Raw genomic sequence first — 144,179 nt, 5'->3', positions numbered from 1 at the left:
TTATTTAGTTCTCACTTCTTGTCTGTCCATCTGTGGGTCTCTACGTAACCTGATCGAACCTTCTCCTCCAACCTGCTTGTCATCTTTTTGACATCTCACCTCATATCCCTGCAGATTTATCACATGAGCTATATGGAGATTGATCTGATTATTTCTGAGGGGGAAATAAGGGATGGAGAGGCAGGGGAGGTTGGTTCAGGAGCCTTCTGGGCAGTCTGTTTCAGGGGGGATTTTGTATTTCTGTATTACTTTTTATTTGTATATAACTGCAAATATCTGTGTATAGTGTGTATATATATGCTTGTAAACTGTGCTAAGCTGTAAATATAAAGCTTCATTCCTTAACTTCCAGTTGACTGAGTCTAGTCTGGGTGAATTCCTAACCATGTGGGGAGATGGGTAATTCCCAAACCACTACAGCTGAGGGTAATTAGGAATCTGTGAATTGACAAGAGGATTTCTCACCTGTCAAAGCCATATAAAGACAATCCCTTTTAATCCAGTTTGGGATTTCCCCTGTCTGGATGCAATCAAACACAATTTTCTCTGCTTTGACATATTCTAAATTAGGCTTTGCTTCCCCAAGATTTCTGAAAATCTTCATTGAGAGCTGTGCCCTGTTTATATGTTAAAAAAAAAAAAAAAAAAAAAAAAAAAAAAAAAAAAGAGAGAGAGAGAGAGAGAGAGAGAGAGAGAGATTGTAAGGAACATGTTACTTTAAGCACAACTGAAGGTGCTATTACTTAGGCCATGAGGAAGAAACCTAGGAAGAATCATAGAATCATAGAATTAACCAGGTTGGAAGAGACCTCCAAGATCATCCAGTCCAACCTAGCACCCAGCCCTATCCAGTCAACTAGACCATGGCACTAAGTGCCTCATCCAGTCTTTTCTTGAAGACCCCCAGGGACGGTGCCTCCACCATCTCCCTGGGCAGCCCATTCCAATGGGAAATCACTCTCTCTGTGAAGAACTTCTTCCTAATATCCAGCCTATACCTACCCTGTCACAACTTGAGACTGTGTCCCCTTGTTCTATTGCTGGTTGCCTGGGAGAAGAGGCCACCCCCCACCTGGCTACAATGCCCCTTCAGGTAGTTGTAGACAGTAATAAGATCACTCCTGAGCCTCCTCTTCTCCAGGCTAAACAGGCCCAGCTCCTTCAACCTCTCCTCATAGGATTTGTATTCCAGGCCCCTCACCGGGTTCGTTACCCTTCTCTGGACATGTTCCAGCACCTCAACATCTCTCTTGAATTGAGGGGCCCAGAACTGGACACAGTACTCAAGGTGTGGCCTGACCAGTGCTGAGTACAGGGGAAGAATAACCTCCCTTGTCCTACTGGCCACACTGTTCCTGATGCAGGCCAGGATGCCATTGGCTCTCTTGGCCACCTGGGCACACTGCTGGCTCATCTTCAGCTTACTATCTATCAGTACCCCCAGGTCCCTTTCCTCCTGGCTGCTCTCCAGCCACTCAGTCCCCAGCCTATAGCGCTACTTGGGGTTGTTGTGGCCGAAGTGCAGAACCCTGCACTTGGCCTTGTTAAATCTCATCCCATTGGCCTCTGCCCACCCATCCAGCCTGGCCAGGTCCCTCTGCAGGGCTCTCCTACCTTCCAACAGATCAACACCTGCTCCTAGCTTGGTGTCATCTGCAAACTTACTGATGCTGGACTCAATGCCCTCGTCCAGATCATGAATAAAGATATTGAACAGGACTGGGCCCAGCACTGATCCCTGGGGAACACCACTAGTGACTGGCTGCCAACTGGATGTGGCACCATTCACCATCACTCCCTGGGCTCTGCCATCCAGCCAGTTCTTGATCCAGCACAGAGTGAATCTGTCCAAACCATGAGCTGCCAGCTTGGCTAGGAGCTTCTTGTGGCAGACTGTGTCAAAGGCTTTGCTGAAGTCGAAGTAGACTACATCCACAGCCTTCCCCACATTCACCAGGTGGGTAACCTGATCATAAAAGGAGATCAGGTTGGTGAGGCAGGACCTGCCCTTCCTAAACCCATGCTGGCTGGGCCTGATCCCTTGGCCATCTTGTAGGTGCTTTGTGATGGCACCCAAGATGACCTGTTCCATGACCTTGCCTGGCACTGAGGTCAGGCTGACAGGTCTGTAGTTTTCTGGCTCCTCCTTACGACTCTTCTTGTGAATGGGTATCACACTGGCCAGCTTCCAGTCTTCAGGGACCTCTCCAGTGAGCCAGGACTGCTGATAAATGATGGAGAGTGGCCTGGCCAGCTCAGCTGCCAGCTCTCTCAGCACCCTAGGGTGGATCTCATCGGGTCCCATGGACTTGTGAGGATCCAAATGACGCAGCAGGTCCCTTACTGCTTCCTCCTCGATTACAGGGTGACTGTTCTGGTCCCTGACTCCATCTCTCAGCTCAGGAGTCCAGCTGTCCTGGAGACAACCTGTCCCACTATTGAAGATTGAAGCAAAGAAACTGTTAAGCACCTCTGCCTTTTCCTCATCCTTTGTCACTATGTTCCCATGTCTATCTAGTAAGGACTGGAGGTTGTCCTTGGCCCTTCTCTTGCCATTCACATATTTAAAGAAACCTTTTTTATTTTCCTTGACAGCTGTGGCCAGCCTGAGCTCCAAATGGGCTTTTGCCTCTCTAATTTTTCCTCTACAAGACCTAGCAACTTCCTTGAACTTCTCCTGGGACACCTCCCCTCTTCTCCAAAGGTGATACACTCTCTTTTTAATCTTTAATTCCTTCAGTAGCTCCCTGCCCATCCAGCCTGGCTGCCTCCCTCGTCGGCTCATCTTCCAGCTCAGTGGCACTGCCTGCTCCTGTGCCTTCAGGAGTTCTTTCTTGAAGCAGGTCCAACCTTCCTGGACCCCTTTGTTTCTAAGGGCTATTTCCCAAGGAACTTTCTGAATTAGTTCCTTAAATAGGCTGAAGTTTGCCCTTTGGAAGTCCAGTGTGGAGGTTCTGTTGATGCCCCTCCTGGTGTCTCCACATATTGTAAACTCTATTATTTCATGGTCACTGGATCCCAGGCAGCCTCCAACCACCACATCCCCTACCAGCCCCTCTCTATTTGTGAGCAGCAGGTCAAGCAGGGCTGCCCCCCTGGTAGGCTCACGTAACAGCTGGGATAGGAAGTTGTCTTCCACACATTGCAGAAACCTTCTAGACTGCTTCTTCTCTGCAGTGTTTAAGTCCCAGCAGATGTCTGGTAGGTTAAAGTTGCCCACCAGAACAAGGGCAGGTGATCTTGAGGCAGCCTCCAGTTGCTTAAAGAGCAATAAATCAACCTCTTCTTCCTGGTTGGGTGGTCTGTAACAGACTCCAACCAGGATATCAGCCTTGTTGGCCTTCGCCTTAAGTCTCACCCATAATGACTCAACTTGATCATCTTTGATTTCTACCTCCATGACATCCAGAGCATCCCTAATATACAGTGCCACTCCCCCACCCTTTCTCCCTTGCCTGTCTCTCCTGAAGAGTCTGTAGCCATTGATCACAGCACTCCAATCACGTGAGTCATCCCACCACGTTTCAGTGATGGCGACAATATCATAGTTTTCCTCCAGCACCAGAGCTTCCAGCTCCTCTTGTTTGTTACCCATACTGCGTGCATTAGTGTACATGCACTTCAGCTGGGCTGCTGCTTTTACCCCTAGCTCTAGCCTAACGTCCTCAATTCCCTTTGATTTATCTCTGGTGCTGTCATGTTTAACCCCCTCCCCCTTCCATTCTAGTTTAAAGCCCTCTCAACAAGCCCAGCCAGCTTATGTGCCAGGGTCCTTCTCCCCTTCTGTGATAGTTGTATCCCATCTGCTGCTTGCAGACCTGTGGCAAGATGAAGTTCCCCAAGATCAAAGAATCCAAAGTTATGTTGGATGCACCAACCTCTGAGCCACTTGTTCATCAAATATGCTTTCCTGTTCTTCTCTGTATTCCAGCCTGTAACTAAGGGTATAGAGGGAAAGATTACCTGTGCCCCTGCTCCCTCAGCTGCTTTCCCCAGTGTCTTAAAGTCCCTTTTGATAGCTTCTAGCCCTCTGTTATTAATCTCATCATTCCCTGCCTGTATAACTAATAAGGGATAGTAATCAGAGGGCTGCACTACAGTAGGAAGCCTCCTGCTAACATCCCTGACCCGGGCTCCAGGGAGGCAGCAGACCTCCCTGTGGAAGGGGTCTGGCCGGCATATGGGTCCCTCTGTTCCCTTCAGAAGGGAGTCATCGATAACAATTACCCTCCTCTTTTTCTTCTGGGTACTTGTTCTGATGCGAGGGGGCAACTGATTTGTCTCAGTTGCCCTCCCAGCCGGTGATGCTTCTGCCTGCTCCAGGATCACCTCATCCTCAACCTCTAGTGCCCTATATCTGTTATGTAAGGGCAGCTGGGGATGTGAGGATGGCTGGAAGGGTTTTCCCTTGCGTCTTCTGGCAGGAAAAAGGTATTGAAATTGTAACACAGACAGTTAAATAAGCTTATTTCAGTATATTCTATAATATGCTATATAAAACTTGTGTGAGACAATTAAGCTGAAACTTTTCCACCTTTTGGTAGCTGGTGCATCTACATTCTCTAATTTCTGTTCATGCAAATATAGATCCTATTTTGACTATTTTCCCTCCAGAACTATGCATTCATTAAAATGTGTTTGCCCTCTGTGCAAACAGTTAATTATTTTTATCTATTATTTCTATCTTTGCATTATTAACTATTAAATATACCTTTTGTCATCCATAGGTTCATTTCCATAAAATATTTCATAGGACAGAATGTCCTCTTCAGTGTTACTAAAGGCTTCTTTCTGATCAACACTTTCATCCTTATTCTTCCTGATAAGCTGACTGATGTATTGTCGTGCCCCAGGAACATCACAATATATGGTGTGAACCTACCATAAATCAAAAATTACATTTTTCCCGTCAGGTTGTCACATCTGTTTGTAATTCATGCCATTCATATAGCTGGAGAAATAGAAAAAACTTTCCCCCTCCCACAGGATACCACTCTCATGTTTGAATATCTTCTATATTAATACCAATTAAACTAATTAATTTTATGCAGGCTACCACTCAGTGAGTATTTATGGCTCTTTAATTCCAAGTGTTACTCTAACAGAAAATTTCACCCACAGCCTTTTAAAGGATTTCTATAATATACCTTTTCATTTTTAAAAACATAGTAACAACAACAAACCTGCACTTTTTTCCTTATTGATATTTTTAGAAAATCCATACATAATTTTTCATTATTTGCAATGAGTGAGTTCTTACCTTTTTGACAAGAGTTTTCACGAATGAGAACACTGTCATTTGAGATTTTGTTGCCTTGTTGGGTCTTCTTTCAGTTTGTAGGAGCTCAGTGACTTCTCTCACTTGTTTCTGTAAAGCTTCTTGTGTCTTCTTCAGCATGGTGTGTGCTCGCCAAAGATATCCCTTTTCCATTGACCACTCAGGTTTCTCTTCCTCATTAGCTACCTATGGGTCAACAAACTTAACTCCTATATACTAAACCAAAATCTAGATTTTTACTCCTTTTATATAGAATTTCCACTGAGTAAGGCAGAGCAAAAATGGAGAAATGCAAAAGGAACATCAACTAAGAAGGACTGCTTGGTCCCAAAATTCAGAATACATTTTTTCATAATTCTAGGTGTGTCTTTAAAAGATTTTTAAGCCAAATTTATACTATTCAAGATCATAATGGGAAAAGCAGCACATTCTAAGTGATTCTAGAAGAATAAGAACACATTTCACTACTGTAGTGTTTTAATAATTTATCCCAAATTTATCATTCACAAGCCATGTGTATATTTGCACATATTTTTTACTAGTAGTCTCATGATCTACTTCAGCCTTTGCTAAAGTCTTTGAAATGCCAACAATTATGCTAAAGACAGTCAGTTACATTTCAATTTTTGTGCTCACTTGTTCTGATTTTAATACTAAAGCCTCTGACACATCTGCTTTGTCTCCTCCTGCCTTTTCAGTCTTCTGCTGAAGAATTTTTATTTGGAAATTTATGAGATCCTGCACTTCTTCCACATATAGACTGATGTTATGAAGTTCCTGCAAAGCTGAATTGAAAACAATAGGAAAAAAATGTAAGAAAAACTTAAACATGTTATCTAGATAGGTCAAATTATATCAATTTAGAAATCAAGAATTTATCATGACCTAATAAATCCTAATCTATTTATAAAAACTAGAATCATTTTAAAGGGAGCATGCTTTGTTTAGCTTTAATATTGTAAAAGGAAAGCTACAAGTGATGAAAAGAAATTACTGTAATAAGCCAGTTATGCTAAAGAGTCTGGAGGCATGACATATTATTTGTAGCTTTATCATTACTTTATTACATAGAATTGCAACAGAAAAACTTATATGGACTTCAGCTAGTAAATAGCTCAGTGTAAACAGAAAAACAGAAAAGAAAGTATATAAACTTTCTGTCTGAAATACAAAACTTACTCAGTATGTGCTGAGTATAAAGATAATCTAGAGTTTTGTGCAGGTTTTCTAGAATCCAGGCCTGGAGGACAAGAAAATAAGACAGTAGTAAATCAATGTTACCAATTTTCATATCAGTTCCTTGGAGATGATAATCAATAATAATGAAGTAGTTAATGTTGCTACCTATAGGCACAGCCTACACAAATGGGCTGTTGTGCAGTAATTGGCTGTTACTAGAAATGAAAATACAGAAATAAACCAGACTGTACAGTTCCTAGTGTTTTCAAAAGAGCCTAAAGAGCCTATACCAATATTTCAAACAGACTGCCCAGAGACATAGTAGATGCCCCATCCCTGGAAATAATCATGGTCAGGACTGGTCTCTCAGCAACCTGATCTAGGGGAAGGTGTCCCTGCTTACTGCAGGGGTATTGTTCTAGATGACCTGTAAAGGTCCCTTCCAACCCAAAACATTTTGTGCGCTATCCTTGTGTTTTCTTCAAACTTTGTCCACATTACCTGAATGAAGGCAGAGGTAAACAAATTCAGAAACTCTTGAAACAATTGAAGAACAACAGTTTCTGGAAGCACCATCCTAATGCAACTCAGAAATAAAATGTTTTATGTGTAAAATCCTGTCAGCCTTTGAGCTTTGCGTCTTCATCACTTCTTACTCTTCATTACAATATTGCTGTTACATTTCCTGATAAATAACCACTAGGTCAAAGAATCTGTAAAATCCATGATTTTTTTTCACCATTTATGATTCAATAATAGGCTATTACTGCAATAAAGGTTCAAAGTGTCTGGAAAATCTTAAATGCAAGTGCTATGCAAAATCTAAGCGAAAGGTGGTGCTGTGTCATTTGAAAAAAAAAAAAAAATAAAAGCCAAAACGAAACGAAATTCTTTCTCAGACCTTCACTCAAAGATCCTTCAGAAATCTGCTTTCAGTTTCATAAACGTAAAAAATAATCTGGCCCTGAGGCTCCTCCCTTACACCCTGTGCCACAAGGTTAGCTAAGTCATCCCTGAATACATGACTTGGAGTAGTGCAATGCAAATTGGTTGTTGTAAAGCATAATGAAGATTTGTTTTTCCACCTTTGCAGCTACCTCATGTCTTTAGTAAATTGAAGCTGCATTATTACAGAGAAATTTGGAAAACTTGAGAAATTTTACACACATCCCCATTTTATGGCAGCTATCAAATGAGGCAGTTTTTCTTCTAGGTCAACTAGTTTCATTGCAGTGTTACAGGGATGAAGGTTTTAATGCTAATTAACCATGTGAAGTTCAATAAAGGTCCTGCATCTGAGGAGGAATAACAGCAGGCACCAGTACAGGTTGGAGGTTGCCCTACTGGAAAGTACCTCCATAGAGAAAGACCTTGGAGTCCTGGTGGACAGCAAGTTCTCCATTGAACAGCAATTTGCCTTCGTGCCCAAGAAAGTCAAAGGCATCCTGGATGCATAAAACAAAGTGTAGCCAGCAGGTCTAGTGAGGTTCTTCTCTCCCTCTATTCTGTCCTAGTGAGACCACATCTGGAATACTGTGTCAAATATTGGACTTTCCAGTTCAGGAGAGACAGGGACCTGCTAGAAACAGTCCACGGGAGAGCCACAAGGATGACAGAGGAACGTGATCATCTTCCCTGTGAAGAGAGACTGTGAGACCTGGGACTGTTTAGTCTGGTGAAGAGAAGACTGAGAGGAGATCTCATCAATGTGTACAAATATCTAGGACGTGTTTGTCAAGTGGATGGAGCCAATCTCTTTTTGCTGGTCAGCAGCAATAAGATGAGGAGCAACAGCTACGAACTGGAATGTAGAAGGTTTCACCTCAACATGAGGAGAAACTTCTTTACAGTTAGGGTGACAGAACACTGGAACAGGCTGCTCAGAAAGGTTATGGAGTCTGCTTCTCTGAAGACTTGCAAAACCTGTCTGGATGCATTCCTGTGTGAACTACTCCAGGGGACCTTGTTTGGCAGAGGGGTTGCACTTGATCTCTGGAGGTCCCTTTCAACCTCTAAGGTTCTGTGATTCTATAATTGCTAATTAAAAAAAACAAACCAACTTCCACCTTCCTCTCATCCCTCTACCTTACCCTCTACCTTTGCGTTACACTTGAGGAAGTTTGGAGGGTTGGCCAGGAAGCAGATGGATTGCTCACACAGACGGTAAGTTAGGTTAGTGAGAGAGGTTGAGTCCCAGAGAGACAGAGAGCGACTCAGTTATCTATGTTTGCGTTCTTGTTCTTATACATCTCAGCAAGCCTATGAGTGAAGTAGACATCACCATTGTTTCCTTTTCACAGTCTATAATCTAATTCTTCTCACTGAAACATTCTAGCTAGGCTCAAACTAGCACAAACGGCTTTTGGGCTTTCTGCCCTTGACTTTCAGCTTCAGCTATTGTGTGTCGCTGTTATTTTGTCCGTCATTAATTAATATATACAGCAACAAACTTCTCTCCCTTAAAGAAAATAATTTTGTTTACCTTTTCTTTTTCCCATTTCTCTGTTTGTTTTTTCATTTGGTGAAGGAGATCTTCCTTTTCTTGGATTAGTTGTCTGTTTCTTTCCCTCAGGTTCTGAAGGCAGTGAAAAAAAAAAAAAAGGCAAAAAGGATTACAGTTTTTACAGCAGTACTTTAATTTTTGAAACGGTCTGTTGTTTAACTTTTTGTCCCACACATGTTAAGAAATTAAAATGGGATTGTACCAGGTGGCTAAGTCCTAGGGACCTTGCACAAAATTAACTAAAATTGACTGACTTTAAATGATCACATGTGACTCAAGGTGATCTGATTTTAAACATTTTTAAAATCATGAATGTGCTGAACTCTTTCCTCAGTACCAGAACAGGAGCAATAGGTTAAACTTTATCTAGTCAGTGCTAAATAAATAAATAAATAAAATTACAAGTCTTACATATTCTGTGAATGTATTTTTGGTACACAAACCCAAAGTTATTTCCAAGTACATAAACATAGGCAGTACAGGAGACCTCCACACTGAGTTTTCATTATGGGCACTGAAATAAGTGAAGTGATGAAAACTGTTTTGGAAACATATGGCCTAAGAACTTATCTCCAAAAGCAAATAGACATAATTTTTGTATGAACTTCATAAACTGTGTGTCTTCATTTGATAACTTGTCCCTGAGAAGAAAATGTTACTTATCCAGGCTGTTCCTGCAGCTTTTAAGTACCTGACATTTTTACCTCCATGTAAAAATTATACTTTCTGGTTACCTTAACTGTATCTTGACACTGTGCATTGCTCTTATTCATCAGTTCTCGGTAAACTTCTAACTGGGATTTCAGATGTCTCATTTTTTCACCGTAATGTTTCTTTATAATAGTTACAGTGCTCTCCTATATGATAAAAGTTTATTAAGAAATAAAACAGTGAGTGAAAACATGAAAGCCAAGCATGGTAGAGAGAACAGTTTCCACAACAAGTAGTGCCTGCTTCTTTTTCTTCAATGCTTTTTATTTTCTGCAGCTATTTCTTATTGATGACAGGAGGATTATATTTTCACCTGCTGCTGACTTTGAGTAAAATTTAACTGCCGTAAAGCAGATCAGAATGAGTTCACATTTTCTCTTTAAGCATAGCTAATCAATGTTAAGGAAATTTAAGCTTGTTCAGGAAACAAAAGCTTGGATGTATAAGACTAGTATAATGTAACTCTCCAGAACAGGAAACATCTAATAAAACAAAAGTATTCTGTGAGAATTCCAAACAAATCATAACCTTCAAAAGACATGGATATTTCCAATGCTTCTAAGGATTATTTTTATTTAAGATATTTTAATTAATGCATTGCAGCAATCAAAATGAAAAAGACTCTGTGAATACAGATTACAGTTTCTGTGTTTGCATCTAAGAGCAGCATGCAATTCTCTCTTATTATGTGTCTGTGTTCTTTCTGTTTTTCTCTTAATCCTGCAGTGATCTGCAGTCATTTGAAAGTGTAAGAGGTGATTGTCCAAAGGTTACTTTTCTAATGAAGCACAGAAATGGGTTTACACAAATATTGAAGGCTTGTGTAGATGTGATATTCCTGATAATAAGATGAAGCCCTGTTTCCTGAAAAATGATACCTAGACTTTGTGTATATAGGGAATTCTCTCAAGTCTGCTGTGCAGTCACAAGAGTTTGTTCACTTCCTCTTGGAGGTTCCAGCAGAATTTCTGAATTCTCCTCTTCACCCAGAAACGAAATAATTACTGGATGGAAAACACATCTGCATAGAAATTAAGTGCTTGTCTTACTCTGAATCAGAAAAGGAAAATGATGTGACCAATAAGCAGGAAGAATAAACAGTGACTGCAAGAAAATATTTCAGAACAGTGTAGCCAAAAGTGATGTGGGCAATACCATATTTTGTGAGAATTCTTGACTAACGGAATGAAGAAATGCTTCCACTAAGGACTGACACCTCTGGATCCCCATTGTAGCTTTCCAAGGCTTTTTAGGTGGAGAGATTCTGCTATTCCGTACACCGTACTATAAAAGCTAAATTCAAGGTAGAGGAGAAACTACCCACAGAGGAAGAGGCTGTAATGCTTGCTCTTTGGTAACAAGGGAAGCGAGTATAGCCTGGCACAACCCTTTACAGTAAGATAATTTTTGAGAGACACAAATAAATGTTAAATGTTCTAACAACATGTCACTCATTAGAGGAAGGTGGCATTAGAGAGAGAAGTTTAATAACAAATAAAGTTTAGAAAAATCTCTGGAACTGTGCCAGACAAAAAATAAAATCAGATTCCACAAACGTGTTAGATCAAATACATTTAAAGATACACTGACATTATTTCCAGAGACTTAGAAAGGGTACCTGAATACAGATATAAATGTGAATGAAGTAAATTTTACCCCTCTGTAGTTTTCACTTATGATGTGACAGAACGATGGTGCTAATGCACCAGAATAACTACCTGGTTTTCTTTCCTTATATTGTCTAGTTGTCTGATTATCTTCATGTGTTTGTTTTTCATTTCCTCCATGTCTTTCACAAGCTGTAGAGGATGAAGGAAATTGTCAACTCACAAGTAACATCAACTCCAGTTGTCAACTCCATGATGCAAGTTTGAGACCTAGTTCTCAAAACAACAGATAAAGTGCAGTCTGATCTTGAAAACAGATAAATAGCCAATAAGACTGCAGACTGAAGGTTTCAACAACTAGAATATATGTTATTCAACCACAATCTGTATATGACTTGAAACGTCTTTTTCTTTCCCATCCTAGTATTGCATCTTCACATCTTTTTCTCATGTAGTGCTCTGAACTGACTAAGAAAGACATCATCATTACAATTATTCTGAAGTACTCAAAAACAAGGAAACAAAAAAAAAACCCAGCATTTGGAAGCTTTTAACTAAGAAAAAAAGTGGGGGACCAGGGCCGAGGGGGGAAGAGTTTGGCAAAGTAGATTGCATTTTTTGCATTTAAGAGTTAGATTACATGAACTGGTTACAGAATACACTTAATTTTATTTTGTATTCCACTGAAATAACCTGGAAAACTGCAAAAAGTACAAAAATTTAAGATCTAACTACAGGCATTTTCCATACTAATAAAAATAGACATACACATAATGGACTGCTAAAGTGACTTTTCCCATTTGATAATGAGTAATTTGTGCTTAAAATTGCATCAGGATCCTTAGTGACTATGTTTTATTTATCCTGTTTCTAATCTAATTCATAACATGTCATAGAAGGAAGATTTCACTCTCTCCCAGTCCAACTTCTGGTCATTTTTGTTTTAAAATACTTGTCTGATAGGTGAAATGTTAAATTACACAACACTGGTACTAATGCATCTTAATCAAGCCTAACATATACCTCCAGATGAATGTGCTGGTTTGAGGTTAATTGGAATATTTTAATGAGAGAAATTAGGTCATTTGCTGTGAAAAGAAAATTATACCATTTTTTGCTTAGGGATATAAATACAAGAACACGAACAGAGATAAGTCAGCATCTCTGTCTTGCTGCCATCTGCTATACTATTTCTGCCTGAACCTACATCACTGACACTAATCATTCTTCTTCTAACACTTCTTGCTGACCTTTTGCAGCTCTCCCTGCATGTAAGGGGGATTCTGAGATAAGGGAAGGGGTGGAAAGAAGGTGAGATGTTGTTTGGGAGCCCTCCTTGGGCAGTCTGCTGTTCAGGAAGGGTTTTGTATCTCTGTATTAATTTTAAATTGTATATAGCTGTAAATATCTGTATATATTATATCTATCTATATATATGCTTATGAATTGTGCCATGCTGTAAATAACTGTTTCATTCCTTAACTTCCAACTAACTGAATTAGTCTGGTGAATCCCTAGCTCTGTCTGTGTGTATGTGTGAGCAGGAAACTCTGAAGCATGCACAATCAATTATAGCAATAATGAACAATTAAATGTAAACCTCTCCCACAGATTCCCTTGATGTCGTTTTTCTGTTTAAGGTTGCCATAATACAAATTCTGATGACAATGAGCAGCTGAGCTGAAGCAAAATTTTAAAAGGGGGTGTGTGTGCAATATTTTTTTTTAATGGCAATTGTTTCTTTATTTTAAAATAGATGTGATTGTTAGCATCTGATAACGGATGAAATTTCAGTGATTACTTACGAGTATATAATACAGGAGTGAAAAATGTCTACCATCTGACACTGACATAGTTCAAACAATATAAAAGTAGCAAAGCAGTAATGTGGTATTGAAATACAGTGTTTCATTTACCCCCATCATAGAAGCTGAGGAATTTTAAAGCGACACAATTAAAAGCTGAAGTAAAGTCTTGCGGTTCTAGCCCAGCCGGCAGCCAAGCCCAATGCCGATGCTCACCAAACAGTAGCCTGCCCAGCCCGGCCCCGCTGTCTCTGCGCAGCACGAAGCAGAATCGGGAGTGAAAAAAAAACACCAAAGCCCTTTCAGTGCTCATAAAGAGTTTAACAAAACAGTTGAAGGAGATAGCACGAGACCCCTGTGCCTGCCTTTCTCAGCCTCAGAAGAGAGAAATAGAGAAAAAAAAGAGAACAGAAAACTTAGATGGAGGAGAAAAACAAACAAAACAAAAACAAAACCAGCCAAACACAACCCACCAAAACCACACCACCATCTCTGTCCCTGGCCAGCCCTACTCTCATATAGTGGGCATGATGTTGTATGGTATCACATACCCATTGGGTGATTCAGATGGTTGTCCTGATTGTGTTCCAGCCTAACTTCTTGTGAAAGAAACAAAAAATTAGCCCTATCCTATCTGAACTCAGGACAAACCTCTTCTAGGGGAAGCATGAGAAAATCCAGTCATATTACCCGCAGACCTCCGAGTCATCTCTATTAAATTGTTTTGGGTGCTTGTTTCTTATAAATCTCAGTGGTTAGAAGCCTGCATGACAAAGGCCACCACAGAGAAAGTTCATGCACAATAAAAGACTCAGAGTACAAGACCGTATTTAATGGAGTAAATAAAGCAGTGAAACCAATAAGCCAGCATGTATGTGCAGACACACACACACCTATACACATAGATACTGTATAATATAAAATCAACTGTCTAAGCAGAATATATAAAAATCATGCTACTTACTGAAATACTGTGATAGCAGCGAAACTTCACTGCAAGTCAAAAGCTGCTTCTACCAATCAAGAAACATGATAAGAAACATATGGGAAGGCAAGTGTTTTCTCCACGTGCAGTTACAATGGAGATTTTAATTTTTATATATCCATCTGAAAAAAGTTCAAGCTGTTTAATATCTGGTCCTAACTTAAGATGGCATTTCTATTTTAATATTATTATATTTATATATTTATATTATATTTCATACTAATCAATAAGATGGCACAAACTGAATTAATTTGATGAAAATGGTTATCACAATTAATTCAGTATACCCTGCAAAAAGATACCATTCAGTCAGCAACTGCTTGCATTGTAAATTATTCATTCATGCAGGTTTTCTTTGTTGTTGTTATTGCTGGTTTTTTTTTTGTTTTTGTTTTTTTTTTTTTTTTTTGTTCAGTGGGAGCTGGAGAGGGTGTTTGTTGAGTTGTTAAGTTTTTTTACCTTGATGATATACAATATAGATAACTTGTATGGAATATAAGGCACTTCTTTGATTGAACGTTCCTCCACCTCAGATGCTTTGTGATCAGCATCAGAACAAACTCCAGATGCATTCAGTTGACCTATTGTAAATAAAAAAATTGCTTTATCAGTTGAAGTACTGAACAAAAATGCACAGCAGATTCTAAAATTATTTAAGTTTTCATAGCAACACCAAGCATATTTTTTTACATGTATTTTATTTTTCTTTATTTTCTGATAACAAAGAAAATGGATATTTGGGAGAAGAATTTTAACAACTGACTTGTCAGCTTTGATTTATGGATACTATCATACATAGTTATATGGTTTGACAATTATTTGTTCATGAACATTCTAATGTTAATTACATGCATATACTTTTGTCATTAAAACTAAAAATGAAAACATAGATTTTAAAAAGTCATGTAGAAGTATGCTGCCTCTTAAGTAAACTGACTTTTGTCACAGCTAGGGAGAGTGTATTTTAACAATTCCTTCAAAATAACCTATCAAAATTACCTAGCAAAATAAAATCTTTACTTTTATTTTTATGTTCTTTTATTTTGTTGTTGATTAAAATAATATTGTTATCTTTCTCCTTTTCTTTTCCCAGTTTGTGTGTTTGATTTTTTTTTTTAATTTAATCAGATCTTTCTGGCTTAACCCAGAGGGTGACTTGCTCTTGGAAAGTTATTTTTAGTATTATAATCATTAACTAAGTATCATAATTAACAGGTGTATAAGGTCAAAAGAGACTTAGAATAGTAATTTGTATACATCCAAGCCACACAATTTCTTCAATGAGAGATCACCAATGCACGCAGCTTGGGTAACAAGCAGGAGGAATTGGAAGTCCTGGTCCATGAGGGTGACTATGATATAGTTGCCATTTCAGAAACATGGTGGGATGACAGGCATGACTGGGCTGCTATACTGGGGGGATATAACCTCTTCAGGAGAGACAGGCAAGGGAGAAAAGGAGGAGGGGTGGCCCTGTATATTAGGGAGTCACTCCATGCCACTGAGATTGAGGTGAGGGATGAAGGGGTTGAGAGCTTGTGGGTTAAAATCAGAGGGAGGACTAATAAATCTGACATCCTGGTTGGAGTCTGTTACAGACCACCCAACCAGGATGAGGAAACAGACGAGATATTTTACAAACAGCTGGAGGCTGTCTCAAGATCAGATCTTGTCCTTGTGGGTGACTTTAATCTGCCAGATATCTGCTGGGAACTTAATTCAGCAGAGAGGAGGCAGTCCAGGAGATTTCTAGAGTGCATGGAGGACAGCTTCATGACCCAGCTGTTAAGCGAGCCTACTAGGGGTCAAGCTCAGCTTGACCTGCTGCTGTCCAACAGAGAAGGGCTGGTGGGAGATGTGACAGTGGGAGGCTGCCTGGGGTGTAGTGATCGCGAGATAGTGGAGTTTTCAATATGCAGGGAGGTAGGGAGGCACTACAACAAACCCCACACCTTGGACTTTCAGAGGGCGAACTTCAATTTGCTTAAGAGAATTATTTCCAAATTCCCCTGGGCAGCAGTTCTTGAGAACAAAGGGGTCCGGGATAGTTGGACCTACTTTAAACAGGAGCTCTTGAAGGCACAGGAGCTGGCAGTTCCCATATGCCGAAAGATGAGCTGGCAGGGAAGGCAACCAGCCTGGATGAGTAAACAGCTCCTGAAGAAATTGGGGGAAAAAAAGTGGGTGTATCGCCTTTGGAAGGAGGGGAAGGCTTCTCCTGACGTGTTTAAGGAGGTAGCCAGATTATGCAGGAGAAAAATCAGAGAGGCTAAGGCCCAGCTAGAACTTAGGCTGCCACTTCCGTGAAAGATAACAAAAAGCACTTTTATAAATTTATCAACGCTAAAAGGAAGGGCAAGAAGAGCCTCCACTGCTTACTGGACCAGAAGGGGAACACCATAACTGATGATGAGGAAAAGGCTGAGGTCCTGAATGCCTTCCTCGCCTCAGTTTTCAACAGTAAGGAGGGAGGAGGAGGCAAGTGGCCTCTTGAACTGGGGGATGGGGTCAGGGAGCGGTGTGGTCCCCTGGAAATTCATGAAGAATTAGTTCAGGACCTGCTGAGCCACCTGGACATCCACAAGTCCATGGGACCAGATGCTAGGGTGCTGAGGGAGCTGGCAGCTGAGCTGGCCAAGCCACTCTCCATCATTTTCCAGCAGTCCTGGCTCACCGGAGAGGTCCCAGGAGACTGGAAAATGGCCAACGTGGTCCCCATCCACAAGAAGGGTCGGATGGAGGAACCTGGGAACTACAGACCTGTCAGCCTGACCTCAGTGCCAGGGAAACTGATGGAGCAGGTTATCTTGGGGGCAATAACTGCGCACTTGAGGGATGGCCAAGGGCTCAGGTCCAGCCAGCATGGGTTTAGGAAGGGCAGATCCTGCCTTTCTAACCTGATCTCCTTCTATGATCAGGTGACCCGCTTGGTGAATGTGGGGAGTCCTGTGGATGTGATCTATCTGGACTTCAGCAAGGCCTTTGACACTGTCCCCCACAGCAAACTGCAGGCTAAGCTGTCAGCCCACGGCTTGGATGGCAACACTCTGTGCTGGGTTAGGAACTGGCTGGAGGGCCGGACCCAGAGAGTGGTGGTGAATGGTGCCACATCCAGCTGGAGGCCAGTCACTAGTGGTGTCCCTCAGGGATCAGTGCTGGGCCCCATCCTCTTTAACAACTTCATAGATGATCTGGATGAGGGCATGGAGTCAGTCATCAGCAAGTTTGCAGATGACACTAAGCTGGGGGCAGACGTGGCTGGGTTGGAGGGCAGAAGGGCTCTGCAGTGGGACCTTGACCGCCTGGACAGATGGGCAGAGTCCAATGGGATGGGGTTCAATAGCTCCAAGTGCAGGGTGCTGCACTTTGGCCACAACAACCCCATGCAGAGATATAGGCTAGGGTCGGAGTGGCTGGAGAGCAGCCAGACAGAAAGGGATCTGGGGGTACTGATTGATACCCACCTGAACATGAGCCAGCAGTGTGCCCAGGTGGCCAAGAGAGCCAGTGGCATCCTGGCCTGCATCAGGAATGGTGTGGTCAGCAGGAGCAGGGAGGTCATTCTGCCCCTGTACTCTGCACTGGTTAGACCACACCTTGAGTCCTGTGTTCAGTTCTGGGCTCCCCAGTTTAAAAGGGACGTTGAGATGCTTGAGCGTGTCCAGAGAAGGGCGATGAGGCTGGTGAGAGGCCTCGAGCACAAGCCCTATGAGGAGAGGCTGAGGGAGCTGGGATTGTTTAGCTTGGAGAAGAGGAGGCTCAGGGATGACCTTATTGCTGTCTACAACTACCTGAGGGGTGGTTGTGGCCAGGAGGAGGTTGCTCTCTTCTCTCAGGTGGCCAGTGCCAGAATGAGAGGACACAGCCTCAGGCTGCGCCAGGGGAAATTTAGGCTTGAGGTGAGGAGAAAGTTCTTCACTGAGAGAGTCATTGGACACTGGAGTGGGCTGCCCGGGGAGGTGGTGGAGTCGCCATCCCTGGAGCTGTTCAAGGCAGGATTGGACGTGGCACTTGGTGCCATGGTCTAGCCTTGAACTCTGTGGTAAAGGGTTGGACTTGATCTGTGAGGTCTCTTCCAACCCTGATGATACTGTGATACTGTGAAAAAAAAAAAAAAAAAAAAAAAAAAAAACCACCAAAAAAAACCAACCAGCAGTCCTTAATTATGTAATATATTATGTGTTCCAGACAACACGAATAAAGTTTGCTATGCAAATAGGTATACCTTTTTCTAGAGCTCTGTTTGGACTCCATCCAGTCAGGGAATTCAGAAATGACCATTTGTTAATATTCATTCCAAGCTTGTGCAACCATGAATGTCCATCTCCATCTGTTAACATAATTCAGGTGCTAAAATCAGGTGTGAATCATTGCAATTTTCTAAATTCTCTTGATTCACTGATGCATTGGATTTAAATGTGGTAAGCATTAATTCTATTTGTACCAAAAGATTTTTAAATGAGTAAAAACAATACAAAAGAATGAGAGACTGGGGAGATACTGAGAGACCTACAGCATAAAAAGGAAGTAATATTTGCTTGAGACATGAATGTTTCCATATGATACTGAAAGAAAAGATATGTTGAACTCAAAGGATGTACTCCAGACTTGGTTCTCATCTTCTACCAAAGTATTTTCAAAATGTAATTTTGGAATATTACAAAGCAAACTGTATTTTCCTCAGCACAGAATTGTATAAACATAGAATGCACTGGGTAGGAAGAGACCTCTAGAAGTTACCTAGTTCAACCCCCTTGCAGTAGGCATGGCCATCCATAACTAGATAGGTTCCATCAAGCGTGATATTGAATGTCTTCAGGGAAGGGGCCTCCTCTGCCTCCCTGCCTTTGAAAGTAAATGTGTGTGTGTAGGGTCAGGGTGGATCACATTGTTAAATAGGGTAAATCTAACTCAAGTTTAGCAGTGAACACTCTGAATGTGCAAGATCACTGAACATGAGCAACACACCCAACATGAGCAGCTTGTCTAAGTGTTATGCTGTGAAAGGGAGAGCACTATCTGAAAGAAGTTTTCTGACTCTTTGGATTGGCTGAATCTCTTACCAGAGGTGAAGAGCTTTTGCCCACTGGAGAAAACTAATTGTATTGCTACCTTTCTTCAGATTCAGAATCAATATTAATTTACTTCCATGGTGCAGTGAATTTCTACAACCAAATAACAGTCCCTTAACATTGCTCTTATTAGATGTTGTAGCAGAAGGTACTGTTTTAAAATAGTCTATCCAAGTGGAATCACCACCTCCTATTCCCATGCAGCCATGAAAGTCTTGTTTTTCAAAAACCAGATTTGATGATTTATTAAATATGTAACTAAATAAATGTGTTTAGAAATGTACCTTTAGCTCAAGTTATTATTTCTGAGTTATTTCCATCACTCTATATTACAGACATACATACAAATATGTCACCTTGTGTTCTGTGAATTATGTCAGTGAAGGACTGTTGGAAGCACAAAAGCACAAACCCAGTATTATTTATATGCATGTAGTGACTGAGACAGGTGTGGAGAGTGGGTGGAAATCTGGTGGTCTGTGCTGCCTTTTGCACTGGAAAGAAATGTGGAATGGAAGGGCGCCTGCTCTTCAAATGAGTGGGCCTGGGAGCTCATTCCTCTGCTGATCACATACAGAAAGGATTGATTCCTTGTGGAACTGATAGCAGAAAAAAGGCTTGACTACTGTCCCACCTTTCCTGTTCTACACAATAGTATAAATATTACCCTTGTTTCTTATATGGTATAAGAAACCTGATGCCAAATGGCAGGGATCCGTTGATGAATTTGCCTTCCTTACCCCTTCTGATCCTAAACAGGCACTGTTTGGTTAAGAATTGTGACCTTAGCTTTGTCTGAGTAATGCATAAGATTTTATACTTACAATTGCAATCATATTTTAGAGCAGTGCAGGCCATCTGCAACTCAGTGCATTGATCACTGGGAGCCGTAAAGAATTGCCCATGAACAGACTGTGCCATTCATGCACCCAGCTGCTTCTGAATGTGTCTGGAATTGCAGCAGGCAGGCCATTCCTGCACCTGATGTCAGGCCTATAGTATTAAATATTACACTGGCATAACTATTAAGAGATAAGTCCAGCCACTCTTAGTCCCTCTAATCTCTGAGGACCAGCTAGAGTGCAAGGGTGTTAGTCTCTTACTAAGTTTACTCTTCACTAAATACAACAAAGACATCATCTTAAGTTATAATATAGAATAGCTATTTCTTAAAGGATTAATCTCTTACATCTACATCCTTTTGATTCGTGTGACTTTCTTTCCATCACCTTCAAGACTATCTGAAGCCACAGTTATTCTTGAAAGAATCCTCTTTCACATACTCCTGCTTTAGGCAAAGTTAGCTGCTAAAGCGTTAGTGTTTGTATGCTAGTAATGTTTCCTACTGGAAAAATGCATTAGTATATCACCTGCTGACATTATTTCAAATCTCCCCTTCAGTCTATAGAAGCCTATTGGAAGGAAAGTTACTTGAAACTCATAGAGATTATTTAATGAATGCTAGAAGTCAAGCATGCAGCCTGCAAAACTGCTGAATACACCCTTTCACACCATTCTTGTGAGATGAATTACACAGAACTCTGTGGTATGGCCGTGTCATAGTAGGCCTGAATAGGCCAAAAATAGGCTTATACATGTCCTGTCTTTCCCAGGCAGGTTTTTCTGCTCTCCCTCCTTCTACTATGGGGAGAAGTAACTGCAGGAAACAGGACAAAGAACCTGGAGGCACTGAGTCTAAGGACTCTGGCTTGCCCAGGCATGGTCCCCTGCTCCCTCTCCTTCTGTGCTTGGAGAAGCAACCATGGGAAAGGAAAACAAAAGCCCTGGCTTAACCTAATATGGTCAAGCTTGGAAAAGTGCCATTCTGATTGGCTAATCTATGTCCAAAGGGCCGTTAGTCTCAGGCTGTATTGAAAAAAAGAGAAAGCAGGTAACACAATATGTGCAGCCATTTTCACACTTGCTTGCTGCTTGCTACTGCCTACTGCCATTGCTTATTGCCTCACAGCATCCTGAACTGCCTGGAAACTCCACCACCTTGAGTTTACCAGGAACAGGCCCTAAATGCCTCCACACTATCGACCTGCACAGCCAGCGTGACGTTGTGTTGAGATTGAACATCACAAGACATCCTGTCTACACCTGAAAGTCTCCTGCCAAGATGGAAAGTCCTGGAGATACACAGATTGTTCAGAGAAGCCAGGACCAGATCATATATAGTCTGTCTCCTTTCCCCAGCACTCTGGGAAATATCAGAAGTCTCAGCAACTGACAAGACAGTAACAGAATTCCCTGAAAGTGTTTGAGTACTTTCTGAAGCTGTAGCTAGGCCTACAAGTTGGGAAGAAATTTTTGTGAGTAAATACTTAAAGCCTCTTGCAATTCACTAATTGCCTTCTACCATAAGCAGAAAGAATCTTCCTGAGACCATCTAGTGGTTAAGTGGTATAATTGACTGCAAGCAGTGTATTGACTGCAAGAAACTTTTCTTTCATTGCATTTGCTGGTTACTTCTTAAAGTCTTCTACTTTTACCTGTTCCTTGTGTGTATAAATATCCAAACACTGCATTTTGAATCTTGTAAGTAAGTTTTCTGGCAAGAAACAGTTTTTGTAGTTATTAACAATATTTGCCTGGATATAAAAATTAATACAGATTATTAATTTTGCATAATTCATAACAGGCAGGAACAAGATATCTGTAACAGTTCTTGTCCTCTGTTTTCAATTCCATGGGTCAGAATGACTCTCAAATGTCATTCAAAACACCACAGTACTTTCCAGTTTAATCCCTTTAGAATATAAGCTTCCTTAAAAAAACAGAGGTCTCTTTTCTGTGTATATGGAACAGACTTGGCATCCAAACTACTGTTTTTAAATAGCTACAACTGTATTTTTTTGAAAGCATTTAATGAGTCTGGTAGGTTTGACACCTTGTTTTAGAAAGTACAAATACAAAACACATAATAAATGTAGCTCTGTTGTGATCACTTTGATTTTAAAGTGATAAAGGCATAAAGGCCCCCCAGTATTGAAATTTACCAGACCAGTTCTGACAGCTTAGAAGTATGATAAAGTTATCTTTACAGCAAAGCAGAATTTACAAGCAAATATACACATAGAACTATAGAATCAACGAGGTTGGAAGAGATCTCCAAGATCATCCAGTCCAACCTATCACCACCCAGCCCTATTCAATCAACTAGATCATGGCACTAAGTGCATGTCATGGAAGGTAGCAGAGCCCTTTAGCAGGCCTCACTTCTGCACAGGGTCGTGGCTCACATGAAGCCAAACTATCACAAAAACCAAAAACAATATTCCTATCTGCCTGCATGAGCTACAGGGCCCCTGAGAAGATACCTCCTTAGAAGTAGAAGGTAAACATTAGCTATGTTTTGTGCTGAAAGACCTTGGTTCCCATAGCCTGCTGGACACCTGTTAAGGGCTGACCCCTGGGTGGTCCTACAGGTTGTTTATGGTAAGGATTGTCCAATTGTATGAATTGATTATAACTTTGTACCAATCTGTAAAATTAACGTAAAAATTGCGTGAACTGGCAAAACACACCTCTCTTGAATACTATAAAAATGCTACATTTTGCCTTAATCGAGCCCCCTTCCTCTGCATCTCAAGACCCTCTCGCTCTCAACCCTGCTGAATGACACCCTGTCTGCAAATGCATCACTCGGCATTCGCACCGCAGCATTAAGAATTACGGCCAGCTAGGCAAGAACTCGGCAATGCCCTGAACTTCATAATACTTCGAAACCCTGCTGAACTACTTGTGGACAGTGAGTAACTGATGAACTTTTATCTAAAGACTGAAAATTTCTCAAGACTCAAATGAACTCTCTCAAAATCACAGACTCTTTATTTTGTCATTTTCTATTCTAATCTGCAACCACGAACCAAGAATCTATGTGGGATAGTTATAGATAAGTTTGGGAAAGGGGATTTTTCGTATGTTAGTAATAAATAATTTAATTCATTTACAAATCGGCCTCGCATATTTTTTCCCCACAAATTTCCCTAAACTCCATTTCACAACAGTGCCTCATCCAGTCTTTTCTTGAACACCTCCAGGAATGGTGCCTCCACCATCTCCCTGGGCAGCTCATTTCAATGGCAAATCACTCTCTCTGGGAAGAACTTCCTCCTAACATCCAGCCTATATTTCCCCCAGCACAACTTCAGACTGTATCCCCTTGTTCTACTGGTGGTTGCCTGGGAGAAGAGGCCACTCCCCACCTGGCTACAACCTCCCTTCAGGTAGTTGTAGACAGCAATGAGGTTACCCCTGAGCCTCCTCTTCTCCAGGCTAAACAACCCCAGCTCCCTCAGACTCTCCTCATAGGGTTTGTGTTCCAGGCCTTTCACCAGCTTTGTTGCCCTTCTCTGGACATGCTCCAGCACCTCAACATCTCTCTTGAACTGAGGGGCCCAGAGCTGGACACAGTACTCAAGGTGTGGCCTGACCAGTGTCGAGTACAGGGGAAGAATAACCTCCCTTGTCCTACTGGCCACACTGTTCCTGATGCAGGCCAGGATGCCATTTGCTCTCTCGGCCACGTGGGCACACTGCTGGCTCATCTTCAGCCTACTATCAGTACTCCCAGGTCCCTTTCTTCTGGGCTGCTCCCCAGCCACTCTGTCTCCAGCCTGTAGCACTGCTTGGGGTTGTTGTGGCCAAAGTGTAGAACCCTGCACTTGGCCTTGTTAAATCTCATCCCAATGGCCTCAGCCCACCCATGCAGCTTGTCTAGGTCCCTCTGCAGGGCTCTCCTACCTTCCAACAGATCAACACCTGCTCCTAGCTTGGTGTCATCTGCAAACTTACTGATGCTGGACTCAATCCCCTCACCCAGATCATGAATAAAGATGTTGAACAGGACTGGGCCCAGCGCTGATCCTTGGGGAACACCACTAGTGACAGCTGCCAACTGGATGTGGCACCATTCACCACCACTCTCTGAGCTCTGCCATCCAGCCAGTTCTTGACCCAGCACAGAGTAAATCCATCCAAGCCATGAGCTGCCAGCTTGGCTAGGAGCTTCTTGTGGCAGACAATGTCAAAGGCTTTGCTGAAGTCTAGGTAGACTACATCCACAGCCTTCCCCACATTCACCAGGCAGGTAACCTGATCATAAAAGGAGATCAGGTTGGTGAGGCAGGACCTGCCCTTCCTAAACCCATGCTGGCTGGGCCTGATCCCTTGGCCATCTTGTAGGTGCTTTGTGATGGCACCCAAGATGACCTGTTCCATGACCTTGCCTGGTACTGAGGTCAAGCTGACAGGTCTGTAATTTTCTGGCTCCTCCTTACTACCCTTCTTGTGGGTGGGCATCACATTGGCCAGCTTCCAGTCTTCAGGAATCTCTCCAGTGACCCAGGACTGTTGATAAATGATGGAGAGTGGCTTGGCCAGCTCATCTGCCAGCTCTCTCAGCATTCTAGGATGGATCCCATCTGGTCCCATGGACTTGTGAGGATCCGAATGACTCAGCAGGTCACTTACATCTTCCTCATGGATTAGAGGAGGACTATACTGGGCCCTGCCTCTATCCGCCACTTCAGGAGTCCATCTGTCCCGGAGACAATCTGTCCCACTATTGAAGATTGAGGCAAAGAAGGTGTTAAGCACCTCTGCCTTTTCCTCATCCTTTGTCACTATATTCTCCTCTCTATCTAACAATATATTTACAAGTATTTACAACTATTTACAAACTAGAAAGAAATCCAGATTCCCTCGTGGACAAAACAAAGAAGCCCTGAAGGGACTCAAAGCTACCCTCTCTCCCTCCCAGACACACAATCAATCAGCAAAGCTCACTTGTTATCTGTTAGTGGAAGATACTAGAGCAGACCAAGGGAGGAGTGAAAGGAGAAGCATCCTAGAGCAAAGAAGGACAAATTATTTACATTTTAGCTTTTTATCCCTTTTAGCAAATCAATGGATGATATAGACTTTATCATTATTATTCTTTTACAACCAGTGATCTAATTTCTCTCATTAGAATATCTGAGTTAGCCTCAAACCAGCACAACTAATAGGCATCTTTTGTACATAAGGAACTTGAGGACTATATGTATTACCTATACATTGAGTAATGACAGGAACTCTCCCAATGAGTCCACTCTCATCCATATTTAAGCTCCATCAGTATTTATGAAATATGGACTATATATAGTTCTGCTTCTGTGAAACTATAATATGTTAATGGGGACCATTTGGATAGATGATGGAACAGTGCATGTGGTCTATCTTGATTTCAGTAAAGCATTTGACACTCTTTCTCTCACGTCATTCTCACAGCTAAACTGAGCCAGTGTGGTCTGGATGATTTGGTACTGGTTTAGGGAAAGAAGTCAGCGAGTTGTGGTCAATAGGATGGAGTCTATTTGGAGGCCTGTAACTAGTGGACTCCCTCTGAAGTCAGTACTGGGACCAGTTCTGTTCAATATATGCATCAGCATCTTGGATGAGGGCACAGAGTGCACTGTCAGCAAGTTTGCTGATAACACAAAACTGGGTGGAGTGGCTGACACATCTGAAGGCTGTGATGCCATTCAGTGAGATTTGGACAGCCTGGAGAGTTGGGCAGGGAAAAATGGAATGAAGCACAACAAGGTGAGTGTAGAGTCTCACACCTAGGAAAGAAAAACCCCATTGACCAGTATAGGTTGGGAACTGACCTGCTGGAGAAGGGGGAAAAGGACCTGGGGGTCCTAATGGATAGAAGGCTGACCATGAACCAGCAATGTGCCCTTGTGGCCCAAGAAGGCCAATGCCATTCTGGGGTGCATTAGAAGGAGTGTGGTTAGTGGGTTGAGAGAGATTCTCCGCCCCCTCTACTCTGCCTTGGTGAGGCAGCACGGTATCCAGAATACTGTGTCCAGTTCTGGGACCCTCAGTTCAAGAAGGACAGGGAAATGCTTCAAATAATCTATTGCAGAGCCACAAAAATTATTTTCCTTATGAGGAGAGACTAAGGGATCTGGGTCTCTTTAGAGAAGAGGAGACTGAGGGGTGACCTCATAAATGTTTATAACTATGTAAAGTGTGACTGCCAAGAGCATGGAACCAGGCTCTTCTGTGTGATGCCCAATGGAAGGACAAGAGCAATGGGTGGAAGTTAAGGCATAGGAAGGTCCATGTAAACATGACATTTTTTTTTTCACTGTGGAGATGATGACACAATGGAACAGGCTGCCCAGGGGGTTGTAGAGTCTCCCTCTCTGGAGATATTCAAAACCCATCTGGATGTGTTCTTTCATGATGTGGTATAGGTGATCCTGCTCTGTCAGGGGAACTGGACTAGATAATATTTTGAGGTTCCTTTCAGCCCCTGAAATTCTCTGATTCTGTGATTCTTTCCTTCTGTGGAATACAAAAAAAGTACACTCTGATTCTGAACACCTGAAGCACAAAGTACAGCTTACCCTCATCCTCAGGCTTGTCATCAATCACAACACTTTTAATCACACATGAAGCATGTTCTTGAATCTCCTCTGAGTAATCAGTTATACTGCCTGGTAGAGGAACAGATGAATGAATAGTGGTCTGTGATTTAGCTTGATGATTAGTTCTCACGAAATCTTCAGGGGCTTGACAGTCTGAAGGTATAACTCTTTGCACCCATGCTTCTGTAAAAATAAATAAAGTAATTGGTGTTTTTAAAACACTAGGAAGAATTATTCATTTAAATAGTTTAAGAATGGAAGAATGAGTATTGCTAAACAGGGCCATATTTGCAAGAGCACACCCCAAAATTAATTTGCAAAGCATCAGCTAATTTAGAGTAAATGTGGATTAGCTTTGTAGAAAATTATGTGACCATGCCTATAATTCTGTACTTTTTCTTTCTGTCCCATTTGAATTCTGATATGATTTGCTGATTTAATATGGTTTGATAGTCAGATGTAGCTGAACTAGCAAATCACCAAAGTCTATGAAATAAAATTTCTGGAATTCACCATCTACCCTGAATAAAACCTGCCAAGTCTTGTGCAGCTTTCACTCAAAAGCATATCACAAGCACATTCCTCTGTGTGTCAATTTTGTCCAGTGTTTGTCTCTGGATCTCTTTAAGAAGCCTGCTTTCTTGTTATGATACATTTCCAGTGCTGCCACAAGAAGGCTTTCTATTTGTGGAAAGAAAACAACAGCAAACACCACAAAGAAAACAACAACAATAACAACAACAACAAAGAATGATTTAAAAAAAAAAAAAAAGTCCTAGTGGAAACAGTGGGGTTTTCTGTTTGATTTGGGTTGGTGTTTTTACTGTTTGTTTGTTTGTTTGAAATTTTCCACATCATGCCAGCCTCATAACTTTCATAGACAAAGACACTGTTTTTTCAGCTCTTAAGTATGCATGCCAGAGGTAGATGTAAACAAGGAAAGTGTACAACAACTGTCTGTGGCTACATCTCCAGTAAGATGGTTAGGAGATAGAGATTGGTAGGTTGTATAAAGACATAGATTTACTTGGTTTGGATGAAATCTTAATTTATATTTTAAACCTGTTGCCTGGGAACCGCAAAGCGAAGGAGGTTTTTAGCCTTTCTTAATTTAAAAAAAAAAAAAAAAAAAAACCAAACAACAACAACAAAAAAAAAAAACAAGAAATCCACAATTTAAAATAGAAGCTGTCAGTCTGCAGGTTTATAGCATTCTTGGTTTATAGCCGGACCACTTCTTGCAGGTATTTTGTGATTAGCAACTACAATTGCATTTCAAATGCAAATGTAAACTGAAAACGGCTTGTCCTATACCATGCTACTTTTGTGATGCTTTACTGATCTAAAATCTAGAGGTAATCAGCATAAATTTTGAGTGTTATCAAAGAACTTTATCGCATCCCATATTTTTCACTATTTAGTTGTTCTTTTATTATGTAACAGGGAGTTATTTTATTCTTACAGAATTGGCCAGTAGCAATTCTGAAAGATGGGCATAAAGAGAAATATAATCATAATACTGTTTAAAACAGGCAAACAAGATTGAAGCAGACCACTTTTTTTGGGTGATGTAGCTCCAAAATCTTATAGATTTTATCCTTTTTTTTTCCCCCCAGTGCCAGAGAACATTTTTGCCTAAAAAAAATTAAAGACAACGAAGAATCCCAGAATAATAAAAAAACCCAAACCAAACCAACAAACAAAAAGCCCTGATTCTGATTTACCATTAAGATATTATTATTATATTGCACTACAAGCACATATTTTTGTAATGCTGTAAAATTATTTGAATATCAGAATCTGCATTTTTATGTGACCAAAACAAAGTAAAACATGAAAAATATAATTGCACTGCACTGTCAGTTTCCTCTTTCCTCAGAACTAACCCTTCCAGAAAAGAGATGAGAGAAAAGACAAAACAGATGTGCCATGCTTTATATTGTTACGTGAAGAGAATGTTTCAGAAGATCTCAGGGCAAAAGAAATTGGTCTAGCACTTGTTTTCTTTGAAGTAGTGAAGTATTTGTGCTAGTTAGAAGCAAGCTGGAATGTTTTGGTAAAAGAATTTGATAACAGGCAGTGGAATGCAAACATGGTGTCTCCTTCTCTCACAGTTACACTGAGAGCTCTGGGAAGAAGTAAACTTTCTCCATTTTGTCTTTTTCTTCTGCCTTTGCCTTCAGACCTGGTCACATCTCATTAACCTTGCTTCTACTAACCTTGCTCCCACTAACCTTGCTCCCTAACCTCTTGGCTGCACCTCTCTTCTTCCTGAGAACTGGGGTAAGGTTGAGAGGGCCAGGGGAGGTGTTTGGGTGGTTTGAAAGCCCCTCCTGGGGACTCAGGTTTCTGGGAGGGGAGTTGTGCTTTTGTATTGTTTATCCTTTGTATATTTCTGTATATAACTGTATATAACTGTATATATTGTAAATAGCTGCTTGTAAATTCTGCTAGCTGTAAATAAATTGCTTCATCTATATTCCCAGGGTCCGTCTGAGTTAGCTGGGGCAAATACAAAGTGTGGGAGGGGCAGGGTAACCCCCAAACCATCACAGTATTCTTTATGGTTTTTATCTTGTTAGTAATTTAGTTGAAAGCTATAAATGTTGCTGTTGTGGTTACAAGAATATTTAAAAAGAAAAGGCAGTTTATGACAAAGAAATTGTGCCTGATTACCCTAATTAAAGGAATAATATTTTTGATATAGAATTGCTAGCAACAGTACTATTTTAATGCTGAATTTCATAACAAAGACTAATCAGATTTTTTTTTTTTTCTATAGCAACCAACCAACAATACTCAACAACTTGTGAAAATATACAGACTGGGGAGGTGGAACACCTCTCCTGTGATGACTGGCCAGGAGAAGATTGCAGGAATACCTAATAGCAGCCTTCCAGTGCCTAAATGGGACTTAAGGAAGGCTGGAAAGGGACTATTTCCAAAAGCCTGTAGTGATAAGACAAGGGAAAATGGTTTTAAATAACAGAAGAGTAGATTTAGGTTGGAGGTTAGGAGAAAGTTCTCTACCACAAGGGTAGTGGAACTCTGGAATAGGTTGCCCAGGAAGGTAGTTGAGGCCCCATCCTTGGAGATATGAAAGCTCTGGCCTGACAGGCCTCTGGGCAGCCTGATCTAATGGAGGATGTCCTTGGTCACTGCAGAGATATTGTAATAGATGACTTTCAGAGATGCCTTCCAACCCAAACCATTCTATGATTCTATGATTTAAACCTCAAAAATGTGTGTTCAATAGAACTTCTAAGATGACAGCAATCAGTTCAAATTAAAACAAAAGAAAAATGGTAATTTGTTGTACCAAAAGTACAACCTGGATAATATATACACATGCATGAATCCTGTGTATTTAAAATAGGATTTTTTTCATTATAACATCAAAATTTTCAATGTCGACTCCAGATATAATAATTAATATAATTTTATTTATCCACATTAGCATCATCTGAAGACAGACTGTAATCTTTTGAGAAGATCACTGTCATATTAAATATTTATGAGTACATCTTTATATCATCAATCTTAATTTTCAGGAAATTCTTTCTAGTCAGGAAAAAATAGCCTATCAAAAACTCCATTCTCTACAATATTACCTATTGAATTGTGCAGTATATTTACAGAAGTCATGAAAAGCAGAGCTGGATGGTAATCAATCTTTACATTTAATTACAGGTTTATCTTTGAGTTTATTGAAGAAAAAAAGGTAGAATGGGGTAACCGGTTCTGATATAATTACAGCCATGTAAAAGTGAGCCTCTCAAAATGCTTATGTGCTCAGTATCTCAACAGCAGTGGACATTTCACAGGACCAGATTTTGAGAGATGGGAGGTTCACGCTCAGAAAGGGTGCATGCCAACTTTATCATTGAAACAATCTTTAATTTGAAAGCAGAGAGACATTAGACAGTGTGTATAAAACCGGGGAAGTCTGCGATTTCCTTGAGTAGCTGCAATTTGAGGCAACATAAACACAGGTCGTCCTGTTTTTTAGTGATCACAAGTAGTACACCAAAAGCACCAACAAGGCAAACATCTTGTAGCATTGTTGCCACATAATACAGACATATGAGCAGCAACTGTGAGAACTTGCCTCAGGCCTATGCAATGCCTTATATAACACTCCAACAGTGTATTAATGACATTCTGGTGTCAGGTATGTTGGTGTTCTGTTCCAAAACTCCTTAGGGATGCAACTAAGCTGGTTAGTTGCAGCAAGTGGAGCAATTAGTCACTGATACAGGTACTGTTTCATACAGTGTCGTAATTTTCATCTCAAGCAGCATGGTGACTGCTAACTGACAATTGTCTGACCCTAATACACAAAGGTTTAGTTGGCACTTGAAAGAAATGGGCCAGAGATTACTGTAGCATATATTAAAGTCTTAGACAGATTTCCCTATTAGTCTTCCATTCTGTAAGATAATTGGTCTATCACAATGCCAATGTGCCAGTAAGTGTCATTCTAAAGTCATGTCTGAAATTAGCTATTGATGTGACAGGGCTAGAGCCTATTCTTCCGAATGGTTGTTCCTCTTTTCCTCTCACCTACATGCTGAAATACAAAGAGAATGATTGAGAATTTTATTGAAATCCTGTACTTAAACTAGGACAGAATAGATTAGCTTTATGAAAAAAGATAAACTAGTATCATGATGTTACAAAATCCAGATATGTGCTGTTGTCTTAGAGACACTTCCTTCAATTTAAGGAACAAGAGATCTCAAAGCCCCAGTCCTGTTTTTGAGGTCAGTCAAAGGTTCCCTGTCTAATTTTAAATGATGCTCCTGGCTCCATAGGTATTATAGCTGTAATTAGAGTGAACAGGTACTACAGTTTAAATGCTGAAAGGAGTGGTTCAGATTATCAGATTAGTAGTATAGCATGACATTTCTTTCTCAAGATGTGCTTCAATGGTTTATAACATTGTTTAAAAGTTTTGGTGGATAATTAATAAAATTCCACACCTCCATCATAGTGGTGGCTTTTAATAGTTCTCCAACCATTCAGTGTGTGTAAATGTTGAGAGAAAAAAAAAAATCAAAAAACTCACATTACCTGGTTTGTTTTGACTTTTATCAGCAGAAGAAATGAAATTATTCTTCTTCCAGAGCCAGGATTGTGAAGACAGGGGAATATTTTCCTCAGAATGAGGATATTGGTCTAAATAAAAATGAAAAACAAAACAAAACAATGAATACAACCACCATCACCACCAAAATCTAACCAAAAGACAGGAACACAAAACAAAACAAAACAAAACACTAAATTACATTTTCTGAAGCAGTTATTTTTTTTTTTTTATTCCAGTGGTTAGTGAAGCTATGTGTTAAAAAAATAAAATGAGCAAATCACAGAACCATAGAATCATAAACAGGTTTAGGTTGGAAGTGACCTCAAAAATCATCCAGTTCCAACCCCCCCGCCATAGGCAGGGACACCTCCCACTAGAACAGCTTGCTCAAGGACTCATCCAAACTGGCCTTGAACATCTCCAGGGAGGGGACATCCACAACCACCTGGGGCAACTTGTTCCAGTGGCTCACTACCTTTACTGCAAAGAACTTCTTCCTAACATCTAGTCTAAATTTCCCCTCTTCCATTTCAAGCCCATTATGCCTCATCCCATCATTACAAGATTTTATAAATAGTCTCTTCCCAGCCCTCCTATAGGCCCCCTTCATATACTGGAATGTTTACTTAATATGCATAGTATAGAGAGCAATGCAGGTAAGACAGTTTAGAAATGATCACCAAGAACTGATATTTATGATACGTTATAGTAAAAGGAAGAAGTAATACTCTCTAGTACTTCTAGTAGACCTTTTACAGAAAACCTCTGTAGGGAAAGATTGAAATAACTCATTTTACTTGCATACAGCCAAGAAAAATGTAGTGTTGTAACCTCACATAGTGGTTTTATATCTTTGAGCCAGTTTTCATATAATGCCTCTGTATTCAGTCCACAGTATGGCACCTTTTACATACAGTATTGCCAGCTACAGCATGAATTAGTTTAATACATTTCAGATGAGGAAAACAAAACAACAAAACAAAACACTTGAATTATTACAGAAAGTGTTAGGATATTAGGGACTCAAAGTCATCTCAGAGATGTATCTCCTCTGGATATTCCCTAAACAGCAAATTCAGATAAATCTTGATACTTTAAAGGTAATTGAAATACCAACAGTTTATACAAAATGTCATACAAGATGCAGGGAAGCAGCTAAAACAATCTTGTGCTCTCAAAATCAGAATAAGTACATTTCAAGCCAGTTCAAATGAGATTGGATAAGGGGGCTTTGTGAGTCTCTGTATATCATCTAATAGGTAATTCATTCACAGTATCACAGTATCACAGTATCATTAGGGTTGGAAGAGACCTCACAGATCATCAAGTCCAACCCTTTACCACAGAGTTCAAGGCTAGACCATGGCACCAAGTGCCACGTCCAATCCTGCCTTGAACAGCTCCAGGGATGGCGACTCCACCACCTCCCCAGGCAGCCCATTCCAGTGTCCAATGACTCTCTCAGTAAAGAACTTTCTCCTCACCTCAAGCCTAAATTTCCCCTGGCGCAGCCTGAGGCTGTGTCCTCTTGTTCTGGCACTGGCCACCTGAGAGAAGAGAGCAACCTCCTCCTGGCCACAACCACCCCTCAGGTAGTTGTAGACAGCAATAAGGTCACCCCTGAGCCTCCTCTTCTCCAGGCTAAACAATCCCAGCTCCCTCAGCCTCTCCGTGTAGGGCTTGTGCTTGAGGCCTCTCACCAGCCTCATCGCCCTTCTCTGGACACGCTCAAGCATCTCAGCGTCCCTTTTAAACTGGGGAGCCCAGAACTGAACACAGGACTCAAGGTGTGGTCTAACCAGTGCAGAGTACAGGGGCAGAATGACCTCCCTGCTCCTGCTGACCACACCATTCCCGATGCAGGCCAGGATGCCACTGGCTGTCTTGGCCACCTGGGCACACTGCTGGCTCATGTTCAGGCGGGTATCAATCAGTACCCCCAGATCCCTCTCTGTCTGGCTGCTCTCCAGCCACTCCGACCCTAGCCTATATCTCTGCATGGGGTTGTTGTAGCCAAAGTGCAGCACCCTGCACTTGGAGCTATTGAACCCCATCCCATTGGACTCTGCCCATCTGTCCAGGCGGTCAAGATCCCGCTGCAGAGCCCTTCTGCCTTCCAACTCAGTCACATCTGCCCCCAGCTTGGTGTCATCTGCAAACTTGCTGATGACTGACTCGATGCCCTCATCCAGATCATCTATGAAGATGTTAAAGAGGATGGGGCCCAGCACTGATCCCTGAGGGACACCACTAGTGACTGGCCACCAGCTGGATGTGGCACCATTCACCACCACTCTCTAGGTCTGGCCCTCCAGCCAGTTCCTAACCCAGTACAGAGTGTTGCCATCCAAGCCGCGGGCTGACAGCTTAGCCTGCAGTTTGCTGTGGGGGACAGTGTCCAAAGCCTTGCTGAAGTCCAGATAGACCACATCCACAGGCCTCCCCACATCCACCAAGTGGGTCACCTGATCATAGAAGGAGATCAGGTTGGAGAGGCAGGATCTGCCCTTCCTAAACCCATGCTGGCTGGACCTGAGCCCTTGGCCATCCCTTAGGTGCGCTCTTATCACCCTCAAGATAACCTGCTCCATCAGTTTCCCTGGCACTGAGGTCAGGCTGACAGGTCTGTAGTTCCCAGGTTCCTCCATCCAAACCTTCTTGTGGATGGGGACCACGTTGGCCATTTTCCAGTCTCCTGGGACCTCTCCGGTGAGCCAGGACTGCTGGAAAATGATGGAGAGTGGCTTGGCCAGCTCAGCTGCCAGCTCTCTCAGCACCCTGGGATGGATCCCATCTGGTCCCATGGACTTGTGGGTGTCCAGATGGCTCAGCACTGGAACAGACTCGCCAGAGACGTTGTGGAGTCTCCTTCTCTGGAGACTTTCAAGGCCTGTCTGGGTGCGGTGCGTTCTTCAGTTATCTGCACTAGATTGCGTGGTCCTGCTCTGGCAGAAGGGTTGATCTCTCCTTGGGTCCCTTCCAACCCCTAATGTTCTGTGATCCTGTGATCCTGTGACAAATAAACATTGTTTGGTGCTGACCCTACCTGTATGTTGTAAATAATGTCTCTAATTTTACTTACTCATTTTTAGGGGGCTAGCAGTATATCAAAAGCATTCTGCAATGACTGAATAATATATGTAATATATAAAACAAATGTTCTTTTAATAAGTTTGTGTAGAGGGGCTGTCTGAAATTAAATATATTTGTTGCTCCTACTTACACACTGCTCTACTAATGCACAGATTTTTTGCTATCCAGGATTATCCATAATGCAAATGCATACACTAGGTGTTCCTATACCAGTGCCAACAAGCTGAATGGAATTTGTCCTACCTTGTACTCTGATGCAATACAAAGAAGGGCTGTGAGAGAGAGGACTTTCAGGATTTAGTGGGAGTGTCCTTAAGCTATATCTCCATAGAAGAGTCACAATGAAAGAGAAGACTGCTTCTTTGACCTGTGCACATGTGCAGATTTCTTTCCCCTTTATTATGTAAAAACTTGATATGGACAAATAATAACTGTTTCTTCGATGCTTTGAACAAATAAATGGGTACTGATAACCAAGAACACATTGTTTTAATTTGTTCCCAATAAAAAAAGTCAAAGTTGACATTTTTATTGCTTTTGCTGATTACTCTTGCACGCAGCCAGAATACAGGTGCAGCATTTAGCATAGCTGAGTGTTTTGGAAATGGGCCTTTTGGGGCTTCTTGTCTTGTTTATGGATGGAATGACAGCTGCCTCTCCTATATGCAGAAGGGATGGTCTTAGTCTGATTCTTCTTATTAGGCACTGCATCACATTGATACCAGCTTGCTCTAGGATATTCAAATTTGCATTTATAGCAGTAATTACTGTTTTATGAATTCTTCCTTTGTATTGTTAATATGAAGAGTCACCCTTTGAGAAGTATCTTTTATAACCATCCCCGAAAGTAGTATAACATTGAACTCTGATACTATTTTACAGGTGGAGGTTTGTTTACACTGTCACAAGCTGCAACTCAGATTTTTTACAAATCGAAGTTCTTTATGCACACTTTTTCTTCTTATTCATTCTAGTCGAACCACATTTTTTTCTCTTAACGTTCTCAGGTTACACTGCCTTAAGCAACAGTCTTGCACAATGGTATTACCTAACAGAGCTGGCAGTCAAAGGTGTGGTTTAACTTGTTACTCTTAACTTCTGGTGTGTCAGAAGGTTACACCAGAACAATCACTTAACTTCTTCTTTTAACATTACAAATCCTTAATTATCTTAATATAATACATTGGCATGAATTAAAACATGTTAAGTTGCTAACTAACAACCTGGAAGAAAATTTCATGTCGACCGTTAGTACTACAGCTGTTACCACAGATGGCAAAGCTTTTTCCAGCTGTATTATAGAGGTCCCTTCCATCCAGCTGTATTATGTCAGTGTTACCATTGTTCTCCCCTGAAAATCAAGGTAAAGCCATGTATTTCATACTAGAATTCACAGAGACATGGGATCAAAGATGGGGAACTAGATTTAACTTTCCTTGGAAAACTGTGTGCATCTATAAGTTAATTTATAAACATAGGTATTCCATTCATAATAGTTATATTTGATATTTCCAGTCTTTGGTCATCCGTTAGCCGGCTGCCCAAGAATACAGACAGATCACAGTGCCGCTCTAACAGAGTGCTACTCATCTCTAAATCACCCGTGGCAAAAGTCCTTTAATTTCAATCTTTAGCAGAGCATTTAAATTTTAAGCATAATGCTTGAGAAGTATATTGGACATCTGAGAAAAACTATTTTTATTAATATGTTGGGAAAGGTTCAAATATGCTCATTAATATTAAGAGCAGACTGTTCCCTTGTGATTTATAGATGAGATCTGCAAGTTGTATAGAAAAAGACACAGATTGTCCTAATCTTTCTGTTATGCATCTTTTCAGCAGCCTTCTTCCCAGGGCAGGGCAAGGCTCACACTGTCTTGCTTTTATTGTAGTTTTTTGCATAGCTGTTCATTTATTCTTCAGCTGTACACTTTTGAAAGTCACACACAAAATCTGGCCTTCTCTTTCACTTATCTAAACCTCTAAATGTGTATGCAGGAAAAGCCCCAATAAAAACAACTGCAGATGCTAAATATTTTAATTTTGTGTCTTAATAGTAGTTACTTGTGAGTCCCTGAATATGGCCACATTGAGGCATGTATCAAAGACCAACCAAACAAAAGCTTTAACACTTACTATGATATCTTGTAATTGGTGTTCTATGTAACAGCAATTATTTCAAGAGTACAGGTGCAATTTTATGTTGTTTTAAAATGCCACAGGCTATGTTATCTTTGTGGAAAATCTAGTAAACTCACAAAATTCAGTAACATACAATTTTTTATCCTTTCGTTGGCATTATGTTCTCTTTGAGGCAGTATCTTCTAGTAAAATGACTTTCCTCACAAATGATTTTTTTTTCAGCAAGCAGATGTTAAGAATTTATGGAAGAAATATCAGGAGAATCTGAGCACAGATATAAGCTTTAAAAAAATCCTAATTAAAATGCATAATAGAAATTAAGGTAGGACTACTTTCTAGCCTGTTTTTAATTATTGCTGTTATTTGGTGGTGGTTTTGGTATTTTGGTTTTGTTTATTTGCTTGTTTGGGTTTGGGTTGTTGGGTGGTTTTTTTTTTTTTTTTGCTGTTGTTTTGATTTGGTTTGGTTTTGTTTTTTAATCACTTGTCTAATACTTTATGTAAACATCCTTTTAGTTATCATGGCTTTTGCTTAAAGTTCAACTGAATCTCCTTCCCCTTAAATTTATGTTCATTGCTACTCATCCTAAAAATTTCTTCAAAAGAAAACTGAGAAAGAATTTAAAGGTTCTTACATTATCAGATCATCAAATCCACTTTTCAGACTCACACCAAAATCACTTTCATTAGCCCTATGGTCGTTCATTTGTACAATCTTTCACATTCATTTTCTAACATTATCTTTCTTGAAATTACATGCTTATAGGAAGGCACAGTTCATAAGCATGAGCACACATGCTCACTTGCCATAGCTGAAATACCACTCAATGAAGATCTAGTTTAGCTGTGAAAACACAGTCCTGTTTTGCTTAAAAAAAAAAAAAAAATCACAAAATACTTGTCAATCCTAGGGTAGCAATTACTTAGAAGACTTTATCACACTTTTCTAGAAATTTATGAAAATGCATACACAAGTTTCCAAAATGAGTTACTAGCATCTAAACAATCCTAAGTTAGGAATAGAGCTTTAAAAAATAGATTAGCTGTATTAAAACTCTACCCACTCATTTGTGGATCTTTGTTCAGGTAAAAATCCTTAACTCTTTTAGTATGTCCTTCATATCAGTGACTTCTTTATTTTTTTGCTTCACCATTGTTTACATCTGAGAAACTCAGAACCAGATAGTTATCCTCTTCACATTTTTTTACCCAATTTATTTAATATTGTATTGGTATGGCTCCACCCTTCTGCTCTCCTCAACAACTGCATACTGTAATACAACATGCATGAACAGGATTTTTTTACTAAATAAACATTATATCCTAAAAAATTACCTTCATCCATTATAACTGGTCGGTTTCTCAGGGCCAGTGTCCCCACAGAAGTAAGAGTTAACTTCTGGTGTTCCCTGACAGCCTCCCACACTGTGTACATAAATCTTTAACCTATAAAAATGTGAGAGCCTCATTATGCCACAGGACACCTGCACAAGGTAGAATGAGATCAGATTTCTTCTCATAGTTTCAAAGCTGTAGACAACTTAAATATACTGAAAAGAATACAGGCTAATGTTATGTACCTGAAAGCACAAATACACACAGTTCTCGGTGAGTTGCATTAGAATATATTACAAATGTCCACATTTCCTTGTTTCAGCAGAAAGAACGTGCAATAGGATACTCTTGCTACATTTCCAGTAGTGGTGAAACTGGTAAAGATATAAAGGATGTTTTAAGCTATTTCAGTCCTAATTTCACATAAATAGAGTTAGGAAATGCTTTCAGATGAAACTGTCATTGCATTAGAACAAAGTTTATCCTGTCTTGGAGGATTGCTTCATAGAATTGTGTTGCTGTCTCTATTTTCTTCTAATTAAATGTTTAAAAATTCATTTATTTGTGTCAATACCATTGTGCTGAAACTGGTATCAGCTAAAGAGTCAGGCAGCTCTTCCTGAGCTGTAGAACAAATGTGCTGTGCTCTTGGAGTAACTCCAGGCACATAACTTGTAATCTATTCCTGTATTCAATATGAACAATACAGCAGGAGGAAGTGGGAGAAGCAAGTACTACTCAGCACAAGCAAAAGCAAATACAGAATAAAATTTGCAGACTGGTGTGATTCACCCTAGGCAGGTAGAGACCAGTGGCTCGGGATTTCTGCTTCACTGCTATTGTTCTGTACCCCACCCAGGGTCTGTCAAAAAGGATTAAAACCATAAGATTGCCTTTATATTGTAGTGCAAAATAAAGTCTTTTGGTATTGTTAATTCAGTAAGCAGTTTCACCGTGGGTTTTTAAGAAGCAGCTTCATTGGGAATCTTCTGATTAATTCACAATTAATTATTTTGTATAACTAGTTTATAAGGTGTTCAGTTTTCAATATGCTATATTTTCACTGGGATGTGAATAATATAGCATATGGGACAAGGGGTGGGAAAAAATGTTTTGAAAGAATGCTCTCCTTACGTAAAAGAAATTTTCTTGTGATTTTTCTTTTTAGGAAAACAAAAATATAAAGCTACACTTTTGCCTTTTTTCCCTCCCCTTTTGCCTCTTCCTATAATTGGGGAAAGAAGACAAAAGAAAAAACAAGAAAAAAAAAAGCAGACATTTGTTGGAACTAGATGACCCTTGTGGTCCCTTCCAACCCTGATTGATTCTATGATTCTATAAACAACTTAGAATTTTTTTTAAAAATCACAGTCTTATAAAGATGAAAACAATTGATTAACTTTCAAATTGTAATTTTAAAATTTATTATTTTAATTTTTATCTAAAAAAAAAAAAAGCTTAAAAAAATTCCTTTTGTAATAAAGTATATACTGTATGTCTTTTTGTTAAATCACCATCATCTTGGGGCTCAATATTCTATTCCTGACTCTAGTATTTTGTTATCAATAATATTTCATGCATAATTATGGAAGATAAATTTCTTAGCTTAGGAATCTTATGTTCTTCATTGTATACTCTTAATCACAGAAACATCCAGGTTGGAAAAGACCCTCAGGATCACCAAAGCCTGGCTATAACCCTATTCTACAAGATCCACCTTAAACCATATCCCTAAGCACCACATCCAAACGACCCTTAAACACATCCAGAGGCTGTGACTCAACCATCTCCCTGGGCAGTTCATTCCACTGTCTGATCACTCTCTCCGTGAAAAACCTTTTCCTGATGCCCAGTCGAAATCTACCCAGTCTCATCTTGCAACCATTCCCCTTGTTCTGTCTCCAATTACCTGTGGGAAGAGACCAGCACCAGCTTCTCCACAACGTCCCTTCAGATAGTTGTAGACAGCAGTGAAGCCTTCCCTCAGCCTCCTCTTTTTTCAAACTAAACAGCCCCAGCTCCCTCAGTCACTCCTTATAAGATTTATTCTCTAGGCCCTTCTCCAGCTTTGTTGCCCTCCTCTGGCCCCACTCCAGCACCTCCATATCTCTCTTGTATTGCAGCGCCCAAAATTGAATAGAATACTAGAGATGTGGCCTCACCAAAGCCGAGTACAAGGGGACAATCACCTCCCTAATTCTGCTGGGCATAGCATTTTTAATAGAAGCCAAGATGCCATTGGCCTTCTTGGCCTCAAAAATCACTTTGATTCTCTTGAAAACCTTGTAGCAGATCCGGGATAAATAAAGTTTTAGTATAAAATTGATCCACATTAGTAACGTGACATCTGCACCTGAACATGAGCCAGCAGTGTGCTCAGGTGGCCAAGAAGGCCAACGTCATCCTGGCCCATATCAGGAGACTGTGTGGCATGGGAATGGTGGAGTGAAGTCCCCCAGGGTCCAGTGCTGGGTCCAGTTCTGTTCAACATCTTCATCAACGGTGCTGATGAGGGGACAGAGTCTGCTCAGCAAGTTTGCTGATGACACCAAGCTGGGAGGCTTGGCTGATACAGCTGAAGTCTGTGTGGCCATCCAGAGAGACCTGGACAGACTGGAGAGCTGGGCAGAGAGGAACCAAATGAAGTTCAACAAGGACAAGTGCAGAGTCCTGCACCTGGGAAGGAATAATAAACTGCATCAGTACAGACTGGTAGGTGATCTGCTGGGAGTCCTGGTGGATAACAAGTTAGCCATGGCACAGCAATGTGTCCTTGTGTCCAAGAAGGCCAGTGGGATCCTGGGGTGTATTAGGAAGAATGTGTCCAGCAGATTGAGAGAGGTTCTCCTCCCCCTCTACTCTGCCCTGGTGAGATCTCATCTTGAATACTGAATTCAGTTTTGGGCTCCCCAGTTTAAGAGGGCCAGACATCTGCTGGAGGGAGTCCAGCAAAGGGCTAGGAGGATGATTAGGGGACTGGAGGGCATGGCTTATGAGGAGAGGCTATGGGACCTGGGACTTTTTAGTCTGGAGAAGAGAAGACTGAGAGGGGATTTAATAAGTGTTTACAAACATCTAAGGGCTGGTCAGGAGTGTTGGGACAGGCTCTGCTCACTTGCTCCCTGTTATATGACAAGGAGCAATGGGTGTAAGTTGCAGGACAAGAGGTTCCACCTCAACACAAAGGGGAACTTCTTTACTGTAAGGGTCCCAGAGTGCTGGAACAGGTTCCCCAGAGACGTTGTGGAGTCCCCTTCTCTGGAGACTTTCAGGATCTGTCTGGATGCATTCCTCTGTAATCTGTGCTAAATTGTGTGGTCCTGCTCTGGCAGGGGGGGTTGGACTTGAAGATCTCCTTGTGTCCCTTCCAACCTCTAATATCCTGTGGTCCTGAGGTCTCCCATTGTTGTGGAGGCAGGGAATTAATGTGGCCGAGTCAGGAATTTTATACAAAAATAGAGTTATTCTATTTTCCTGAAAACCCATCCCCAAACTATATACAGAAATTAATTTAGTTTTAATTACCAGATTCAGCTTGTTTGAGAAAATCTACAGGATGCCATAGATAATCTGACTATTTTTGGAAGTCAGAAGTTGGAAAAGGCTTTAGCTATTAAATGAATAGTGTTTCCCACCTAATAATAAAGCTAAGCCAAAATAACTCACGGTCAGGCTGACTTGGTCCAGTGGCCTGAAAAGCGTAGACTGCTTCTTGTCTTCTCGGCTTCCCTGTCAGAAGCCGCAGGAGGGTCATTAAGACGTATTAAGGTCTGCACAAAAGGTGTTAATGGGCGAAGCAGTCTTTTGGAGTACGGGGCTCTTTCTGTAGAATCTATCCAGGCCAGGTAAGGGGGGGGTGGGGGGGTGGCGGGGGGAGAGAAGTCTCAGGCAGGCACGAACTTCCAGGCAGGGGTGAACTCCAAGGTGGGAACCCCAAAGGCAGGAAGTCCCCCAATATTTATACCCTTCCTAGACAAAGAGCAGAGTTACCACTTCCTAGGCATGAAGACCACAGAAAATTACAGCCCAATTTCAGCGTGGGCACTGCATAGAGCACCCCTTATGACGGAAGGGCCCCTTGCTCACCCCCTTCACGCCTGCCGGGGGGTGGGAAGCAGGTGTCTTTTCCTCTCCCATTCAAGCCACAGCAGAGGAAGAGGAATTTAGGGGTATACAGGACTCCAGGACACCCATATGCTTAGCACTGGTAAGGCCATGCCTTGTGCACTGTGATCAGCTTTAGGCCCCTCACTATAAGAAAAACATCAAGGTGCCAGAGTGGATCCAGAGAAGGCCTGGTGAGGCATCTGGAGAACAGGTCTTATAAGAAGCATCTAAGGCAACTGAAGTTGTTTAGTCTGGAGAACAGGAGCCTGAAGGGAGACCTTAACTTCTACATTTAGCTGAAAGGAGGTTGTAGCAAGGTGGGCTTTGGTCTCTTCTCTCTAGTAAGTGACAGGATGAGGAAATGGTCTTAAGTTGTAACAGCAGAGGTTTATATTGACTATTAGAATAAACCTAATCACTGAAATGGTTATCAAACACCAAAACACCCCAGGGAAGTGGCTTAATCACTGAACTTCAGCAGAATATAAACTTGTTTCCAACTGAAGTGATCTAAGTTCACCGTGAGTCTGCAATGAGCTGCTGTGGCCAAAAGGCAGTGGTATGTTGGATTGCATTGACTGGGAGTAGCAGGTTGAAGAATATTCTTCACTGCCTCTGCTCTGACCTATTGAGGCGACATCTGGGCTGCCCAGTTCAGAAGAAATGGGGAGCTACTGAAGGGAGCCCAATGGAGGGCTAAAAAAATTGGACTGGACTGGACCCTTGCTTTTATGAGGAGAAATAGAGAGACCTGGGGCTGTTTAGCCTGGAGAATAATGAAAGTGGATCTTATCAATGCTTGTAAATACCAAAAGAGTGATTATCAAGAAGATGGGACCAGTCTCTTTGTGATTGCGCCAGTGCTAAGACAAAGGGCAACGAGCACAAATTTTTAACAAAGGAAGATCCACCTAAAGGTAAGGGGAAAATTTATTTTGAGGGTGAGGGAGCACTGAAACAGTCTTCTCAGAGAGGTTGTGGAATCTTTTTCTCTGAGACTTTGAAGACTCTGCTGGATGTGTTCCTGTGCCACCTGGTAGCTGAGCCTATTTTAACAGAAGGATTGGACTAGATAATCTCCAGAGGTCACTCACAATACCTACCATTCTGTGATGCTGTGATTACAAGAGACAATTAATGTCTGGTTTCCTCAGTATTTTCTGACCGTTCTTATCACACCCTGAAAGTAAACAATGAGCCAAACATAGTTTACTATTATTCATTTGTTCTGTTATTCCTGTTTCAGTGTGGTAATTGGAGCCAAGCCTGGGCTATGCCACTCTAAACAAGCCTCAGCCTGACTTCAAGTGGTTCTGGAGTTTCAGAATATGATACTCTGCTTTGTAAACAGAGAGTAAGATATGCCTCGTTGTTTTAACTTGGATGTATATTGTCAATAGGTCCATTTCAACATAGAGAAACACCTAAAGCAGCACAGTTTGCTGAAGAGACATTTGGCAATGTTTAATATGCTAATTCTTCGGAGAATCAAATCAATTTCACAACGCCTAATAATATTTAAAGTCCTGAACAGTTGAATTTACCTTCATAGTGCAACACCACATGTGGCTCCTCTGCTCATTCACTTCTTCCTAGTTGTTGCTTCTTATTCCTTAAAAGTTGCAACAATATAATCATAAAACAGGGTTCAGTCTTGTTTGAGATACACAGGACTGCTCATCCTGCTTTTTGGCCTCATATAGGACAGTAAAAAACTTAGGCATTCCCATTTGTCTTTTCTCCTTAGCCCTTAGTTCCTGGTTTGTGTGGAGGGAGCTGTATTGAGTAATACCTTCCTCAGTTATTTGCTGTCCTTGTCACAACTTCTTCATTGCATAAGTCTGTTTTGGTTTACTCTGATTTGGATGAGAATTTGTGTAATCAGAGTTTCCAAAGGTTTGGGATTTTTTGACTGTTTGGTTTTCTTTGTTTGTGGGGGGGTTGTTTTGTTTTGTTCTTTGTTCTGTTTTATTTTCTTTAGGGGTTTCCTAGAATGTCCAGATTTTCCTAATCTAAATTGCTTTGGCACACAATCACGGTGGAGTTAGAGTTTATGCCTGGAAGGCAGTCTAACAAGTTCAAAAAGCTTCTGGAAATGTTTCTCAATCTGCATGCCTAAGATGAATTCCTGGTTCTAATAAAAGGAGTGACAAAACTTGAGATCACTTAAGCTAATGGGACTTCCAGTTCTGATAGAGATGGTTTCCTAATATGACTTCACACAGGTACTATCCCTGTTTCTAGTACAGCATGGCAGCATTTTTTTTTTCAATGTAGGTGGAAATTCATTAACATTGAAACAAGCTTTGGTTTACATTCAGACTCTGAAAATCCCTTTACACTTCTAGAAATCTCCAAAGCTACATTAAATTATTTATGTCAACTAACTGAGTACTAAGTATTGGAAGTAGTGATTGAAGCATGGAGTTCTGGTTACCAGAGAATCAAATTTAAATCTAAAGTTTTAATGTCAAATGAAGAGATGGACATCTGAGGAGGCACTCTACTTCAGGTTACAGAAAAGAGATTCTTTCTGAATAAGGAAGCTGAGACATGCTTCCTAACATAGGAATTTGTACAGGAACTGGTAAATGTGTGTTAGTGGAAGAAGTACTGGGCTTTCTCTGGAATGTCCTGTTGGAAGTGTCACTGCTTGTAGTAGGACTTCTGTAACTGAGACAACAGTGACATTGCATGCTCCTAGATATACATTGCCTATACCACTGTCTCACCTGAAATCTGAGAACAGCCTGTTACCCTGAAGGTCCTATCTGTCTCACGAACGGAGTAACACATTTCTCCTCAGTTTTATAGGATGTGGGTGAAAGCTACTGAGGACAAAGTGAAGTCACAGCATGCAAAATATGAAAGAGGTAAATTTTGTGTGACTCTGGCTTGAAATTAGGTGTGGTGTCTCAAAATGGATAACTCTTACGGTGGGAAATAGGTTCAGCTCTGTTTTATTACATTGACTGACTCAGTACACTAAGGAGCTCCTTCAGCATAACACTATTTCATAACTGCAAATTGTTAGCCTCAGTTTCCACTTAATGTTTATGTCACAGATAACCTCAAGATTACTTGTAAAATGTGATGCTTTGGTTGAGTGTGGATCAAATGGCCCCTTCTGAAATACTCCCAACTTTAAGGTATCCCAGGTAGAGCAAATACACAGCTACAGCAAGTGAGGCATCAGCCTCTGATAAAGGTTCATTGATTGCACTAGGTTGGAAGGGACCCTTGAAGGTTGTCTTGTCCAATGCCCCTGCAGATGTCAGGGACACCTCCGACTAGACCAGGCTGCCCAAGGCCACATCAAGCCTGATCTTAAATACCTTACTTTCATCATTCCTCAGCCTCTGTTGATATTGAGTGTTTCCTTATTGAATCTCATGAAGTTTTCCTTGGCCTAGCTCTCCAGTCTGTCTGGGTCCTTCTGGATGGCATTCTGTCCTTTAGTCTTATAAACTGCACCACTCAGCTTGGTATCATTTACAAGATACAAAGGTTGCCTTCTGTGATGGCATAAGGGCTGAGATGGGCAAGGGCAGAGCAACTGGTATAGTCTATCTGGAGTTGTGCAAAGCTTTTGAAACTGTCCCCTATAACACCCTGCTCTCTACATTGGAAAGACATTGATTTACAGAGTGGACCATGCAGTGTACATGGAATCAACTTGATGATGACACTCAAAGAGTGATAATCAATGGCCTGATGTCTAAGTGGAGACAAGTGATGCCTGGTGTTCCTCAGGGGTTGATACTGAGACCAGTGTTGTTTAACATTTTGTTAGTGACATGGACAATAAAATCCAATGCACCTTAGATAAGTCTGCCAATAACACCAAGCTGTGTGATTCATTTGACATGCTGGAGGGAAGGGATGTCATCCACAGGGATCTTGACAGACTGAAGAATTGGGCCAGTGCCATCCTCATGAATTTCAGAAAGTCGGGTGTAAGGTCCTGCACCTGGGTTGGGGCAATATGAAGTACAAATACAGGCTGGGCAGAGAATAGATAGAGAACAGATCTGAGAAGAAGGAGCTAAGGGTGCTGATTGATGAGAAGGTCAGCATGAGCCAACTGTGTGTTTTCTAACTATACTCTGGGCTGCAGCGAAAAAGGTATGGCCAGAAGATTGATGGAGGTGGTTTTCCCTGTCTACTTCACTCTCATGAGACACTACCTGGAGTACTCAATGTAAGAAGGACATGCTACTGGTGTAATGGGTCCAGAGGAGGGCCACAAAAATGATGAGAATCCTGCAACAGCTCTCCTATGAGGAATGCTGAGAGAGTTTGGTTTATTTATCCTGCAGAAGAGAAAGCTTTGAAGACACCTTATAGTAGTCTTTCAGTAGTCTTCCAAGGGGCCCCACAGGACAGCTGGGGAGGGACTTTTTGCAAAGACATGTAGTGACAGAATGAGCAGTAATTGCTTCAAACTGTAAGAAGTCAGATTTAGGTTAGACATTAGGAGGAAATTCTTCACCATGAGGGTGGTGAGGCACTGGAACAGGTTGTCCAGAGAAGTTGTGGAGAACCCAACCATATAAGAGTTCAAAGCCAGATTGGATGGGGCCTTGAGCAACCTGGTCTAATAAGATGTGTCCCTGCCCATGGCAGGGCACGTTGGAAGTAAATGAGCTCTAAGGTCCCTTCATTCTATGATTCTGTAATCTGTCTCTTAATCTCCCAAGAAAATTCCTGATTCATTTTGCTGTTATTTTGTGTGGATTAATTGCATGGGGAAAATCCATCTGCCCACTTGAACTGTTATCACAAGCCTCAAAAGATTTGGCTACATTTGTTAGATTACTGAAATCAGCTGTTCTACTTTTCTATTTTTACTCTCAGCTGCAACTCTATGCCATACTCTGTTGACTATTATATCAAAATAGTGATACTAGCAGTATCTGAGAGATGTCACACTGAGTATAAAAGAAAAAATATATTTTGTGTCTCATTTATAATGTAACAGTAGCTACAATTTCTGAATAAACAATACCAGGTCAACAATAGACAATACTCACACTGTTACAACTTCGTGGAACAAATGGAAGAGTTACAGCTAAACAATTAACAATAAACAATAAAACTCCCTTCAATTAAGTTACATTTTTCAACTGTAAGCATTTTGTACAATAAAGTTCTCTAGTTCATATGGTGACTCACTCCAGCTTCAGGAAGATGATGAGTCAACGTTCCCCCATTCATTAAGGAAGAGAAATGCAAATACAAACAGCTCCTGCAAAAGAGTGGTAGCACAATGCCTCTGTGTCAGATCACTCTGAAAGTAGAATCACAGGTAAAAGACAATGCAATTAAAAAAACAATCAAAAAAGCACCAACGCACCAACAACATAAAAAACCCAAACGAACCATCCAAGAAAAACCCAAACAAAAACCCACAAACAATTCCCCCCAAAACTTCAAAACCCAACCAGAAACACCCATACAAAATCCTACTATAATGAAAGTGAGATGATAGTCCAACTACTAAAAAAATGTGTTAGATATAAATGTTGATGTCAAAGTGTGTATTATTAAATATTTGTAACATACTGATCCCAACCCTCACAAGCTTGTAGTAAATGCTGCTGGGTTTTTGGTTTTGTTTACTTTGTTGTCTTTTGTTGTTGTTGTTGTTTGGTTGGGTTTTTTTTTTTTTTTTTAGAAGATGCTGAAACTGTATCAAGATGCTGTTAATGTTTTAAAACCAACTTTCTAGGTTACTTCCCTACTTCAGAAGACTCAGCTAGCACACTGGGTACATGCACAGACTTGCAGCTTCTCTATTTATAAAAAGACTGCAATTAGCCATGCTCACTAATAGAAAAGAGAAACTCCCAGAAAGAGTGTAGGCAGAAGATTTGGCCAACATCTGACATCAGTGAAGTGTACTGACATGGAAAGAGCCAGGAAGGCAGGAGTAATCTGAATTTCACACATTATAGTTGAATAAACAAATCCAAATAAAACCCAGCATCTTGCAAGTATCCTTTATAATGCTACCCAGCACTCTATTCCTCTTCATTTTGTTGTTTCACTTGGGTTTTAGGAGCAGACTGCATTTCATATACATTTACAAGAGGCAGATCAGCCATACCTCCTCATTCTGTTGATAGCAATGCATAGCAGCAGGTCCAGATCAGAAGATAGCAGGAAGATGACTAGCTGCTTCTGCCAGTTTCACATGCTTCTGGTTCAGGAAGTGGGCATCATGTTTTAGGCCAATCTGTGATATTAGTGATGTGCTGTGCCAGACGTATTCTAGAAAATATGTTTTGCTGGGCTGGCGAGAAAGTGCTTGCAGGCAACTTTCTATCTTCTAGTAGGCTGATGAGAACTGTCATCTTATGCAAACCACTCTCACTTGTAACTTCAGAGTTTAATCTGATTGCTGTAACCTCTTTCTAATTATGTAGGAGCCAATTATTCTCCTTTGATTAGGCCTACCAGTTTCTACCTGTTTCTTGAAAAAAAAAAGACACAAAATTTTAGACATTTTACTCCTGGGTCATTTCTTCTGTAAGCCCATGTGAAGAAGAAGACCTAAAACCCACCAAGGTTCAGTGAGGAGTGGAAGCCACACTGACTTTTATCCACTCCTTTTTCTCCCAAAGTTTCAGTATGTAACAGTACATCTCAATATATCCCCTTTGAAGTGGAATTAGAAAAATTTAAAAATGAAAGGAGGAACTCAGTTTTCAATTTCCATTTTTAAATGTTTTAATCTTATGCTCCTTTAAGGGTTCCTTCCAACTCAATGCATTCTGTGTTTGTATCCTGAAAAAATCATGGCAGTTTACTACATTGAGGGATGAGGCTGTAACAGGGGAGGAGATTGCTATAATACACTCATTGTGTTTTCCTTTTTGAAACATGCTTCTCCATTTCCTGCTATTTCCAGCACACAGTTTTGCAATGACTTTTTTTTTTTTTTTTTCCCCTCATGTGTTTGTGTGTGTCTGTGTGGTTTTGTGCTTTGGACAAATGTAGCTGCTACAGAGAGCAGATGGTTGCTTGGGGTGTGAAAACACTGGTTGCTAGGTGGGGTCTCTTGCAGAGCTATATAAAAGCACTGAGAGTCCTCTACTCTTTCTTCTGACTGTGGCGCCCTGGAAAGTAGTGTTTGTGAGGAAGAAGGTAGGTTTTTATAATTGCTTTCTGCTCTCTGTAGACCTGACAAACTCTAAGAACTTTGCACAAAATTTGTCAAGTAACTTGGTACTATTTTCTGTGGCTTGGATTTCCTGGCAAGGTAAGAAAGAAATGGGTGTGGACTGGAGAATTTTTTTGTACCTTTTCAAGTGCACAAAAGATCTTAGGTGATTACTGAATTTCTTTAATGTGTGTAAGCGATTAAAAGAAACAAAAAGTTTAAAAGATTAAAAATAAACTTAGATTTGACTGTTTCCAGTGCTTCTTTGCTTCTGTAGTAAGCTGCTGTGGTAATTTGCTGTTCCTAGAAAACTAATGTGCTATCTGTTTTAACTTAAAAAAAGAAGCATCTGTTGTTACTTTACCAACTGTTTGTGGCTTTAGGAGTGTAAAAATGTCTTAGTTCATAAAAGTGATGAAAATGAGTCAAAGAAATATTCTAGAAACATAAAAGCAAAAGCGTGGTTTTGTGACAAAGAACTTAGACAAAACTACATGAGATGAATCATCTGGAGTTTGTTCTGCTAAAACTTTCCACTGAACCTTCCAAGGATGAGATTATTTTTCTGTCTGATGGCTTCATTCATATTCATCAGACTTTTCACTGCAAAACAAATTATTACCTAAACCTACTGTCTATTTTTCTAATAGAGTGCAATGACCTTATTTTACATCAAGATCCTGGTAACTCTCATTGGAGAGTAACCCAAGGTGATATGTATGATATGGCTGAATAAGCATGGACAAATTGTGTCATTTGGGAGAGACTAAAATGTAAGCTATAAAGTCTAGCTTGTGCCTTTAAATATTTTTAATAAAAAGTATTGAGTTTTCTCAAAACCTTTTAAAATTTTCATGTGCCCGTGGTGAAGGGTCATTCTTCTGGGGGACTGGGTGTCAAACACAAAGCAACATTAGTTATTCTTATGAAGGAACATTTAGGGCTTTCAGTCTTTATCTCTGCTTTTTTATATTCTAGTTGCAATGTTGATCATTCTATTTGTGAAAAATAAAATGTATAAAAACTGAAATGCTTTTTCAGACTGAGAAATTCTGAGTTCTGATCCTCCTTCCTTTTAAATGGGATGTTCTACAAATTCAGATTGGAGTTTGGGCATGTAGCCTGGACAGCATTTTATTAAACAGAATAACTCTAAAATTGTTATTTGGTGAGGTGCAACCAGAAAGACGTGTCACACCCTTTTGTGGTATTTTCTGTGTACCAGTCTATAAATACATGCATTTTTTTCCTTTTCCTGTTCAGAGATTTTGCCCTAAGCTCAAGAGCAAAAGAAAATATCTGGCAGAAAGACATCAGTTTTTCCAATTGTTTTAATACAAATATAAAATAATGTTTTGACTGAATTTGTCCCTCTTGGATCCAGATATTCATTTGCATTTAAGTGTGGCATGAGTCAAAGCAGTGGGAAAGATCTTGACTTAGTCAGGGATTGGCTGTTTTCCTGGATTCCGGTCTTTAGTTGTCTTGGTAGCCATAGTGTCTTATAAAACAAGCAAACAGTTTTTTATGTAAGGTTGTGTCTTAATTTTTTGAGGCATTTCAAGTGGTTATGGCCCTTATCCACTCTCAAGAGACATTGCTTACTTTGAGTCCTATCACTGTTGTGTGATTTGTTTGCTAGATGGAAACAGTGTATCTAACTGCCAAAATGTCTTTATTTGAAAATGAGAGAAAAAACCTAAACAGATATAGGGCACAGATTTTTTTTCAATATTTCTCTAATTTAAATTAGTATAGGCTTAGGAGGTTTAATAAATCAAATTCAGTATATGCTAGTAGCCTTGTGATGTAATCATCCTCAAAACCAGCAAAACTTCCAGAGTTGGGTGTGAGGCCTGGGGACAGGCTGAAGAAATGGAGATGTTAGAAGTTCTACATGAAAGCAAACTTTACCTGAGAAATGTTAATGCAATCAATGTATTTAACAAGAGAATGTCTTTTTTTTCTTAATATGTACAAGACTTTTAACCTCAGTAAACTGTCAAGAAGTCTTGTTTACCTCTGAATTTGAATAAGGTCAAATATTTGGTAAGCTAAATGGTCAAAGCCAATACTATAATTAATGGGTAAAAACATACTTTATTTCTGGTAAAGTCTTTTTGTAAGTAAATGATAATGTTTGGATCTCGCCTAAGTATAGTAAATAAGCAAATAGTCCAACTAGTTTACTGCTGTAGTTCTAAAAACCTCAGATAGCAGCTAAGAATGTAGGAATGGGCAAGCAATTGTGAAACATTCCATCACCGGCCAAACATAAAAGTTGCATGCTTCCAACAGCACAAGCCTTGCATATCATAAAGAAAGGATTTTGAATAGGAAACCTTGAGTTTCACTATTGGTGAAAGTGATGAAAAATTTTTGTAACTTGATGTGTCTCTTCCCAGAAAATCTGTCAACATGGCTATGGTAACAGAATTCTTGAAACAGGCATGGTTCATGGAAAATCAGGAGCAGGAATGTATTGTAAGTATTACCACCTTTTGAGGCCATCATGTTTATGGGGACCTTCATGTTAAAGGAAGAAAAACAATAACAAGACTCCAGCAGATTAGAACTGATTCTGGTTTTATTGTGGTTTATAACCTACTGCAATGTAATAAATATTGTCTAGTATCAGATGAAAACCTACTAGTTACCAATTCCAGTTCCTAGGCAGATCTAGTTACTACAGTGAAATTGTAATTCCAAGAGGCCAATCACTGACTGCTTCAAGATGTCATCTCTAAGATAACAATCTGATGCACAGGTGTGTGAACATGTAAGAACATGAGAAAAACAGGATCTTAAGCTGAAGTACAGGAAGCAATGATTTAGAATTCAGGAATGTAAAGGAGGAAATAAAGCTACTAGCATATGTCCTAGTTTTCATGTGATGCATCATGATTATGACAGAAAGAGTTACTGAATAAAACATCTCAGATCATCAGCTCCACCATTCTATTCACAATGCACTATCAGGACCCTGTGGTTACAGACATTTTGTTCTGTTTTATTATTGCTAGCAAATTATTTTGTCATAGAAACCAGTATACAAAACCTAACTCAATGCACCTGGATTTCATTCCTCTGTTGGCTTACTATACAAGTCACAGTGATTTTTTTTTTTCCAGAGTGTGCAAGACAATCCTTTAAGTGTGCAGTCCCTCTGCTCCCTCTTGACTGTTAGTGCTGTAACTGTGAAGGGTAATGAATATCTAATTATTGGCTTTTAAAATAGTACACAATTCTGTGTATAAAATGTTTATCCGTAGAATCTTTCTATTTCTCTTGGATGAAAAAAAGATTTTTTTTTTAAATGGTGAGTTGTTGAAACAGCAGAAAGAATATAGGCAATTCTGAAAAGGTTTAGCTAAACTACTGTTGTGGGAGTTTTTTTGGATTTTGTTTGGGATTTTTTGGTTGGTTGAGATTTGTTTTTTCTTTGTGTAGTGTTTTTTTGTGGGGTTTTTTTGTGTTTGTTTGTTTTATTTTTAATAAAAAATTCCCATCATACATGATATCCATGACAAGTTAATACCAAGATTTTATTCAGGAATCCTGGGGCATTTTAGGGCTCCTATGAATGAAGAAGTTTGTTAGGAATTGCTGCTAGGCAATAGGTACAATCAGTAACTTGATTTGTCATGTTGCTGATTTAGGCTAAGCTACATAATCTATAATATAGTGAAATTTATCACCTGTAGTTATTCTCAGACCCCTTTAGAGATTGACTAAGGAGCACCCATCTAAGAGTGGATTCACCAAAGGTGACTCTTAGATAACGACTGTGAAGAAATTGTGGTTTATACTTAAAGTTTCAATGAGTTGAGTAACAGTTCTCTGGTTCCTTATAGATTAGGCTTCAGTTCTTCTCTAAGATCTTTTACGTATAAAGTGCTTGTAGCTTTAGATACAAGTCATCGGAGAAGTCACATAATCTTGCGTAAGATGAACAAAAAAATACTGACACTTTATTGGTTTAGAGCCTTTAAAATTTGAATGTAATTGTCTAATGGGGCAGGTAAGGATTTTCCCATGAAATCCAGGTTATCCAGAGGAATAGTCTTCAGTAACCTAAAGCAATATATGAAGTACTTTTGTTATTAGAGTTGTGAAATGAACAGATTTTATGCATATCCATTACTGAATCTGTTCAATTCTCCATAGTTGCAAAACTCTGCATGTTCCTTGATAGTCCTAAAATGGTAAATCCCAAATATATGATTTATTAAATATCTAAAATTGCCCTCTTTGCATTTTTTTAAATGAGCAGTATTTTTCTTTTTAAGTTATTCTTTTTCCCCTCTGCAGAAAAGTTCCAAAGGAGGTCCTCAAGTACAGACATACCCAAATTTCAATCCATCGGCTGATGTTGTTGCTTTGGACAAAGCTATTACTGTAAAGGGTAAGCGGAATAAATAGTTAACCTACTACATTAGAAATCTTCCTTAGGAAATTCTGAGAATAACATTGAATAAAATATCATAGCAAGATGCAACAGCAAGCAGGAGAGATACCTCGATTTTTGTAAAGCTTAAAATTATGCTACTTGAAAAAGAATCTCAAGTCTTTGGTATCCAGATGTTATGTTGCAGTTTTGGATCCTAATACTATCTTAAAGGCTTTGAATATGTTGAAGGAAGGTAATAATCTGATTTCTAGACAACAGAAGAATATTATAAAATACCATATGATGCTAATACTTTTTGATATCCATAAAATCTCTGCAAAAGGCAGAGAAAATGCTGATAATGTGCTATATACTTCTACTGCATTTTTTCACTTTTAATAATAAAATTCATGTTTGGTATTTTGCCAGTAGCTCAAAACCTTTTGCAATTTGTCTCATTAAGATTAAATAAATATGACATATATTTATTATTATTTTTTATTTTCATTTTTAGTTATTCTGCAGTGTAAGTTATGCATTGAGATGCTTCCTATATGAAATTGTAGAAAAATAAGTTTCTACACTAGAAACCACTGTGACATTTCTGATATATTAGATGTTTTTTTGGTTGGTGACTCATAGGTGTGGATGAAGCCACCATCATTGACATCTTGACTAAAAGAACAAATGCTCAGTGTCAGCAGATCAAAGCTGCATATCAACAGGCTAAAGGAAAGGTAATATGTATATTCAAGCTTAAATTAATGCCTAGAATATCAACACCTCTTCTGGCTCATATGATACATACAGCTTTAGCTTCATAGAACACAGAAGTTAGATTATTCTGCCCTTGTAAAAGCTACAACAGAATGGAAGTGTCCTGGCACTATATTACCAGGGCTGAGCCTTTTGATACTGTGCACTCTATTTTGAAACAAATCAACAAAAAATTAAAGTTCTCATTGTATAGCTTTTTGAATGCCCTGGAGGTCTCTTAAGTCACTGAATCACCATGATTGCAGGTATTGCAGGTATTTCACTATCACCTGGGAGACAGATTGCTGAGAGAAACATAGAGATGAATGAGGGTAGTTAGAGGCATCTCTATAAATATTTAAGTCTAGAAATAATACTAAATAGTATAGGAAAGTTAAAGGACCACAATATAGTTTCATAAATATATCGATACTTGTACAGGGATGGGTGTACAATGGGTAGTGTTATTCTTGTTCTTGGAGCTAAGAATGCTGAAAATGACTCTGTGGCTCTGGAAAAGGTTTTAATTGTTCTTTTCTTCTATATATATTTTTTTTTCTCATGTTGGACTACTAACTCTAAATTGAAATTATAATTGCACAGTCAGCGTAACAGAGTTACTGAGCACTTTCTCCTTAGAAAGTTATTCCTTTTAAAGCCCAGCTTAGCAAATAAATCTTATAGCCTACATTGTTTGTTTCTATTCAGGGAACCTTACTGGGATTGTCACTTCTGTCTTCCCAATCAGAGGAAGTTCCAGCCTTGCAGTTATATTTTTTAGACATAAATGAAAATACAATTTCAAAGACACAAGGTGAATAATGCAGTTAGATTGTTAGATACTCTGGTACGTGGCACACCATCAAAGCCAAAATAGAACTAAGGACCTAATGCTTGCTTCTGAAGTAATGTATTTGACTTAGGCATCTTCTTGCTCTTAGTCAAAACACAAATGCACAACTCATGGAGAATGAGTACTGAGTTTTTCCAGATAAGAGGCAGAAAAAAATCAGTGTGGCTTTTTTTGTTTGTTTTGGGTGGGTTTTATTTGTTTTGTTGGTTTGATTGGGTTTTATTTTGTTTGATTGGTTGTTGTTGGTTGGTTGGTTTAAAGTTAAATTTAGGTCAAATTAAAATATATCACAGTCATGAACTTCATGACTTGAAGTTTCATATAGAGTGATATTACACAATGTCCACACAGTTTCTGCTGCAAATTCTGTGTCTCTTACGCAATAAAGAGTGAATTAAGGTGTTTGTCCTGATAAGCAACTCAGTCATAATTGTAGCAGCAATAGAAAATTACCTTGTCTTTAAAATAAAAGACCCAAACCAAACAAAACCCAAGCAGCCTACTTTGACCCATCTTATGATACTGTTAAAAGATGAACATGGATGAACTGCAATGTGTGAAAGCATTCCTGAATACTTACTGATAAACACTATGACTGACACAAAGGTGGTAAAGAAAAAAAATCATAATTTCAATAACCCTTTCAATAACCATTCACTAGTTTAGCATGTTTTGTGTTCTTGCTGTCACAGAGTCTGGAAGAAGCCCTGAAAAAAGTACTGAAAAGCCACCTGGAAGATGTTGTTCTGGCTCTGCTCAAAACTCCAGCTCAGTATGATGCTGAAGAATTAAGAGCCTCTATGAAGGTAAGGATGAAATAAAAATACTGTGTGGAGGCACAAAGGTTTTAATTTCTCTTTTTTTTGCTCTACGTGGGGCTTTTAAAGTCAAGTCTGTGGTTTTCATCCTATTTGTCATTTTCTAAATTTTAAGTTTCCTGTGTCAGATAACATCTCTAAAAATTTTAATCACTTCTATCAGGGCCTTGGAACTGATGAAAATACCTTAATTGAGATTCTAGCCTCAAGAAACAACAGTGAAATCAGAGAAGCCAGCAGATACTACAAAGAAGGTAATTCAGAGGAAAAAAAAGTTCTAATGGTATAACACTGTAGCAGACAAATTAGTCACAACTGCACTTATCAATATAAGAATGATGTTGCAGTAAGCAAGCATAGCTTCACATAAAAGTGAAGGATTTGCAGGGAAGGGAGGTTGTTTTTTTGACTTACAAATGTCCCAATACAAAAGAAAAAATAATATAATTGCAGGCAGGACTGTGGATGTCTTTTGGAACAGGCCTGGCATTTAGATGCTTTCTAGGATGCAAGCAAAATTCAGATACTTCTCTTCCACCTAAGCCTTGACTGATTTCTTAGAATCTCACTAGGCTTGCAAAAAGAAACGTACTGATTTAGAAACACAGATAACATTATCAATAGGAGCAACCAGTCAAATAAATGGGGAAAGTCTTTGAGGAAGTAACTAAAATGCAATGTTGCACCTCTTTTATTTGTAGTTAATACAGATATATATTAAATGCAGTTTATTAATATTGTCTAAATAAACCATGTTTTCTGAGGTTATGGATTAAGTTTTTCAAGAGATTTCCACTGAATAGTCTTAGTTAGAAGCCCAAATATATAGTTTGATTATTTTCAGAAGAGATTTGTAACTGAGTTCAAGGATGGTGAGAACACCTGTCTTTCATTATTATTTCTGGTTGGATAAGGAAAACTTTCAAGTTTTTTTGTAGTTCAGGAGATTTAGGGTTTATCCTCCAGCCTGAGAGCAAATTTCAGGGACTAGAGGACATGTTACAAACACACCTCTTCTCTAGAAGCTGATGAGAGAAACTAAGACAATTAGATATCTAAGTGGTCATACCTGGGTGGGAGATCAAGAATAAATAGTCTGAAAAGCAGAGAGCAGTTGGAGTTAAGAAGGTATCCTTTAAAGATAATTTAGTCAACCTTTGACAACTTCAAAACACACTTCAAATCCTTTTGATTTCAGTGCTGAAGAGAGATCTGATACAAGACATAATGTCTGACACATCTGGAGACTTTCAGAAGGCTTTGGTTGCTCTAGCCAAGGTATGCTGTGCCTAAGCATTTTGAATAATGCTACTCATAATAAAGAATAATGCTGTCAAGACTATTTATAAAAAATCATACAATAATAAAGATTTAGGTAGTATTTATTTCCTTTCATTGTTTTTTTGCTAATGCATCATGTGCCATATGAATTTATTCTCAAACCATCTATTCAATCTCACATGCATTTGAAAAATGTAGGTATTTATTGTTGTTTATCAGTTATGCTTATAAGAATTTTCGGTGGTAACTATAAGTACTTGAAAAAAGCAACAAACATAGTGTCATGTTAATTGACTAGAAATAGAAAAAGAAGGAATGCTTATAATTAGAGAAATTAATGTTTCTGTGTTTTTTTTTCTTTCTTTTAAGACCTATTTCTAGTAGTTAGATAATGGGGCAGGGTTAGGGAGCTTATGAGTGGGCAGAGTGTTTTGAGATGTATACTCAATAGCAGATGAGTTTAACAATGAAGCTGCCCAATAAAAAGATCTTTTAAAAATACACTAGTATTTGATTCTGTGATTGAGTACATTAAAATGAAACTTATGCATGCACACGGAGTTATATTTCCTTATGTCCTTGTGCAAAGTTTTGATTTTCAGGTTTTGGTTTCAAATCAGATTGAAAAGGGTGTCACAAATGGTAATGAGAGAAAAAATCAGAGCTTCTAAGCCTGTAACTTCACATTAGAAAATGATACTTTTCATGGCTTATAGTGTAGGACTTCAGAATTATATTGCTAAAGACCTTAGAAGCTCTGATTGATTACAAATATGACAGCTTTATTTATGGAAATATTGTTACAACTATATCTCTCTGCAAATATGTGTTATGTATGAGAATGGTGGGGCAGAACTCTAAAATGGTGAATTTTGGTGAACTGAATGATTGTGAGTACCATTGCAATCTTGTTTGCTTATTTATGTAGGCTGACCGAAGTGAAGATCCTCATGTGAATGATGATCTTGCTGACAATGATGCCAGGGTAAGATTACATTGACACTCTGCAGAGTTTGTACGTTTAGATTGAGATTATGAATTCTGGCTGTGATTATTCTCCCTGAATCTTGTGTGTGACAGACCTCACACAATTATGTATGTTACACAGCAATTGTCTCTGTGGTTACTATTCTACAAAGTTCATGTAAGCTGTGCTATTTGAAAGGAGTTAAATCTTTGCCCTAGTATCTAGCTTCAGAAACCTTTTTGCAAGACCTTTTAATTCAGTGATACAAAGAGACTAGATTACAAGATTCAGGCAAACAGTTTGTGAGCTTCATTTACATGTTTAACTGCAAGGCTCAAGCAAACAATCTTCACCTCACTTGTAGATTTAACACACCACTATTACAGGTTTTCACAGATAAATTGGAAGAATGCACTATTGTAATTTAAAAGCAAGAATGGGTTATAACAGCCTAAAACCAGACTAAATGTTTCAGGTGTGGTAGTTAATAACCTGTTATCACAAACTTAGTGCATGAAAAATAGTCACTTACCCCTCCAGGAAGGTGATCTCAATCCCAGAAAGCTGTCATAGGCCAAAAGTGTCTGAAAATGTGCTTTCTAGATGCGTAGTGTTCTTTAGGTACTGTTATAATATAAAAGAATTATGAAGCACTGATAGAGCTAGAGTTAGTTTGAGGTTGTTTAGAATCATAGAATCACAGAATTCATTACACTGGAAAAAGACTTTAAGATGAGAGTCCAGTCATTAACACTATCAAGTCTTTTACTAAACGGTGGCCCTAACCACCACACCTGCACGTCTTTTAAATATCTCTATTACCTTGATGTCCTTCTTCTAGTGAGCGGCCCTAAGCTGGACAGACTGCTTTAAGTGTGGCTCCATCAGCTTTGAGCACAGGGGAACAATCACTTCTCTGGTCCTGCTTGCCACACTGTTCCTGATACAGGGCAGGATGACATTGTCTTTCCTGTCCACCTGAGCACACTGCTGGCGTATACTCAGTCATCTATTGTTCAATCACCTCGGGTCTTTTTGTCCTTAGCAGCTTACCAGCCACTCTTCCCCAAGCCAGTAGAACTGCTGTGACAAAAGTGCAGGACCTGATACCTGGCCTTACTAATCTCAGTTGACCTTGACCCTGAGCATTGATCCTGCCTATTCAGATCCCTGTGTAGAGCCCGCTTACCTTCAAGCAGATCAGCACTCTCATCCGCCTTGCTGTCTTCAGACTTACTGAGAGTGCAATCTCTTTGTCTAGAGCATTCATACAGGTTATCAAACAGAAATGGTCCCAATAGCAAGCCCTTGGAAACACTACTTTTAACCCAGTGAAGTATCCGCTCATCCACATCATAAGCATCTGGTTTCTTTAGGAGGTTGTTGTGGGACAAGGCTCTACAATAGTCGAGGTAGAACAACATAGACAACTTTATCTTGAATCACTTAGCAGGTTACCTTGTCATAGAGAGGGAGATTAGTCTGATTGCTCAGTTGTCCTTTACTCTTGTAGAGGAGTGTCACATTTGTTCACCTCTAGTCAACTGGAACCTCTACAGTTTGCCAGGACTGCTGATGCTTGTTGAAGTTTTGTTATGGGTTGTATCAAGGGCTAGAGTTTGCTACAATCAATGGCCTGCCTCTGATTGGTAGTCTTAGAACTACTGTATTTCTGTTTGGGTTTTGCTATACTGAGGTTAACCTTACTACATTATTTTCTTTATGACAGGCCTTGTATGAAGCAGGAGAGAAAAGGAAGGGAACAGATATCAATGTGTTTGTTACTCTTCTTACTACAAGAAGCTACCCACATCTCCGAAGGGGTATGTTGTATGAAGCTTTGTGCTTTTCTGGGATTATGTTTTGATCGTGACCTGCTCATGAACTGGGAGAAGATAAATATTATCAAAAAGTGACTCTGACTGCTACAAAGATTTTTATAATTGAGCACATACTTTCCGACTAAGGATGCAGTTGGTAGTTTGGCTGTCCTTTCCATATTATTGATGAGCAATATAGCTTAGGTTGTCATCACAAATATTACCATGAATTCTTACATAGCTAGTGATTACAAGGTCAGTGTGACAGGTGCTCTGAATGCTTTGTTATGTGATCTTGACTCTCAGCCAGTGTGCCCCAAGTAAAGACATATCATCTTGTGTTACAGTCTCCAGTAAAGTAATTGAACCACCTTTATCCCTATCAAAGGGCACATGAGTCCTGCCATCCTAGCAAAGTTCCATTATGTATACTGACTCTGCCAGCCCATGTGCTAATACTGCACTTTAACACTGTGCTGGCTGAAGAAAATTAGAAAAATGGCCAACAGTCATTCAGGTGCAGTGGTGCAGCAGTAAGAGCAGAATGAGGCAGAGGCAGTGCAGGGAGAATACTATATTTTCATCACTATTCACTGAATTTCCTTCACTTATTCAGTCTTTCAGAAGTACAAGAAATACAGCAAGCATGACATGAACAAGGTACTAGATTTGGAGCTAAAAGGGGATATTGAGAACTGCCTGACTGCCCTTGGTAAGTGGTTCTGCATATTGTAATCTACTAAATATATTGACCATGTGAAAATGTGGATTTTGTTTCTGTCATGTTTGCTCTGAGAGGCAATAATTTTGGATTTACTCTGACTAACTGAGAAGCTTGCTAAATAACATTTAGGAAAATTATAGGTCTAGCATAGTGACTTAATTGAGTTATTTATAATCAGTTAATGAACAAGTGGAAATGTATGGATAGAAATACTCTTCTGATATGTAAAAGGGTCGTTTAAGGAGAAAGGATGTGTCACCAACATAGAAAGAACTTTACAATAAGCCAATATGCCAAAAAGAGCTATCAGAACAGGCACAATTTGTATAAAAAATCTAGTAGTTTTAAATCTGTTGTCAAACCCAGTCTTTTGTAAATTTTGGGTTTCAAACTCATTTATCATTAATAAAAATATGACAAATGCCTTTTACTGTTTTGTTCAAGAAAATATTCTAAGATTTGTGATAAAGGTATATTCAGGCCGTTACCATTACTCTTCCTCATGAACAAGAAGATGAGGCAGTGACTCACTTCAGTTACCCTTATTAGTGGACCAGGAATGAAATCAAGAGTTAGACACCCATCTTGTTCTCATATTTTATATTGCAGTTAGGCGTACTTTAGATGAAAGAATACATCCCATTGGATTCCTCTTAGTATCAGAAATTGAGGGCAAGTACTTAGTATAACTTGGTTTACAAAACATTGTGTTACAACCTCCAGCTCTGATTTACAGGACAGAAATGCTTTCACATTTTTCTTCTTGTGATCTACAATACATTTTGTAATGTTGTCATTGTGAACTGGGTAGCACAGTCTTGCCATTATAGTCATTTTTCTTCCCTGACTAAATTACTATGTGAATAGACAGAGGAAAGGAGCTGATTATTCTCCCCTGTTTTGAAGAGAGATAAAAAGGAAATGGATAAATAGAATATGCTGGTAGAAATGCTGAGGCTGTTTTTAAAGTGCTTTCTTTCCAGCCTTTTGCATCATTACATGTATAACAGATGTGACCTTATCTTGTTATTTCGTTACAGTGAAGTGCGCCACAAGCAAGCCAGCTTTCTTTGCTGAAAAACTCCATTTGGCAATGAAGGTAACCTAAAGAAAGAACTCATCTTCTTAAGGAGGACACACTTTATTAACTGAAAAATAGCAATCTAGCTAAAGATCTCTGAGCTCTTTGTGTGATAGAAAAGGATTTCAGAAGAAAATTCAGTGAATAGCTTTCTCTCTTTCTGTTTCTTCCTTAGCTCTAAGAGTTTTCCCATAGCAATACTATAGTATGTACTGGAAGACAAAACTCTAGACAGTGATACAGAGCTATCTGCAAGTTTTAATACTTATGAAACCACAGAAATCTTAGTGAAAAATAGATAGCGCTGGACAAGAACACTATAGAAATCTAATCATTGACGAGGCATCTATGGTCCTTCCAGCAAATTTGGAAACTGAATTGAGTGAGCTAGCTGTTGGTCCCAGAAGAGTCTAGGAACCAGTTTTTTTGAGTACTCCTGTGACTTATTTAGGAGCAGTACATGAAAAAATGAGCAAAACATAATGAAAACGTACTATTTAAAAAATAATTTTAAAAAGGTACTGAAGTCTAGCCTGTCTCTGGTGCTTAGCAAGCAAAGTGAAGGACTGGCTCTTGTTTATGAAGCTGCTATAAGAAATGCATAAAGAAAAATCCAGGGATGGAGGTAGCTTGTCAGAAGTGATTTATGCTCATAGTAAGTAGAAGAGGACCCCCTTATGAGAGGTGTTAAAGGAACAGGATGTGGGCTCTGTTCACTCACAATGAGATCTGATAGATTAACACATGGAATCTTGATTTTAAGATGTTTTAATTATATAAATAGGTGAAAGCTGATGTAAATTTAGCAAGGGAGTTGGACTAGATGATCTCCAGAAGCCTCTTCCAACCCATAACATGTCTTGATTCTATGATAATTAGATGCTTTTTTCATGTTGTCTTTTTTTCCCCCTTTTTTTCCCTTATTCTTTTCTCTTTTAACAGGGATTTGGCACACGGCACAAAGAACTTATCAGAATCATGGTTTCTCGCCATGAAGTGGATATGAATGAGATCAAAGGCTATTATAAGAGGATGTATGGCATCTCTCTTCGCCAAGCTATTATGGTACGCTTTTTCTCAGATGATATATGAAATACAAAACAACCAAATAGTTTTGGAAGTACCATCATGTTTTGCTAGCTCTTGCTCCTCATTAGTTCATCCTGAGTAAGTCATTGTAGCTGAGTAACTCGTGTTAACAGTGATTCATATGCTGGTGTAACTAGCAACATTTTTGTCACGAAAGCTATAGCAATTTGTTAGCAGTGATACACATCTCAGGATAACTTCTTGCAGTGAGAGGTAAGAATTAAATGAAGACTGCTGTATCCCTAGGTTTTTGTGCCTGGGCAGGTGTGGGATATATTGGCAGGAAAATAGAGGTGATTGCACTGACAGCTCTTTGAGGCCTATTTGATGGAACTGGCTATTGATTTTGGCATTTGAAGTACATCTGCAAGTATCTTGTTAGCTTGATACTTATTTACTTAGTCCACGTGAAAAGCAGGTCAAATAAGCTAACAAAAATATTTTCTTAAAGGAGAGAGACCACCCAAAATATTTTCCAGGAAGTTTAAACCAGTGAGAGACTTAAAAAAAAAAAAAAGTCTTTGTTGAAGTAGAAACATACTCCTTACATGTGTCAGAATGCTTTTTTGTTTTTTATTGCTGTCTGCTACTTTTTCTGTTAGGCATCAAAAATAGTTTTTCTTCTCTTGTATGTATGATCTGTGATTTGGTATGCAATTACATCACCTCCTGGTGTTCCAAAGAGATGATTGTATCCAAGTAACTTAAGTTATAGTACAGTTAGACTACACAATTCATATGTCTCTGCAAAGTACTTTGAAAACTGAGAGAACATAATGTGCTAGTAGTTACACTGCATATTCATTACAGATTATCTATTTTTCCAAGCTGAATAAGCAATCCTATGATGAATCAAATGTCTCTGTACTGTTAGTCTCTGTTAGCAGTAGTCCTAGAGACAATTATATGTAGTCTTTTAAAAGTAATGAACAATGGACATCACTGGTCAAAGAAAGCATTTTTTCACTTTATCTAGGGAAGAAAAGGTTAATCTTCTGTGTTTCTCTTTACTTTTGTCATGAGACCTCACAGCTTTGTCTGCCTCTGTTCTACTCTGGAAATGAATGTTTATTTCTAGGTCATATTAATAACTTCAGTGAAAATACTTAGGTCAAACTCACTCTGTGGCTAACATATCGAGTGATTAATTTATTTACCTGAAGGACTGATATTTAGTTAATGTATGTTGCATACTTACTGGAAAGTATTTCACTTGAGACCATTATCCTAACTATCATGGGATTTTTGTGCTTATTTTGACAGGATGAACTCAAAGGGGATTATGAAAACATCTTGGTGGCTTTGTGTGGAAGTGACAACTAAGTTTTGTGGTTTTGTGAGGCATTCAAGACCTATTTCTGAAGATACTTATATTTGTGTCAGCTGTCCATATAAAATATAGGTCTTAAACAATGAGATTTCTCTGGAATGGAACTTAGCCCATGTATGTTATGTCAAAAACCTGTAACCTCAAATGTATTTTCTCAATATCTTTATTCTGAGTGGCTTTAATACCTCTTATTGCCATTATTTATCCAGAGTCAAAGAATGCCACCAAGTTTCTATTTGCTTAATTATGACAAAAGTAATTTTTTCATCTGTTCTGAGCAAATGAACTTCTGAAAAATAAAAGCAACCTGAGTGGAACTTTGTCTCTTGTTGCTTTTCTGCACTTCATGTCAAGTTTTCTGTGTAGAGTGCATAAGAGAAAAATCAGTAATTATCTAATCAAGAAAGCATAGGCTTTAAGTCAGCTAGATCTAGTAAGAACAACTAAAGATAACTAAAAAAACCCCAAACAAAAAACAACCCAAAAAAACCCCACCCCACACAACATCTCTGTCTTGTTCATTTTTATTTAAATTTCAGAATACATAAACCTATTATCTTTTATACATATGAAAAGAAAACTCTTGAAAATCCTCTTTTTAGCCCATGCAGGATCTTGATCTTTTTTTCCCTGATGAATTGTGCAATTTTTTTTATGTTATCTTGGAAAAAAAACAAAACAAGACACCAAACTATCACTCGAGATGGTTTAGAACAGGGGTCATCAAACTTTTTAAACAAGGGGCCAGTTCATTGTCTCTCCGACACTGTCAGGGGCCAGACTATAGTTTGGGTCCAGCCCAGTCCCGGCAGGTGCTTGGGGGCTGTGGAGGTATGATGGTTTGGGTGTTCCCTGCCCCCCGCCCCCCCTTTCAGAAATCACCCAGACTAGACTCTGCTGGCTCTGGAAATATGAATTAAGCTATTTATTTACAGCTGGCACAATATACAAGCAGATATTTACAGTATATACAGTTATAGACAGAAATATACAAGGTAAAAATAATACAGAAACACAACTTCCCTCCCAGAAACCTGAGTCCCCAGGAGGGGCTCTCAACCACCCCTGCACCTTCCCCCTGCCCTTCTCAACCTTACCCCAGTCCCAAAGAAGAATTGAGAGCTCGGCCAGAGATTAAGAAGCAAAAGTGGGTTAGTCCAAATGAAGGGTGAGGTTAGAGGGTAAGATGTTGCTCAGCCAGCAGCCCAAGCAAGAGAGAAAAAAAAATGGCGAGAGTGTTATCTAATGTTTTCATTTCTTGTTCCCATACTCCTCAGCAAGACTGTGAAGGCAGTAGACATCACCTTTATTTTCCTTTCACAGCCTGTAATCTAGTTCTTCTCACCAAAACATTCTAGGTAGGTTCAAACTAGCACAGGAGGTCAGCGAGCAGATTAAGTGTCAGGAAGTGGCTGCTTGGTTTCCCCTCCAACCCCCGGTGGGGTGGGGGTGGTGTTTCTGTACGTACAGGCGGGCTGGATTGAGGACCCTGGGAAACTGTATCTGGCCCACGGGCCTTAGTTTGAGGACCCCTGGTTTAGAATAACGGAATAAGGTATCTGGAAAAGGAGAAGTCTTCATCTAGAAGAAATATTTGTGTTAGTAGAGCTAAGAGAAGATTCTCAGGGCCAGATTTTAATCTGTCTCCATTATTTTGCAAGTTCTATAGTTCTCACCCTATCACAGTTTACCTTGTTATAAATATATGCAGCATGGGAAACAACCATGAGGAGCTGGGTGTCTGTGTTTAGTCACAGGACTGTGATCTCACTGCAATTACTGAGACACAGAGGGATAGCTCATGTGACTGGAATGTTGTCACAAGCAGGTATCTACTGTGTAGGAAAGATAGACCAGGCAAGTGGGTCAGTGGCATTACTCTTTATGTGTGTAAGCAAATGGAATTTATTGAGCTTTGCCTAGAACGAGATGAAGAGCTGGTTCAAAGTTGGCTAAGAATCAAGGGGCAGGCTGAAATGAGAGATATTGGTCTTGGTGTTTGCTATGGAATGCCAGATCAGGAAGGGACTATGACATGGTGGAGTTTAGTATCACACAGGGAAGAAGCAGAACAATAAGTATGATTACAACCCTAGACTTCTGGTGGGCTAACTCTGTCTTCATCAAAGATCTACTTGGAGGAATTCCATGGGCCAAAACTATAGAAAGTGGAGGGGTCAGGAGAGATGGTTAACATTCAAATATTACTTCCTCCAAGCTCAAGATAGGTGCATTCCTTTGAGTAAGAAAAATCAAGTAAAGTAGGCAGGAGACTTGCATGGATGAGTAAAGAACCGATGAAAAAAAGTCACGAGGAAGAAAGAAATTCAAAGTATGTGGAAAAAGGGTCTGGTCACTTGGGAGAATTACAGAGATGTGGTTGGGGTATGTAGAGATGCAAGAAGCCCAAGACTCCCTCAGAATTAAATCTGGGGAAAGATGTAAAATACAACCAAAAGGGCTTCTTCAAATACATCAGTGGTAAAAGGATGAACAGGGAAAATGTGCAACAAGTGTTAAACAAACAACTTAAGGATGCAGAGAAGGCAGAGTTATTGAATGCCTTCTTTGCCTCAGTCTTTACATATGGGATCATCACCTAGGAATCCCAGACTCTGGAAGTAAGAGAAGAAGCTTGAAAGAAGAAGGACTTTATATTGGTCAGAGAGTATTGGTTTAGAGATCATTTGAATACACTGAACATACATAAATCCATGTGCCCTGATAGGATGCACCTGTGAGTGCTGAGAGAGCTGGCTGATGTTGCTTTACCACTCTCTACCATTTTTGAAAGATCACGGGGAACAGGAAAGATGTGTTGAGGACTGGAGGAAAACCAGTGTCACGCCAGTCTTCAAAAAGGGTAAGAAAGAAGGTGAATCCAGGAAGTTACAGATCAGTTAGCCTCACTTCCAGCCTGGAAGGGTGTTGCAGCAGCTCATTCTGGAGGTCATCTCTTGGAATATGGAAGAAAATGAGGTTATCAGGAGCATCCAACATGGAATTACCAATGGAAAGTCATGTTTGACTAATCTGATAGCCTTCTGTGGTGTGTCTGAAAGGGCAGACACAGGGAAAGCAATGGATATTGTCTTCCTTGAATTTAGTGAGGGATTTGACACTGTCTTCCATAATGTCTTTGGGGAAAGATCAGAATGAGTGGCTCATAAGAGTGTACAGTGGAGATGGATAAACAACAGACCCCAGAGGGATTGTAATGAATGGGGCAGAGTCTCCTTGGAAATTTTTAGCTAGTAGTGTTCCTCATAGGTCAGTGCTGGGCCCAGTCTTGTTCAACATATTTGTCAACAACCTACATGAAGACATGGAGGGTGCTCTCATCAAATTTCCTGATGATACTAAACTGGGAGGAGTGGCTGGCACACCGGAAGGCTGCACTGCCATTCAGTGAGACTTCACAGCTGGGCAATGTTGGACCTAATAAAGTTCATCAAGAATAAGAGCAGAGCATTACACCTGGAAATTAATATCACCATACACCAGTATAGGTTAGAGGTTGACCTACTGCAGAGTAGCTTTGCAGAGCTGGTTGATAATAACGTGACCTGGTGGCCAAGAATGTGAATAGTATACCCAGGTGTGATAAAAAGAATGTGTCCAGCAGGTTGAAGGAGGTGCTCCTCTGCCTCTACTCAGCCCTAGTTAGACCACATCTGGAATATTGTGTTCAATTCTGGACTTCCAGTTCAAGAGGGACAGGAAACTCATAAAATTTCAATGGAGAGCTATGAGGATGATTAAGGGACCAGAGAATCTCTCTTTATCAGCAAAGTTTGAGAGACCTAGGACTGCTTAGTCTAAAGAAGAGAAATCTGAGAGGGCACCTTACAATGCCTACAAACATCTGATGAAAGGCTGTCAGGAGGATAAAGCCAGTCCCTTTGCAGTGATAACTACTGGTAGGATGAGGGGCAACAAGCATAAACTCAATCACAAGAAATTCCATCTCAACATGTGATGATTTTTATTTATCTATCTCTCTATTTAGTTATTTATTTATTTATTAGCTGTGAGGGTGCCAGAGCACTGAAACAGGCTGCTCAGAGAGGTTGTGGAGTCTCAGTCTCTACAGATCTTCAAAACTGGCCTGGACACATTCACATGTGATCTGCCCTGAGTGGTTCGGCTTTGCAGGGAGGATGGACTCAATGATCTCTAGAGGTCCCTTCCAACACCTATCATGCTACAGGTGGAAGATAGAGACTCTGACCTAAGAAGTTTATGGCACACATATATGATAGACATTAATTTTAAAAGAAAAACAAATAAACAAGCAGGCATATGCACAGATGTTGTGTGCTGAGGAATCTGTTTGAGCTAATGGTAAGCTTCAGAGAAAAAAAAACAAAACATACACCTCTGTATGCTTTGAGCGTGGCACTAACAAAAGATGCATTTTCTTAAGAGGCAGATATCAGGAGGATGCAGTTTCCTGGACCTTTAGTCCATATAATGATGAGCTGGTGAGGTTGATTGTGATAATAAAAGTTGATTGGAAGGTCTTTCTACCTTTACTGAATATAAAATGAAGATTACAACTTGATTGTTTCCTAGAACAACCTTGCTTCTTTTCTTACTAAAGAAAATGCACTGAAGGGAGTAATTAGCTGTAGTGCCAGTGTCCTTTTGCACTGGTGATGATAATCACGTATGTTTTGATTATATGTGTATAAATGCACAAGAAGCATACAAGCTTTGCTAATTTTGGCATTGCTAATAACCTTGTAAAAGTGAAGAAGCTTCAAGGAATTGAATTCAAGATACTGCCCATGTTGGCAGGACCTGTGGAGAAATAGAAACACTGAACAAACCTGTGTTTGGTGGATAGGCTGTAACTAGTTAACTTGTGACCAATAGATTATTAGGACTAATGGTGAAACTCTTATTTCAACATTTCCATCATTGTGAAACTGAGAGGTGAGGTAGCTATGCAGAAGGAAAGCATCTGGTTTCATCATCATAGGAAAGATTTTTTTTTTCAAGAGATATATTCAACAACGTAGCCAAAAATCCATCAGAAACACTATAGCAAGATTTAATAAAACTTCCACTTAAAGTTGAAAGGATGAGTGTGAATTTCCATTTACTTGAAGTGGTCACTTTCTTTCAGGCTGAGTTTAAGAGGATCTCAGCAGGAGTATGTTTGTTGTGAAGGCTCAGCTCTGGTGGGTTTAGGAAATCACCCCTCAAATTAAAATTTACCAGACTAGCTCAGATGGCTTGGAAGTAAGATAGAACTATGTTATACAGCAAAGCTTAATTTACAAGCATATATACAAAATATATTTACATGTATTTATAATTATATACTATTTAGAAATAATACAGAAATCCAGTCTTCCCCTCCTGGAGAAACAAAATGCCCAGAAGATGCCAACACCATCCTCTCTCTCCTTAGATAGCAAACCAGCAAGATCTCACAGTCAAGGTTAGTATTAAGAGAGGCGAAGGAACAGCAAAAGAGTCCGAGAGCCAAGAGAAAAAAAAATACTTTTTGTGCTAGTTTGAAGCTAGCTGGAATATTCTGGTGAGAAGAATTAGATTATAGTCTGTGAAAAGGAAACAATGATTATGTCTAGTTCACTCATAGGCTTGCTGAGATGTATAAAAACAAGAACACAAGTAGAGATAACAAAGTTGCTCTCTGTCTCTCGCTGCCTGCCCTCCCTAACCTGCTTTCTGTGTAACTAATCCCTCTGCTTCCTAACCCCCAAACTCACCTTGAATGTAAGGCAAAGTCTGGGATAAGGCACAAGGATGGAAGGGAGGTGGAAGGGTGGTTTGGAGCCCCACCTGGGGACTCTGGTCAAGAAGGCCAATGGCATTCTCTGGTATACTAGAAGTTATTAGGTTGAGAGTGGTTCTCCTTCCCCTCTACTCTGCCCTGATGAGGCCACATCTGGGATATTGTGTCCAGTTCTGGACACCCCAGTTCAAAAAGGACATAGAATTGCTTGAAAGGGTTCAGCACAGGGCCACAAAAATGACTAAGGGAGTGGAACATGTCCCTTATAAGAAAAGGCTGAGAGAACTGGGTTTCTTTTTGGCTTGGAGAAGAGGAGATTAAGAGATGACTTCACTCATTTTTATAGAGATGTAAAGGACAAGTGTCAGGAGGACAGACCCAGGAAGGATCTTCTCAGAGATATACTAGGTTATTCTTCCCCTGTACTCAGCACTGGTAAGGCCACACCTTGAGTACTGTGTCCAGTTCTGGGCCCCTCAATTCAAGAAAGATGTTGAGCATGTCCAGAGAAGGGCAACAAAGCTGGTGAAGGGCCTGGAACACAAATCCTATGAGGAGAGTCTGAGGGAGCTGGGGTTGTTTAGCCTGCAGAAGAGGAGGCTCAGGGGTGATCTTATTACTGTCTACAACTACCTGAAGGGACATTGTAGCCAGGTGGGGGGTGGCCTCTTCTCCCAGGCAACCAGCAATAGAACAAGGGGACACAGTCTCAAGTTGTGCCAGGTGAAGTATAGGCTGGAGGTTAGGAGGAAGTTCTTCACAGAGAGAGTGATTTGCCATTGGAATGGGCTGCCCAGGGAGGTGGTGGAGGCACCGTCCCTGGAGGTGTTCAAGAAAAGACTGGATGAGGCACTTAGTGCCATGGTCTAGTTGACTGGATAGGGCTGGGTGCTAGGTTGGACTGGATGATCTTGGAGTTCTCTTCCAACCTGGTTGATTCTATGATTCTATGTGAACAAAGGAAAATCTTTTTCACAGTGAGGGTAGCAAAACACTGCAATGGACTCTCTAGAGAGGTTGTGGAGTCTCCTTCTCTGGAGACGTTCAAAATCCTCCTGGACATATTCCTGTGTGACCTACTCTAGGTGATCCTGCTGTGGCAGGGGTGTTGGACTAGATGATCTCTTGAGGTCCCTTACAACCCCTAATGTTCTGTGATTCTGTGGTTCTGTGATTCTACGAACACAAATGCTGCTTGTTTTGAAGAGGAAGGATTGGTGGAGATCTGGGTCATGGTAAGGAGTCACAAGTGTACTACCACTGTAAGCCAGCTAAAATCCCCTAGATACTCACTTCTGTCTGAGAGGTGCATCTTTCTACATATGTAATAAAAAAACCAGAAGCTTCTTAAAACAAGTTCTGCACATATGGACATTTTACAGGCATCTTAAGTGTTGTGATATATTTATGCAACTTGTTATTTCTGCAGGAAATTCGCTGCCAACTATGGTAGTCCAGAAATATTTACAAGTATTGCAAAAAGTAGAACTTGCATTAATACTTGTCCACAAAGTGATTGCACCATCTATTTCACTGCCAGAAGCCTCCCTAATGGTCTGAGTTAAAAAGGAGGATATTTCTAAACTAAAAATAATTATGTTTTTCAGTTATAGCAGCACTGAAGTGGTAAGATGATTTCTAGACATTAAGAAAGAGCAATCCCTGTCCTAACAAGCTATAATGCACAACAAGACAGAGGGAGAGAACTAAATGGGCTGGCACAAATAAGGCAGTGTTTTCTATGCAAATAAGAGTGTCAACAGAACAATGTAAGCAAAACTAAGTATAAGTCAGACTGGTCAAAACACTGCAAGAGAAGCTGGGTTACCACTGCAAGAGAAGCTGGCTGTTTTGGTAGACAAAGGTCATTTGGATCTTACTGAAATGTAAGTCCCTAAGGACTCAATTCTGTGTCAGTCTTCTTTCTCATTGTATGAAGGAGAGATATTTTCTTATTTTTTGCAGCTGTTTCCCTGATCAATATTAAAAATTAAACATCGATAAAAGGAAAAAAATAAAATGAAGGGATAAAATGTTCAAGTCTTTCTAAACTTTTCTCAAAAGCAAACAAAAAATCCACCACTCTGAAGTGAGACTTTGAAGAGCCATTCAGTACTCCGGCTGTCTGGAGGAAGGCTTGCACAGATATACTCAGCATGCTGCAATTTTCACCAACATTTTAGTAAAACACAATGTATGAATTTTGCATTTCCTATTCTGAGGTGGGAGAAGTAATTTATAACAGTCTACAAAAATAAAGAAGCTTTTAATTAAGTGTAAATAGGTAATAAAAGTAGATAATCATGTTTTGAAGACGTATTAGATGTCCAATTTTGGGCCCACTCAATTCAAGTGAGATGTTGCAGTATTGGAACATGTCCAGATAAGGGCTATGATGGTGTTGAGGGGCCTGGAACACAAGCCCTATGAGGAGAGGCTGAGGGAGCTGAGGTTGATTAGCCTGGAGAAAAGGAGGCTCAGGAGTGACCTCATTGCTGTCTACAACTACATGAAGGGAGATTGTAGCCTCCTATGATTCTATGTGCTTTTTAGCAAAGATATATGTTAGCCTTGTAGTAGAGTGGGGTATTTGCATTCAGCTAAGACTTCTGAGTAACAGTGACCCACCCACTTAATGGGCCAATTAAAGCTTATGAAAGACAGGTGAGGAATGAAACCAAGAGGAAAGGAAATGTCAGTAAACATGCTACAGTAAAGGCCATAGTGAAATTCATGAAAAGGCTTTCTTGCTTTGATATAAGTTGATGGGAAGGGAGGTGAACAATTGGTCACAGAAAAAGCACTGCGAAAATTGCAGTGTGAATTATATAATCATTGAGCACTGTTAGCCTGTAAGCAGGAAAGATCTGTGAGAACAAGGCAACTCTGAAAACGAAAGAATCATATTTCATCTTCAGTAATGCAAGACAGGAAGAGCTTTTTTTTAAGGAATAGTGAGTTTTTAATCATCTCTAAAGCTCTGGAAAGCTATTCCTTCAATCAGCACCATTGTTTTACTACTCTTTGATGAAATACACTGGAAATGCTAATGTCACTTTTACATATTTTCTGATCAGCCATGCTCTGTTCCAGTTCTATTGTTTCTCTTTCACTGTGAATGCTTTTCTGGCCTTCTTGGCTTTGCCCTGATAAAACATCAGAGCGCTAGACAAAGACGTATGGAATTTCTGATTGGTGTTTCCAAAGATTTGAGCTCTGGAGCCATGTCTTTGAATAAATTGAGACCAAGAATGAGAAAATTTATTTGAGCAGAAATTCAGTCACAAACAAATGAAGATCTTATCCGGACACTGTTTTCCCAGCTGTTGCACTGATAACTGAAACTGTTCGTCTTACAGAAAGCAGAGCCTTTTTTTTTTTCCTCTGACTTGAAGGAAGGAAGGAGAACATGTACTAGGATTGATGTAACTAACCCAACTTACTAAAGCTATTCTTAACAGGGAATACAAAGAGAGGCTTTTCAAAGCACATACAATTACAGAATATATATATACATATATATCAAACCAAAAGAAAACAGAACAAGGCAAAAAACAAAGCAAAACACAATAACAAAGAAACAACACCTCTCCACCCTCCTCCCCATGACTGTCAACTAAAAAACCCAAATATCTCCCCAAACCAAAGTAAAAACAAAACTGCCCAAAAATGTACCAAACATGTATGGGTATTTACAGCAAACACTGTGCTTGAAAGACACAGTCAGCTGCTTCACAGTCTCTTGTTTTTCTTGTGTGATACCCAGGAGCCTCTGAGAAGAAGCATTTATAAGATTATTATTCAGCAAATTTGGGGAACAAAAGTGAACTTAACTGATACTATAACAGAAGGTGTTATGGCAAGGTGATACTTCTAATCAGTTCTGTGTGTTTACCTAGCATAAATATATCAGTGTAAATGGTAGCTTGGTTTTGGAAATTAAGCTGGTTTTCTATGTCCATTCCAAATTTAATCTGTGTAGAATATTTAAAATTTCCTTTTGCAATATATTATTTTATATTTTTTCTATATTTTCTTTTTGTTAATAATATTGGAATAAATTATACCAAATAGTCTTTGAGAAGCTAGCCCATTATTTTTCAATGTCTTGTTTTCCAGTTGTCACAAAGGGGTATTCTGCCACCTACACCAGTTGTGATGGAGGGGAGAAATAAATTGGTGTGAGATAATATTCTATAAAAATATATATTTATTAACTTCAATATTCTGAACTCTCACCACCCCCAACCACTGAATTTTAATATTAGAAGGATCTACACGGTTATGAAAGACATTCTAGGATTATTACCAAACCATAACTCATTAATAACTAGCAAACAATTCAAACTATAAACAGAGAGAGGGGTTTCCCCACAGCAAATACCACTTGGGGTCAATATGCTGCTTGCACAGCAAGGTGGGCTGAAGCTCTTTCTGCTCTATGGCAAGAGACAATAAAAATTGCAGAGGCATTAAAGCATTTACTCACAAATTCTGATTATCAATCACCCTCCACGGCTAGGTCACAGCCTATGCAAGTGTCCAATCTTCAGGGGACACTTTGCAGTTCAGGGGAGTCTTTGCCTGTGGACTTTGAGGCTGGAATCCTTCCACCTTCAGAGGAAAGGAGAATCTTCCCAGTTTCTGGGGAAAGGACAGTCTCTGACCTTGTTCTCCTGGCAACAGATGTGATCTCTGCCCTTGTCTCCTGGCCTCTTCTGGATGCTTTGTGCAGGGATTCTTAGGCAGGACCTCAGGTGCAGGAAGAGTACGATAATGTGCAGTCTGAGCATGGTCTCACACTAGCCACAGAGGCTGATCGCGTGCAGACAATTGGGATCTGCTTCCTGGTAACTCAGTGGCAGTGGCACGCACCAGGCAATAATGAGGCAGCAGGCGTGCAGGTGTGTACAGCTGGTTGGGAGACCAAGCTCTGTAGGTAAAGGCAGGCAATGCAGGATCTAATCCTGGTAACTCGCCACAGTGGCGTGCAGGTGTGCACAGCTGTCTGGGAGCCCATGGGACATTCTATCTCCATGAATAGATGCACTTCATGTGGGCACACAGGCAGGCATAAACAAAAAGCAGTGCTGGTGAGTCTAAGCCTAATAATGAAAGCAAGCAAGGCGAGGGAGCCATATGGGGGAGCCTGAGCACTTTGTTTACCTGTGTACCCCTATTTATCAAGTGTGGGCTGTGATTAATGGCCCCTTTGGCCACTAGAATGACCAATCAGGTTGGCAGTCAGCCATACCTTACCACAATAGGCAAAAGTCACAGGCCTGGACCTTCCAAATATGGCAATCACATGGGCCTTACACTAGGTAGGCACAAGCTGGGTGTTTGAGGGCTTACGCAACCACCTTACACAATCAGGGGTCCTGGGCAGGCCAGACTTTATGGCACCAGGTTTGTTTTGCCCCTTTGTGCTTACTCAATGTGTTTCCCCCTGGTGCAGGCAGAAAAACATGTCCAGGCAAGGCAAGGCATATGTAAGCCTATTTTTGGGCCTATGGACCCTCCACAACACTAATCTATTAGATTATCTCCATTCAGCTGGATCAAGTACTGAAGAGCTACATAAAGTGCATGTAAGAGAAGTGGTGTTATAATGGAGGGGTAATTAATTTACTTGAGATTGTATTCTTTCAATGATAATATTGTTTATTAGTTTTCAATATTCTGAAGTCTCAGCCCCCTGACCACTAATTTTAATAATAATCAGGTTATCTTGCAACAGGCATGGAAACATTATTCAGATGATAGCCTACTACAACAGACAACACCCTGGCCAATGAGCCACTTAGGTCAAGGTATTGTGGTTTTTAAAGGTAGCTGACATAAATTAATCTCTCAAATGGAATTGGAGAGAAAAATGCAGAATTATATTTGGAGAGAGATACAGAGATAGACATTACAATGCAATTACAGCATCCCTGGCAAACCCCTCTTGAATTTTCCCAACCCAAATACTAAATCTATACTCCCCAGTGCTCCAATCCTCACCTCCCATCAGTGCCTAAACAAGCCTCTGGAGGTCCCCAAACAGGCCTACTGCTTACATGTTCTTCCCAATAGAGTGGCTACCACCAGACATAGGGCAGGAGGAGGAGGAAAAGAGAACAAGCTGGTCTTGTTGTGAGTTTATGAAGAAATAGCAGAATTATAGGATTGAATAACAATCTTCTAGTCCCCAGAAGGTTTTTTAACCCTGTAGTCTCAATCTGGGACACAAGGGCAATTGGTTATCCCTCTGGGAACAAAGTATCTTGTGTGGATTACTTTGGGTACAAACAAGTTGCCTTTCTTGGCAGTGGATACCCTTGATATGGCTTACCACATATGAATTAGGTTGCCCTATAAAAAAGACAGTAGGTTTTATATATATGTTTAGTGAGTTACATACCATAAGCATTATACAAACAGTGTATACATCCATATAAACAAACCATTTTACCATAATATTCTATGTAAAGTATAACACAAAATAGTGAAGAGCTTTATTGCTTTGAGCCCAAATACCTGGTACTCTCTATTAACCTCCCCACCCCCTTGACCTGTGGTAGGTTTTGGCTTTTGTTACACTGAATGAAAAGGTATGCATGGAGCTTTTCAATTCCCACCCCCCAGATGGAAATGGATTTCTGTCACAGTGACATTTATTCCTCAATACCATGTTGAAAAAGCATTTGCACCCTTGCTTAGTATATCTGGGACATCTTAAATATGTGCAGTGTCACCTCCTTCAGCTCCCATAAAGGTATTATGAAATCTGCTGGTAACCTCCCCCAGTCAAGTAGTTTCTGAACACAGAATTTTTTTGATGGGTGAAATCATTCAAGGTAACTCTGGAGCTTGCTGTTGCTGTCATTGGACCATCTAGGATCTCTATTGACACACTTCTTATAAGCTTCCTGGGAGGCTGTTAGATTTCAAGAAGTCAAATTAAAGTGTAAAATTTATTTTATTACTTTTGAAATTTTACAGCAAAGAACTATCCCGTTTGTGGACTCAATCATGTTTAGTTCTGAAGATCATTAGAAGGATTTTGATTTATTTTTTTCTTAAGATAGTGACAAATTAATAGTTTTGGTTTATGAAGTGCTATTTTTATTTTCAGACTTAGTATTTCAAATAATAAGTGGATAAGAATAAAAATCATAGATTGTTTGTTGTCCTGCAACTGCTATTCCGTTCATCAGAAAAGACAAGTGGTGGAAATTCACATGTGGAAATTTGAGTTATCTGAAATTATCACTATGTGACATTGCATCCAAGTTACCTCTTGTTTACTGAGATGACTGCTTGTAGAACATCCTAAAAATGTGATTCTTGGTTTTATGTAAACTTGAAGATTTTGTTAGTCAATTGTAAATCAACTGGAAACAATCCTATAGTTAGATTTTTTTTTTCTTTTTGTCAAATGAACATGTGGCAAATCACTTGAATTTGCTTATGTTGCGGAGAGCAGGATTAATTTGTGGCTGAGTCGAAAATTTATCAAAAATAGATATTTTTTATTTTTACAAAAACCCGCCCCCACAACTATATATACAAAGATTAATTTCGTTTGATAAACAGGTTGAGTTGCATGAGAATTAATCTACACAGATACCATTAATAATCTGACTATTTTTGGGAAGTCAGAATTTGGAAAAGGCCTCAGCTATTAATTAATAGCGGTTTCTTACTAAATTAAGCTAAGCCAAATAACTCACTCAGGCTGGCTCATGCGGTCTGTCTTCCTCCTCCAGCGGCTGCAGGAGTCGTTAAGGGTCGTTAAGGGTCGTTAGGCAGACAAAGGTGTGCCTAACAGGAAAGTGAATCCTTTGGTCTCTCTGCAGTCCAGGCACAGGGGGAGTGAACGAACTCAGGCAGAGACATACGTCCAGGCACAGGCAAAATCCAAAGCGGGAACCCCAAAGGCGGGAAGGCCCCCCAATACTTATAACCTTCGCTAGACAAAGGGCAGAGTTACCACACCTTAGGCGCGAAAGCGCATGGCCAATCCCAGCCTGGCTCCAGCGCGAGAACTCCCGGGGCAGTCCCCGCCCCCTTCACGGCTGCAGGGCAGGCGAAGGGGGGGGGGAAAACCAGGTGGCTTTTCCCCTTTCCCCCCGAAGTCCGGGCAGGAGAGGAATTTAGGGGTACAGGACTCCAGGACAGCTTAATCCTGCTTCAATAATATATATCTTAGAATCTGGCTAGCTCATTTCATCTGTGAAATTTCAACTGTGACTTCATCAATGACGTTGATGAGAGTACAGAATGTCTACGCAGCAAGTTTACTGATGACACTGAACTAAGAGGCTTGGCTGATACAGCTGAAGGCTGTGTGGCCACCCAGAAAGACCTGGACAGACTGGAGAGCTGGGCACATAACAAGGTTCAACAAGGATAAGTGCAGAGTCCTGCATCTGAGAAGGAATAATAAACTGCACCAGTACAGGCTGGGAGGTGATCTGATGGAGAGCAGCCCCATGGAAAGGGACCTGGGAGTCCTGGTGGATAATAAGCTGCACATGGGATGACAATGTGCCCTTCTGGCCAAGAGGGCCAATGGGATCCTGGGTGCATTAAGAAGAGTGTAACTAGCAGATTGAGAGAGGTCCTCCTCTCTCTCTACTCTGCACTGGTAAGACTTCATCTTGAATACTGCATTCAGTTTTGGACTCCCCAGATTAAGAGAGAGCCCAATGGAGGACTACGAAGATGATTAGGGGACTGGAACACATACCATATGGGGAGAAGCTGAGAGACCTGGGGCTTTTTAGTCTGGAGAAGAGAAGACTGAGGGGAGATTTAATAAATGTTTATAAACATCTGAGGGCTGGGTGTCAGGAGTAGGGAGACAGGCTCTTCTCACTTGTTCCCTGTGATAGGACAAGGAGCAATTGATATAAGCTGCAGCACAAGAGGTTCCACTTCAACATAAGGGGCTGCTTCTTTACTGTAAGGGTCCCAGAGCACCAGAACAGGCTCCCCAGAGACGTTGCAGATTCTTCTTCACTGAAGAGTTTCAAGGCCTGTCTGGATGTGTTCCTCTGTTACCTGAGCTAGATTGTATGGTCCTGCTCTGGCAAGTTGGACTCAATGATCTCTTTGGGTCCCTTCCAATTCCTAATATCCTGTGATGTTGAGGAATGGCTAAGAGAGAATGGGCATGGAGAATATATGAAATTGGTGGGTCAGCAGAATGAAGAGATTGCAACATGCTGATGTGACAAAGTGACCAAGGACACTGTCATTGGGCAAAGTGGTAAACAAGGGGAAAAAGGATGTGTTTCCTGTTGTGAAGAAGGAACACAATACTTGTTTTGAAGGAAAGGACCACACAAGTGCATCCCGTAGAGCTATAGATAAGCAATTGCTGACAGTGGAATACCTTAGCTGCTTGCTATAAAAGAACGCTGCTGCTCCAATAAAGTTGTCACCTGCTTATAATCCATATTGGATTGGCTGCGGTGTCCATTTCTTTCCTTCTCCCAACAGTGGCGCCCGAACAGGGACTCCTCATTCGAAGGGGTTAACCGAGAACTGGGAGAAGACAGGACCGGTGAACGGGCACCGGAGCGGCGACGCCGTGGCCGAGAGGGCGGTCGGGGACCCAGAGGGGCCCGGGGGTGAGAAACAGCTCACTCCGTCGCAGAGCGGGAGGCGCGATTAAGGCTGGCCAGCATGGATAAAGAGGTAGCGCTTTCTTTGCTCAGAAGCTTTTTAGAAAAGCGAAAAGTGGACTATAACCTAAGGTTATTGCCCAGCTTGTGTGCCTATGGTTGCACGAAGGGCTATTTTAAAACCGGGGACGCTTACTTTGATGAAGCCGAGTGGCGAGCATTCGGAAGTGATTTATGGGATGATGTTATCAGTGATAAGAGGGAGGCTAAGAAGCTCCAAGTGCCCTGGCGAGAGACGATAAATGCAATTAAGAGATACAAGGCAGAGAAGGATCTTGCCGCTGCCGTAACGCTGAAACTTGATAAGCCTCAGTGCCCGGAGGGCCGGCCAGGGGGAGTTTTTCAGCTGCTTGCTCCTGGCCCCCCCTCCGTGGGGCTACCGGTAACGGTTGCCCAAACCGCGGCTGAAGCTGGAGCTCTGTCTTCAGCCGCCACCTCACCACCGCCGTATTCATCAGAATCGCCGGCACAGAGTGAGGAGCCCTCCACCTTCCCCACTGCCCCACCCCGCAATAATCCCTTCCTCACTGAAGCGACCACTCAGACCTCGCTGCAGGGGTCGGTCAGCGGCTCCACTGCCCCGTCCCGCTGCGGCGATTCGGACAGCACCGCGACTGATGGGAGCAGTAGCGATTTCAGTGAGAACGAGGAGGCAATGGAAGAAGTGTTCAAAAAACTGTTTAAAAAGCGGTGGCGTAAAGACAGGGCGTGGGCGGTGCGTGCAGGAAAGGAGGAGGCTCGGGAAGAGGAAAGGACAGGAGAGGAGAAAGACTCAGGGACTTCTGTGCACAATCAGCTGCCCCCGCCAAAATGCCAGCCGTGGCATCTGATAGCGAGACAGGCTGCAGCCGCGGGCGATATGGAGGCTGCTAATGAGCTGCTCAAGGCGTGGCCAGTAGTGTATCAGCCACAGGCACGGGGCCAGTTACGGGGGGAGCATGAAGCCTTTGACTGGAAGCTGCTAACGCAGCTCCAGGAGACGGTTAGGCAATCGGGGCTGCACGGTGAGCCCGCCCGACAAATGTTGCAGTATGTGTTCTCAGCAAGTGGGACATTAGTGCAGGAGGACATAAAGCAAGTAGTACGAATGATTCTAACCCCGTCTAACTCAGTGGGAGAGGTACTGTCAGATGGCAGCCACGCTCCCTCGGGCACAAGGGGACCCCCTGGCAGGAATGACGGCAGAACAATTACTGGGCAAGGGCCGCTATGTAGGGGTACAGGCTCAGCTAGTCCTACCCCCAGCTGTGCTGCAGGAAGCTATGAGACTGGCACAAGTAGCATTGGGGGATGTGAAGGTAGGGACCCATTCTCCCTCTTACCTATCCGTCAAACAGAAGCCAGGTGAGCCCTATAGCAGTTTCCTGGACAGGCTGCATGAAGCCCTTGCACTATCAGGTCACTCTGAACATGTAACAGACACCCTTGGTAGGAAGTTAGCATTTGAGAACGCCCTGCCACGGGTTCGGGAGGTCCTGGTTACTCTGCCGCAAGATGCCTCGGTACAGGACATGTTAGAGCGCGTCCAACGGCTGGAGAGCGTGGGGGGTCAGTCAGGTCCGGGAGCATACCAAGTGCAGGCTCAGGACCCAGCTACAGTGGGGGCAGGGAACGCCCTGGAGCGGGTGGTAGAGACGCAGGTTGAGAAAGTCCTGGCCGCGCTCGCGCCCCTGGTGCAAGCGCCGAGGAGGTTGCCACGGCGACAAGAGCGCTGCTTTCGGTGCGGACAGCCGGGACATCACAAGGACCGCTGCCGAGCTCAGAGCGTCTTCTGTGACCACTGCCGAACTTCAAACCACGCTACGCTAGCATGCCGATCGCCGGGAAACGGGAAGCGGAGCGCGAACGGCCCCCGCGCACCGACACAAGTAGCGGCTCCGGTGCCCTACAGCCAGCAACCAGGGGAAGCATCGGCTTGGACCTGGCAACGGCAGTAGACTGTACCCTAGTCGACACACGCCCGACCAGGAATGCCACCACGATAAACGGACCCCTGGTCATTAACGGATGTCAAGTCGGCGCATTGTTATTGGGACGATCTAGTTCTGCAATTAAAGGACTGAGCATTGTTCCTGGCGTCATCGATGCAGACTACACTGGCACTATTCAAATCATGCTGTACACCTTGTTCCCACCTATCCACATACCAGCTGGAAGCCGCATCGCTCAATTATTACCGTACCCTCATCTTACCGGTCACCTCCAGCCCCTGACACAGACAGAACGGGCGGCTCAAGGATTTGGCTCTACAGGAACAGCTGCTATGCTGACAATGAACATGAGGCACCGACCAGAAGTCACAGTATGGACACTGGTGCAGACATCACCATAGTGGCAAGCAGAAACTGGCCCAAGCACTGGCCTTCCACTGCAGGTGTAAAAGGGGTTGAAGGTGTTGGGGGCACAGCCAGTGTGCAACAATCAGTTGAACAGCTCACCTTGACACTAGATAGCCGAAGTGCCTGCTTGCATATCACCATCATGCACCTGCCACACGGTGTCAATGGCCTCTTGGGCCGAGATGCTCTTTCTCAACTAGGGGTTCGACTAACTAATGAAAACCCTTTTTAGCAGAGGCCACTGTCGAGCAGTCTTTCCCCATACCTTTGACCTGGCTAGCCAACGACCCGGTATGGGTGGAACAGTGGCCTCTTAAGAAGGAGAGACTGCAACAAGCCCATCTATTGATACAAGAACAACTTGCTGCTGGCCACTTGCGGCCATGAACAAGCCCCTGGAACATCCTGCCCGCTGAGCACACGTTGCTTGGTGCTGTCACCCAAGCAAAAAACAAAAAGGGGGAGACTACTAGACCACTGGCAGCTGTATCAACTCCAAAACCCCTGCTGAGTGTGCAACCACCCTCTTGCAGGGGCTGAATGTTTTAATGCCTTGGGATCCTCAAGAGCTGCAGCTATTGGGCTCCCAAAGGATAGGACATCAAAAAGAGGGGTGGAGTAAGACTTGCTTTGTATTTGGGGACAAGTTTAGGGGTATGAATGTTATGGTACATGTAGCCCAAATGCTGGGTGTACTGTCTAAAAGCCCTGAGAAAAATTTCCAATGGACAGACGTGTCACCTGGGCCACCTTATGATGACTTCTTATCTCTTGGCGGGTACTGTGGCACTAGTATTTGTAATGCACACAGTGGATTTCATGCCTATAATTGTAGTACAGGAGCTTATGGGGCCACCAGTGTTCTCTTCAGTAATACTGAGGACATTAGGAAAAGTAACATACCCCTGCTATGGAATAACAAGACAGCCAAGGCCTTACCGCCCAACGTGTTTCTAATATGTGGTGACAGAGCATGGCAGGGGATACCGAGGAATGCCTATGGTGGGCCCCGCTATTTAGGGAGGCTTAGTCTCTTTGCCCCTCACCATCGGAATTGGCTGAACATAACCAAACTGTCAGGCCTGGTAAGGCGGGAGAAACGTTCAATATCCGCACTAGGTCCGGACTGTAAGGATGATGTAGAGCTTTGGTCTTTCACCGCTAGGGTGTTTGCCTCCCTTTTCGCACCTGGGGTTGCTGCTGCCCGGGCATTGCGACAAATAGATAAATTGGCATGTTGGTCAGTTAAACAAGCCAATGTAACGACCGACATTTTACAGCAGCTGCTAGTAGATCAGAATAGCCTTAGACACGCTTTGCTTCAGAACCGCGCCGCTATAGACTTCCTATTGCTTGCCCAGGGCCATGGGTGTGAAGATTTTGAAGGTATGTGTTGCTTTAATCTGTCAGATCATAGTGAGTCAATTCACAAAAAACTGACATGGTTGAAGGAACATACGCAGAAGGTAAAGCAGGAGACGAGCCCCTTTGATGAATGGCTCCAGTCTCTTGCTGGTGGACTTTCACCATGGCTCCTGAGCCTTATTAAGGAAGTGCTTCGCTTGCTAGGAATAGTTCTCCTTGTACTCTTGATTATTAGGATAGCCTACTCATGCATCTTTCGTGGTGTGGAGAAAGCAACCCGGGCACCCATTCTGCTGGCCCAAAAACAAAACGGGGGAATTGTTGAGGAATGGCTAAGAGAGAATGGGCATGGAGAATATATGAAATTGGTGGGTCAGCAGAATGAAGAGATTGCAACATGCTGATGTGACAAAGTGACCAAGGACACTGTCCTTGGGCAAAGTGGTAAACAAGGGGAAAAAGGATGTGTTTCCTGTTGCGAAGAAGGAACACAATACTTGTTTTGAAGGAAAGGACCACACAAGTGCATCCCGTAGAGCTATAGATAAGCAATTGCTGACAGTGGAATACCTTAGCTGCTTGCTATAAAAGAACGCTGCTGCTCCAATAAAGTTGTCACCTGCTTATAATCCATATTGGATTGGCTGCGGTGTCCATTTCTTTCCTTCTCCCAACACTGTGATCCTTGTCTCTGCATTGGAGACAAGATTTTTACCTTTCCCTTTAACACAGAATGTGAAATGCTTTCCTAACACATTTTGGTTCTAGGACAAATTGTCTGTACTGCCTTGAAACACTAGATGTAGCTGTTGACATTTGGTGAAGAAAGTCGCTTGCCAGTCATTCTCCACTCCCCCTGCTGCACTTCTTAAAAGTAGGGATTTTACTTTCAGGGTTTTGCCTGATGGTTAGGATTTTTTTTTTTTAAACAAATCTTCATATTGTGACTTTGCTTAAAATATAAAGAAACACCTTTCCTGGTAGATGAATTTGCCAGTCTCTCTTCCATTACATGGGATACAAAAAGGGAAAGTATAAAGTTTAAACATGACATGAGTGTTCATGAAATAATTTTCAAGTAATGGTGATGGAAAAGAAATTAGTATACATGATTCCAGTCATTGGCCTGACATTGCAGCTAGAGTCTGTGTAGAGCAGGGGTTTTTTGCAGCATCAATTAATTTTACATAGCTAGGATATAGTAGTAATCTGATCAGCTGCAATTCACACAATATCAGATGAATCCCTAAAGTTAGAAGCCTTCTAGTAATCTGTATAGTTTATTGAATCTGTGAGCACTTGAAAATATGTTTGAGGATACTTGCATAACTGACTTAAAGTTTTGTTTTCAGTGACACATAGGGGTCTTTCATACTCTGTTCTACCACTTTTATCTGAAATTAATTTATAAGAACACCCAATCAGCTATGCTGATTTTTGAAGTATGTTTACAGGCATGTCTAATTGCATATAGTTGCTTTTCTAATGTGTAATTGTAAATTGTTTCTTTAGGGAGAGAAACAGAAAGGTTGAATATGGTGGTAGACAGTTGTGGTGATTTGGCCCTGGCTGGGGGCCAAATGCCCACCAAAGCTGCTCTATCACTCCTCTTCTTAAGTAGGCAGGGGAGAGAGGGAAATATAACAAAAGCCAGTTTTAAGATGGAAGCAATTTAATAATGACAACAAGCAAAGCAATAGATCACACAGAAGCAAATGCAGAGGGAGAGACATTAATCTCTATTTCCCATCAGCAGACAATGTTTGGTCTCAGGAGCAGGGCTCTCTGAGCTTGGTGGTTACTTTTGGAGAACAGACACCATGGACTAATATTCCTCACGTTTCCTTCTTTCACTTCATTCTTATATCTGAGCTGACATCATATGGTATGGAATATCCCTTTGGCCAGTCTAGATCAGCTGGTTCGTGTGTGTCCTGTCAGTATCTTGGGGTGGGGAGATACTGGAAAAAAAAACAGCCTGGGTGCTCAGTTTAGCAGTAGCCACAACACTGGTGCATTACCAGCGCTCAGCTACAGCACTGCAAAACACAGCATTAGAAAGATATTTTCAGGTGAATTAACTCCAGTTCAGCCCAGTCCAAACCTACTACAATAGTGTTGTTCATTTTCCTGATTGTCAGGTTCATTCATGTCCTGTGAATAAAAAAAAAGAACTGAAGCCATGGTCTGATACTACTTTTCATTTCTAACTGATAAGTGCAAAAAAATAATTAATATAATAAGGTGGCAGTCATAGAAAGAAGAGCCAACCAGTTAATAACTGACAGTTGACAAGCACATGTACCAGCAGATTTATGAATGTTATATTAAGACGAAAGATATTTGAAGATTTGGGTTTAGTTTATTGTTAGTAAGCATTTAATTTGTTATTAACATGAATTACATTACACATAAAAACTAATAGTAGAAAAGTTACCTCTACTCCCCTGTCTGAATGAAAAAAAATAAAAATCACCTTTCAGATACAAATAATCTATCATGTAACTCTCATCTGCTGCCTTGTGCACTTGTCCCTTGAGCCCATCTTCTATTAGTTGTGTTTCTGTGACTTTATGTAGTTTTTAGAGGGGCTCTTGTGGTATAAATGCACTTGTATCAACGTTTGTAAATCTATATATTATATCTATATATTTATCAAGGCTTGGATAGACTAGAGAGCTGGGCACAGAGGAACCTAACCAGGTTCGACAAGGGTAAGTATGAAGTCCTGCATCTGGGAAGGAACAACAAACTGCATCAGTACAGGCTGGGAGGCGATCTGCTGGAAAGCAGCCCTGTGGAGAAGGACCTGGGAGTCCTGGTGGACAACAAGGTATCCATGGGACAGTAATGCACCCTTGTGGCCAAGAAGGCCAATAGCATTCCGAGCTGCATTATGAGGAGTGTGTCCAGCAGATCGAAGGAGGTTCTCTTCCTCCTCTACTCTGCCCTGGTGACACCTCAGGCCAGAATGCTATTGCAGTTTTGGAGTGCCCAGTTCAGAAGAGACAGGAATCTACTCAAAAAACTCCAGTGGAGGGCTGTGAACATGATTAAGGGGCTGGAGCAGGTGGCCTATGAGGAGAATCTGAGGGGCCTGGGACTTTTTGGTCAGGTGAGGAGAAGACTTAGAAGGGATATAATAAATGTTTATAAATATATGAGGGCTGGCTGTCAAGAGGGAGGAGACAGGCTCTTCTCAGCTGTGCCCTGTAATAGGACAAGGGGCAACGGATATAAACTACAGCTGCCCAGCTCTTCTGTAGTCCCCTTCACATGTTGCTGCTCTGTGGTCTTCTTGGAACTTTCTCTTCTCTGGGCTGGGCGGTCACAGCTGCCTCTGCCTGTCCCTATAGGAGTGGTTCTCCAGCCTCTGATCTCCTTTGTGGCCTCCTCTGGACCTACATCAGTAGTTTGGTGTCCTTATGTTGAGGGGCACCAGAACTGGGCACAGTTGTCATTCTCTTAGTAGTGTCTGCAACAATATGCAAGAGCAATGCCTTCCTGCTTACCTTTCTTTTGTAATGTAGAAAACTTAACATTACATTGCACATCCTAGATAAACCTCTTTATCTTCCTAGATCATTTGTGTGTCCTCATATCATTTCTAAGTTGTTATTTTCTACTATTTATTTGATTCAAATTTGATCCCTCACCTTAGATTGGTTTGTTTCTATTGTCTGCTGGCAGCAGAGTACTGATTGTCGTGAAGGGCCTGTAGGCCTGAAAATAGGTTTATTTATGCCTTGCCCTGACTGGACATATTTTTTCTGCCTAAACTAGAGGTAAACACATTAAATGGATAAACAGGAGACACAACAGATCTGGTGTCATAAAGTCTGGTCTGCCAGGACCCTTGTGTTTGTAAACATGTTGTGTAATCCCTCACACATCCAGCTCGTGCTTCCGTGATGTAAGCCCTTGTGATGCCCATATTTGGGAAAGTCCAGGCAAGTGGCATTTGCCTATTATGGTAAGGTTTGGCTGACTGCCAACCCGATTAATCTCAGCCCACATTCAATAAATAGGGGTACACAGGTAAACAAAGTGCTCAGAGCCTCATGCTCAGACCCCTCAGTCTCAGATACTCAGATGCTCAGATGCTCAGACCCTCATGCTCTGACCCACTTGCAGAATGGACTCTCCCTGCATAGCTCGGACTCCCTGCAATTGATTGCCTGCCTGCCTGCCTGTGTACCTTAGTTGCAGAGCTCACTTAAGTCTGCCTATATATATATATGTGGAGCCTATAGTCCCCTAAGCCAGCTGTGCACACTTGCATGTCACTGTGTTATCAGGACCAGATCCTGTATTGCCTGCCTTTACCTATGGAGCACAGTCTCCCAGCCAGCCATGCACACCGTGCATGCCCACTGCTTATCATTGCCTGGTAAGTGCCATGATCACTAAGATAACCAGGAAGCAGACTCTGAATTGTCTGCACATGCTATCGGCCTGCTAGCCACATGAGAATTGTGCTGAGACAGTACGACATCCTACTCCTGCACCTGAGATCCTGCCTGCTAAGAATCCCTGGACAGAGAATCCAGAAGAAGTCAGCAGCACCAAGGCAGAGATTGCATCCATCACCAGGAGAATCAGATCAGAGACTGTCTTTCCCCCAGAAACTGGGAAGATTCATCCTTTCCCCTCAAGCTGGGAGGATTCCAGCCTCACAGTCCATGGGCAAAGCTCCCCTGAAGTCTGGACACTAGGCATAGGCTGTGACATAGCTCCAGAGGGTGATTACTGATTAATCAGAATTGTGAATAATTGTTTTGATGCCTCTGTAAATATCTGTTGCCTCTGCCATAGAGCAGAATCAGTTTCCAGCCCGCTCTGCTGAAAAAATTGTGTTTAGACCCCAAACGGTATTTGTCATGGGGGAAAACTCCTCTCTCTGTTTATAGTTTGAATGTTTGCTAGTTATTTACAAGTTACTGTAGCTATTTTATCCTAGAATAAAATATCTATGTCATAACCGTGTAGAATCCTTTTAATATTAACATACAGTGGTTGGGGATGGTGAGAGTCCAGAATATTGAGTTTAATAAATATATATTTTTATAGAATATTATCTCAACCCAATTAATTTCTCCCCTCCACCAAAATTGGCATAGGAGGCAGAATACCTCTCCGTGACACTGATGCAGTTACAGAGATGGTTTAATGATTCTTAAATGAGGAAAGGGTGTCTCAGGTGTTCACAAACAGCTCCCATCAAATATGATCTAGTTGAGGATGCCCTTGCTTACAGCAGAGGGAGTTGGACTAGATGACCTTTGGAGGTCCCTTCCAACTCAGACCATTCCGTGATTCTAAATACAGCACAGGAAGTTCCACCTTGACATGAGGAGGAGCTTCTTTACTGTGAGGGTCACAGACACTTGAACGGGCTCCATAGAGACCTTGTGGAGTTTCGTTCCTTGGAGATTTTCAAGACCCATCTGGATATGTTCCTGTGAGACCTACACTAGATTGTGACCATGCTCTGAAAGGAGGGTTGGACTTGATGATCTTTGGAGGTCAATTCCAACCCCTAACATTCTGTGATCCTGTGATACTCAATCTCCATTGTGCCCAGCTGATTTGCACAGAAGCACTCATAACTTGTCTAGATGTTGAATGGCAAATGCCTAGTCCAGGCATTAGTGTAAATATATTGTCAGCATAAAACATAGCCTCTCCTCTCCTCAAATCTCCTCTCTTCCAATCTCCTTGATTCTCCTCTCCTCAAGTCTCCTCTGCTCAAACTAGGACATTTCCCACCATAAAATAGTGAACTTGGACATTTTCCACCATCTCAAATTCCTCTTGCTCTTTCAAGCCAGCTGTTTTCTCTAATGCAGTGATGAGCTATAAAGGCAATTAATTTGCAGCATATAAGTACCAGAGAAATCTCCAGTGGGATGTCTGGTAAAATAGCTAACTCTGCTTTTAAAGCTGAAATTCCCTGTTCTGTTCCCACTTCCTCTGAGCTCACAGATGCCAGTGGAATTCTATTTGCATAAGTCTGCCGTGACTAAAAAATCACTAGACTCTACTTTCTAGTCTGTGGTAGGTTTAAGTTCATTTGGTTATTACCCTTCTGTCATGTGCTTAGAGGAGCACTGTACTGTGCTGTACTGAGTTACATGTGAGATAAAAGTATCTTTGAAATACTTTTATGTCTGAAATAAAAGTATCTCTGCTATTCACAGAGGTAAAAGTAATAGTACTCATAAGCAAATTAAATACTAGAGTTTGCAGAATCTGTTAACTGTTAATGGCTTAATGAATCACCCAGTAACAGTAACTCTGTCACTACTAGGTTGTTTTCAGACACAGCAACAGAAATAGCTGCAAACCAGGGAAACAGCAGGTTCCAATGTGACAAATGGAGATGGAATTAAAGGGAAGAAGTTTTGGGATTTTTTTTCAGGTATCTATTGAGAACGTTCTTGTTATTGTTTTTTTTAGAGACAAGGTTGTCCTATTTTTCCAGCTTGCAATTATAGTGACACAAAACAAAAACAAAGACAGTGGTATTCAGTCAGCACCCAAAATTCTATTAAAACACCCTGAACATCTTTGATCTACATACCTGACAGTGGCAAAATATTAGAAGTATGCATAATTGTGCTAGTTTGAGGCAAATTGGAATGATTTAATGAAAGAAATTAGATTATAGGCTGTGAAAAGGAAACAATGGTGATGTCTACTTCACTCATAGGCTTGCTGAGATTTGTAAAAGTAAGAACACTAAACATACATAAGACAGAGTGGAGGAGTCAGAGAGCATGTGGGTCTCTGTAGCAGCTGGTGCCTGTGTTTTTTCTCTCTGGGCTTCTTCTGTGTAATTAATCCTTCTGCTTTCTATCCTCCCCTGCCAATCCTCCAACCTCACCTTGCACATAAGGCAAACTCTAGGATAAGGTAGAGGGGTGGAAAGAAGGTGGAAAGGTGGTTAGGAGCTCCTTTAGGGACTCTGATTTCTGGGAGGGGTGTTGTGTTTCTGTATTACTTTTAACTTGTATATTTTTGTATGTAGCTGTATATATTTGTGATACATTGTAAATATCTGCTTGTATTTTGTTCTAAAATGGAAATATAAAGCTTCATTCCTTAGCTTTCATCTGGCTGAGTCTAGTCTGGGTGATTTCACAGGAGTGGAGGAGTAGGTAACTCGTAAACTGTGACAATAACATGACAAGACAACAGAAAAACATCAGCAGCAAAGAATTACTTTTATTCTTTTGTATCAAATAGGAATTTGCACCATAATAAAGGATGGTCTAATCATCAAGGAAACAAAGTGATTTGAGGTCAGTCTCAGTGAATGCCATCCTGGCATAAAAGATATTTCAGCACCTTCCTACCAGTTCTTGCAGCTGATTGTAAAGGCTTTTGATTGTAATGGTTGTTTGCCATTTTATAGTATGGAAACTGTCAAAATCTGAATCATACAAGAGCACGTATATTTCTAAAAATACTTGTTAGGAACTGCAGCTACTAGGTGGAAGAAATCTCTCCCTACGCTTTGCCCCCTCATTTCTGCATTTCTTTGTCTTTTACTGTGCTGTTGAAATAGTTATTTGCTTTGAACAGTTTCATTCTGAGGACCATTGTGCAGATCCTGGGACATTCTTGTCAGGAATGAAGCCTGTTGTAACCCAGGAGCAAAGCCTCCAGATGATATGTAAATCATATTCAACAAAGCTTATGCAAGAATCATATTTTTTTTGCCTCTAGATGATATATCATTAGAAAAGGAGTATTTTAGAAGTGTTGCCATTTATATGGCCACTTCCAGAATGTTGTTGTGTCAGATGAAATTCTAAATTATTCTGTAGCTGAAACAGAGTACTCTGCAGAAGAAAAAAACAAACAAAAAAAACTCCCAACCCTAAACCAAAAAAACAACTTAGTTGTCCTTCTTTTTGTATCTATAACTATTTTCTTCTCTTTCTCTCTCTCTTAGAACAACACAGTAAGCTATCCTTTGCCTTCACTTGTCTCTAAGCATACAACATACAGATACAACCATACCACCATTTCTTAAATTTGTGTACCTGAGTATGATAGCGAGATGAAGCACTTTCCTTTGCCCAAGCACATTACAGCCAGCACACTCTTAAAAGACCAGCACTCCCAAACTGGAAACCAGAAACAGCAACGAGAGCAGGAAGCGTCTCATATTGCAGTCTGAACTTTAAGCTTTCACTCCAGCCAGCATTTCCACTTTGAGGCTGGCAGCATCATATTGAACACACATCAGCTGATTCAACTAAACCCATGACAGATAATGAAGAGAAATTCCTTCAGCCATAAAGATTGTATTAGCTCTAAGTCAGGAAAAAAAAAAAAAAAAGAAAAAAAGAAAAGATAGATTAATGAAAAGTGTTTGGCTAAGAATCCTATAAAAGTTGTATAACCCAAACTAACCCTCTATAGTGAGGAGTAAGATATAAAAGGAAAATAAGGCAGCAGTGTGTGCCCAGGCGGCCAAGAAGGTCAACAGTCTGCATCAGGAATAATGTAGCCAGTAGGATGAAGAAAGTGGCTGCGTCCCTGTACTCAGCACTGGGAAGGCTGTACCTCAAACATTGGCTTAAGTTCTGAACCACTCACTTCAGAGAGCTGCAGCATGCCCAGATAAGGTCAGCAAAGCTTTTGAAGGGCCTGGAGAACAAGTCCTACAAGTAACAACTGTGGTCACTCAGCCTGGAAAAGAGGAGGTGTTGTAAATGGGACTTGATGATCTGTGAGGTCTCTTCCAACCCTGATGATACTGTGATACTGTGATAGTTGAAATCTGAGTTTGGGGTAAAATGCAATGAGGCAGATTTAAAAGTTATGAAGTATTTATTAATATACACAAAATAATTCCCCCAAACTTATTTACAACTCTCCACACAAGTTCTTGGATGCGGTTAGCAGAACTATTTCACAGAATGTCTGTGTACAATGGAATTTTGAAAGATTTCAGAAAATGTCTTTGATAGAGAGTCTGGCAGCTTAATTTGCTGCTTGTGAGGTTGATTAAAATTCTTCGGCAACTTGGACAAAGAATGGATAATACTCACTCGTCCTAATGTCCATGGCCCAAAACATAGGCAGGAAAATATTCAGCAGAATTCCTGTGGCAAATTCCATGTGGGCCGCAAAGTGAAATCTTGCTGCTGGATGAGGTGGCTTGAGGAGGCTGAGGTGATGGGTGGGTGAGTGGCAGATCAGCGAGGAATGAACGAGCATGCCAGCTCCTTTTCCCTGTTCACCTCCATTTATAAGGTAATGGCCGAGGCTAATGGTCTCATCAACCACACAATCACCCAATCACCTCTAGCAATCATCCAAGTAGACACAGAAATGGAAGAACCCACAGGCTGTTGTCTTCCATAGAATGGGGGCGCATACGCCTACCACAGGATGGGGGGCGTGGTCTCCATGAAACCCCTCTCAGGCAAAGAAACTAAGTTGCCTGGGTTTCTTTTGTCCTATTTTCCTGCCTCTGTCTGCAATGCAGACAGGCAGGTAAATAAGACAGGACATACTTAAGCCCATTTTTATGTCCTTTAGGACTATTCACCACAGGAGGCTTAGAGGATACCTTACTGCTCTGAAAGTAGGTTGTAATGAGAATCATAGCATCATAGAATCATAGAATCAATCAGGTTGGAAGAGACCTCCAAGATCATCCAGTCCAAACTAGCACCCAGCCATAGCCAATCAACTACACCACAGTACTAACTGCCTCATCCATTTTTTTCTTGAACACTCCCAGGGATGGTGACTCCACCACCTCTCTGGGCAGTCCATTCCAATGGCAAATCACTCTCTCTGGGAAGAACTTCCTCCTAACATTCAGCCTATACCTCCTCCAGCACAAGTTGAGACTGTATCCCCTTGTTCTGTTGGTGGTTGTCTGGGAGAAGAGGCCAACCCCCACCTGCCTACAATCTCCCTTCAGGTAGTTGTAGACAGCAATGTGGTCACCCATGAGCCTCCTCTTCTCCAGGCTAAACAACCCCAACTACCTCAATGTCTCCTCATAGGGTTTGTGTTCCAGGCCCCTCACCAGCTTTGTTGCCCTTCTCTGGACACGCTCCAGCACCTCAACATCTCTCTTGAATTGAGGAGCCCAGAACTGGACACAGTACTCAAGATGTGGCCTCATCAAAATTCTAAGGGGTTACAGGAGCAGTTCAACTTATCAGGAGGAGAAGCTTGGGGAATAGCACAGACATGTCCGATTTGTAGTCACCACGGATCTGGTTTAGGCATGGGAGTCAATCCAAAGGGATTGGCGGCCCTACAATTGTGGTAAATGGATGTCACACATGTAGCTGAGTTTGGAAGGCTCAAGTATGTCCATGTTTTCATCAATACCTATGACATGGGCAACCGCTCAAGCAGGAGAAAAGGCATTGAATGTCATTAGACTATTTGCTTTGCAGTACTAGGAGTGCCACAACAAATCAAAACTGACAATGGCCCTGCACACGCCGGGGAGAGGGTCTGGAAGTTTATGCAGCAGTGGGGTGTGAAGCACATTCGTGGGTTACTTAAATCCCCAGTGGGGCAGGCTGTGATAGAGCGTGCAAATCAAACACTGAAAAATTATTTAGAGAAACAAAAACATATAGCCAATATAGGGAAACAGCTAGCCCATGTGCTTTTTACACTTAATCACCTATGTATTTTCAGGGATAGTCAGGAGACCCCGATGCAACTCCATCGGACTGGGGTGGATAAAGAAAAACAACCCACTATGAGAATCACTTACCAAGACCCCAAAACAGGGATTTGGATGGGTCCTGCCAAGGTAATTTGCTATGGTAGGGGTCATATGTGTGCACTTACACCAACAGGCCCATTGTGGGTACCTGCGAAATGGACCAAGGTGGCTTTGGGTCCCGATCCTACTGGCGCAAATCTCCCCCAGCGCGACACACCTAGCAAAGATCAACCACAGAACCAACATGTGGGTCACATGGGCAAATCAGATGGGTAACCTGGACTCAGCATGCAGACGGCAACTGGACCATTTAGAACTTGTTTAGTAGGATCCCCTGGATTTAGCCCAAGTGATTTTAGCAACTATACCACTGGCAGCTGTACCAGCTCCAAAACCCTTGCTGAGTGTGCAGCCACCCTCTTGCAGGGGCTGAATGTCTTACTGCCTTGGGACCCTCGAGAGCTGCAACTATTGGGCTCCCAAAGGATAAGACATCAAAAAGGGGAGGTGGAGTAAGACTTGCTTCATATCTGGGGACAAGTTTAGGGGTATGAACGTTGTGGTACATGTAGCCCGAATGCTGGGTATACCGTTTAAAGGTCCTGAGAAAAATTTCCAATGGACAGAGGTATCACCTGGGCCACCTTATGACGACTTCTTATCTCCTGGCGGATACTGTGGCACTAGTACTTGTAACACGCACAGTGAAGTTCTGGCCTATAATTGTAGTACAGGAGCTTATGGAGCCACCAATTTTCTCATCAGTAGTACTAAGGAAATTAGGGAAGGCAACATACCCCTGCTATGGAACAACAAGAGAGCCAAGGCCTTACCGCCCGATGTGTTTCTAATATGTGGCGATAGAGCATGGCAGGGGATACCGAGGAATGCCTATGGTGGGCCCTGCTATTTAGGGAAGCTTAGTCTCTTTGCCCCCCCACCATCAGGATTGGCTGAAAGGAACCAAACTGTCAGGCTTGGTAAGGCAGGAGAAGCATACGATAACCACGCTAGGTCCGGACTGTAAGGATGATGTAGAGCTTTGGTCTTTCACCGCTAGGGTGTTTGCCTCCTTTTTCACACCTGGGGTTGCTGCTGCCCAGCCATTGTGACAAATAGATAAACTGGCATGTTGGTCAGTTAAACAAGCCAATATAACGACCGACATTTTAGAGCAGCTACTAGTAGATCAGAATAGCCTTAGACATGCTTTGCTTCAAAACCGTGCCACTGTTGACTTCCTGTTGCTTGCTGAGGGCCATAGGTGTGAAGATTTTGAGAGTATGTGTTGCCTTAATCTGTCAGATCATAGTGAGTCAATTCACAAAAAACTGACATGGTTGAAGGAACATACGCAGAAGGTAAAGCAGGAGACGAGCCCCTTTGACGAATGGCTCCAGCCTCTTGTCAGTGGACTTTTGCCATGGCTTGTGAGCCTTATAAAGGAAGGGCTTTACTTGCTAGGAATAGTTCTCCTTGTACTCTTGATTATTAGAATAGCCTACTCATGCATCTTGCACAATGTGGAGAAAGCAACTCAGGCACACATTCTGCTGGCCCAAAAACAAAAAGGGAGAATTGTTGAGGAATGGCTGAGGGATAATGGACACGGAGATTATATGAAGCTGAAGGGACAGCAGAATGAAGAGATTACAACATGCTGATGTGACAAGTGCCCAAGGACACTGTCCTTGAGCGAGGTGGTAAACAAGGGAAAAAGGATGTGTATCCTGTTTTTGAAGGAAGCCAGCTGCTGTGCTGTAAGAAGTGCCGTGCAACTGCTGACAATAGAATACATTCACTGCTTGCTTTAAAAGTATGCTACTGCTTATTGAAAGTTGTCACCTGCTTATGATCCATATTGCATGCGGTGTCCATTTCTTTCCTTCTCCCAACAACCAGGTGAGTAACCTGATCATAAAAGGAGATTAGATTGATGAGACAGGACCCGCTCTTCCTAAACTCATGCTGGATGGGCCTAATCCCTTGGCCATCCTGTAGGTGCTTTGTGTTGACACTCAAGATGACCTGTTCCATGGCCTTGCTCGGCACTGAGGTCAGGCTGACAGCTGTGTAATTTCCCAGTTCCTCCTTCCAGCCCTTCTTTTGGATGGATATCAAATTGGCCAGCTTCCAGTCTTTGGAGACCTCTCCAGTGAGCCAGAACTGTTGATAAATGATGGAGAGTGGCTTGGCCAGCTCATCTGCCAGCTCTCTCAGCACCCTAGGATGGATCCCATCTGGTCCCATGGACTTGTGAGGATCCAAGTGTCTCAGCAGGTCACTTCTTCCTCACGGGTTACAGGGGAACTATACTAGACCCTGACTTCATCTGCCAGTTCAGGAGTCCAGTTTTCCTGGAGACAACCTATTCCACTATTGAAGATTGAGACAAAGAAGGTGTCATCTTTTGTTAGGTTGTCCTTACCCCTTGTTTTTCCATTAACATATTTATAGAAACATTTTTTCTTCTCCTGAACAGCAGTGGCCAGCCTATGTTCTAAATGGGTTTTTGCCTCTCATATTTTTTTCCGACAAAATTTAGCAACATCCTTGAACTCTTGAAGTGGGTGTTGGTTTCTTCTCCCTAATATCAAGTGATAGAATGAGAAGAAATGGCCTTAATAGGGTATTAGGAAAAAAAACCTCCCTACTGAAGGAGTGGTCAGGCATCAGAATAGTCTACCCAGGGCACTGATGGAGTCATTGTCCTTGGAGGGGTTAAAAAAAGCATGTAAACATGGGACTTTGAGACATGGTTTAATAGCCATGGTGGTGCTAGGCTGAAGATTGGACCCCATGATCCAGAAGCAATTTCCAACTGAAACAATTCTGTGATTCTGTGAATCTATATTGTGAAGAGAATTCTTTATGTATCCATCAGCCATATATTTTAATGGGGTTTGTTAGAACTCATAAGAAAATTTGCTAAGCACTTCTGTTCTAATTGCTTCTGTTTTCATTTAAACAGCAGTCATAGAGAGTTGTTATGGCCACAGTATGAGTAGAAATTATCAAAAATATGCAGTTATCAGAAGTGCTGTCTATGAAACTGGAAAACATACCTTCAGTACAGTTACAAACTTAAAACGGACATGGTTTTCACAGTTTCAAGTCCTTTTCACAACTTCCCCAGAATGTTTTCCCTGCCCTTCTTTCTTTATTTTTCTTTGCAGTAGAATAATAGAATTGTTAAAGGAAAGTTATAAAGCCTTATGCTTTTCTACTGCATTTTCAATGGGAGAAAGAGGAAAAGAGGAGAGAATTTCTCAAAAATGCAAAATGAAAACTTAAATTATTATTTTCCTAAAGAAACAGCTTCTTAGTTGAAAACATTCAACAGAAACATTTTCAGCTACATTTTGTAAAATGAAGATTTTCAGTGGTGAACATATTCCTTATCATCTATCAATGGGCAAGGTAATGTTCATATTTAATCCTAAAGAATAGTTATTAGTGTTCGCTTAGTAGGTTCTTTTCCACAATAATTATTACACAAAATACACATACTCAGAATGTCTATTTTAAAATATAATAGTAATAACAACAATAACAAAAATAATGAAGTCATCCTTTACTGCCTTGCATTGGCGGTAAAATAAAGCAATCAAATTGGTGACATGATGTATAAGTTGAATAGTAGACTACTTCCACAGTATGATTTTTTCCTAGTTCCTATTTTGTAATCACAAGTTTGAGTCTACTAATCTACTGAACAAAGCAGGTATGAAAAGCTGGGAAGCAAGTACATATGAAGGTAGGAACTAATTGCTCCAAAAGTGAGAAGTGCAATTTTACACTACAACTTGGTGTTTTTATTTTTACAGTTTGAAGTAATGAATTGCACCATTCTGCTCTACTTCCTCTCTTCCACAAGCCTATGTAAGGTATCTCAGTTATTCTCCAAGCTTGTAACATCAGCCAGGCTCTGTGGAGATCCTGAGAGGTCTGCCTTAGATTTTATACGTTTGTCCATCTTCAATGATTAACATTGTGATAAAGAGCCAGGGAGTTTCTTGACATGTATCTATGATACACATTAGAACAGATTTAAAATACGTATATCCACAAAGGCGAGCAGCACATTTCACTTATGCTATATTTAATGCTTTATAACAGAAAAGAGAGTACAAGTTTTTCTGTTTCTTTTTACTATAATTATTTTTTGTACTTTTGTGATCTTGTGCTTATATTAGAGAATTTTACTCTTCTCACTTGGGCTGTATTCATAGTCCCTCAGACTTTGAGTTTTTTTGTTCCTCAGATGTTGAGTTTTGCTTGTACAGTGATACAAGACCATCCTTACTTGCATATGCTAGAATGTCTGGAAAATAACCCTAAAAGTCACATCACAAAACATACTATAATATGTTTACTATATGTGTGTCTGTCTTCTTAACATCAAACTTCAAAACACAGAAAGAGTTCATATGAGACTTGTTTTGGTAAGGAATCACAGAATCACAGAAACACCCAGGTTGGAAAGGGCCCTCCAGATCGCCAAGTCCAAGCAATGAATTTGATCAGAATAAACTGGTGCCAAAAGAGTGGATTTTGAACAAACAAATAATTACAGCTGGAATAAATTTCTAGGCAATCTGGAAGTCTCTGTTTTACTTTATAAGCTCTATTTGTGATTATGAATGATGTTTGTTCTTGAGACTAATCACTGCTAAAGCCACAGTCTTGAGGGAACTGGCTGATGTAGTTCCTAAATCACCCTCCACAACATCTGAAAAGTCCTGGCAGTCAGGTGAAGTTGCCAGTTACTGAAAAAAGGGAAATACTGCAACCATTTAAACAAAATATCAGCAAGAAGGTCCCTGGGAACTACTAGCCTGTCAGCCTCAGCTCTGCTCCTAGGAAGATCAAGGAAAAGATTGTCCTGAAAGTTATGCTACAGCATATGCAGGTGTTGTGGAGGGGATTTCTCTATTCCTTCCCTGTTAGGGAGAGGTGAGAAATTAGTTTGAGGTGGTTTTGACTTTTTATAAAACTATTTATTAAAATTAATATTTACAAATTTACACCACCCCCAACCACTACGAAATCCAGGGTTCGTTTGCAAGGTTATGAACATAGCTTGGGATATTTACAGGAATTGATTATTAAGTGGAAATATCAAATTATCAACAATTATTGACAGAGAGAAATATTTCTTAGGCTTAATGCCTCTTAACAACTCTAGTGTTTGCCCAGCAAGGGCTGAAACTGTGTGTGCTCTTTAGATAGAGACAACTTATATTACAAAGGTATTGAAGCTTACTTATGTGTGCTGTTCTTAAGTATTAATCATTAAATCACCCTTCCGGGAATCTGCCTCCGCATGTGCCCCAGTCTGTGGGGACTTGATGGAGCTGGAGATTTGTCCCGGCTTGCAAGGGGAATTGATAAGGGTTTTCCCAGTCTCTGGGGTAACAGTATTTCTCTAACCTTCTCTCCTGGGGTGAAAGTAGTCTCTGCCTCAGTGCTGCCTTTCTTCTGGAAGCCGTGCGTGTCCAGGGATAATCAGCTGGCAGGTTTTTTCCCGATGCAGGAGAAGGATTTGGTCCGTGTAGCTTCTGACACGGTTTGGGCAGCTAGCAGGCTGTGTTTGCAGGTTTTCAGACCATCTGGAGAGGGGTCTGCTGGCTTTGGGTCTTTCCAGAGTTACAGAATAGCTGGCAAGCAATATCTATGCCGTGCTGCAGGGAGATTTAACTCCATAGCTGAATCAAGATAGCTCTAGGCTAGGCAGGGGGTTCTTGGCTCTCCATATATGTATGGTGCAGGCATGAATGTGCTCTGCTTCTCAGAGGGCTTGCAGATAGCTTGACTGTGCCTTGAGATCAATGAACGAGGTCTAAGCCACTGTAATGCTTGTGAGTGAGTGAGGCCTGATCCTTTGTCTAGGCCAATGCAAGCGAGGTCAGTGCAGCAGGGTGCTGCTGTGGATCAGAGCTGAGTTTATATGCTCTAAGCTCTGAACTGGTAAACAGTCTGGATCGTCTGAACAGACTGAACTGGACTGACTGACCACGTGGTGCTGCTTTGCATGCCTCTTTATAGGCTCTGGGCTGAGGTTCGTGGCTTGTTGGACATCTAACATGACCAATCAGGTCAGCCGTAGGCCAAACGTTGCCCCAATAGGCAACAGAGATGTGCCTGGACCCTCCCAATAGGGGATTACCTGCCCGGACCTCAGGGGTACACAGGCTGGGAGTGTGTGTGTTATGCAACTTGTTTGCTACCTCGTGGGCCCTGGCAGGAGAGCATGCCTGGGCACGCAGAGGCACAGAAAAGCCTCAGTTTTGGGGCTGCTGCCCCTCCACCACAGCAGGTCAGGGAGGTGAATTTAGATAGCCAGAATCACTTTGCCGGGTTAAATCCTGCCTGGCCAACCTAGTAGAGGCCTTTTGTGATGGAATGACTACAACAGCAGACAACAGAAGAGCAATGGTTTTTATCTGTCTGAACTTCTGCACAGCCTCTGACATAGATCCGACAACATCCTTCTCTCTAAGCTGAAGAGATGGATTTGACAGGTGGACTGTTTCACAGACAGAGAATTTTCTGGGTAATTGCATCCAGAGGTCTGGATGTCACTGACAAGTTGTGTCCCCTCATGGATCTGTACAGGGACCAGTGGTTTTTGATATAATCTATGACATAGATGGTGAGATTGAGTGCAGACGATTTCAAGCTGAGTGGTGTTGTTGATACACTTAGGTATGGCATGACATTCAGAAAGACCTGGAAAAGCCTGAGAAATGGGCCTGTGTAAACCTTACGGGGTTCAGCAAGGCCAAGTGCAAGGGTCTGGAAAATATTCAGTATCAATACAGGCTGGAGAATGAATGTATTAAGAACAGTCTTGCAGAGAAGGACTTGGTAATACCGGTGGGTGAAAAGTTGGACATGAACCAGAAATGTGTATGCACAGTCCAGAAGCAAAATTTTAACCTCTTGTGCATCAAATTAAGTGTGGCCAGAAGCCCAAGGGAGGTGGTTATGTCCTTTTACTTTGCTTTAGCAAGAATCCATGTGGAGTACTGTGAACAGCTCCGGAATCCTCAGCAGAGAAAGAAGTACCTGTTGGAGGGGGTCTGGAGAAGGGCCACAAAATTGACCAAGAGGATGAAACCCTTCTTCCATGAAGAAAGGATCAGAAAGCTGAGGTCGATTCCATCTCCCCAGGCAGATCATTCCAATGGCCAATCACTCTTTCTGTGAAGAACTTCTTCCTAATGTCCAGATTAAACCTGCCCTGGCAGAGCTTGAGACTTTGTCCTCTTGTTCTGTCACTGGATGCCTGGGAGAAGAGACTAACCCCACATCTGGCTGCAACCTCCTTTCAGGTAGTTGTAAAGAGTAATAAGGTCTCACCTGAGCCTCCTCTTCTCCAGCCTGAACAACCCAAGCTCCCTCAGGTGCTCGTCATAGGGCTTGTGCTCCAGCCCCCTCACCAGTCTTGTTGCCCTTCTCTGGACACATTCAAGCACCTCAACATTTTTTAATATTGAGGGGCCCAGAATTGGACACAGCACTCAAGGTGTGACCTAACTAGTGCTGAGTACAGGAGTAGAATGACTTCCGTGGTCCTGCTTTGTTTTCCAGATGTACTCCTGGATTGGAAACATATTTCTTCACTGATATGACAGCTAAAATCTTACTGCAAAAAGACATACTGAAATGCTCATCATAGTTCTCTTGTATTGAAGAAAACATCTCATTTTTACAGGCCAAATTCTTAGGACTGTGCCTGAAGATAATCTCTCCCAGGATGTAAGACCAGAATATTTGTAAGTATGAGATGCTACCATGAAAAGGTATACAAACCAGTGGAGAATTCAGCAGTAATACTTAGCCCATAGGAATCACAGCCCACTAGTCATTTCTTCCTTCACTGCCTTATTTACTGTACTTGGACTTTTGAGTGAAGGAATGGCAAACAGTTAATAAAACATTTGATGGGTATTAATTACTTTCCACTTAATTACCTGCCATGTGGATCTTGTTGAGCTATTGATAACTGGCAAACATACATCCCACTGGGAATAGTGTGATTTAACTTCATCCAATGAGTCAATTAGTCCAAGTAACACTGGGAGAGCTGGGGATCTGCCTCAGTAGCAGGGGTTTCTGGCCAAGAATGGTAGATAAGCTGTGTATTTGTTCATTAAAACACAGTGTAACTGTCAGCAGGAGGCCCTTACCAAGTGTTATTGAGATAGGAAAAATGTGACTGTTTCATCAAAGCTTAGCAGCAGTTTGTAGCTGCAGAGTAGGTGAAAAGACTCTCTGATTTGAACGCACAGATGAATGAATGGATAAGGTCAAAATGTTAACTCCCATTTGCTTCTCACTTGTGAGAACTTCATTTACAAATTTGCATCAGCTTTCCAAAGCCCAAAACATCTTTCCCTGTAATTAATTCAGAGGCTATGGGACAACAGACTCTGAACTGTGGTAAGTGATATTCAATTAATGTAAAAAAGAGTGAAACACATGACATGACTCCCAGCTAACCAAAAGCAAACACTTCTCCAGTATTTGGTGAGTATAATCTTCATAGAAAACATGAATAAGATGCTGTCTTCCCATTAGTGTTTTTTCCCTATTCCTGCCTTGTGACTTAAACTACAGATAGAATAAGCCATTATTCATATTATTTCTCCTATCATGTAACTGAAGTTATAAAACCCAGCTTTTGGCTGGAAACCACAGTTCCATTAAAAAATAAAGGAACAAGTTAAACAAACAAACAAAAAACCCCAAAAAAACCCCAAAACAGACAGAACAATGTAACTACAGAAATAAATTTGTTCAACTAATTCTTAAAGCAGACCATACATGGATTCACTTTAAGGAAAACAAAATGGATATTCTAACTTGAAGATGTCTAGAGAAATTAGGATTTTTTTTTTTTTTTTAATATGAAGATGTGATTTAAGTATAATTTGGAAATGTTTATACATAATATACCTGAAAGCAGGGACCAGTTGTCTTAGTAGTGATTTAAAAAGTCATATCTAGGATCATCTAGGAAAACAAAGCAACAAACCAACACTCACGACAAGTACTGGATTACATTACCTTAGACACATACAAATGCTTAAGCCAAAAAACAAACAAACAAACACAAACTGGCATAAGAAAGCATCCTTACTTTTTTAATTTTCAAAGAGTCACAGGCAATGGCCAGCACAAAAGTTTGTACTTTCCATATCCATGGAAAATATTGAGGAAAGAATTCAAGTTCTGTCACCTGTCAAAAATGAATTATATGGTCTACCTGCACTTTGTATACATTATATTGGCACTGATATTAGTGTTTTTGTTTCATTAAATCAGTTTTCTTTTCATGCCATGGGTCTTCTCTAGTTTCTCCAATTCCCTTTCTCTGCTGTGATGGCAACATGCTATTGAGATCTGCAATTATATGTGAGTTTGCACTTCAGAATCTTTTGAACATTTTTTTTTTTTTTTAAGCAGAGATTTTTTGGGTGTTTCCTGTGTTTGTAGAACTCTACACAGTTGTAATAGGTTTTATAAAACCATCTATGTAAGCAATGATGCATTCTTATAAGTTACATTAATTGTCCACACTGGTGTATATTACCTATAATTTTGGATTGTTACAAGCAGATCAGAAGGATCAAGCTGCAAATTATTGCTGTCTACAAGCATAATTTATGATACTATTCAAGAGTGTACTGATTCTGGCTGGGACAGAGGTAGCTTTCCTTGTAGAAGCCCTTATGGTAGTGTGCTTTGCAATGGTGGCAAGGATCATGTTGGTAACGTTTTGGCTATCATTCTGCATTGCTCACATAGCATCAAGGCATGTTCACCAAGCACTCCTTGATCTTCTGTAAGGAAGGAAGGAGGAAAAGGAAGTTAGAAGCTAATGATATTTTCTTTCCCAAGCAACTCTTGTGCAAGTTGGGACCTTGCTTCTCAGGAGGTGGTTGAACATCTGCTTGATGATGAGCAGTAGGAACTAAACTACCACTTTTTTTTTGCTTTGATTCCACATGTAATGTTTTGTTTTGTTTTCATTAAACTACCTTTGTCTCCACAACTGAACTTGTCTGTCTGAGCATCTCTGTCTGTGCTGATGAGGAGAGCAGATGAGAGAGTGCCTTAGTAGCAGCCTGGCAGTCAGCTAAGGAAAGCACACCACAGTTACCTACAACTATATTTGACTTTTAGAGAGTTTGCAAACTTAAAATGAGTGCACAGTCTATATATTTATATAAATTGCTCTCATTTTCTACTTTAGGATATTGGAGCACATTAGCATGTGATGTTTAATTCAGTCATAACCTCCTCTGCAATAAAACAAAGCACAACTAGAAAGATATGATCAATAAAATATTTCCTTAGCTGCTATAAATCTCTTTGACATACTGTCCTGGAGTCCTGTACCCCTAAATTCCTCTCCTGCCTGGACTTCGGGGGGAAAGGTGAAAAGCCACCTGGTTTCCCTCCCCCCTCGCCTGCCCTGCAGCCGTGAAGGGGGGGAGGACTGCCCGTGAGTTCCCGCGCTGGAGCCAGGCTGGGATTGGCCGTGCGCTTTCGCGCCTAAGGTGTGGTAACTCTGCCCTTTGTCTGGTGAGGGTTACAAATATTGGGGGTCTTCCTGCCTTTGGGGTTCCCGCTTTGGAGTTTGCCTGTGCCTGGACGTATGTGTCTGCCTGAGTTCGTTCACTCCCCCTGTGCCTGGACTGCAGAGAGACCTTCAAAGATTTGCTTTCCTGTTGACACCTTTGTGTGCCTAACGACCCTTAACGACCCTTAACGATTCACCTGCAGCCACTGGAAAAGAAGAGGAAGACAGACCGCACAAGTCAGCCTGAGTGAGTTATTTGGCTTAGCTTAATTTAGTAAGAAACCGCTATTAATTAATAGCTGAGGCCTTTTCCAACTTTTGACGTCCAATATGGTCAGATTATTGATGGTATCCTTGCAGGTTAATTCTCATGCAACTGAATCTGCTTATTAAACTAAATTAATCTTTGTATATATAGTTGTGGGGGCGGGTTTTTGGGAAAATAAAAAATAACTATTTTTGATAAATTCCCGACTCGGCCACGTATTAATTCCTGCTCTCCGCAACACATACTCAAGACATGGGGATGAGAGTGGAAGGTTTAAAAATGCCGATTTAATGTAATTTTTAAATGTAACATAGGTGTCACTGTATCTTAGCATAAAGCTCTGGAAAGCTGTGAAATTACGTAGGTGAGCATCATGTGACAGGGCAGAAGTTACTGTAAAACATTCTTGACTCTCCAAGTATCAGGTTTCTGTGGTGGTAAATTAGCATGCTAAAATGAAAGCAACTGACCTATTTTAGATGGTGGTGGAGTCTGTGTGTATACTGTGGAGGAGTTATTTAGTGAAGTGTTGTGTTTTAATGTGTTTAATAGTAGTACAAAAGGGGAAAGGGACCTTGTTTTCTGCTTATGCTGTAAACAAGGTTTCAGGGGAAATTCTTTGAAGTACAAAGATCTAAGCTGGACGGTTTTGAATACCCCCTGGGGTACTACAGAGGAGCAGTAGGTATCTGATAATGTTTGCACTTCCAGTAAATCTTTTTGGGCATCACACAGTGTTGACAAACACGATAAAAAGTAGATTATTTAAAAGTGCTGCTTAAGATAAATATGATACTCATATGATTTGTGGCCCTGAAGTTTTTTAAGTCTCTCTTCAGACTTAGAAAAAAGGGTTTAAAGCAGTAAAGGACTAGGTTTTCAAAGGATCTCTGCTCATATTTTTACACCAAGAGCCACAACTGAGTATTTGAAAGACAAGGATGCATGCACAGTGAGGTGTGCTACTGATATCATCATAGGATTTCACCCCTAGATTGTTTATCTCATACAAACTGCTTGAGAAGCACAGTGGCATTCCTCAACTCTTGAATATTTCCAAAGATCTAGTGTGAACCCTTGAATTCCTTCCAGACACCTGCCTTTTTCTTTTCTTGGATTGTGTCTGTCTCTTTAAGTGCAAAGAGAAATCAGACAGTTAAAACGCTGTGATGTTAAAATGATGTGCTAAGATGCAGGCGTCGCTGACATCCGCCAGTAGGGGGCACCATCGTTTAAACATATCCTCTCAAAAGGGTTCACAAATTTTCCTGGAAGCAAGGATAACTCGCACCATGGCGTGACAAGCATATTGTCTTTTTCTGTCTAAGTGAGATTTTATTTCCTACTAGCTCTGAAAAATAAAACTATAATAAAACATTGGCATAAACAGTTGTGGAATGCAAGGTTTGATTGTAGTTGTATGATATGACTTGTATTTTTATGAATATGTTTAGCTTCAGTCTTTTTGCAGGATCATAATGGTACACACATACAATGCAGGAATAATCCCATGATAGACTCTGTCTCTTATTTTTGAAATGGTGTATCTGAGCTGTTATCACAGTATCAATACTGAATAACTACAAAAAATATGGAAATTATAGCCAATGAGAAAAATCAAAAGCCTCCTAGATGATAGGTTAACTATATTGCTCAAAACAATAATTAGTGGATCAATCATAACTGCTGATAGAGACAGTAGACCAGTGATGCAGTTTCCACAGAACCAATTTTGTTGCTTTTCTATATGGGTGCCACTTAGATTCACTGAATAAGTTGTGAAACATAAGAGTGCATTCTGAATTCAATTTGCTTACAGCAAGACACAGGGCTCCAAATTCTCCATATGTTGAAATCAATATGTAACAGGTTGTTTCAGTGTACAGGAACTGAAAGCACTTGAGGGATAAGGTTTGGATTTAGGCATTACTCTTCCTCACAAGCAGCAATGGAACAAAGGAGCTTGGAAATACAGGTGGCAGTGACAAGTTAGATGGGACATAGACGTGGAGGATTGATGGAGATAGAGCTAATTCTCAGCATCCTGAGAAGTAGATTTTCAAATGCATATTTTTCTTCAAATGCATGATGTTTTGTACACTAACACTGATAACTCTTGGCAGAAAAATCTGGACAGGTGTGCTAGTTTGAAGCAGGCTAGAATGTTTTGGTGAGAGACAGTAGATAATTGGCTGTGAAAGGAAAAATAATGGTGATGTCTACTCCCCTCACAGTCTCGCTGAGATGTATGGGAACAAGAAAGAAAAACATTAGATAACACTCTAGCCATTTTGACTTCACTCTCGTGCTGGGCTTTGACTGAGCTGCATCTCCCTAACCTCACTACCACTCACCTTTGCTTCTTAACCTCTTGGCTGAACCTCTATTCTTCCTTAGGACTGGGGTAAGGTTGAGAGGGGCAGGGGGAAGGTGCAGGGGTGATTGAGAGCCCCTCCTGGGGACTCAGGTTTCTGGGAGGGGAGTTTTGTTTCTGTATTACTTTTACCTTGTATATTTCTGTATATAACTGTATATATATTGTAAATAGCTGCTTGTATATTGTGCTAGCTGTAAATAAATAGCTTCATTTATATTCCTGGAGCCCGGCTGAGTCTAGTTGGGTACTTCTAAAGTGTGTGGGGGGGGCGGGGTACACCCAAACCATCACATATTTTATTTGGCACACAACGTGGGGCAAATTCATTTGAGTGACTGTTAATTAGCTCTGGGAATCAGAATGAAACTAATAAAGCAGCTATTTTACTTGGTGGGGGCCTTATGTGGTCTGTTTTCTGTTTTCTTGCATTCAATTGGATCAAAGCCCAGATTGTTTATTACTTTCTTAATGTAGCTTATATGAGGTCTAAGGCTAAGTTCACAACCGTTTTCTGGTCCTGGGGTGATCTCATTCTTGGGTATGCTGGTTTTAATGTCACTGAAAATCTTACCAGTAACATTACAGGGGTATTTACCAATAATATTACATCCAATCAAAATACTGCATTAACTACAGCCCTCATGAGGGTAATTCACTCCAGAACTGAGATGCCAGACATTTGTTCAGGATTTTGTTCATGTAAAACTGTGATGCTTCTCTCAGGTGTCATCCTGGGTCTTATAATTTTGATATTCATATTAACTCTGGCATTATGTGTGAAAAATTCAAGTGCCATGCCTGTAAAAACTAGGAAAGTCTCTGTCTTAAAAGAGAAAGGGACAGTGTCTCAACAACAATTACCTTCTCCCCAGACAAATTCAGGGACAGTTTTGCAACCAAATCAAAACACAGATAATTCAGGAACACCACCTCATTCCCAGCCAGGGACAGTCCTTATACCTCCCTCTTCAGATTCTGGGGAAACTGCCAACACCCCCAGTGGGAATGACAACAATGACAACAAAGATAATGCATCAGGATTGGCAGGCATCCCAGGAGTACAGGCTCAAAGTCAGAAAGTTCCTAATAACACTGATAATACTAGTAACACTAGCTCAGTCAGTCCAAATCCAAACCTCCAGCCACCAGTAGACCAGAACCCTGTTAGTTCTAAGGCAGATCTGAACTCACAGACCTCTGGCCAGACCCCCAATGATACAAACCCTCCAGTAGACATATCAAAGTCTATTGCTGTGCAGGCCTTTTTGGCACCTGCTAAGGCGAAAGCCAAGACACAGCTTTAGACAAAGTGTGATTGAAATGAGGATGTAAGAGAGGGAACCTCTGGTCAGCAAGAGGAGGAAGAGGAGTCATTTAGTCTTCGGGACCTGGCAAACATGCTGAGATCGCAGTACTCAAATGAGAAGAGTGCTCTGAGGTTGGCTGCCAAGAAAGAGGATGGTTCCAATGAGTTTAAGAGTGCTATTAGGAAAGTTCTGTTTCTAGTCCAGGGACAACCAGAACAACAAGAGGAAGAGGAGGAGGATGACATCCAGGACTCCAATGATCCCCTCAGAGAGGTCAGGGAAGTTAGAAAGGAATACTCAAGGGAATCAGGTGAGCCAATCTTAAGCTGGCTAGTGAGATGCCGTAGCATTGGTGCTAATGCCCTGCAGGTAGGAGACAAGTCTGCCAAGCAGCTGGGACCACTCACCAAGGAGAGTGGAGTGGACAAATACCTAGCAAGTCCTCTTGGTAAGGGTAGCTTGTGGACATGCCTTCTGTTGGCTGTGGCTATGAGATATCTTTCCCGAGATGATTTGCCATGGGCTGCCAAGAAGTGGAACACCATTGAGCAGGGAATTAAGCTTCTGAAGGAGTTTGCTGTGAAGGAAGTGCTTTCTGGAGATCATGGCACACATGAGCCTGATGACATTCCTCTTGGAACAGGTCTCATGAAGAAGCTTATTAAGCTTGCTCCTTCATCCTATGCTAACATCTTGGCCAGCAAGTTTCTATCAAGGAGTGATAATGGAAGGTCTTTTACTGCTGGTGAATTCACTGACCAGCTCAGGCAGATAGAGGACAGCTTGTCCCATTCTGCCCTAGTCTCTGCTATAAAAACTCTAGGTACACAGATTAAGGATGGCATCAAAGACAGCATGAAAGAACTGATGTAGGATCTTAAAAACATTGCCAATCTGTTAAAAGATACCATTCCTGCATCATCTGAATGGATGCATGTTTCTGCCATCAGGAACAGATGCCCACCTCCTGCAAGGCAATTCCAGCCCAGGAGGAGACGAATTCCACCCAGACATCAGCAATCACGTGCATCACTGTGGATAATTCTGCGTGACCAATATGGTGAGAACATGAACAAATGGGATAGTCAACCTACTTCAGCTCTTTCAAAGAGAGTCAGGGATCTGCAGAGTGGCAGAAACAGAGGCAGCAATGCCAGAAAAGTAGCTGTCATTTCTTCATCTCCCCAGAGCAACTGCAATTATTCCAACAATTGCAATTTCTCTCACAACACCACCAATCACTGTGTACACCCTCCATGCCACGTTCAGCATTAGGGGTGCCCTGCCTCCAGCCAGGAGGAGGAAAGAGATAGTGGAGAGAACCGAATCTATTGGAATGTATTCATTAGGTGGCCTGGCAGTTCAAAAGTTCGGATGTACAGGGCTTTAGTTGACACAGGTGCTCAGTGTACTTTGTTGCCATCCAATTGCAAAGGGACAGAGTCAATCACTATTTCTGGAATTACTGGTGTATCTCAAGAGTTAACTAAGATACAGGATGAGATCAGTTTAACTGGTAGAGAGTGGAAGAAAAATACCATTGTAATTGGTCCTGATGCGCCTTGCATTTTGGGAATTGACTTTTCGAGACAAGGTTGTTTCAAAGATCCTAAGGGGCACAAATGGGCTTTTGGAATAGCATCTGTAGAGACTGAGGATGGTAAATTGAAATTGTCCATTAGACCTGAACTTTCAGATGAATCTGCAGTTGTGGGACATCATGACATAGAGGATCTGGAAGTGCCAATTGCTACTCAAACCGTTCACCACAGGCAGTAAAGAACTAACCGTGACTCTTTGTTGCCCATTCATCAGCTGATTCGTCAGCTGGAGACTCAGGCTGTCATCAAGAAAGCTCATTCACCTTTCAACAGTCCCATCTGGCCTGTGCATAACGTTAATGGAGATTTGAGACTCACACTAGATTTTGGTGTCCTCAATGAGGTGCTCCACCCATGAGCACAGCTGTGCCGGACATGCTGGAACTCCAGTACAAGCTGGAATCGAAGGAGGCTAAATGGTATGCAACCATAGACATTGCTAATGCTTTCTTCTCTATTCCCATAGCAAAGGAGTGCAGGCCTCAGTTTGCATTCACCTGGAGAGGAATCCAGTACCAGTTCAACCGTTTGCCTCAAGGGTGGAAACACAGCTCAATAATCTGTCACTCAGTCATCCACAATGCACTGGAGAAAGGTAAAGCTCCAGAGCACATACAATTCATCAACGACATCATTGTGTGGGGCTAAATTGCTGAGGAAGTCTTTCAGAACGGTGACAAAATCATTGACATTCTGTTGCAAGCAGGTTTTGCCATTAAGAGAGACAAAGTCAAAGGACCTGCCAAAGAAATTCAGTCAGTTTCTGGGAGTGCGGTGGCAGAATGGTCGCCGTCACATTCCTCAGGATGTGATCAACAAAGTCTCTACCATGACAGTTCCCACCAACAAAAAGGACACACTTTCTTAGGTGTGGGGGGATTTTGGAGACTACACATTCCTGGTTTCAGTCAGATTGTCAAACCTCTGCACGATGTGACTCATAAGAGAAACAATTTCGAGTGGGGACCTGAACAACAAGCAGCCTTTGATCACATCAAGTGAGTGGTAGTCCATGCTGTGGGCTTGGGACCTGTGCGATCTGGTCCGGACATTAAGAACATTCTGTACACAGCTGCCAGTGACAATGGTCCAACTTGGAGCCTTTGGCAGAGAGCTCCAAATGAGACACGTGGTCATCCACTTGGTTTCTGGGGACGTTGCTACAGAGGTTCAGAGACAAATTACACCACAACAGAGAAAGAGATACTAGCAGCCTATGAGGGAGTGAAAGCAGCTTCTGAAGTGATTGGAACTGAGTCACAATTGCTTTTAGCTCCTAGACTGCCAGTTCTTTAACTGGATGTTCAAAGGCAAAGGTTCATCACCGCATCATGCCACAGACGCAACCTGGTCTAAATGGATGGCTTTGATAACCCAACGAGCATGAATGGGGAATCTTGATCGACCTGGTGTGGTGGAGGTGATCATCAACTGGCCGGAAGGCGCAGACTGTACCAAACCTCCAGAGGAGAAAATAACTCACGCTGAAGAAGCTCCTCCCTATGGTGATCTCTCTGATCAGGAAAAGAACTATGCTTTGTTCACAGATGGTTCCTGTCATTTTGTTGGGAGCAAGCGAAGATGGAAGTCAGCGGTCTGGAGTCCGACCAGGAGAGTTGCTGAAGCAAGCGATGGAGAAGGAGAATCCAGTCAGTTTGCTGAGGTAAAAGCTGTCCAACTTGCTCTTGATGTGGCTGAACATGAAAATTGGCCTATCCTTTACCTCTACACTGACTCATGGATGGTAGCCAATGCTCTATGGGGTTGGCTGAAGGACTGGAAGAAGAAGAATGGCTGGCAGAGGAAAGGAAAGCCTATTTGGTGTGCTGATCTATGGCAGGACATTGATGCATGGCTGGAGAGAATTCCAGTGAAGGTGTGGCACGTAGACGCACACATGCCTAAGAGCAGAGCCACTGAGGAACATCAACACAACCAGCAGGCAGACCAAGCTGCTAAGATTTCTCAAGCTGATACCAACTCTGATCTTGACCTTGATTGGAAACACCGAGGTGAATTGTTCTTAGCTCGGTGGGCCCATGACTCATCTGGACATCAAGGCAGAGATGCAACACACCGATGGGCACTTGATAGGTCAATTGACTTGTCCATGGATGCTATCACCCAAGTCATCCATGACTGTGACATTTGTGCTGCTATTAAGCAGGCTAAGTGAATCAAGCCCTTATGGTATGGTGAGAGATGGTCAAAGTACAAGTATGGTGAAGCCTGGCAGATAGACTACATCACTTTACCTCGATCTTGTTCTGGCAAGCAATATGTGCTGACAATGGTAGAAGCCAGCACTGGATGGCTGGAAACCTATCCAGTTCCACATGCTACTGCACGTAACACCATTCCTCGCTTGGAGAGACAGATCATGTGGAGACATAGAACTCCAGAGAGAATCGAGTCAGATAATGGCACTCATTTCAAGAACAATCTTGTGAAAAACTGTGCCAAAGAGCATGGCATTGAGTGGATCTACTACATACCCTACTATGCACCAGATTCAGGGAAGATTGAGCACTACAACGGTTTGCTGAAAACTACCCTAAAAGCCATGGGGGGTGGAACTCTGAAACACTGGGACAAATATTTAGTACAAGCGACCTGGTTGGTAAATAGTAGAGGTTCAGTAAACAGAGCAGGACCTGCACAATCAGACTTGATCCAAACAGTAGATGGTGATGAAGTTTCTGTTGTACATGAAAAGAATCTGTTAGAGAAAACTGTTTGAGTATTTTCTCCTTTGGGTGAAGGGAAACCTGCCTGAGGGGTGGTTTCTGCTGAAGGTCCTGGTCACACCTACTGGGTAATGCAGGAGAAGGGTGAAATCCAGTATATTCCACAGAGAAATCTAACCTTAGCTGAGAGAGTCTAAATTCAGAGCGTGTAATACAAGCTGTTAGGAGTTTTCTGTTCTAGGTACCATCGGTGTCCAACAATAAAGAAAATCTACTAGAGAATCTACAGTACGCAAGCACGAACGCAGCGCCACCTGGGAGTCCCTGTTCTTGTCTCATCTGTGAGGAGACAAACTGTTCTGAGCTTTTGAATCACCTACATCTGAGATAGCCGGAATGAAGTGTGAACTGAACTAGTAATAACCATTAGTGTAAATATTGCTTTAGATTAGATCAGATAATTCTCAGTGATACTCTGAGCAAAGTAGACAGGAGTGGATTGTGCTAGTTTGAAGCAGGCTAGAATGTTTTGGTGAGAGACAGTAGATAATTGGCTGTGAAAGGAAAAATAATGGTGATGTCTACTCCCCTCACAGTCTCGCTGAGATGTATGGGAACAAGAAAGAAAAACATTAGATAACACTCTAGCCATTTTGACTTCACTCTCGTGCTGGGCTTTGACTGAGCTGCATCTCCCTAACCTCACTGCCACTCACCTTTGCTTCTTAACCTCTTGGCTGAACCTCTATTCTTCCTTAGAACTGGAATAAAGTTGAGAGGGCAGGGAGAAGGTGCAGGGGTGATTGAGAGCCCCTCCTGGGGACTCAGATTTCTGGGAGGGGAGTTTTGTTTCTGTATTACTTTTACCGTGTATATAACTGTATATATATTGTAAATAGCTGCTTGTATATTGTGCTAGCTGTAAATAAATAGCTTCATTTATATTCCTGGAGCCCAGCTGAGTCTAGTTGGGTACTTCTAAAGTGTGTGTGGGGGGGGCGGGGTACACCCAAACTGTCACAACAGGATTGTGGGCAAAGCCTCCATTACACATCTATTGGCTACCTGGAAGTGAAGACAGAAAAGACATCACAAAATGTTCAGAATGAAACAGAACTACAACTGTTTCTGCTTTCAGCATCTGCTGTCACTTCACACCCTTCAACAAAAATGGAGATAAAAGGTGAAAAAATATCCTGTCACTTGGTCCTTTCTAAATGTAATGGACACCTACATGATAGTGATATGTAATCCTCAGTGGGATGTACAGCCCAGTCTGAAGTATGTTCTTCAGACTTCGGGAAGAATGATCTTACAGGACACTGGACTACACAATGGATAAAGTTTTGCATTAATTCATCAGTGTTGCAGAAAACACCACAGGTACAGTTTTTGACCCCCATGGTTCTGGCTTTAGTAATCTCTCCTTTGCCATATAAAATTAGAAGAAAATCTCTTGAACTGCTGGTGTAAGATGTCTGTAATGGTTTGGAATGAGCTATTGTTTCACCCAGAAGTGCCACATGAGGAATGACAGGAAGAAATTCAGGCCTATTAACTGGCCTAGGATGCTAAAAGACATGATGCATCAATGTTTGTTTTGCCTTAGTCTGGACAGGTATTTCAATGAGGTTTGCAGCACTATTTCATGATTCAAGTATAAGGACCATCCCTTGCAGTAACTGAGGACATCAAAGCCTCAGCCTAAGAGAAATATTTCCATCTTACACAACTCTTGTTAAAAAAAAAAATCACATGTAGATAAAAGGATGCTGTATGCTTTAGGAATCACTGGAGAGCTCCTTTCGTGGTTGCTTGTTCTACTCCTTGCACTACAGGTAAACACTGTCATCCTGAGTTTGCAATGTCACCTTCAAATTCTCCCCAGACAGCAGAAGAAAATAAGAAAACTGTAGAGATGTGTTGGTTTACAGACACCTTGTGTTCTGCTACTAAAAAAACAAGAACGTAACCCTTTTGTGATCATAATATGCACAGGGATGTAAATTACTCACTGAAGTAACTAACACATTTTCTAACTACTGAGATTGTCCAACAGCTTTGCAACAGCTGTAAAAATATGACTCTTGGAAATTACACTGAGAGTTATTCCAAGAAAACATTGTTGGTTTTGGAAAAGTCCTTTGAAAACTATTGATTTTTCAGAATCTGAAATACATTTACGTATTTTGCCAGTCACATAGATCACGATGCATCAAACTGCATGCTTTCTACATGGTCAAGTACTACTAAAGTTGTTTATTTTCATATTATGTATCATTGCTGAGCCATCTGGACACCCTGTGCTAGTTTGAAGCAAGCTAGAATGTTTTGGTAACAGAACTAGATAACAGGCAGTGAAATGAAAACAATTGATGTCAACTTCTCTCATAGTCTCGCTGAGAACTCTGGGAAGAAGAAGAAAACATTCTCCATTTTGTTTTCTCACTCTTGCTTTTGCCTTAGACCTGGTCATATCTCAGTAACCCTGCTCCCACTAACCCTGCTCCCTAACCTCTTGGCTGCACCTCTTTTCTTCCTGAGAACTGGGGTAAGGTTGAGAGGGCCGGGGGGAGGTGTTGGGGTGGTTTGAGAGCCCCTCCTGGGGACTCAGGTTTCTGGGAGGGGAGTTGTGCTTTTGTATTGTTTATCCTTTGTATATTTCTGTATATAATTGTATATAACTGTATATATTGTATATAGCTGCTTGTAAATTCTGCTAGCTGTAAATAAATTGCTTCATCTATATTCCCAGGGTCCGTCTGAGTTAGCTGGGGCAAATACAAAGTGTGGGAGGGGCGGGGTAACCCCCAAACCATCACATTTTTAATTGGCGCCCAACGTGGGGCTAGATATTTCAGTGAGTGGAAATTAGCTCTGGGAATTAAGATGAAGCTAATCAAGCAGCTATTGTATTTGGTTGGTGCATTGCTCTGGTCTGGTTTTGTTTTCTTGACATTTAATTGGATAAAAGCTCAAATTGTTGCTCATTTTATTGATCTGGCTTATAATAAGGCTACAGCTAAGGTTTCAGATATGTTCTGGAGCTGGGGTGATTTGATTCTTGGTTATGCTGGTTTTAATATCTCTGAGAATATTACCAAGGATATTGCAGGAGCTCTGGTCAATAATGTGACAATCAATGGAAATTCTGCTTTAAATATGGCTCTAATGAGAGTTATTCAGCCTAAGACAGGAATTCCAACTGTTTTTTTAGGGACATGCTCGTGTAAAACTGTTTTTCTTCTCACAATTTTTAATATTTGCCTCATGATTTTAATATTCATATTAATTTTGGCATTATTGGTGAAAAATTCAAAACCAGTTTCTGTAAGAGCTAGGAAAAATTCTGTGTCTCAGAAGCAGTCTCTTTCACAGCAAAACAAGGGAACACAGTTATCTGCTTCCCCCTTGCCAGCCTCTGCCCCTCCTTCTCCAAGTGCTGGGAACACGGCCAGTGTTCCTGCCACTAACATAAACAATGATAATGGGCAGAGTTCGGCAGGAGCCTCAGGAGGACAGGCAGGTACCCAAAATCAGAATGTTCCTTACAAAAATGATAACACCTCAGGGTTGGCAGGCATCCCAGGAGGACAGGCAAACAATCCCACTAATGCTAATGCTACTAGTGCTGGTAACGCTAGCCCAGTCAGTCCAAATCCTAATGACACCAGCTCAGCCAATTCAAACCCCCAGCCAGCAGACCAAAACCAAAATCCTCCTGTTAAAAGCAAGGCAGATTTGAACTCACAAGCTCCAAGTCAGACCTCCAATAATTCAAACCTTCCAGGTCAGACCCCTAAAGATTCAAATCCTCCAGCAGACACATCCAAGTCTGTTGCTGTTCAGGTCCTTCTGGCACCTGCTAAGGCAAAAGCTAAGACAAAGAGTGGTTCGCAGGAGGATGTAAGACAGGGGACCTCTGGTGATCAGCAGCAAGAGGAGGAGGAGGAGATAGTTAGTCTGCGAGACCTTGTAGATGTGCTGAGACAACAATACTCAAGTGAGAGGAGTGCTGTGAGGTTAGCTGCTAGGAGAGAGGATGGTTCCAATGAGTTTAGGAGTACTATGAGGAAGGTTCTGTTAGGCCCGGTACCACCAGATCAACAACAGGAAGAGGAGGAGGAAGATGACATCCAAGGCTCCAAGGATCCACTCAGAGAGGTCAGGGAAGTTAGGAAGGAATACACAAGGGAATCAGGTGAGCCAATCTTAAGCTGGCTAGTGAGATGCCATGGCATTGGTGCTAATGCCCTGCAGGTAGGAGACAAGTCTGCCAAGCAGCTGGGACCACTCACTAAGGAGAGTGGAGTGGACAAACACCTGGCAAGTCCTCTTGGTAGGGTTAGCTTGTGGACACGCCTTCTGTTGGCTGTGGCTATGAGATATCCTTCCCGAGATGATTTGCCATGGGCTGCCAAGAAGTGGAACACCGTTGAGCAGGTAATTAAGCTTCTGAAGGAGTTTGCTGTGAAGGAAGTGCTTTATGGAAATCATGGTACTCATGAGCCTGACGATATTCCTTTGGGAACAGGTCTCATGAAGAAGCTGATTAAGTTTGCTCCTTCATCCTATGCTAACATCTTGGCCAGTAAGTTTCTATCAAGGAGTGATAATGGAAGATCTTTCACTGTTGGTGAATTCACTGGCCAGCTCAGGCAGATTGAGGACAGCTTGTCACATTCCGGTATAATCTGTGCCATAAAGACTATGACTACAGAGCTTAAGGAAGGTATTGAGAATGGCATTAGAAATGGCATGAAAGAACTGAAGGAGGATCTCAAAAATCTGGTAAAGGATACCGTTCCTGCATCATCTGAATGGGTGAATGTTTCTGCAGTCAGGAACAGACGCCCACCTCCTGCAAGGCAATTCCAGCCTAGGAGGAGACAAATTCCACCCTGTGGAACCATCACACACCCACAAGTCCATGGGACCAGATGGGATCCATACCAGGGTGCTGAGAGAGCTGGCAGCTGAGTTGGCCAAGCCACTCACCATCATTTTCCAGCAGTCCTGGCTCACCGGAGAGGTCCCAGGAGACTGGAAAATGGCCAACGTGGTCCCCATCCACAAGAAGGGTCGGATGGAGGAACCTGGGAACTACAGACCTGTCAGCCTGACCTCAGTGCCAGGGAAACTGGTGGAGCAGGTTATCTTGAGGGTGATAAGAGCACACCTAAGGGATGGCAAAGGGCTCAGGTCCAGCCAGCATGGGTTTAGGAAGGGCAGATCCTGCCTTTCTAACCTGATCTCCTTCTATGATCAGGTGACCCGCTTGGTGGATGTGGGGAGGCCTGTGGATGTGGTGTATCTGGACTTCAGCAAGGCCTTTGACACTGTCCCCCACAGCAAACTGCAGGCTAAGCTGTCAGCCCACGGCTTGGATGGCAACACTCTGTGCTGGGTTAGGAACTGGCTGGAGGGCCGGACCCAGAGAGTGGTGGTGAATGGTGCCACATCCAGCTGGTGGCCAGTCACTAGTGGTGTCCCTCAGGGATCTGTGCTGGGCCCCATCCTCTTTAACAACTTCATTGATGATCTTGATGAGGGCATGGAGTCAGTCATCAGCAAATTTGCAGATGACACCAAGCTGGGGTCAGATGTGACTGGGTTGGAGGGCAGAAGGGCTCTGCAGCGGGACCTTGACCGCCTGGACAGATGGGCAGAGTCCAATGGGATGGGGTTCAATAGCTCCAAGTGCAGGGTGCTGCACTTCGGCCACAACAACCCCATGCAGAGATACAGGCTGGGGTCGGAGTGGCTGGAGAGCAGCCAGACAGAGAGGGGTCTGGGGGTACTGATTGATACCCGCCTGAACATGAGCCAGCAGTGTGCCCAGGTGGCCAAGAGAGCCAGTGGCATCCTGGCCTGCATCAGGAATGGTGTGGTCAACAGAAGCAGGGAGGTCATTCTGCCCCTGTACTCTGCACTGGTTAGACCACACCTTGAGTCCTGTGTTCAGTTCTGGGCCCCCCAGTTTAGAAAGGACGTTGAGATGCTTGAGCGTGTCCAGAGAAGGGCGATGAGGCTGGTGAGAGGCCTTGAGCACAGCCCTATGAGGAGAGGCTGAGGGAGCTGGGATTATTTAGCCTGGAGAAGAGGAGGCTCAGGGATGACCTTATTGGTGTCTACAACTACCTGAAGGGTGGTTGTGGCCAGGAGGAGGTTGCTCTCTTCTCTCAGGTGGCCAGCGCCAGAACAAGAGGACACAGCCTCAGGCTGCGCCAGGGGAAATTTCGGCTCGAGGTGAGGAGAAAGTTCTTCACTGAGAGAGTCATTGGACACTGGAATGGGCTGCCTGGGGAGGTGGTGGAGTCACCATCCCTGGGGCAGTTCAAGGCAAGGTTGGACATGGCACTTGATGCCATGGTCTAGCCTTGAGCTCTGTGGTAAAGGGTTGGACTTGATGATCTCTGAGGTCTCTTCCAACCCTGATGATACTGTGATACTGTGATTGTCTACAGCCTATTTAACTGTACTGTGTACCTTTATGAGACCAGGAAGACTTTCAGGAAAAAGCATTTGTGAAGTGTTCTGTCTGTTGTATGAAAGCACCAGACCACAGAACTCAAACCAGCCTGCTTTTTGTTCACAATCAGTGAAGGAAGCATTGCCTTGCAATCTGTTAAGGCCCACTCAATTTCTTTTGTTCCTTCCCCCTTATTTATCTTTCTCCTCTCTTTCCTCCTTTCCTCCTTTTTTTTTTAAATTTTTTTTTTTTATTCTTTTGCTTGGGACAGTTTATGGCAATGACATTGAACATGATGGCAGTTGGATGTGTAAATATCCTTCATCAAATTCCATGTATTGGATGGAGAACCAAAGTCCATAATACATTTTAAAGTTACTTAAAATATATCTAGGATACTTTGAAAAGGATCAGAAGTGTTAAAAATGTTGTTGTTTAAATAAAACACAGGACAAAATGTCCTCTAATAATTTCATATTGCCTTACTGAGAAGTTTTTATCAAGGAGAATATTGCTGCGTTTGTTGCTTAGAAAAACACAGGAAATATAGTGGGATTTCAACATCCACTAAAAATGGTCCTCAACAAAAATACTCAAAAAACATTTTCATATATTTACATTCAGTTTTGCTTACAGAAAACTATGATAAAATATAGCTTTTATGATTAAAATTTTGAATATTTAAGACTGATCTAAAATACAGATATAAATTTTAAAATATTTTCATTATGCTCTATTAAAATACCATCTGTATTGCACTAATGAGCTTTTCAAATCCTAGAGAGTAGCTGTTAAACAGATAAATTTGTCTTTGCCTTTAAAGTATATTAGGATGAGAATTTGTGTAAATGAGGTGTAGAGTCCTATAAAAGATTTTATTAGTGTGTGTTTGAAATGACTGACACATTTAACTAGAGCCTATCCACTGTAGAAACTCTTCCCAAAGAAATGCCAATAGATTTTTATCAGGATGTGTATTGTTTGCTTATGTTCAGTATTTTATGACAAAAAAAAAAAAAACCTCCAGAGTTTTTATTTCTGGTTTGCTCTCCTGTATATATTTTTGTACCTGCCAAAGGCAGGCACAATGACTATTATGAGATGAGATGTCTTCAATGGAGAGAGCAAGAAAATCATACCAGAATATTATTTGCAACGATCTGAGGAAGCTTTCACTAATTTATGATACCTACTAAACATATCAGAAGCATATGTTTAAAAATAGTGTTATCAACCACCTCTTTTGAAAAGGAGATTCTGTCTCCATTGGAGATGTTCAGCCTATGACTTCCACAGGAATTCCCCTTCAAGTTATCCCCCCAAAATGATAACCTGATGGAAATTAATTTGCTCAAAAATGGCAAGGTGACAGCTACCAGGCTCTCCCCACTACTCAAGGCCTTCATACCCTTTTGGAAAAGGGCCATAGCTTTACTGGTCTCATCACAGTTTGCAGGCATATTTTAAAAACTGCTTTGAGGTGGGTATTTCAGCCATTTAATTTTCAATTACTTGTACCTCAAGAACCATGTCTTTTATTAGTTCTGCTTGTACCATGTTGGAATTAGGCAGAGATGTGGCCTTTTTACTATGACAGCCATTCTATGGATATACATCTGATTCCTCTGGTGTTATGTTGATTTATATATATTCCACAGTATATAAATCATATCTATCCAGACAGAAATGATAAACATTCTATCTTGAGAGACAGACTGCATAAAATGCAGCCTTTGAGAAAATCAGCCTGTTGTTTAAAGCAAAGACAAATACAATTAACACTTAGAAGTTACCTACTCCAAATGGTCAGTCAACAGGACACAATATATCTGCAAGAAAAATGCTGTTCCCATTTGTGACTATAAACACTGTGGGATCTGCATCTCTATGGGTAAAAACCAAACTCTGTTAGCATACAGATGGGTGATACTTTTTAAAATCCCTGCAGTATCTTCCTACCTGCTGTGCTTAATTTCGGATTCAAGTGCTGTCATTAAAGGAAAAGGGAAGAAAAAAAAAAAAGCAGAAAACTCTTTTCTCCTTTATCTGCACCCTACATGGCACTGGTTTATATTCAAACATTTTCCTTGTGCTGTAGATCTCCAAATATTTTATGGATATTTGATCTTTAGGCCCCAGTTCCCACTTTATTTTTTTTCAACTTAGCACATATCAGCCTGACAGGTGAAATCACAACTTTTTAATTGTTTTCTTACAAACGACTTTCTTGCAAGTCTATCTTGACAACATTTCATAGGAAAAAAAAAAAAAAACAAAAAAACCCAAACCAACAAAACCCCACCAACTGCAACCAAACACACACACAAACACACATATCATGCCACCAAAAAACAAGCAACCAACCAAATCTTCCATAAACTCTTCTGTGAAGTTTCTATTTAGGATTTTTAAAAAATGTGTTACAGTCTGACAAGCCATAAACTCCCTTCAAAGACCACTTTCACTAAGTCTAATTCTCATTTTGATTTATTTGACTTCACATAAAATGGTATTAAATTAGCAAAGACAAGCAATGAACAAAACCCTGGAGATGAATTACCCATTTTATCCAGTCCATTAATCTCTTCTTCAATTCTTCAGAATTGTGCCTCACCCAGACCCAGAGATCAAATAAAAAGCCTAATTGGGAAAATCTTAAAAAAGAGTATCCTGGGGAGCTTGAATTTATTTGTTGACTGTTCAAACAACTATGTTGTTTATATGTCTTTAAAACCCTGATCCTTTCCCACCACTATATATTAATCCAGATACTTTAAACACAGTAGGGTGATTGAGAATTGTTTTCAATTAACTGGAATAAGGAGAGATACTTATTCTAAAAATAGATAGTTGCATTGTGAACATTCTGCTAAACATGCTGAGAATTTTAGATCCAAACATTGGGTTTCAGAGATGCTTTGAAAACTGAGAGTAGTAGTAAACACAGCTAATGGATATTCTCTTCTTTAAGTATCATTTGTGTCAAGCACAATGATTCAACAAGAGGAAGAAATGCAGACACATAGAAGTTCATGCCTGGTTTTGAGTCTAATAATGTTCCATATTCCTACTGATACTAAAATAATAATTAATTGTTAGTCATGTAACATGAAGTAATAAGTTTTCTGACAACTGACTCATCAATATGACTCATCAAAAATCTACCTCTGAAGTAGAAAAATTTATGGCCAGGAAACACAGGATGAGCTTGTTGGTTTTTTAATCCTTACTCATGTTTTGCAGTCATAATCACATATTTAGATTTCATATGACATAGAGGTCACAAGGGCTGCATGAGGTAGTGCCTCTTTCTTGCTACAGTCTATTGAATGTTCTCACTTTACAATAACAGTGATCATCAGATTGGTTTACTTAAAGATTGTACCAGTTACCTCCAGTATGACTGTGTTATGTATTTTGATGGTATCCAGAGGGCTATCATAGGCAATTGTTTCCCTAAATTAAAGGTGTTTCTGTTTAAGCTGCCACAGAGATGTATGTATGACAACCCTCTTGTCCAAGTTCATAAACTTCCAAATGGATTACCTTGACAGAACCACATTAATGACAATCTGTACTCCAGGATGGAAAAAAAAACCTGTCAGTGCTGACATAAGTGTAGTTTAGGACAGATTAAATGACTACTTAAAGCTTCTTCTTCCATGTCTATGGTTGCACATCTTTACTTCCATCAAGTAGCAGTTTAGTAGTGAAATAAGTAGTAACTTTATGCAAGTGAAAAGTGACAGTTGGGCCATATACAACTGATAAAATATGTATTGTCCACAAATTTCTCTACACTTTCTTCACTGTATGCCATAAATATTGCTCAGTTAACTCTTGTGCTAGTTTGAAGCAAGCTGGGATGTTTTGGTAACAGAACTAGATAACGGGCAGTGAAATGAAAAACAATTGTGTCTACTTCTCTCACAGTCACACTGAGAACTCTGGGAAGAAGAAAGACTTTTTCTCCATTTTGTTTCTCACTCTTGCTTTTGCCTTAGACCTGGTCACATCTCATTAACCCTGCTCCTACTAACCCTGCTCCCTAACCTCTTGGCTGCACCTCTTTTCTTCCTGAGAACTGGGGTAAGGTTGAGAGGGACGGGGGGAGGTGTTGGGGTGGTTTGAGAGCCCCTCCTGGGGACTCAGGTTTCTGGGAGGGGAGTTGTGCTTTTGTATTGTTTATCCTTTGTATATAACTGTATATAACTGTATATATTGTAAATAGCTGCTTGTAAATTCTGCTAGCTGTAAATAAATTGCTTCATCTATATTCCCAGAGGCCGTCTGAGTTAGCTGGGGCAAATACAAAAGTGTGGGAGGGGCGGGGTAACCCCCAAACCATCACATTTTTAATTGGCTTTCCCAACGTGGGGCTAGATATTTCAGTGAGTGGAAATTAGCTCTGGGAATTAAGATGAAGCTAATCAAGCAGCTATTGTACTTGGTTGGTGCATTGCTCTGGTCTGGTTTTGTTTACTTGGCATTTAATTGGATAAAAGCTCAAATTGTTGCTTATTTCATTGATCTGGCTTATAATAAGGCTAAAGCTAAGGTTTCAGATATGTTCTGGAGCTGGGGTGATTTTATTCTTGGTTATGCTGGTTTTAATATCTCTGAGAATATTACCAAGGACATTACAGGAGCTCTGGTCAATAATGTGACAATCAATGGAAATTCTGCTTTAAATATGGCTCTAATGAGAGTTATTCAGCCTAAGACAGGAATTCCAACTGTTTGTTTAGGTACATGCTCTTGTAAAACTGTTTTTCTTCTCACAATTTTTAATATTTGCCTCATGATTTTAATATTCATATTAATTTTGGCATTATTGGTGAAAAATTCAAATCCTCCAGCAGACACATCCAAGTCTGTTGCTGCTCAGGCCCTTCTGGCACCTGCTAAGGCAAAAGCTAAAACACAGAGTGGTTCGCAGGAGGATGTAAGACAGGGGACATCTGGTGATCAGCAGCAAGAGGAGGAAGAGGAGGCAGTTAGTCTGCGAGACCTTGTAGATGTGCTGAGACAACAATACTCAAGTGAGAGGAGTGCTGTGAGGTTAGCTGCCAGGAGAGAGGATGGTTCAAATGAGTTTAGGAATGCTATGAGGAAGATTGTGTTAGGCCAGGCACCACCAGAACAACAGGAAGAAGAGGAGGAAGATGACATCCAAGGCTCCAAGGATCCACTCAGAGAGGTCAGGGAAGTTAGGAAGGAGTACACAAGGGAATCAGGTGAGCCAATCCTAAGCTGGCTAGTGAGATGCCGTGGCATTGGTGCTAATGCTCTGCAGGTAGGAGACAAGTCTGCCAAGCAGCTGGGACCACTCACTAAGGAGAGTGGAGTGGACAAACACCTGGCAAGTCCTCTTGGTAGGGTTAGCTTGTGGACACGCCTTCTGTTGGCTGTGGCTATGAGATATCCTTCCCGAGATGATTTGCCATGGGCTGCCAAGAAGTGGAACACCGTTGAGCAGGGAATTAAGCTTCTGAAGGAGTTTGCTGTGAAGGAAGTGCTTTATGGAGATCATGGCACTCATGAGCCTGATGATATTCCTTTGGGAACAGGTCTCATGAAGAAGCTGATTAAGCTTGCTCCTTCATCCTATGCTAACATCTTGGCCAGTAAGTTCCTAGCAAGGAGTGATAATGGAAGGTCATTCACTGTTGGTGAGTTCACTGATCAGCTCAGGCAGATAGAGGATAGCTTGTCACATTCTGGTATAATCTGTGCCATTAAGACTATGACTACAGAGATGAAGGATAGTATTGAGAATGGTATTAGAAATGGCATGAAAGAACTGAAGGAGGATCTTAAAAACATTACCAATCTGGTAAAAGACACCGTTCCTGCATCATCTGAATGGGTGAATGTTTCTGCGGTCAGGAACAGACGCCCACCTCCTGCAAGGCAATTCCAGCCTAGGAGGAGACAAATTCCACCCAGACAGCAGCAATCACGTGCGTCACTGTGGATACTTCTGCGTGACACATACGGGGAGAACATGAACAAATGGGATGGTAAACCTACTTCAGCTCTTTCAAAGAGAGTCAGGGATCTGCAGAGTGGCAGAAACAGAGGCAATAATGCCAGGAAAGTAGCTGTCACTTCTTCAGCTCCTGAGAGCAATTGCAATTGTTCCAACAGTTGCAGTTCCTCTCACAACAACACCAATCACTGTGTACACCCTACATGCCATGTTCAGCATTAGGGGTGCCCTGCCTCCAGCCAGGAGGAGGAAAGGGATAGTGGAGAGAACCGAATCTATTGGAATGTATTCATTAGGTGGCCTGGCAGTTCAAGAGTTCGGAAATACAGGGCTTTAGTTGACACAGGTGCTCAGTGTACTTTATTGCCATCTAATTGTAAGGGGACAGAGTCCATTTCTATCTTTGGAATCACTGGTGGATCTCAAGAGTTAACTAAGGTACAGGCTGAGATCAGTTTAACTGGTAAAGAGTGGAAGACACATACTATTGTAACTGGTCCTGATGCGCCTTGCATTCTGGGAATTGACTTTTTGAGACAAGGTTGTTTCAAAGATCCTAAGGGTCACAAATGGGCTTTTGGAATAGCATCTGTAGAGATTGAGGATGATAAATTGAAATTGTCCATTAGGCCTGAACTTTCTGATGAATCTGCAGTTGTGGGACATCATAACATAGAGGACCTGGAAGTGCCAATTGCAACTCAAACTGTTCATCATAGGCAGTACAGAACTAACCGTGACTCTTTGTTGCCCATTCATCAGCTGATTCGTCAACTGGAGAGTCAGGCTGTCATCGAGAAAGCTCATTCACCTTTCAACAGTCCCATCTGGCCTGTGCGTAAACCTACGGGCGACTGGAGACTGACAGTTGACTTTCGTGCCCTCAACGAGGTGACGCCACCCATGAGTGCAGCTGTGCCGGACATGCTGGAACTCCAGTACGAGCTGGAATCGAAGGAGGCTAAATGGTATGCAACCATAGACATTGCTAATGCTTTCTTCTCTATTCCCATAGCAAAGGAGTGCAGGCCTCAGTTTGCATTCACCTGGAGAGGAATCCAGTATCAGTTCAATCGTTTGCCTCAGGGGTGGAAACACAGCTCAACCATCTGTCACTCAGTCATCCACAATGCACTGGAGAAAGGTAAAGCTCCAGAGCACATCCAGTACATCGACGACATCATTGTGTGGGGCCAAACTGCTGAGGAAGTCTTCGAGAAAGGTAACAAAATCATTGACATTCTGTTGCAAGCAGGTTTTGCCATTAAGAGAGACAAGGTCAAAGGACCTGCCAGAGAAATTCAGTTTCTGGGAGTGCGGTGGCAGGATGGTCGCCGTTACATTCCTCAGGATGTGATCAACAAAGTCTCTACCATGGCAGTTCCCACCAGTAAGAAGGACACACTTTCTTTCCTTGGTGTGGTGGGATTTTGGAGACTACACATTCCTGGTTTCAGTCAGATTGTCAAACCTCTGCATGATGTGACTCGTAAGAGAAACAATTTCGAGTGGGGACCTGAACAACAAGCAGCCTTTGATCAGATCAAACGAGAAGTAGTCCATGCAGTGGGCTTAGGACCTGTGAGATCTGGTCCGGACATTAAAAACATTCTGTACACGGCTGCCAGTGACAATGGTCCAACTTGGAGTCTTTGGCAGAGAGCTCCAAATGAGACACGTGGTCGTCCTCTTGGTTTCTGGGGACGTTGTTACAGAGGTTCAGAGATAAATTACACTGCAACTGAGAAAGAGATTCTAGCAGCCTATGAGGGAGTGAAAGCAGCTTCTGAAGTGATTGGAACTGAGTCACAATTGCTTTTAGCTCCTAGACTGCCAGTTCTTAACTGGATGTTCAAGGGCAAAGGTTCATCACCACATCATGCCACAGATGCAACCTGGTCTAAATGGATGGCTTTGATAACCCAACGAGCGCGAATGGGTAATCTTGACCGACCTGGTCTGGTGGAGGTGATCACCAACTGGCCGGAAGGCACAAACTGTTCCAAACCTCCAGAGGAGAAAATAACTCGTGCTGAGGAAGCTCCTCCCTATGGTGATCTCTCTGATCAGGAAAAGAACTATGCTTTGTTCACAGATGGTTCCTGTCGTCTTGTTGGGAACAAGCGAATATGGAAGTCAGCAGTTTGGAGTCCAACCAGGAGAGTTACCGAAACGAAAGATGGAGAAGGAGAATCCAGTCAGTTCGCTGGTGTAAAAGCTGTTCAACTTGCTCTTGATGTGGCTGAACGTGAGAATTGGCCTATCCTTTACCTCTACACCGACTCGTGGATGGTAGCCAATGCTCTATGGGGTTGGCTGAAGGACTGGAAGAAGAATGGTTGGCAGAGGAAAGGAAAGCCTATTTGGTGTGCTGATCTATGGCAGGACATTGATGCACGGCTGGAGAAAATTCCAGTGAAGGTGCGACACGTAGATGCACACATGCCTAAGAGCAGAGCCAATGAGGAACATCAACATAACCAGAAGGCAGACCAAGCTGCTAAGATTGCCCAAGTTGATACCAACTCTGATCTTGACATTGACCTTGATTGGAAACACCGAGGTGAACTGTTCTTAGCTCGGTGGGCCCATGACTCATCTGGACATCAAGGCAGAGATGGAACATACCGATGGGCTCGCGATAGGTCAATTGACTTGTCTATGGACGCTATCACCCAAGTCATCTATGACTGTGACATTTGTGCTGCTATTAAGCAGGCTAAGCGAATCAAGCCCTTATGGTATGGTGATAGATGGTCAAAGTACAAGTATGGAGAAGCCTGGCAGATTGACTACATCACTTTACCTAGATCTCGTTCTGGCAAGCAGTATGTGCTAACGATGGTAGAAGCCAGCACTGGATGGTTGGAAACCTATCCAGTTCCACATGCTACTGCACGTAACACCATTGTTGGTTTGGAGAGACAAATCTTGTGGAGACATGGAACTCCAGAGAGAATTGAGTCAGACAATGGTACTCATTTCAAGAATAATCTTGTGAAAAACTGGGCCAAAGAGCATGGTATTGAATGGATCTATCACATACCCTACTATGCACCAGCTTCAGGGAAGATTGAACGCTACAACGGTTTGCTGAAAACCACCCTAAAAGCCATGGGGGGTGGAACTCTGAAAAACTGGGACAAACATTTAGCAGAAGCTACTTGGTTGGTAAATAGTAGAGGTTCAGTAAACAGAGCAGGACCTGCACAATCAGACTTGGTCCAATCAGTAGACGGTGATAAAGTTCCTGTTGTACGTGAAAAGAATCTGTTAGGGAAAACTGTTTGGGTATTTTCTCCTTCGGGCGAAGGGAAACCTGTCCGAGGGGTGGTTTCTGCTGAAGGTCCTGGTCATACATACTGGGTAATGCAGGAGAATGGTGAAATCCAGTGTATTCCACAGAGAAATTTAACCTTAGCTGAGAGAGTTTAAATTCAAGTTGTTAGGAGTTTTCTGTTCTAGGTAGCATCGGCGCCCAACACTGAGAGAATCTACGATAGAATCTACAGTATGTGAGCACGAACCCAACATCACCCGGGAGTCCCTGTTCTGAGCTTTTGAATCACCTACATCTGATTGAAGTGTGAACTGAATTATATATATATTGTTTTAGTGTAAATATTGGTTTAGGTTAGATTGGATAATTCTCAGCGATACTCTGAGCGAAGCAGACAAGGGGTGGATTGTGCTAGTTTGAAGCAAGCTGGGATGTTTTGGTAACAGAACTAGATAACGGGCAGTGAAATGAAAAACAATTGTGTCTACTTCTCTCACAGTCACACTGAGAACTCTGGGAAGAAGAAAGACTTTTTCTCCATTTTGTTTCTCACTCTTGCTTTTGCCTTAGACCTGGTCACATCTCATTAACCCTGCTCCTACTAACCCTGCTCCCTAACCTCTTGGCTGCACCTCTTTTCTTCCTGAGAACTGGGGTAAGGTTGAGAGGGACGGGGGGAGGTGTTGGGGTGGTTTGAGAGCCCCTCCTGGGGACTCAGGTTTCTGGGAGGGGAGTTGTGCTTTTGTATTGTTTATCCTTTGTATATAACTGTATATAACTGTATATATTGTAAATAGCTGCTTGTAAATTCTGCTAGCTGTAAATAAATTGCTTCATCTATATTCCCAGAGGCCGTCTGAGTTAGCTGGGGCAAATACAAAAGTGTGGGAGGGGCGGGGTAACCCCCAAACCATCACAACTCTGAATTGAAATGCTAAAATACTCTGTTGTATATTGTGAAGTAGATGTTTTGATTGTAATGGCATCTAGAATTTATTTACATGCATAGGCAGCCATTCAAGGGACAGTAAATAGAATTCAGAACTTTATTGATCATAGGAAAAAAATTTAATGTGAAGTACAGTTCATGTTTGTATATATACAAGTGATTCTCTTTTGTTTCTTGCACTAGTAAAATTTTCTTTGTTGATCTGTGACTCTTCTGCATTTGCAATTTCCCCAATTCCTCACTTACTTGAAAGAGTACAGGGCAGTTTCCTCTCACCTTATATTCATAAGTAACTGGATGCAGATACCTTTAACACCTTTTAAATCTTCTGCTAAATCACCAACAGAAAAACTTAACGTTTCTTTTAATGACTTGCCAGTGTTTTATCTGTGCTATTTTACTTAAAAGATTTTTTTTCATTTTAAATTATCAAATCCTCAAATTAATATCTAATGTTGTATTTCTTACTATTACAAATTGTTTCCTTCTTGACACTTTTCTGTTTTCCATTGTTTGACTCAGTTTCTTACCCTTACTCTCTCTCATGTCTTCAGACTACTGCTAACCTCACACAAACTTTTGGTTGAAAATGATTTTCTAACATGTGGGTTGGAAGAAGGACGGATGTACTGTTGATCAAGCAAAAACATCTCTCTGTACCAGCTCCTCTTCCTTGCTAGTTTTCTTTCTATTCCTTGTATTACTTTTGAGGAACTCATCCTATATTCAATGTTTATATTCCTCTCACTCACTTGATCTCCTTTGTGTTGATGCTTCCACTTCATTAGTCTTGGTGAATGGATGCCCTTGGCACTCTGAGGTCCTCTAAGTGAAGGAACAGCAAACAAGTTTGCTTCTCCCACAAATCACAATCAGTTTTGTCAAGTAGGTACTACCATGTTCAGTTCTGAAATTTTGCTTCAACCATAATCTGGAAAAGATTATTTAAAACATCTAAGTGCTTCTGCCTGGAAAGTTTCTAATTGATGACTGCCTATCTCTATGAGTCAACAGCAGTCTTCTTCACAGAAGTTTGCTTATAATTCATCCTGGTAATCAAAATCTGAATAAGCTCTGAACCAAATCACTCTGTTTCTCTATAGAGTCCATCTTTGACAATTATAAAGCAATTTCATAGGCAACATAGAGAAAATATTCAGACCTCTGTTGTCCCTGATGTACTGTGGATGAGTTCTTAAAATCATTCACTTCTACTGTCAATCTGATATACTTTATAAGCAGTGAAATTCTCATTCAAATATTTAATTTTCTGACAAACCTGTCACTCGTGGAGTTAATTAAGCAATTAACTCAGATACCAAACACTGATCCATAATGTTAGGTATAATTGACAGATCAGGTTGTCCATAAGAGACAGGTAATTTTCCCTTACCCTTGGGATATCTTCAGTGAAGAGGCTTTCAAAATTTGAATTTCTTCAGACAAAGTATGGCACTACATCTGTGATTTACTAGTAGGAGAGCCATCATGTTGCTGCACAATGGGAATGCCTATTACTTGGGAGTGCAGTAGAAATCCATGACCCTTTTGCAGGGGGTGTAAGAAATATTATTATAATATACAGACAATTAACAGATAACATATAGTAAATTTTATAGATAAAGCTGAATCACAACCATCTGTGAACTTCAACCTGATTAGGCAGTAAATTGGGCCTTTCTGTTCAGGCTTGAATGAGAGGTAACTCATAATAGCTTGACTAAAGACAGTCTCAGAAACAAAACTAATAGATCACTACTCTTTCCTTGAAGCCAGTGTTGTTGAAAGGAGATTGACTTGCAGTCCTTCAAAAATGCATTTTTCCTTGGAGACAGCAAGATAGAAAGGAGGTGGTTTGTAACATCTGAAACACATAAACTGTCCACAGTGGATAATTGTCAGAAACCTGATCTTAAAATGATTACTAAATATCATGTCAAACTAATCATCTGCTACAACTACTGTGAAATAAAAACTATAAAAAACAACACAAACAAAGAAGCACAAATTCTGAAGAGAATAATGTTGCAATTTAGAGCTTCATCACTCTTGAAACTTAGGAAATACGGAAGGTGAACAGATAATATTGAAACTTCTAATTCTGTATCTATAAGCTGTTTGACCCGGTGAAAAAGATGGCATTCCGAGTAATATTTTTTCACAGTGACTAGATCTGAAGCAGTTGCTGGGCTCAATAGTTTTCAGTTTATGTGAGAGTAGTTAACCTTAAAATCACAAGAAAAAATAATCAGAAGGATGCAATAATTTATGTTTTTTTCTGAAGCTAAATTTGAAGACACTTATTTAACTGCTTTATATTTCTGAAAATTTTAAAACTATAAGTCTGAAATTTCATTAAGGAACAAAAATTACAGTGCAGTGAAGCCATGTAATTACACAGTGAATCTGCAGTTTGCCAAGACACTTAGAATCATAGAATCAACCAGGTTGGAAGAGACCTCCAAGGTCATCCAGTCCAACCTAGCACCCAGCCCTATCCAGTCAACTAGACCATGGCACTAAGTGCCTCATCCAGTCTTTTCTTGAACACCTCCAGGGACAGTGCCTCCACCACCTCCCTGGGCAGCCCATTCCAGTGCAAATCACTCTCTCTGTGAAGAACTTCTTCCTAACATCCAGCTTCTTAGAAGAGAAGCTCACTGCAGATAGAAAGTCCACTGGTGCATTCATGAAACAAAAAAAAAAAAAATCTTTTCAGATTGTAGCTAACACCTTAAACTACCACATCCAAACAGCTTTCTCCAAGCTTGGGCATGATTTCTATCCTGGGTAGAACCTTGTATCTTTAATGACCATGGGGTACAGACCTCTAAGAAGTCCAGAGTGGTAATAAGTACACAGGAAACTGTAATCCTGAGGTTAATTCACGTCCATAATTCTTTTGTGGTACTTTATTTAGGCTGGTAGCAAAGCCAGTTCTTTCTCTTCCATAACTCAAGCCTGTTTTCCTGAGTAAAAGAAGAGTGGGGAGTGGGTGGGGGCAGTTTGGACCTGGCTCGCCTGAGCTAGCCTAAAACGGGGAGAAGAGCACTGGGGCTTATGGTGAACACCCGGTGGGAAAAGAAAAGGGATTCTCTCTGTGTTTTTTTTCTTTAATTACTTTGGAAGCAGTTTTAGAGATCTGTCTTTCCCCACTGCCTCTTTAAATAAAGACTGTTTCCCTGAATCTTCTATCCCAATCCCAGCAGAGTTTCAACTTCTCAGCAAGCAAAGTTTGAAGGGAAAGAAAGACTAAAATTTTAGATAATTTGTGGTTATCATTGTTATTCTCCTTTTTATTATAGCAGCTCTGTTTTTATGCATTCTTTATATGCAGGTGCTTCTTTTGCTTCTACTCCTAGCTTTTAAAAGAAGATGTGAAACTACAGCCAAGTTGTATCTCTGCTTTTTTGAATGAGCTGCTGTCAACATGCATCAAGTCCTCTTCCTAGTTTTGTAGGTAGAATGTGAAAGTAGGTCCTCACCAGTGTTCTGTCACATGATTCACTATAAACTTACTCTTTATCAGGCTGCTGCCAGGTATTTTTCTATGTTTATTAAAGCCAAGTTTGTCTTGTACATTTATGAGTTATAAAGTGAAAAGGTTTTTAGTTATTACTCTGCACCTTCTGCATTCCAAAGAATGTTACATGAAGGTAAATGAAATATTAGGAACCACAGAATCACAGAGCATTAGAGGCTGGAAGGGACCTCCAGATATCATCAAGTCCAACCTCCCTGCCAAAGCAGGATCACCCAGGCTAGTCCGCACAGGAATGCACCCAGGCATCCAGGAATGCTTCCAGAAAGCAGATGTTTTCTTACTTGACCTAGTCTCACAGTGTAAACTTCAAAGCTCTGCGCTGGAGAAAATTGGAAAGATTTTTTTAGAGATTCTTGGTCTCCTCTGTTCTATCTCTTCATCCATTCGTCTTCCAATATTTTTTTTTAATAAATTTTACCCATATATGAAATAGCAACATCCAGAGTGATCTTATAAGGGTTTCGTACAAGAAAATTGTTTCTCGGATTGGTATTATTTTATTCTAATTATAAAATAATTATAAAATGTGCTTTTATAAGAAGCAGACACAAACTAGTAATTAAAGAAATAGTATATGTCCTGATGAAACAGAATCATAGAGTCATAGATGTACTTAGGTTGGAAAAGGCCCTTAAGGTCATCGAGTCCAACTATTAACCAAACATTATCAAGTCCACCTCTAAGACATGTGTTGTGGAGGGGGATTCTCTATGCCTCCCTTATTAGGGGGAGGTGAGAAATTAATTTGAGGCAGTATTAAATTTTTATAAAAATTATTTATTAAAATTAATATTTACAAACTCTTGCCACCCCCAACCACTGTGTAATAAGTTCTAGTGCAAGGTTATGAAAACAATTTGGGTATGATATATATATGTACAGGGATTTGGTCAATAATTGTTAAATATCATCAATTATAGACAGAGAGATTTCCCTCAGGCTTAATGCCTGTTTAAGAACTATGCTGTCTGCCCAGCGGGGGCTTAAACTGTGTCTGCTCTAAGGCAGAGATAACTTATATTACAAAGGAATTAAAGCTTTACTTAGAAGTGTTGCTCTTAATTATTAATCACCCTCCCGGGGTTTTATCACAGCCTGTGCCCAGTGTCCAGATCTTTGTGAGGCTGGAATCTTCCTGGCTTGTGAGGGGGAAACTAGATGAATCTCCCAGTCTCTGGGGTAAACAGGCTTTCTCTAACCTTTTCTCCTGATGTGAGGTGGTCTCTGCCTTGATGCTGCTGGTTTTCTGGATGCTGCATGTCCAGGGATAGTCAGCTGGCAGGATTCCAGGAATAGGAGAAAGATTTGTCCATGCAGTTTCTGGCATGGTCCTTTCACAGCTAGCAGGCTGTGTTTGTGGGTTTGCAGACAATATAGAAGGTCTGCTGTCCTAGTCCTTCTTACCAGGATGAATCTAGGAGTCTGGGCTCTGTAGATAAATCAAGATAGCTGGCCAGTATGCACTGTTTGCTCTAGGCTTAGGGGGCTGTCAGCTCCCCATATGTATCAGGTGCAGGCTTGAATGTGCTCTGGTTCTAAAGGTTCGCAGACAGGTTAACTGCACCTTGAGATCAAAGTAAGAGGTCTGAGCCTCGGAAAGTATGCAAGTGAGGGCCAGACTCCATATCTGCCTTTTGCAAGCAAGTCAGAGCAGCAGGATGCTGCTATGTGGATCAGAGAGCTGAGCTGCACTGCAGGCAGGGTCAGAGAGATGAGTCTGAACAGATCTGACGAGAGCTGAGCCTGAGCAGCTGAGTCTGGATATTCTGAACAGCTAAGTCTGAACACTCTGAACACGTGGTGCACCTTTGCACCCCTCTTTATAGACTGCGGGATGAGATTTGTGGCCCTTTTGGCCATCTAAAGTGACCAATCAGGTTTACAGTAAGCCAAACTTTACCTTAATAGGCAAGAGCTGTTTGCCTGGACCCTCTCAAATATGGGGATCACCTGAGCGGATCCCAGGGATACACAAACTGAGTGTGTGTGTGTTACACAACCTGTTTACTACCATGGGTCCTGGCAGAAAAACATGTCCAGGCATGTAGAGGCATTGGAAGGTCTCTGTTTTGGGCTGCAGCCCCTCCACCACAACGTGTCCCTAAACCAGTGATCTGCACAATAACAAGAGCAAACATTTGTAGGTATTCATTGTGCACATTAAATAAAGAATCTATTCTGAGATAACTGCCTAGCTTACCATGGGGACAGGAATCCAGGTTAAACCATTATGCTTTCAAAGAAACGTTGAGATGCTTGCAACCAATGGATGTTGATGCTGTCATTTGGAATGGAGATTCTCAGAAATCACCTGCTACAGGGTTGCTCAAAGGCCATGCAGGAGTGGGAAAGACACAAGCTTATACCAATATGGTACATAGAAGGTCAATCCATTTATTTGTGCTAGGATTGATGCTTATACAGCAGATTGGATACACACATATGTAATTCTGAGAAGTTTCATTAGCCATAACATTCTCTTGATCCCAGGGCTGACCAGCCTGCCCCCCTTCTAGGCCCCCTCACCCAGCTCAGTTTACAGACAGCAGCTAGACTTTCACAGCTTCTACCCAAAGCTGCTTTCCTGCAGCTGTGCCTCTTATCAGTTCTCAGACTGTTCAGTTACTCAGTCCTGTTCAAACCCCCGGCAACATGCCGAGCAGCTGAAGGAGATATTCTTGTGGAGACAGCCCTGCTTCAGCCAAAACTAATGAAGCAAGGCTAAAACAGCAAAACCAGATTGAAAACAGATTTTGAATGCTGCAGTGCCAAAGAGATTTTTGCTTAATTAACTGCAAAACTACATCGCAGTTTACATTCTTAAGTAGGATAATGAGCCAAAAGGAGTACCTGCTAAACAAATATGACTGTGACTCAACTCTCAAACCAAATAATGCTAAAAATCACCTAGAAGATAGAGCTAGCTCAGGATAGGATAGGGAAAGCCATGAGGGGAGCATCTCTTGTGATGAGACTGTGAATTTAGCAGTAATGAGCACAGTTAATGGGCTCTGCTCCTTCTCCTTCACTCAAGAAAGAAACACCTTCTTGGTAAAATTGTTCATTCAATATCCAGCTTAATGTTTAGCTAGCACTGTTTCTATATATTGGTTCTATTGTGATTTGGGTGTCCAGCTCTGTCAGATGTTACTGGGCTTTTTTAATAAGCTTAGTTGCTCATAGTTACTTCTTTTATCACTGTCAATCTCAAATCTGTTCTATTTGTCTCTTTAATAAATTAAATTTCTCAGTTATTTTAACTTTTGGAACCTATGTCACTGCATAAGAGAAAAGAGGCAAGGGTTACTTTTGTCAAATTGAAGTTTCTGTAGGAGTCCTGGGGCTCTGGAACAGGTAAATATAGGGATTTCACCTGTAACACAAGAGGAAGAGTTTAATGAAATACTACAAAGAAGTAATTGTATGAGAATGGCATTTTTCTTTTAAAGTGCAAATTTACAAAAAATTAGGATAAAATTTGGAAAAATATTTTCTGACTCTAAGTGAGAAGATTAATTTAAGATTTACTTACTTTTCAAGCTCCTATTCTGAAACAAAACAAAAAGTACTAGAGGAAAAATATTTTAAAAATGCAAAAAAAAAAAAAATCCTGAGTTTGAAGCAACTCTAAGGAAAGAACTTAAAAACTTCCGTTAAATATTTATTCTATTCACAGCGTAATTTGCAAATAGTCCACATGTGAATAAGGATATCCATACTCTCCTTACCTGACAAGGATCACTAACATGTTTGAAGAGTCAAAGATATCTACTGGATAAGGTAGGATAATTTTTCTCAGGAAATATTTTTCATAATGTTCACCAAGTATCAAACAAATTCAGATTTTTTAACTACTAAAAGAAGTCAAAAAGTCTGCATTTTCCAGACTGCAGTGATATAGAAGGTTTTTTGTTTGTTTGTTTGTTTGGCCTGGTTTGGTTTTTGTTTGGGTTTTTGTTTGGTTGGTTGGTTTTGGTGGGTTTTTGTTTGGTTGGTTTTGGTTTTTTTTAATCCTTTTTGTAGTCAGTTTATTATCCTACTTGAAGTCTATTTATTGCAAGTTATTTCCATCCCTAACAGACACAATAATTGTGTTGCTATTATTTCCTACTATTTGGGAGTAGCCAAAAAATAGGTAATTCTTCAGACTTACTGTGAAATATGGTGAAGTGCGAAAACTATCTAAAAGCAATTTGGTTGCAAAAATGGTTGCTGGCAATGAGCTCAGCAGAAAGCAATCAACAGGTTGCTCTGGTGCTGAGTAGTTTTCTAAGAGAGAATCATACAATCATAGAATCATAGCATGCTTCAGGTTGGAAGGGACCTCCAGAAACCATCAAGTCCACTCCTCTTCAAAGCAGGATCACTTAGGGTGGATCTTGCAGGAACACATTCAGGTCAGTTTCGAGCATCCCTAGAGTAAAATTCACAATTTCTTTGGGCAGCCTGTTGCAATGCCTTGTCACTCTCACAGTGAAAATGTTTTTTCTCATGCTGAGGTGGAATTTTCTGTGACTGAGTTTACATCCACTGCCCCTCATCCTACCACTGGATATCACCAGAAGTCCTATCACTGGGTTTCACCAAAAGCTCTGTGCTCCTGCTAAACACCCTTCAGATGTTTTAGACACTTAAAAGGTCTCCTCTCAGCTGTCTCTTGCCTGGATTAAGCTGGGGTGAAAAAAAAACAACAAACCACAGAAATCACAAAACCCAACCCAGTCAACCAAAAACTCCCCAAAAATACCACCCAAAAAAACCCCAAAACCTTCATAACTTTCTAAAGGTGTATTGATCCATTGTCTTTCTGAAGCTTTTGTGGATCCAGTAAGAGAAACATACAAAAGAAATAAATAAGTGCAAAATCACTACCTGTGATTTTCCTTCAGCTCTATTTACTGATGAATTTCCTCTTTGCGATCACTGCAGTTTAGCAGTGTGGTGAAAAATATAGATGCTCCTAACAATTTGTAGTAACAACTGGTTGTTGTAAAAATCTGCTGAGTCACATAATAAACTCTCATTTGCTAATGATGGCTTTCACATGCTTTGTGTACTGTTCTAATTCCCACAGCCTGCAGCTATGAAGGACACTTTTCATATTCTAAAAAGTGTGCAGTTGAAGATAATGTCTTATGCTTGCAAAATTTCTTGATAAAGGACTACTTTAAAACTGTGCAGAAGTTATAACCTTTGTCACTCCCTGAAGACATTTCCTTCTTGATGTTTTGGTCCTTGGATGTTCCTAGTTGTCGCTGGGATTTTTCTTTTTTTCTCTTTTTTACTAAAAATCCTTTCTCTGTAAATTTGAGAGAAGTTTTAGATTTTTTTTTTTCCAGAATGGTGATGATGTAACATATGATCTAGGAGAAGAATGATTATAACATAGTGCAATATTTATATATTATTTTTCCTAGGAAGTTATAAATATTGCATATTATTTTACAATAAAATTCTTCAGGCCCAGAAATATCCCTGAATTATAATTAAAATCTAGCCACTAATTTTATTTGTATGACATATTAAGAAAGAGGTAATCTTGTAGATATTGTGCTATGTATTCTCCTAAATTGTACAAATAATTTTTAATTGCTTGGACTTCAGTAAAGCCTTTGACACTGTCTGCCACAAGAAGCTCCTAGCCAAGCTGGCAGCTCATGGTTTGGACAGATTCACTCTGTGCTGGATCAAGAACTGGCTGGATGGCAGAGCCCAGAGAGTGGTGGTGAATGGTTCCACATCCAGTTGGCAGCCAGTCACTAGTGGTGTTCCCCATGGATCAGTGCTGGGCCCAGTCCTGTTCAATATCTTTATTGACGACCTGGACGAGGGGATTGAGTCCAGCATCAGTAAGTTTGCAGATGACACCAAGCTAGGAGTAGGCGTTGATCTGTTGGAAGGTAGGAGAGCTCTGCAGAGGGACCTGGATGGGCTGAATGGGTGGGCAGAGGCCAATGGGATGAGATTTAACAAGGCCAAGTGCTGGATAATGCACTTTGGCCACAACAACCCCATGCAGCACTACAGGCTGGGGACAGAGTGCCTGGAGAGCAGCCAGGAAGAAAGGGACCTGGGGGTACTGATAGATAGTAAGCTAAAGATGAGCCAGCAGTGTGCCCAGGTGGCCAAGAGAGCCAATGGCATCCTGGCCTGCATCAGGAGCAGTGTGGCCAGTATGACAAGGGAGGTTATTCTTCCTCTGTACTCAGCACTGGTAAGGCCACACCTTGAGTCCTGTGTCCAGTTCTGGGCCCCTCAATTCAAGAGAGATGTTGAGGTGCTGGAACATGTCCAGAGAAGGGCAACAAAGCTGGTGAAGGGCCTGGAACACAAACCCTATGAGGAGAGGCTGAGGGAGTTGGGGTTGTTTAGCCTGGAGAAGAGGAGGCTCAGGGGTGATCTTATTACTGTCTACTACTACCTGAAAGGGCACTGTAGCCAGGTGGGGTTGGCCTCTTCTCCCAGGCAACCAGCAATAGAACAAGGGGACACAGTCTCAAGTTGTGCCAGGGGAAGTATAGGCTTGATGTTAGGAGGAAGTTCTTCACAGAGAGAGTGATTTGCCATTGGAATGGGCTGCCCAGGTAGGTGGTGGTGTCACCCTCCCTGGAGGTGTTCAAGAAAAGACTGGATGAGGCACTAAGTGCCATGGTCTAGTTGATTGGCTAGGGCTGGGTGCTATGTTGATCTTGGAGGTCTCTTCCAACCTGGTTGATTCTATGATTCTATGAAAAGGAAACAATGGTGATGTCTACTTCACTCATAGGCTTGATGAGATGTATAAAAAGAGGAACGTAAACATAGATAACGGAGTTGCTCTCTGGCTCTGGCTGCATGCACTTCTCTCTCTCTAACCTGCTGTCTGTATAACTAATCCTTCTGCTACCTAATACCCTGTGCAATTCTCCAAACTCACCTTAAATTTAAGGCAAAGTCTGGGATAAGGTAAAGGGGTGGAAAGGAGATGGAAAGTGGTTGAGAGCACCTCCTGTGGACTGGTTTCTGGGAGGGCTGTTTTGTTTCTGTATTACCTTTATAACTTCTATATTTCTGTATGTAGCTGTATATATTGTAAATAGCTGCATGTATGTTGTGCTAAACTATAAATATAAAGCTCCATTCTAATTTCCAGCTTGGCTGAGTCTTGGCTGATTCATAAGAGTGGAGGGTCAGATAACACCAAACCACCACGTTTTGTTTTTCTTGTTGTGGGAAAAAACATTGATTTGTGGATTTCAGAAATTCATCTTAAACTTATTAATGTAACTTCTGTAATTTCACATCTTATTCATAGAATGAATTTTTTTAAAAAATTAAGCATTGAAGAGGTATTTTATTTTTCTTTAACATCTTTCAAAATAAACTGGCTTAAAAAAAACACAAATAAAAATATTGACTTCTATCCTTCTATAAAAAATGAGGGGAAAAAATAGTGTGTGAAAAGCCTAAGATTTAGATCTGCATACTTTGGAAACTGAAATTCTGCTGTAAAATATGATGAATAAAATGTTTTGATAATACTTCAAGATTATGTAAAACGTGTTGTGTTTAAGCTTAAGTAGAGTTTAAGCTTAAGCAGGTTGTACTGCAGATTCATAGTTTTCCTGAGGCTTTCTGAAGAATACATGACTGTTTTAGAATCTGCAGGATACCTCCATGTGCAAATGAACATCCTGCCCCAAAGCTGTAATGCAGACAAGAACAGTGACATGCTCATAGCAGAGTCAATAGATAAAAGCGATGAGAATGTTGAAGGTCTGAAAAGTGGTCACCAGTCTTTGCAGTATAAGAAAATTATGAAACAGAATGAGGTGAAGAGCTGTTCTGCTCTCAGGTCATGGAGATCAGGCTAGGCTCTCAACAATAGATTTCTGTAGCTGTAATTCAGACCACCATGCATCTGCCAGAGTCACTTTGAAAGTGTTTGTTTGTATGAACCTTTTTCCCAAATCAAACCCAGCATTCTGTCTCTTAAGCACATTCAGAGTTTCAGAATTTCATAGACCATCTTTCTGTGAAGACATTTATCTACACCTGTGAAAATATGTAGCATTTTTTGTTAATTTCATTACTTGCCCGTATAAGTCACTCGAGATAGTTCTAATATGCAGAAGTTTGGACAGGTGCTAAAAGAGCATCTCTGAATCTAGGCTAATTTTTGACACTAGGTCTAAGATTGGGCTGTCCTATTTTCAAGCTTCTATTCTTCAGTCACTTGATTTTTCTCACTTTTATTAAAGATATGGAAAGAGAATACTTGCTTGACCTAATTCCAAGTATATGAAAGGGTAGGACTTTAAATGAACAGTAGAAGACCCAAATAAGACATGCTGCAAGCTAATAAGAAAGCAAATTCTCTTCTGCATTTCCCATTTGAAGATTATCCGTTTCCACTGTTAATTAATCAATCTCTTTAGCTATAGCTTCATCAAAAAAGTAATGCTAGAGTTATACATGGCTGAGAAAAGTAGTTCACCTGATTGGGACTTTACAGACCTTAATGCACAGTCTTAAAGCCAATTATCTGCCTACTCTACTAAGAAGGTAAGGCAGACAATCGGCTGATTGTGGCACGCTGCGTTGGTAATGTGTGCTTTCCTTTGTTTTTCTCTCACTAGCTTCCCTCCACATTTCCCACCTTTTACTTTCTATTCTATACTGTCAAAACATAGTGAAAAAATCCTTTCCTTTTCCTCTCTCACCACACTATGGCCATGTTGCCTGCTTTTTGTATTATTTTTTTCAGTTAGTCATATTAAAACTCATTGTCATGAACTTTTAAAAGCTTTTCTGTTATGAAATTTTTTAAATCACAGAATCATAGAATCAACCAGGTTGGAAGAGACCTCCAAGATCAACATAGCACCCAGCCCTAGCCAGTCAACTAGACCATGGCACTTAGTGCCTCATCCAGTCTTTTCTTGAACACCTCCAGGGAGGGTGACACCACCACCTACCTGGGCAGCCCATTCCAATGGCAAATCACTCTCTCTGTGAAGAACTTCCTCCTAACATCAAGCCTATACTTCCCCTGGCACAACTTGAGACTGTGTCCCCTTGTTCTATTGCTGGTTGCCTGGGAGAAGAGGCCAACTCCCACCTGGCTACAACCTCCCAGCAATGAGGTCATCCCTGAGCCTCCTCTTCTCCAGGCTAAACAACCCCAACTCCCTCAGTGTCTCCTCAAAGGGTTTGTGTTCCAGGCCCCTCACCAGCTTTGTTGCTCTTCTCTGGCACTTGGCCTCATTACATCTCATCCCATTGGCCACTGCCCACCCATCCAGCTTGTCTAGGTCCCTCTGCAGGGCTCTCCTACCTTCCAATAGATCAACACCTTCTCCTAGCTTGGTATCATCTGCAAATTTACTGATGCAGGACTCAATCCCCTCATTCAGATAATCAATAAAGATATTGAACAGCACTGGGCCTAGCACTGATCCGTGGGGAGCACCACTAGTGACTGGCTGCCAACTGGATGTGGCACCAATCATTATCTGTGATGGTTTGGGCATTAACCCGCCCCCCCACACTTTTGAATTTGCCCCAGCTAACTCAGACGGCCTCTGGGAATATAAATGAAGCTATTTATTTTACAGCAGCAAATATACAGGCAGCTATTTACAATATATACAGTTATATACAGAAATATACAAAGGATAAACAATACAGAAGCACAACTCCCCTCCCAGAAACCTGAGTCCCCAGGAGGGGCTCTCAAACCACCCCAACACCTCCCCTTGCCCTCTCAACCTTACCTCAGTTCTCAGGAAGAAAAGAGGTGCAGCCAAGAGGTTAGGGAGCAAGGTTAGTGGGAGCAAGGTTAATGAGATGTGACTAGGTCTGAAGGCAAAGGCAGAATGAAAAACAAAATGGAGAATGTTTTACTTCTTCTTCCCAGAGTTCTCAGCATGACTGTGTGCAAAGAGACACAACCATGTTTTCATTTCACTGCCCATTATCTAGTTCTTTTACCAAAACATTCTAGCTTGCTTCAAACTAGCACATTATCACTCTCTAAGCCTGACTTTGGTCATGGAGGGCCTGTAGGCTCAAAAGCAGGCTTATTTATGCCTGCTCTGCCTGAACATGTCTCTCTGCCTGCACCAGGGGTAAACGAGCACAAAAGGGCACAACAGACTGGGGCCATAAAGTCAGTTGTGCAGGACACCTGATTGTGTAAGTCCCCACATGCCCAGCTCGTGCCTGCCTGGTGCTAGGCCCACGTGGTTCCCATATTTGGAGTCCAGGCCTGTGGGTTTTGCCTAGTATGGTAAGGTTTAGCTGACTGCCAAGCTGATTGGTCATTCCAGTGGCCAATGAGACAATTAACTCTCAGCCATATTTAATAAATAGAAGTACACAGGCTCACGTGCAGCCTTCCCCACATTACTTGCAGCTCTGCCACGTTGCTTGCCTGCCTGCATACTTCCTTGCAGCTTTCTGCCTGTCTTTAGTCAATGTTAGACCCGTGCTCAGAATGCACGGAACCCTGCCTCTGCACCTGGAGAGCCTGCCTGCGTACCCCTGGAGAAAGCAGCCAGCAGGATCCAGCACCATAAGTTCAGACTGCCATTTCCCCTGAAACTGGAGGATTCCAGCCTCAAAGTCCACAGGCAGAGACCCTGAAGAATTGGACACCA

General features: G+C 41.2%; 4 protein-coding genes across 5 annotated transcripts; all 4 read left to right on the top strand.

Annotated features, from left to right (window-relative positions):
• Positions 1–49,376: 49,376 nt before the first annotated feature.
• Positions 49,377–64,920, top strand: ANXA1 (annexin A1). 2 transcript variants are annotated; one of them, XM_064176546.1, is made up of 13 exons: positions 49,377–49,478; positions 51,900–51,978; positions 53,806–53,899; positions 54,527–54,621; positions 56,186–56,299; positions 56,475–56,565; positions 57,510–57,589; positions 58,521–58,577; positions 60,289–60,382; positions 60,996–61,091; positions 62,144–62,202; positions 63,127–63,249; positions 64,537–64,920. In XM_064176546.1, the coding sequence occupies exons 2-13, from the start codon at positions 51,913–51,915 to the stop codon at positions 64,594–64,596; spliced, it is 1,029 nt and encodes a 342-aa protein (XP_064032616.1). In that variant the 5' UTR covers positions 49,377–49,478; positions 51,900–51,912; the 3' UTR covers positions 64,597–64,920. The 2 variants fall into 2 exon arrangements, with proteins under 2 accessions (XP_064032616.1, XP_064032617.1); XM_064176547.1 differs by lacking the exon at positions 49,377–49,478 and adding an exon at positions 49,513–49,593.
• Positions 64,921–81,857: 16,937 nt separating this feature from the next.
• On the top strand, positions 81,858–82,379 carry LOC135192953 (deoxyuridine 5'-triphosphate nucleotidohydrolase-like). Its single transcript, XM_064176339.1, has one exon. It carries the CDS (start codon positions 81,858–81,860, stop codon positions 82,377–82,379), a length of 522 nt encoding a protein of 173 aa, XP_064032409.1.
• Positions 82,380–83,042: 663 nt separating this feature from the next.
• On the top strand, positions 83,043–84,386 carry LOC135192952 (uncharacterized). Its single transcript, XM_064176338.1, has one exon. It carries the CDS (start codon positions 83,043–83,045, stop codon positions 84,153–84,155), a length of 1,113 nt encoding a protein of 370 aa, XP_064032408.1. The 3' UTR covers positions 84,156–84,386.
• Positions 84,387–95,018: 10,632 nt separating this feature from the next.
• LOC135192951 (syncytin-A-like) lies at positions 95,019–96,132 on the top strand. The gene is given in 2 exon segments (XM_064176337.1): positions 95,019–95,096; positions 95,416–96,132. Coding segments are annotated over 2 exon segments (795 nt in total).
• The last annotated feature ends 48,047 nt before the right edge of the window (positions 96,133–144,179 follow it).

Source organism: Pogoniulus pusillus, chromosome Z (genome assembly GCF_015220805.1).
Source record: "Pogoniulus pusillus isolate bPogPus1 chromosome Z, bPogPus1.pri, whole genome shotgun sequence".
NCBI classification, from domain to species: Eukaryota; Metazoa; Chordata; class Aves; order Piciformes; family Lybiidae; genus Pogoniulus; species Pogoniulus pusillus.
This window is presented reverse-complemented; position numbering and strand designations above follow the sequence as displayed.

Bases quoted from the DNA above. Each gene is read 5' to 3' on its own strand.
- LOC135192952 (XM_064176338.1), top strand. From the start codon at position 83,043: ATGAATGTTATGGTACATGTAGCCCAAATGCTGGGTGTACTGTCTAAA.
- LOC135192953 (XM_064176339.1), top strand. From the start codon at position 81,858: ATGCCGATCGCCGGGAAACGGGAAGCGGAGCGCGAACGGCCCCCGCGC.
- ANXA1 (XM_064176546.1), top strand. From the start codon at position 51,913: ATGGCTATGGTAACAGAATTCTTGAAACAGGCATGGTTCATGGAAAAT. The intron at 54,622-56,185 runs GTAATATGTATA...TTGCTGTCACAG, and splicing joins ATCAACAGGCTAAAGGAAAG to AGTCTGGAAGAAGCCCTGAA. The intron at 62,203-63,126 runs GTAACCTAAAGA...CTCTTTTAACAG, and splicing joins AACTCCATTTGGCAATGAAG to GGATTTGGCACACGGCACAA.